This window comes from Mytilus trossulus, unplaced genomic scaffold (genome assembly GCF_036588685.1).
Source record: "Mytilus trossulus isolate FHL-02 unplaced genomic scaffold, PNRI_Mtr1.1.1.hap1 h1tg000187l__unscaffolded, whole genome shotgun sequence".
Classification (NCBI taxonomy): Eukaryota; Metazoa; Mollusca; class Bivalvia; order Mytilida; family Mytilidae; genus Mytilus; species Mytilus trossulus.
The window spans coordinates 285,691-424,575 of NW_026963309.1; the positions used below are offsets into that span (position 1 = coordinate 285,691).

Genomic DNA, 138,885 nt, shown 5'->3' on the forward strand with positions numbered 1-138,885 from the left:
ATTACGGAAAAATGAATCACACTTCGTACCCCGAAAATTTAACCACATATGTCAAAATGTCTCAGCTTCGAAACAAGCCATCATACATATACAAGTTTACGATATGGGCTGAGCAACAGAAGAAAACGTTACCATTACGGCCTATGGAGAAACAATTGCGCATATTGCCCCATATATACGTTCGAATGTTGTTACATGTATTGGCAGCCTGTCTCGTATATATGTTCAAATGTTGTTATTGGCAGCCTGTCTCGCGATGAGATTTTAATACATTGCTGAAGACCCATTGGTGGCTATCGTCTGTGTTTTAAGATCCGGTTGTCTCTTTCACACATTCCCCGTATTTATTCTCAAGTATATAATATTTTATTGAATACCGACTTTGAATAAAACTTAATTGATTGAACCATTTAATTTTAACGTAACATTTATATATGTTCTAATGTTGTTATTGACATATTAAATATTTACACAACATTTACAGCCAAAGGTCTTTTGTAAGTTGTTACATTGGCGGATCCAGGGGTATGTTCCGGGGGTTGGACCCCCCTTTTTCTTGGTAGATCAATGCATTTGAATAGGAGCATATAGCTGGACCCCCCTTTTAGTCTGGGTTGGCACCCCCTTTTGAAATGGCTGGATCCGCCCCTGTATTGTATTATGATATTTTAGCCAAGAAACGAGCTCTCTCTACTTCCTAAAGCCGTAGATTATCTGTTACTTATCAAGCTACTTCACATTTTACACTTCCCAAAGCCGTAGATAATCTGTTACTTATCAAGCTACTTCATATTTTACACTTCCCGAAGTAGTAGATAATCTGTTACTTATCAAGCTACTTCATATTTTACACTTCCCGAAGTAGTAGATAATCTCTTACTTATCAAGCTACTTCATATATTACACTTCCCGAAATAGTAGATAATCTGTTACTTATTAAGCTACTTCATATTTTACACTTCCCGAAGTAGTAGATAATCTGTTACTTATTAAGCTACTTCATATTTTACACTTCCCGAAGTAGTAGATAATCTGTTACTTATCAAGCTACTTCACATTTTACACTTCCCGAAGTAGTAGATAATCTGTTACTTATCAAGCTACTTCATATTTTACACTTCCCGAAGTAGTAGATAATCTGTTACTTATCAAGCTACTTCATATTTTACACTTCCCGAAGTAGTAGATAATCTGTTACTTATCAAGCTACTTCATATTTTACACTTCCCGAAGTAGTAGATAATCTGTTACTTATCAAGCTACTTCATATTTTACACTTCCCGAAGTCGTAGATAATCTGTTACTTATCAAGCTACTTCATATTTTACACTTCCCGAAATAGTAAATAATCTGTTACTTATTAAGCTACTTCATATTTTACACTTCCCGAAGTAGTAGATAATCTGTTACTTATTAAGCTACTTCATATTTTACACTTCCCGAAGTAGTAGATAATCTGTTACTTATTAAGCTACTTCATATTTTACACTTCCCGAAGTAGTAGATAATCTGTTACTTATCAAGCTACTTCACATTTTACACTTCCCGAAGTAGTAGATAATCTGTTACTTATCAAGCTACTTCATATTTTACACTTCCCGAAGTAGTAGATAATCTGTTACTTATCAAGCTACTTCATATTTTACACTTCCCGAAGTAGTAGATAATCTGTTACTTATCAAGCTACTTCATATTTTACACTTCCCGAAGTAGTAGATAATCTGTTACTTATCAAGCTACTTCATATTTTACACTTCCCGAAGTAGTAGATAATCTGTTACTTATCAAGCTACTTCATATTTTACACTTCCCGAAGTAGTAGATAATCTGTTACTTATCAAGCTACTTCATATTTTACACTTCCCGAAATAGTAGATAATCTGTTACTTATCAAGCTACTTCATATTTTACACTTCCCGAAGTAGTAGATAATCTGTTACTTATCAAGCTACTTCATATTTTACACTTCCCGAAGTAGTAGATAATCTGTTACTTATCAAGCTACTTCATATTTTACACTTCCCGAAGTAGTAGATAATCTGTTACTTATCAAGCTACTTCACATTTTACACTTCCCGAAGTAGTAGATAATCTATTACTTATCAAGCTACTTCATATATTACACTTCCCGAAGTCGTAGATAATCTGTTACTTATCAAGCTACTTCACATTTTAAACAAGTAAAAATTGTTGTCAGAATGATTTCATGTATGTAGCATGCAACGTTCGTCACCTTTTTGACTAAATTGCTCTTTAATATGTATACTACATGTATTATATTTTTCACAGGTATGCACTGTTTCACCGCTATCCTGGGTTAGTAGGAAGGTTGAGCGTTCAGAAACGTTACTATCCACGATATATTCTATATAAGTCTGTCAAAGATCGGACCTCTTTTCCCGTGTGCATAAGTTACATGGGGTTTTGCTCATTGTTGGGGCTGTGTAGTGAATTTAATGCTGTAAATTAAGAAATAAGTGCGAGGTTTTTATTATTGCGAAAAATGCGACACGCCGAATAATTCAAACTCGAATTTTGAGGCCCCTCATGGGGGGTCCTAGTAATCACATAATCACCATTTTTTTGCCAATATAATCACATAATCATTAAATATTTGCTTATCTTTAGTAATCAAATAATCATAAACTAACAATACAGTCCTAGGTAATCAAATAATCATGAAATATTTGGCTTAATAATCAAATAATCATTAAAAAAACGGCCAAGTAATCACATAATCAAAAACCCCATGAGGGCCCTCAATTTTGAAATATTTTATATCAATTAAACAGGATTTTTCTTAAAATCATAAAAGGTGAAATGGCATTTAAGTCTTCAATTACAAAATCTCAACAAGAGTGCACACACTGAAATGTCTCGCCTTCTTTACTAATCATTGATATCATGTTGATAGACCTAAATATAAAGCTTTATTACATAAACTCAACATTAACCAAGAAAACGAAACATTGATAAATGAACCATGAAAATGAGGTCAAGGTCAGATGAACCATGCCAGGCAGACATGTACAGCTAACAAGTCTTCAATACAACAAATATAGTTGACTTATTGCTTATAAAAAAAGAAAAACAGACCAAAACACAAACACTTAACACTTAGCAATGGACCGCGAAAATGAGGTCAAGGTCAAATAAAACCTTTGTCACCGACATATAGATCATAAACTATTTCTATACACCAAATATAGTTGACCTAATGCATAAATTATTAGAAAAATAGACCAAAACTGATAAACTTAACTTTGACCACTGAACCATGAAAATGAGGTCACATGTACACCTTACAATCATTCTATACACCAAGTATAGTAGACCTATTGCATATAGTATAAGAAAAACAGACCAAAACACAAAAACTTAACTATAACCACTGAACCATGAAAATGAGGTCAAGGTCAGATGACACCTGCAAGTTGGACATGTACACCTTACAGTCCTTCCATACACCAACTATACTAGACATATTGCTTATAGTATCTGAGATATGGACTTGACCACGAAAACTTAACCTTGTTCACTGATCCATGAAATGAGGTCGAGGTCAAGTGAAAACTGTCTGACAGGCATGAGGAGTTTGCAAGGTACGCACATATCAATGTTCTATCATGATACTGAGGTCAAGTATCACATACGCTTATCATTATCAATGTTCTTTCATGATAATAAGGTCAAGTATAACATACGCTTAACATTATCAATGTTCTATCATGATAATAGGTCAAGTATCACATACGCTTAACATTATCAATGGTCTAGCATGATAATGAGGTCAAGTATCACATACGCTTAACATTATCAATGTTCTATCATGATAATGAGGTCAAGTATCACATACGCTTAACATTATCAATGTTCTATGATAATGAGGTCAAGTATCACATACGCTTATTATTATCAATGTGCTATCATGATAATAAGGTCAAGTATTAAATACGTTTAACATTATCAATTTTCTATGATGTCATGGTCAATGCTTATAGTATACGATTTTCAAATTTACGAAAATGTCTAAATGAAAATGAGGTCACGGTCAGAAAATATCTGCCTGGAAGACAATATAAAAAAGATGTGGTATGATTGCCAATGAGACAACTATCCACAAAAGACCAAATGATAGAGACATTAACAACTATAGGTACATGTAACCGTAGGGCCTTCAACAATGAGCAAAGTCCATACCGCAAAGTCAGCTATAAAAGGAAGTCCACCAATTACAATTATTAGATTCCAAAATATACTTGACCTATTACATCATTTTGTACATCAGGAATTTGAAAAATATACCGAAACACTCAAACTTAAAGAAATATGAAACGAGTGAGTATAGTATAAGATCATGTTTATCCAATTCTGGAACCAATGCATGTCTATATCCTAAACTTAGTCCTCTGTGCACGAATTTATTATTTTTTACGCAAATATATCGTTTATAAATCGTCTCTCTCTCTGTTACGATTTAACCAATATGGCTGCTCATTAAATGACGTGTTTTGAAGCAGAAGTTTACCGATTGTCACCTTATGGTAAACAAATAACAATCAAAGAGCTGAAAGCTCTGAAGAAAAATGACGCCACTGTCTCTAATATTGGGATAGTTTTTATGCAAGTCTTGATTTTCACGTACCGTAATTAGTTTAACAATGCAACATGTATCGTGAGCATATAATTGATATTCGTATATATGTGTGTGTGTGTGAAGTGAAGGTGACAACTGGCTGTTTTTTTAAGACAAATGAATAGGTCAAGACTAGCTGAATTGTACAAATAAATACCATAGAAAGGCTTGTATATTTCTCACTGGTACATAGTCTGAATACGGGTCCGTTCGCTTCCATTCACGTTTGCGCCCACTCATTTTCACCCCTTTTCACTTTCACACCCTACATGTTCGCACCCAATCTTAATTGGTTTTGTGTTTAATAACTCTGTAAGCAAGTGTTTTCTTATAAGTATAATTGTTGTCATTGTCTCAAAATAAAGTAAGACAGTAATTTTTTTTTTGTGTTGAATAAATCTTAATCATGTTTTGGATAGGGTATTGCTAAAAATTATAATAATCCTTTCTAAATAAAGTGGTATTTTGTTAACGTTTTATTTTGTGTTGAATAACTCTTAATCATGTTTTGGTTAGTGTATTGCTATAACTTGTTTCATTGACTTGTTTCAAAATGAAGTGAGATTCTGACTAGGTTTGTTTCTGTGTGTTGAATACATTTTATCATGTTTTGGTTATATTAGTGGATTGCTATATTTTGGTTTCTATGTTTTATTGTTTCGTTGTTTCAGATCAATGGGACCAAGCTGTTAAAAACAATTATCTTTTGTGTTTTTTTCCTTTAAAATCTTCAATGTTTTACTCATACCAAGCTATAAATACATTCAGTATTTACACCAAAGCAATTTAAAACAACAACCATGATTTTCCAATTATTCAACTTGAATTTGAATTAAAATTGGGCACGAATGAGTAGAGTGTGAATGTGCGAACGTGTAGGGTGCGAAAATGTATTGGGCACAAACAGACCTGATACCACACAGTCTGAACCCCCTTCTCCCACAAAATATTAAGTAAATAATCTTTTTGTTACTGCTATCAAAGGTCTAATGAAACTCAGATAATTTCAAACATTTGTCAAAGAATTCTAGTCAAACCGGCACCTAGTTAAATTGGCACCTGGACAAATCATCACCTGGTTAAAATCGACACCTGATATAGTCAATTCGTCACCCATGTTAAATATATATTTTTAACAGTATTTTAAGCAATAGGGTAAAAATAAGAAAGGGCTTGCCAGATTTTTTTTCAGTATTTAAGCAAAAAGAGTTAAATACTAACTTTCACATTTTTGGGTGTTCATGTACATTTTGTATATAGTTATTTTTCTCAACTAAATGACTTTTTTGGTGTAGTTTTAATGATATATATATATATGAGTAGTCCAAATAATTATTACCTCTGGCAAGGCTTTTTTAATTTTATTCTGGAACACTTTCCTATGACCGCAAGGCTATGTTAATTTTTTTTCTGGGACGCCTTCCTACGAACATCGTAGGAAGGCGTCCCAGAAAAATAATAAAATAGCCTTGCCAGACGTCATAATTATTTTGACTAATACATGAGATATTGGGTATTTTTCTGCATTATTCTAACCAGTTGAGCATTTTACAGGATTGTTGGTTTAATGCTGTATAAACTTTACTGAAAAAAAACACCTTAAATTTGCTAATTATTTTGCATGAAAGTTTGATTTATTGAAAGGGACTCATAGTTTTCCATTTTATTTTAATAATTGACTTGTTTTTATAATTACACAAATTGTCTAATTGTTAAAACAACAGCTTTGGTAAGGGCTTCGTTGTTTACCTTTATACACAACATTATTATATTCACTTTCGTTTCGTTGTTTACCAAAATACACAACAACATATTCACTATGTACTTGGTAACAGTAATTAATTAATTGAATAGAAAATATTATAACAAATATTATTGGATGCCGAATTGACGTCGAATAGGTGCCGATTTGGCTAGATGCCAATTTAACCAGGTGCCGACTTGACTTGTACGTTTCAATTCCTCTGCGATCGTTTGCGGTATTTTCTTGAGAAAATCTATTTTCCATCATCAAAGAGAAGAAGAAACTGCTTTAAAATGATTCTGGAACGCTTCATGATTGTTAAAATAAGTTTAATTCACTCAAAAACAATTTTAAAACTTGCGATGTTTAAGCAGGAAGTTTCCAAAGCATGTGTAAAAGAAGAAATTAACCGGTGAGAGTGGAAATCCGTATATGACAGATATCCCTATAGTACGACTTTGAAAGTATAACAGTTCAATCCTTTTGTAAAACAGTCTTTAATATACCTATCACATTAATGTTTGAAGGGTCTTAAGCTTATTCAAACCATATAAGTCGGTATGAAACACCAAAACGGAATGAACAATAACCGATTACGTCTTGTAGTTTACAAATTCTAAAACTGGTTTCCGTCAAACTACAACACTTTGTTCGAGTGTAGTGGAATTCAAGTAGAAACCAGTGTAAACTGGGTCCTGGCTGATTTAATACTACACAATGATGCATAATGATAACACAAGCAGATTCCAGTTTGTATGGAAAATAGTAAATACGAAACCAAGCGCGGTAGGCAGAGAAATGAAATGAAGTTCAGGTCGGCAGTTATGGAACAATGACTGCGTCATTTTCCAAAAAGCATGGCTATTGAGCACCTGTTTAACATGTACAATCAGATAATAATTGTTTATTTTTTACTGGTTAGAACTACTTGTTTACATACTTAACCATCATTCCATACACCAATTATAGTTGACCTGTTGGTTATAATACTTGAAAACAGACCAAAACACAAAAGCTTAACACTGACCAATGAACCATGATAATATTAAGGTCAATATCAGATGAAACCTGCTAGACAAACCTGTACCCATTACAGTCATTCCATACACCACATATAGTTATACTACAGTTTACAGTATTTGAGAGACAGACCTTGTACATAAAGTTGTCGGTTAGTTTTCTCTCTTAATTGTTCTATATATGTCATTCCGGGGCCTTTCAAGGATGGCTGCGGTATTGGCGTTGCTCCCTGTTGAAGGAACTACCATGACCTTCAATAGCTTTTCTTTTATATTTTTGTGTCATTTGGTCATTTGTGAAGAGTAGTCACATTAGCAATCATACCACATATTCTTCTTGTTTAAAGTTTTATCCCACAAACATTCCCGACATGTCATTGTCATATTACAATTTATTAATGTTTTAATATAATACATGATATAGATAAATTCACAGATGAACTTTCATGGATATGATCCTTTAAACATAGAAATAACATTCATTTGGTTATCAATATACAATGATATATATGTATACCATGGTATACTTAAGTACAATTCAACTTTAACCTTTTCATTATCAATATACAGAAATCACAGTTTAAAGACTATCTTTATGTGTTCTGATTTATCTACGTGTTCTTATACATCTCTATGAGCAATGAGTCATCATTTCAGATATTGTTTGGCCCATAATATAAACCTCGCACCAAATGACAGGTATATGTTTCCATTCATATATCAGTTTCCATTATTATACAACACAATTACTTCAGGCCATATTAAATATTAATAGGTTTGTTTGTCCAAACACTACCTACCCAGAAAAAAGCTGCCTACTCAAATTCTTTTATTGTCCTGATTTGAAGAATTTTTTTTTAATCAAATATCATAGGCATGAAGACTAATAAACATCTCATACTTCAATTTCTATTTTTGAAAACAAAAGGAAATGCCTACCTACCTACCCACTGTCTCAACCTTTGGGTAGGGTTTGGGCAAACCAAATATTTTTAAGTGTGGCCTCACATATCTAAGGGTTTGTTATCTGCTTTATCCTCAGTGTGTATTCTTATGTGTATCTTTAAACTGTCAAGTTGTCTAAACCATTTGCCACATACACCACAGTCACAAGGTTTATCATCTGTATGTGTTCTCATGTGAATCTGTAAACTATTACGATGACTAAACGCTTTCCTACATACATCACAGTCATAAGGTTTAACCCCTGTATGTGTTCTCATGTGAATCTGAAAACTATTATGATAACTAAACGCTTTCCCACATTTATCACAGTCATAAGGTTTATAGCCTGTATGTATTCTCATGTGCATTTGTAAACCAGCAAGCTGAGTAAACCTTTTACCACATACATCACACGCATGAGGTTTATCTCCAGTATGTATTCTCATATGATTTTTCAAACTACCATTCTCACTAAACCTTTTACCACACACATTACATTCATGAGGTTTGTAACCTGTATGTGTTCTTATGTGTCTCTGTAAATGACCAAGCTGACCGAACCTTTTATCACAGAGAACACAGACATGAGGTTTGTCACCTGTATGTGTTTTTACATGTATCTGTAAATGACCAAGCTGACTGAACCTTTTATCACAGAGAACACACTCATGAGGTTTGTCACCTGTATGTATTGTCATGTGTCTCTGTAAATTACTTTTCTCACTAAAGCCTTTACCACATACATCACAGTTATAAGGTTTGTCACCTGTATGTGTTTTTGCATGTGTTTTTAAATTACCTTTCTCACTAAATCCTTTACCACATACACAACAGTCATAAGGTTTGTCACCTGTATGTGTTTTTGCATGTGTTTTTAAATTACCTTGATCAATAAATCCTTTACCACATACATCACAGTCAAAAAGTTTAACACCTGTATGTGTTCTCATGTGTTTCTTTAAACTTCCTTGCTCACTAAATCTTTTACCACATTCATCACATTCATAAGGTGTGTCACCATGATGTATTCTCATGTGTCTTTGTACATAACGAAGCTGTCTGAATCCTTTACCACATAAATCACACTTATGAGGTTTTTCACTAGTATGTGTTTGCAAGTGGCTCTTTAGGTCATCATTTCGTTTAAATTCTTTAACACATACATCACATTTATAAGGTTTTTCACTAGTATGTATTCTCATGTGTTTCTGTAAGTTATCATTTTCACTAAACCCTTTCCCACAAACATCACATTTATGAGGTTTATCACCAGTATGTGTTCTCACGTGTCTTTTTAAATCACCCCTTTGACTAAATTCTTTAGCACACACATCACATTTATAAGGTTTTTCACCCGTATGTGTACTCATGTGTCTCTTTAAGTTACCTCTTCGACTAAATGTTTTAGCACAGACATCACATTTATGTTGTGTTTTATCCTCCTGTGTGTCTATGTGTCTCTGTATAGTACCGTTGGCTGTGCCTAAATCCTCTCCTCCCTCTAACATCTTAAAAGGTCCTCTTGATAATGTTTATCTCCAGTAGATGTGTTCCTGTACAACTCTGTCATGTCTGTAAGGAACAAACATTATTTAGACATATAATGGTTTAATTTTTAAATTGTTATTTGGATGGAGAGTTGTCTCATTGGCACTCACACCACATCTTCCTATATCTATATAAACCTTTTGATACCTTTCTGCAATTTACCTGGGAGTATAATAGTCCCAGAATTTACACATATAATATCATCATGACTGAGCAATGATCATGTATATAAAACTGAGGGGGAATAGGAGGGGTCATGATCATGAAATCATGGGCTTAAGACACGAAATCCCGGGCTTAAAAATACTAAATCCGGAGGTCCTGAAATCCGAAAAAAAGAGTCAATCCCGAAATCCCTAGCTTTAAAACAGACGATCCCTGCGTCCCGAAAATAGTTCCTATCCCCCCTCATATCTATTTTGATATTGAATTCTCTCTTTGAAACAACTAATCATGTCGAATCAAAGAATTCAACTTTTCTATATAACTAATATAGTACAAAGGTGTAGATTAACTAGAGGCTCTAAAGAGCCTGTGTCGCTCACCTTGGTATATGTGAATTAAACAAAGGAAGCAGATCTAGACAGTTCATGACAAAATTGTGTTTAGGGGATTGTGATGTGTTTGAACATCTTACTTTACTGAACATTCTCGCTGCTTACAATTATCTCTATCTATAATGAACTTGTCCATGTAGTTTCAATGGAAAATGTTAGTAAAAATTTACAAATTTTATGAAAATTGTTAAAAATTGATTATAAAGGACAATAATTTCTCAGGGGGTCAATTGACCATCTTGGTCATTTCGACTTATTTTTTAGTCTTAAATTGCTGTACATTATTGCTGTCTACAGTTCTATCTATAACAATATTCAAGATAATAACCCAAAACAGCAAAATTTCCTTAAAATTACCAATTCAGGGGCAGCAACCTAACAACTAGTTGTCCGATTCATGTAAAAATTTCAGGGCAGATAGATCTTGACCAGATAAATAATTTTATTCCTTGACAGATTTGCTCTGAATGCTTTGGTTTTTGAGTTATAAGCCAAAAACTGCATTTTACCCCTATGTTCTATTTTCAGCCGTAGTGGCCATCTTGGTTGGTTTGCCCGGTCACAAAACACAATTTCTAATCTAGATAGACTAATAATGATTCTGGCTATGTTTGGTAAAATTTGGCCCAGTAGTTTCAGAGGAGAAGATTTTTGTAAAAGTTAACTAAGACTTACTAAAAATGGTTAAAAATTTACTTTAAAGGGTAATAACTCCTAAAGGGGTCACCTGACCATTTTGGTCCTGTTGACTTATTTGTAAATCTTACTTTGCTAAACATTTTCGGTGTTTACAGTTTATCTCTATCCATAATAATATTCAAGATAATATCCAAAAACAGCAAAATTTCCTTAAAATTACCAATTTAGGGGCAGCAACCCAACAACAGGTTGTCTCATTTACCTTAAAATTTCAGGGCAGATAGATCTTGACTAGATAAATAATTTTACCCCTTGTCAGATTTGCTCTAAATGCTTTGGTTTTTGAGTTATAAGCTGAAAACTGCATTTTATCCCTATGTTCTATTTTTAGCCATGGCGGCCATCTTGGATGGTTGGCCGGGTAATTAAACACAAAGTTTAAACTAAATACATCAATGATGATTGTGGCCAAGTTTGGTTTAATTTGGCTTTGTAGTTTCAGAGGAGAAGATTTTTGTAAAAGATCATGGAGATTTACGAAAAATGGTTAAAAATTGACTATAAAGGACAATAACTCCTAAAGGGGTCAACTGATTATTTTGGTCATGTTGACTTATTTGTAAATCTTACTTTGCTGAACAATATTGCTGATTACAGTTTATTTCCATCTATAATAATATTCAAGATAATAACCAAAAACAGTAAAATTTCCTTAAAATTACCAATTTAGGGGCAGCAACCCAACAATGGGATGTCTGATTCATCTGAAAATTTCAAGGCAGATAGATCTTGACCTGATAACTAATTTAACCCATATGTCAGATTTGCTCTAAATGCTTTGGTTTTTGAGTTATAAGCCGAAAACTGCATTTTACCCCTATGTTCTATTTTTAGCCATGGCGGCCATCTTGGATGGTTGGCCGGGTAATTAAACACAAACTTTAAACAAGATACATCAATAATGATTGTGGCCAAGTTTGGTTTAATTTGGCCCAGTAGTTTCAGAGGAGAAGATTTTTGTAAAAGTTAACGACGACGGACGCAGGATGACGACGACGACGACGACACCGACGATGACGACGACGGACGCCAAGTGATGGGAAAAGCTCACTTGGCCTTTCGGCCAGGTGAGCTAAAAATTACACCACTCCAGGCCCTTTTGTTTTCCACGTAATTAATATTGCCAATAATTAAGAAGTTCCGGGTCAAGTCCGATACCGATACCAATAGTATATTCACCTGTTACCTATTACCTTATCTGTACGTTCCGCATCAGACAGGTGCACCAACAAATGGTGTATTCATGATTGATATGCTATATACACGGGTCATAATCACAGGGTTGACACTACTAAATTGTCAAATTGTTACCTATTGTAGTATTGTAATCAGTAAGACTTTCTAAGATAACAATACGAATACTAAAAATCTGGACAAAAAATAAGGCGTATAGGTACAGTTTTCAATTTGTTAACGGGCATGACGTAAAAAAATTGAATCAAAGAATTCAAATTTATTTATAACTAATATAGGACAATGCTGTTGATTAAAAATTACTCCATTCCAGGACCTTTTGTTTTCCAAATAATTAATATTACCAATAATTGATAAGTTCCAGTTCGACGGGTTCAAACAGAAAGATTTGAAAGCAGAGAGAACTGTGTATCTTATAATCGGCATAACTTTATCAGATGGCAATACTAATACTAAAATAAGGCTTGAGCATAGTTATACAATTTACTTCAGTCACGGACCCGCGATATCATGCCGGGGTGTGTTACCTTATCTGTACGTTCCGCTTATAGTTGCTATTGTGTGGGTTATTTGCCCCTATCTATTACCTAGTTGTTGCATAAATCTATTTTTGTAATATTAAAAAATCAGATATGTCCTTTCCTTCTGAAAATAGATTGTTGAAAGGGTCCCAGTTGCAATGTTTTTTCTTAAAGGTACGGTACACGTGGAGAGGAAAACATTTCGATCTTCACTTTCTTTATCAAATTTGCGTTAGCCATATCGTCATAATTCTTTTCGTACTTCTCGGGACTTAAAATAACATTTAGCAATGAATTAAAACGAAATGAAGTCAGCATAGGAATCCAAAAGTTCTAATAAGGGACAAGTAAATACAGAATTATGTAAATAAAATTAGAAAAAAAACTTGCTTATTTTTAGTTCAAGAGTATATATATCGACGATAGTATATATTTCAGAGATGGGTCTGATTACTTTCAATGTCATTGATTAAATTACAATTACTTGTCATTTGTACGATTAAATTAAATTTATGATTACATCATTTCTGAAAGTATCTGATTAAATTAATGATTACATTGGCAAAGTAATGATTACATCTGATTACAATGAAATGTTTAATCAAATTGTAAACAATATTTAAGTACTAAAAATCATTGCATTTTACATGTCCATTTTAAAAAAAATTAAACAACATATTTGTCCAACTTTTAATTTAGTTTGTGCTAATTAGATAAATTTTCATGTCTGATTAATCTTTTATCATTTATCATACATTTCCCTACAGCTATACCCAATTGGTAATTGCAATAAAAACAAACCTTAATTAGTCTCCTACCTGTCAATTCAAAGTTGACAAAAATCACAAAAATTAACAAAAGATTATAATTCAGGGTTTAAGAAAAGTATTACTTGAATATATAACAGTTATGTTCAAAAATTAATATGAAGATCATTATAAAACGATGAATATACATGTATGTACAATATATTTTACTAAGATAAAAGGTATATAATTGTATTATATGTCACTGCTTAGGCTAATGATGACTTTTCAATACTGTAACAGTTTATCTTTTACTAAAAGTAGACATGCTTAAAGTAACTAAACCATTTTAGCATGTTAAAAATTTATCAAATATGAATAACAAAGAGGTTCATTTAATGACCAAAAACAGAATTTCAGATTTTTTTCATTGTAATCAGAATGTAATCAAAAAGTAATCATGATTACAGGGTATTTTGAAAAGTAATTGATTAAATTAAATGACATGTAATCAGATTTTTGCCTGATTAATGATTACACTGATTACTTGAAAAATTGTAATCAATTACAGCTGATTTATGATTACAATTACAATTACCCCAAGTCTGATATATTTCATTTTAGTTGATGAGTGAACACACACATTCGAATATCGTGTTATAGAAGCTTGAGGGGTGACTTGGAATTAATAATGCAATTGAAAAACTATTTCACTCAATTGAATAAAAAATGGAGGAGTTAAAACCCCAATTTGTTAATTCTAATCTGGAGCTCTGTGCAGCATGTTAATGTCAACATTATTTACCGGGCTCACGACTCAGTGTCGACATGACTGAAGGCTGTACATGTTTGAACATCAACCTTAGTCCAAATAATTATAACATCTGGCTGGGTTATTTTTTTCTGAGAAGCTGTCACAGAAAAAATAAAGTACATTTTGTCATGTTTGTACATGTACATGCAACCTTTTCAGACGTCATAATTATTTGGATTTAAAAATTAGCCTGATTATTCTATAGTAATCAAGATTATAGGTCAAAGAAATCCAAATAATTATGATTATGATGCTGTCCCAGAAAAAACAATGAAAATAGTCTTGCTGTCAACACCCCCCTCCCCCCCCAAAAAAATGAATAAAGTAAAATAAATAAAATACACTTGCCAGACGTCATAATTCAAATTATTTGGACTACTTGACCTTTAATAAATCATGATAATCATGATGATAATTGTTAACTTTTCAGGCATTGTACATTGTTGTGACTTGGTGTGATGTCTCATTGGAACATACATGTATGTCATATATTCTTATATACAGTAAATAAACTGTTGGTTTCAGTGGCGGATCCAGGGGGAGAGTTTGGGGGTTGGAACTCCCCCTTTTTTGGACAATCAGTGCATTTGAATGGGGATAGTAAGCCCCCCCCCCTTTTCTCCCTTTTTTGTCCTGGGTTGGGAATCTCCCTTTTTAAAATGGCTGAATCCGACCCTGGGTTTTATAATTTAGCAATCATAAACAGTAAAATATAAATACATACATGTATATGTTTCTCTCTGTCATAACACAACAGTTGAACGTTTTAATAATTTACGATCATTAACCGTCTCAAAATAGCAAATATAAGTCTGTACGAGTGAGTACTATCTTGTTTGGCTTTAACGTTATAAACATCATCAAGTCTACCTATATGTTATTCACACCGGTTTGTAAAATGTAACATAATCATTGTCTTCCCATTTTTGTTTACTTTCTCTTTCCAGGGATAATATAGGTGGAGGGAAAGAAACCAACGTTATCATTCCAGATCCCCTACCTAAATTATCTGAAAGTTTCTCCTATGTCAGGCGAACCACAATTACTGTGAAGATATTATAAGGATTGAAGTTTCGATACAAAACAAATGCGTGCATTATTCATTTATCGAGGACTTATGTAATATAGGGTAGTAAGATTTTTATGGGTAGACTTAAAATGGCAGTATGCATTAAATTCTACTACCTATAGATATAGCCCAGCAAGCATCAAATTATGTGAATTAAATTATAATAGCACAAGTATTAAATGGCTTCTTTTTTTAATATAAGACATTTAAACCAGCATGTGTCCACATGTCTCTCTGCATAGGCGGATCAGGGGGGGGGGGGGGGGCGGCTGGGGGGCCTAGGCCCCTCCCTTTTGTTGAAATTTTTTTGGTTGATTATGAATTCTTTTATAAGGATTCACTGAAAACATGACTGCAGCCCCATCCCCGCCCCCCTTTTAGAGAAATCAGTACGCCCCCCCCCCCCCCTTTTAGGAAAAAATCTGGATCCGCCATTGCTCTGTAAGTTAAACCTCTTAAATCCAGTTATATTTATTCATATATAGTCAAGTATTTGAATAGTAGGAATAAGTGAATAATCCACATGATATAAAAACCATGACTATTATTTTTTCAAGGACTAGCCAAATCATTAGAATGCAAGGCAAAACGTACTAATAATGAAAACACTGAGAAGAATTTAAGCTCCCGAGAAATACAGTTAAAACTTTATTAGAACATGTTAAAGTAGCACATCAAAAGTTTTAAACTATATATCACAACTTATTGGTAGTAGACGAATAGGGTGAGAGAAAAACACCTAAACAAAAATTGTACTAAAATAAGCTTACTTTTAGGGAGGGTAATTGAAATGTGTTTTAACGTGATGCTACTATCATTACATTGTGGAAAAACCTTTCTTTGGTGTTTCTCACGGATGCAATACATAAGAAATGTTTTTGAAACCCTTACTTCCGGTAATATTCAAAATGGCGGACATAGAAATATAAATTACTTATTTTAATATTCAACTTTTTTTCAAAATGTAAAGAAAATTTTATTTTTTTGTGCTGGTCATTAAATTTCTGGCTTTAAGTAATCCTCAAAACCACTAGTCTAATTCTATTCTGTTGTAAATGTTTAAATTCAAATTTAACACTTCCAGAAAAAGAAAAAAAAAACAATATGGCGCGGATAATTTCAAGATGAGTCCTCAATCCATATCTTCAAATGTTAAGTATGGATAGATTTATTAAAATAAAATCACTATAGAACTGAAACATCTTTTAAATTACTACTATTCGACCAAAAATACATGTTTATACACGGTCACCACCATCACATGTACACAAGGCGGTGCACGGGAGACCCGATTTTCCACATTAATAACGACCGCGGCATTCTTTCTTACATCCACAATGTACAAGCTTCTAAAAAAATGAGGAGGCCTTAGAAAGAGATTTTTTAAAAGGGATCATCTTTGTCCCTTCGCAATCCCTTAGCGCCTGGACTGGGTAGCACAAGAGCCCATTCCCACTCGTCCCCGAAACACCTGCCTTAGTATATTGCACGTTTAACATGCTGGATAAGACTAGACCAAATTGAGGGAATAGCCCCAATTAGCCTTCCCTTTTGTGCAAATATATATTTTCTTGCTTCGTTAACCATGTTATTTAAGTTGTGCTATTAAGTTTGTGCGATCTTACAGTAAAACCACGGTCATTTATGTAGATCAATCATCATTCTTTATGTTAAAGTCACATCTTCAAAATGATTGTAACAACTGGCGTGGCATTACACTACTTTCCATTCCAAGTAAGATTATGGCAAAAATCATAATAACACGAATTGCAAACTCTATTGATGATCTATTGCGAAAAGAACAAGCAGGTTTTCGCCCGAGGAGAGGTTGCATCGACCAAATATTTACATTAAGACAAATTATGGAACAATGCACAGAATGGCAACGGCAGCTATATATATAAACTTTGTTGACCTCGAGAAAGCATTTGACAGCATCCATATGGAAAAATATTAATATCATATGGCATTCCACTACATCTTATTGACCTAAAAAAAAGCATTCTACAAGAGATTTCGTTGCAGGGTTGGATACAGTAATATACTTCCATGTAAAATCATTATAGTCATTGACTGGATAATGAGACAAACAACAGCTAATACACCAAGAGGCATAAGATGGGGGCACTTTCACCACTTTGGAAGACCTACGATTTTGCGGATGACTTAGCATTAATATTTTCGAAGGTGTGAGGTCGAAGGTTTGAATTGACCAATGGAAACGATCGTTCCTTAGAGAGTTAGTCTAATAAAGTTTGTTTGACTGATTACGTCGCACTACCTTTCGCTAAGCTAAGCTGCATATGAGTGTAGCATTAATGTCTCAACATATTCAAGATAAGACCTCAGAGGTAGAAAAATATTCAGGACAGATGGGGCTGAAAATCAAGGTAAAGAAAACTGAAGTCATGACACTTAATGTAAACAACCCAGGGTCAGTATTGCTGGATAAAAACCTTACCACACGTTGATACCTTCACAGACTTCACATACATAGGCAGCACTGTTACTACCAATGGCGGCGCAAAATGTGACCTCAGAGGTAGAAAAATATTCTGGACAGATGGGACTGATAATCAAGGTAAAGAAAACTGAAGTCATGACACTTAATGTAAACAACCCAGGGTCAGTATTGCTGGATAAAAACCTTACCACACGTTGTACGGGGCGCCGAATGGGACTCTTGTGGTTTTGTACTCAAAATTCAATTTTGTACGGACAAAAGTGACTTTTGTTCAACAAAAATGAGTTCTGTTTAACGAAATTTGTATCATACTACAAATTTAAAATGTTGTCATACAAAATTATCTATCAGCGGACAAAAGTCACTTTTGTCATGACAAAATTCATTTTTGTTACACAGACTTGACTTTTGTTACCTAATTTGACACAATTGGGCGACAAAAGTCAATTTTGTATTCAAATTCGTTTAGTTTCGTTTCTGTGAACTAATTTGCATACAAAATCGATTTTTGTGAGACAAAATTGACTTTTGTGAGACAAAATTGACTTTTGTGAGACAAAATTGACAAAATTGACTTTTGTCTCAACAAAATTGACTTTTGTGAGACAAAATTGACTTTTGTCTCAACAAAATTGACAAAATTGAATTTTGTCTTAACAAAATTGACAAAATTGAATTTTGTCTCAACAAAATTGATTTTTGTCTCAACAAAATTGATTTTTGTCTCACGAAAGTCAATTTTGTCTCACGAAAATCAATTTTGTCGTCACAAAAATGAATTTTGTCGTCACAAAAAATGAATTTTGTCGTCACAAAATTGACTTTTGTCTCAACAAAATTTACAAAATTGACTTTTGTCTCAACAAAATTGACAAAATTGACTTTTGTATCGACAAAATTGACTTTTGTCTCAACAAAATTAACAAAATTGACTTTTGTCTCAACAAAATTGACAAAATTGATTTTTGTCTCAACAAAATTGACTTTAGTCTCAACAAAATTAACAAATTGATTTTTGTCTCAACAAAATTAACAAAATTGACAAAATTGAATTTTGTCTCACAAAAGTCAATTTTGTCTCACAAAAGTCAATTTTGTCTCACAAAAGTTAATTTTGTCTCACAAAAGTTAATTTTGTCTCACAAAAGTTAATTTTGTCTCACAAAAGTTAATTTTGTCTCACAAAATTGAATCTTACCTGTTACTACCAATGGCGGCGCAAAATGTGACCTCAGAGGTAGAAAAATATTCAGGACAGATGGGGCTGAAAATCAAGGTAAAGAAAACTGAAGTCATGACACTTAATGTAAACAACCCAGGGTCAGTATTGCTGGATAAAAACCTTACCACACGTTGATATCTTCTCAGAATTCACATACATTGGCAGCACTGTTACTACCAATGGCGGCGCAAAATGTGACCTCAGAGGTAGAAAAATATTCAGGACAGATGGGGCTGATAATCAAGGTAAAGAAAACTGAAGTCATGACACTTAATGTAAACAACCCAGGGTCAGTATTGCTGGATAAAAACCTTACCACAAGTTGATACCTTCACAGACTTCACATACATTGGCAGCACTGTTACTACCAATGGCGGCGCAAAATGTGACCTCAGAGGTAGAAAATATTCAGGACAGATGGGACTGATAATCAAGGTAAAGAAAACTGAAGTCATGACACTTAATGTAAACAACCCAGGGTCAGTATTGCTGGATAAAAACCTTACCACACGTTGATACCTTCACAGACTTCACATACCTTGGCAGCACTGTTACTACCAATGGCGGCGCAAAATGTGAAGACTATCAAAGACAAGGTCAGATCTTTACAACCTGCAGGCTGTATGGAGATCTGGTCAATATACCATCTGGACCAAACTCAAACTTTACAGCAGCTGTGTCTTGCCTGCATAGGAACCAATTCCAACAAACATTTAATTTTAATATCACACGTTTATATGTTTTTAATGAGCACCATATTTAATGACTGAATTAAAACTTGCGTGATGGGTCTTAGGCCCCTTGCATTTCAACGATGTAGACGAAGATGAGGCCATGGACAAATAAAAGATGAACACTTCGCAAGATAAGGCATCTTCAAAGTCGGGAACCTGATGTGCAGTGCCGTGGTTCATAATTGTTTTCTAAATTGAACTTCTAGAATTTTGGTATTGTGGCTCCTTTATTTAGCACGCCCTCAATGGAATCAAGAACAGGGTAATGTAATGTGCTGTCTTGTGTGTTTAACATTTGATTTTATGAAACTGTCATGATGATTTATTTGTCTAGATTGTATGGAACACAAATAGTGTGCATAAGACAGTTTTGGCGTTCTATAATTGTAATGTGTATGTCATAATTTGTAATTATTCCATTGAATCTGTAATGCCGGAATAAAACCATGACTCCATGGCTCCGTTGCTTTCTATGAACAAGAGTGCATATGCTGAAATGTCTCACCTTCTTTACTAATCATTGCTATTATGTTGAGAGTCCTAAGTATAAAGCTTTATTACATTATACAACTGTCACATAAACTTAACATTAACCAAGATAACTAAAAGACCGATGAACCATGAAAATGAGATCAAGGTCAGATGAAACATCATGACATGTCAGGCAGATTATATTTTTTTTTTTTAAACCGGTTTTCTTCTAAAGTGAATATTGATTGGTTAAATATTTCTCAGTGATGTCCTGCCATGGCTTTGTTTGAAATTGTTTGTTAGCTTTTTGGTCATGAATGTTTGTCTCTAATATTTAATTAACTGTGCATTTGTATTCAGATATCGCAGATCAAATTTATTTGTTCATCGTGAAATCATACGTTTTTTGATTGAGTTAAGTCTGCCAATTGATATTTTATCGTGTGTTTTTCTATGTTGTGATGTTATGCTATTGTTTCAGAAAAAGGGAGAAGGTTTGGATCCATTAAAACGTTTAATCCCGCTACAAATGTTTGCACATGTCCTAAGCCAGGAATCTGATGTACAGTAGTTGTCGTTTGTTTATGTAATATATACGTGTTTCTCGTTTTGTTTATATAGATTAGACCGTTGGTTTTCCCGTTTGAATGGTTTTACACTAGTAATTTTGGGGCCCTTTATAGCTTGTTGTTCGGCGTGAGCCAAGGCTCCGTGTTGAAGGCCGTACTTTAACCTATAATGGTTTACTTTTTAAATTGTTATTTGGATGGAGAGTTGTCTCATTGGCACTCACACCACATTTTCCTATATCTATGTACGGTAACAATGCTTCCATAAAACAAATGCAGTTGACCTATTACTTATAGTTTTAAAAAAAAGACCAAAACACAAAAACTTAACTGGAATGAACTGTGAAAATGAGGGTAAGGTCAAATAAAACCTGCGCGACTGACATATATATCATGAAACATTTCCATACACCAAACATAGGTGACCGATGGCATATATAGTATTAGATTAAAAGACCAAAACTCAAAAACTTAACTTTGACCACTAAACGATGAAAATGTGGTCAAGGTCAGATGACATATGACCGCTAGACATGTACACCTTACAATCATTCTTTACAACAAATATAGTAGTCCTATTGCATAAAGTATGAGAAATAAAGACCTAAACACAACCAGGTGCTTCACAGGGCGCAGCTTTATACGACCGCAGAGGTTGAACCCTGAATAGTTGGAGCAGGTATGGACACAACATTCAAGCTTGATACAGCTCTGAATTTAGATTGTGATCCAATTTTTGACATAATATGCGTTTCTTACATGAAACAAATGTCAAGATCTTACAAATCTATTGCACAATATTATGCAATTAACGATTTCTTCTTCAAACTTTCCAAAAATTTGAAAATTTGGGGAGGGGAAAAAATTGAAAACTTCTATCACTCCCTGTTTTGCAATTAGTCCAAAACATGACATTTCTTTATACATAATTTACAAGTAGTGTAAGGGAGGTAAATCGGAACATACCCAACATTGTATGTTAAATGTTTTTGAATTACCTCCCTTACACTGCTTTAAAATTATTTGAATTGTCCATTGACCAGAAAAACCTTTGATACCCCCAATTCCAATATATTTTGAGTCATAACCCCAGAAGTCAATACTTACTATTCATATGGTATGGAAACTTGTGGTATAATTTCAGAGAGACTCATGAACTAAAACAAAAGTTATTGTTAGAAAACTACAAAAATGCTGATTTGTGGCCCCCTTTTTTTGCCCCTTATTCCAAAACTATTGGGAACATAACTCCCAAAATCAATACCAACCTTCCTTTAGTAGTATTGAACCTTTTGGTAAGAATTAATAAAGACCCATTTACTTAAACTAAAGTTATTGTCCGGAAACTACATGTGTCTTCGGACGACGACGACGCAGACGACGACATGATAGCATTATTCGATGCAAACATTTTTTTGCGGTGGTATAAAAACTTCACTATAACCACTGAACCATGAAAATGAGTTTACAGTCATCCCGTACACCACATATAGTTATCCTACAGCTTAGTCATCCCGTACACCATATATAGTTATCCTACAGCTTACAGTCATCCCGTACACCACATATAGTTATCCTACAGCTTACAGTCATCCCGTACACCACATATAGTTATCCTACAGCTTACAGTCATTACAGTATTTGAGAAACGGAGGATGTAAATAAATTTGGCCGTAAGTTTTCTCTCTGAATTGTTTTAAACATTTCATTTAGAGGCCTTTTATAGCTGACTATGCGGTATGGACTTTGCTCATTGTTGAAGGCTGTGTGGTAACCTATGATAATTTCTTTTTGTCTGTGTCATTTGGTCTCTGGTGGAGAGTAGTCGCATTTGCAATCATACCACGTCATATTTTAATTTTTATCTCACAAACATTCCCGATATGTCATTGTCATATCACAATTAAAGTTTTAACATAATTTAATACCCTGATGAACTCTCATACATTCATGACATTGTCATTATCACAACTTATGTTTTAATATAAAAAAAAAAAAAAAAAATCTTTATTGCAAAAAACATGAAACCCTGACGGGTTAAAATGCAAACAGAGTACAATGTATACACAAGTGACAAGAAACATAACTATACATGATAAATGTTTTTAAAAAGTGAAGTTGATATTAATAACATATATCTATATATACATGGTATAGATAAATTCACAGATGAACTTTCATGGATATGGATAAACAAAGAAATAACATTCATTTGGTAAACAATATGTAATTACAATTCAACTTTAACCCTTGCATATTTATACATGTAAATCACTGGAGTGCTTTTGAAGGGTTGTAAAGCATGCATCCACTAGTCTACATACATCACTATCTCTATGTGCTCTTTTATATATTGTTTTCTATATATGAAGGATTAGATTCTAAATTGTGCATCCACTAAATACATCACTAGCTCTATGTGTTCTTATATATCTCTTAGTCTATATGAAGGATAAATTTAGGTTCTAGAGAATACATCCACTACATACATGACATACATCACTATATCTATGTGTTCTTAAACATCTCATCCTGCCCCCTCCCCCACCCCCTATTCTGGGGAAAAATTGGTTGCTTATAAAGGGAATCACTGAAGCATGAGCGGGTCACCTCTTTAATTATAATAGGCAGTCAACGGGCCACTACTTATGAAAATTTCTTGATCCGCCACTGTCATCCTATCAAGCCTATCAACACAGATGTTTGTTCTGATAATTTTAGAAACATAATTAGTCCTTGGATCATTAGTATTCTATATTTAAAGCTACAGTAAAATTAAATAACTTCTTCTAGTGGTTGATTTGTACTACTTAAATAGGTGATTATTAAAGAAAGACTACTCTTACTTTCAGCCTTGTGGAATTCGCCGTTTAGGAATCTACTGCATTATGGGTAATATATGGAAAAGTGTACACCACAACGTTGTGATTGGTCAAAAACGTTCTAAACAATTGAAATGTAACCAATGACGTAACGTTATTTTCATTTTAATGTACAAACAATGAGATTACCCATAGTCCTCTAGTTTCTGAAAAGGCGAATTAATGTAACTTGAATAAGTGATTTAGAAAATCACTCATTTAAGTAATTCCCCTGACTGGTAAATAAAGTACCAACCTGATCAAACCCTTTACCACATTAATCACAGCCCCGGGGACAGACATAAGGTTAATAACCTGTATGTATGCTCATGTGAGTCTTGTTAATTACCAAACTGATCAACCCCTTTACCACATACATCACAGCCCCCGGGACAGACATAAGGTTAATAACCTGTATGTATTCTCATGTGAGTCTGTAAATTCTAAAGCTGACCAAACACTCTACCACATACATCACAGCCCCGGGGACAGACATAAGGTTATTAACCTAAATGTATTCTCATGTGAGTCTGTTAATTCCAAAGCTGACCAAACCCTTTACCACATACATCACAGCCCCGTGGACAGATATAAGGTTAATAACCTGTATGTATTCTCATGTGAGCAGATCTGTAAATAACAAAGCTGACCAAACACTTTACCACATACATCACAATCATGAGGTTTATCATTCATGTATGTGTTCCCATGTGTCTACGTAAATTACCAAGCTGACCAAACATTTTACCACATACATCACAGACATAAGATTTATCACCTGTATGTGTTCTCATGTGAATTCGTAAATTAGATTGCTGCTTAAACGCTTTACCACATACATTACAGTCATGAGGTGTGTCTCCTGTGTGTATTCTCATGTGACTCTGTAAACTACTATGCTGTCTAAACCGTCTATTACACACATTACAGTTATAAGGTGTATCACCTGTATGAGTTCTCATGTGACTCTGTAAACCAGTAAGCTGATTAAACGCTTTACCACACACATCACAGATATGGGGTTTAACACCTGTATGTATTCTCATGTGTCGCTGTAAGTTACTAGAATTAGTCAATTCTTTACCACACACATCACAGTTGTAAGGTGTATCCCCTGTATGTGTTCTCGTGTGACTCTGTAAACTTCTATGCTGACTAAACCGTTCACCACATACATCACATATATAAGGTTTATCATCTGTATGTATTTTCATGTGACTGTGTAAATCACAAAGCTGAGTAAATCGTTTACAACATATATCACAGATATAAGTTTTATCACCTGTATGTGTTCTCATGTGACTCTGTAAACCAGCAAGTTGATTAAACGCTTTACCACAAACATCACAGCTATGGGGTTTAACACCTGTATGTATTCTCATGTGACGCTGTAAGTTACTAGAAATACTAAACCCTTTACCACATTCAGCACAGTTGTGAGGTTTATCGCCTGTATGAGTTATCATGTGACTCAGTAAACTTCCAAGATAACTAAACCGTTTACCACATAAATGACAGCCATGAGGTTTCTCTCCAGTATGTTTACTCATGTGGGCCTTAAGTTGAATTCCTTGAGAAAATTCTCTACCACAAACATCACATTTATAAGGTTTTTCCCCAGTATGTATTCTCATGTGTATCTTTAAGTTACCTCTTCGACAAAATTCTTTAGCACAGACATCACATTTATAAGGTTTTTCACCAGTATGTGTTCTCAAGTGTATTTTTAAGTGCCTTCTTTCACTAAATTTTTTAAAACAAACATCACACTCATGAGGTTTTTCACCAGTATGTGTTTTCAAGTGTGTCTTTATGTGACTACTCTGACTAAATTCTCTTCCACAAACATCACATTTATAAGGTTTTTCACCCGTATGTGTTCTTAAATGTTTCTTTAAGTCACTACCTTGACTAAAATCTTTACCAAACACATCACATGTATGTGTTTTACCAGCCTGTGTGTTGATGTGTCTCTGTAGAGTACCGTTGGTTGTGACTAAATCCTCTCCTCCCTCTAACATCTTACTGATATGTTTATCTGAAGAATGTGCGTTCTTAAAACAAATCTGTAAGGAACAAAAAAATATAAAGACATATAAACATTTTGATACCTTCCTGCAACTTCGCTGTGAATACCACTGTCACTCTAATATAATTATAACCAATTTAACAATTGTCAGTTTATTCTCTTAATTTTGTATGTCATAACCATTTAATGTAACTGTGTTTGTACTTATAGATTATCGTTGATTATCTCAACGAGATTGAATTTCTCGCTCGAGCTGGTACAGCGAAAGTGAGAAAAGCAATCGAGATGAGATGACCAATGATAATCTGTTTATCGCTATTTTACCTGTGACGACGTTGTCAATTTCAATGTCAATTTCGTTAGCAACGCCACGTGGCTCCTTAGTTTCTAGCAATTTTTTTTTCCATATCAAGCGAGAAGCATGATATGAAAATTATCACAAAAAAGATCAAAGGAAAAATGCACAAAATAGCGATAATAATAAATATCGTTGAACATTGTTGATTATCTATACCATGTATCCATATCATAACTATTTTGACATTAAATCTATGCATTTATGCATCTTGATGTTTGGTTAATTCTTATCCATTTTATGCAATACTGCTTATGCTACAGTACACACAGAGATGATGTAATCTCATACTCCCTACACTGTGTAAAAACTTGGTGTCACACCAGGAAACTTTCTCCAAATCTTGGGAGGAAATTGGGAGAAACTTGGAGTAATTCCTCCCTAAAACTCCTTAATTATGTATTACCTTGGTGTGGTTTCTCCCAACACCATGATTATTATTGCTTTGTTTACATTTGAAGTGTGCCAGTAGTTGATGACTACAATAAAAATTTCTTGTGTTTCCTGTCATTAAATGAGTCACAAAAATGATGAAAAGTTTGAGATTTGTTAAATTTAATCAGAGATATATTATAATCGGATTTAATTAACGAATCCTGCACAACTTATTTAAAAATATTTATTAAAAATATCTTCAGCATTTGATCTGACAGTGTTGGTTTTTCATACCTAAGGAACATAATCAAAACAAACAAAAAAACATATTTAAGTGGAGAATAATTAATAGAAAATAAAGAGATATGTTTTAATTGAATTCATTGATTTTTTTTTATAAATTTAAATAATAAATGAAGATCATATCAGTATATAAAAATATAATATGTATCAAATTTATCTACATTATTTTATTTTATTCATTTTTTTGTATCATTACTTTTATTTTTTAAACCATGTATATATTAATATCTAACAAGTCTAAAAGAATTCAACATCACCAAAAACACAATTAAACGAACAATATGTTAGATATTTCGGATAACAGATATCCTTCTTCGGTAATTGCACGATAAAAAATGAATCATGTCAATTCAAATTAAGACTCTATCAAAATCTTGATTTATACAATTTAAGCGAACGCTGGAACAATTTTAAAATTTCCAAACACACCGCAAAGACTACAAAAATATGCCAAAAATAAAAAAAACGTTCTTTACGATGTGAACTGGCACAACTCTAAATTCCCAAAGGTGTTGACAGTTGAGATGTTAAACAACTGCGTGGAAATACAGTCCCAATGAACAGTCATGACCGATCTAAACTGGCAGCCACGTTCTATTACTTAACCTTAGTAAAAAATTATTACTCAATTTTCTTATCATCAAATTACTATATTTTTGGGATGTTTATATACGCAGTCTCTGATGCAACTGCCATACCGTTGTCATATTTTAAATATCATATCAGTTTAGATCGGTCATGACTGTTTATTGGGACTGTATTTCCACGCAGTTGTTTAACATCTCAACTGTCAACACCTTTGGGAATTTAGAGTTGTGCCAGTTCACATCGTAAATAACGTTTTTTTTATTTTTGGCATATTTTTGTAGTCTTTGCGATGTGTTTGGAAATTTTAAAATTGTTCCAGCGTTCGCTTAAATTGTATAAATCAAGATTTTGATAGTCTTAATTTGAATTGACATGATTCATTTTTCATCGTGCAATTACCTAAGAAGGATATCTGTTATCCGAAATATCTAACATAATGTTCGTTTTATTGTGTTTTTGGTGATGTTATATTCTTTTAGACTTGTTATATATTATATTATTTAGTGTACTGCATCATAGAGAATAATACATGGCAAAATACGTATCATATGTCGTATCATCCCGAGACATCAATATCAGCCCAAGGGCCTTTAGGCCCGAGAAATGATATTGGTCGAGGGTGATACGGCATGTGATACGGATTTTGCCATGTATCATACGCTTTATCATATGTTTCAACAGAAGAGTATTATATGAACTGTTTTCTGATCCATAGCACTGGGTTACCTTCAGTTCTACTTTTGTCTTGTTTCAAAGGTCTTAAAAGAACTGATCAATTACTAATCCGAAGCACCTTGGTTACCTTACAATTTGCATGCTGTTGATTTAAAAATATTTTGTTTATTTTTGTAATTTTTACAGTTGCATTTAGTGTGCCAAAAACTATGAAAACTTGACGTTCGTGACGTCACATACAATATGAAAACGACGTTCGTGACGTCATATACCAAACAATGACGTCATTAAAAAAAAATTCAGGAAATTTTTTTTTAGCAAAAAAAAATTAAAACTGACTTTATGTAAAAAAAAAAAAAAGAAAAAGAAAAAAAAGTAGGGGTGTGATAAAGGGTAGGGGTGCGATAAAGGGTATGCGATAAAGGGTAGGGGTGTGATAAAGGGTATGCGATAAAGGGTGCGCATCAAAGTTGAGCGATATGGATTAAACAGCAGGCTATTTATCACATATGTAAAACTAATGTATTTACTACTAAACATATGATAAGTATAGATTATTACATGGCATTTTTCATATCAAACCCTTTATCGGCCCAAGGTTGTGATATCAGCCCAAGAGCCGCAGGCTCGAGGGCTGATATCATGAATGAGGGCCAATAAAGGGTTTGATATGAAAAATGACATGTAATTATCTTTTTATCATATACTTCAGCAGAAGATATAAAGACAAGAACTATTAAAATTTAATTTTGTTTGTCTTTGCACTTTCAGAAAATATTTACAGACAACCAACACAAATTCTTTACTTTAATTGTTTTATTGATAAAACAAAAAAGCATTTTATTTGGTTTTTTTTATGTTCTTCAATAATATTGTCACCTCATTTATGTCTTTCAAAACAAGTTTAACTTAATTCATTTTCGCTCCTCAACTATTTTGGGAAAAGTCTTATCACTCAGTACCTTTTCTGCGTTCTGTTGTTTCAATCAAATTTCCGGAAATGCACGAAGTTGCATGTGATAAACGTCACAGAAATTAACGGAAAGGCATGTGATAACATTCCGGAAGCAGTCAATAAAGGTACCTTTATCAGCCCGCTATGAAAATTCTTAAGAATCTGGTCAATAAACCTAGTAATCCTTTCATAGCCTTTTGATATTTTCAAATGTTATTGAACTGTAAAATGAAAATTTTATTGATATTTTATACAAGTATATGATAAATGTTTATATGATCCATCGCCCCGTAAGATTTTCGTTGACTATTTATTCAGTCATTTAATATATTAATATCTATATATGTTTAAACTGATATTAATACAACTCTATGTAAATATCAAGTTGCCATTCTTAATTATGAAATTTTGAAAGAATGTAAATAATTTTCTAATCTAAAAGTACTTTTTGTATATACTATAATTTTTTAAAATCATTTCATTAACTTTTTTTTATAGCTTTCAGAAATAAAACTAAATAGGAAATTATTGAAATAGAAAGAAGTGAGAAAATAGTTGCCATGTAATTAAATGTCACTGTAAGACCATGTAGTCATGCTTTGTTTATTTTTATTACTTTTACCTGCAATCAACAGGTCATAAAACCCTCCCAGATGGGAGTAATTACTTGGTGTTTTTTGGGAGGGAAAATCTGTGTTTCACAGTGTGACACTGTGTTACACCAGAATCAGTGTTGGGAGTATGAGATTACATCCTCTCTGTGTGTACTGTATATAGTTATACATCAAACCTAATTGGCCACCGTTTCCATGTAAAATGAAAAAAATGTGAAAAAATTATAAATGCTTCATAATTGATGAAACTTAAAACAAATGTTGCCTAGCATATGTAGACATGACTTTTAACTTTGGAATACTCAAAATGGCCACCGTTACCATGGAAACTGCAAAAAATGTGAAAAATGCCTCAAATCTTATAGTTTATTCATGATGAAAATAATGTTGGTAAAAGTTACTATTAATCATATATATATGCATCGCCATGTTAATGTCTGTACGAACTGTGACGCCCGTATATGACACGGAATCCAGGTGTAAAAATCATACTGTATCCTGGCGGCATTGCAGTGTTTTCAAAATGCATGTCCAGGCGCCAACCAGGCGTAAACCAGACGTAAACTAGGCGTACCTGAGGCGTAAACCAGGTGCGCCTAGGTAAAGGCAGCACTCGCACCCGCAAAGTGGAAAGGGATTAATATAAGTTGCAAAACTTGTTTCCCAATCCACTATAAATAAATATGTTTAAACATAAACCAGTTGTAATAAAAATATAAATGATAATACTGCAATTTAACTTAAAGTAAAATATTTTAATGTTATTATCCAAGGATAAAGGTTTCAGGATTTCAAAATTTCTGATAGAACATAATACTTAATAAATTATAGTTATACTCACATTATTATTATTTATCATGTATTACTACTTTCCTTTATTTCACAATTTTCATTAATTCATAGGATTCAGTATTTCTAATTTCAGATTCTTCCAAAAAGCACAAAACAAGCTAATTGTCCCTGAATATATGAAACTGCCATGCGTCAAACTCTTGCCAACTAAATTTAAAGAGCCAAATTTTGAGAAAAAAAAATCCCATGATCCTTTAAACAAAAGCATTATGGGTATTTATATTTACGCCATACCAACAGTTTTATGCCCCTAAGAAAATTTATACCTTGATTTTTTCAATTTACGTAAGAAAACTTACGCCTTGCTTATTTCAATTTATGCCAGGTTTACTACTTTTTTCTACGCCCGTAAGGACTACAAATTTACGTTTCCTGGCTGCTCCTTTACACCTGATTCTAGACACGTAACTACCACTTACGCCTGGTTTACACCTTATTTCCAGGCGTAATACGCCTTATAATTTCGTACTGAGGACTGTGTGTTGAAGGCCTAACTTTGAACTACATTGTGTACTTGTATATTTAAAATTATTGTTAATTTTTCATGAATTACAACTTTGAGAGTTGTCCCTTTCATGCCATTGGCATACATGCTACATTTTCTTATCTTTTATTATAGTAAATAAACTATTGACGTAAAGATATGTCTAACTTGTCTGATAATCAGCATCATCATTGATCATTGCAAATCAATATGACTAAATTGATGTGAGTAATTCAACCATGAACTCAGGGGACGACCATTTGATATTCTGGGGGGGGGGGGGGCTCAGGAGGATTTGTTTTTGATTGGTTATTTATTTTTGTAAACTGAGAGGACAGATTATTCATTTTCTACACTATTGAAGCAAGATTTTTCATTTTCATTAAAGCAAGGGACTGATCATTCATTTTTTACCACTATATTTATGATATTCGAAAGACATACAATTTTTTGAATATTTGTTAATTATGAATAATTAGATATGGAAGATGTGATGTGAGTGCCATTGAGACAACACTCCATCCAAATAACCATTTTAAAAAAGGCAAACCATTAGTATAGTAGGAGTTGTGTGGAATATCTATAGCTACTACTGTCTACATACCCATAATGGGACAGGCGAACGGACATACAGTGGACCAGAATAAAACTAACCAATTGTCTTCTAATCATAACTTACTTTGTTTGTTTGGAAGGGGAAGTATAGGTCGAGGGAAAGAGACGAACGATATATTCTTCAATACGATTTCCTTCCAATGATGGAACACCTCCTCAACGGATACTATAAAATAGCCGTTTTATTTAAGTGCACTGCTACAGAGTTTCTCTGTTTAAAGTGAACATAAAACATTGTTTTCAGATAGAAATTAAGATAAATACCTCAAAAATTAATAAAATTCTTTAGCCTTAGTCGCCTCGGGCACACATGTTGTTATTTAAAGGGACAATAAATCAAACTTTGAGATGTTATTTTTTTTTTGTATTTACATCGTTAGGGACGAGGTCAAAATGGCTATATAAGTTTAATTTGCTATCCTAAACTAATTTTAAGGGTTAAAGAACTAAATATAAAAATTCGATCGTAATTATATATAGGGGCCGTTTTCAGAGCAGAAACTCATCGGCAAACAATGTAGAAAATAGCTTAAAAATAAATAAAAAAACGCGCAAAAAACAAGCTAGGAAGTAATAAAAAGAAAAGAGAAATAGGCCAACTTTTACTGAACTTCCCTATTGTATGTAATTAGTACAATTTATTTTTTTTCTTCCTGAGCATGCGTAAACTGTTTGCCACTTGACAACTATACAAATGAACAGATAAAGCAATCGTAGTAGCAGTTAAGGAAACACTCTTCCCAATGTTTTATCACTAACTACATGTGCAATTGTGTGGATTTGTCCTTTAATTGAGTTCAAGCCGTTTTATGTTTATAATGTAAAATTAAAGAATGGAAATGTGGAATATGTGTCTTCCTATGTTGTGATGTTACACTATTGATAAAACGGCCCTTAAACCCGCAGCATTTTTTTGTACATGTCCTCAACCAGAAACATGATGTTCAATAGTTGTCGTTTGTTGATAAGGTTCATATTTAGTGTTTCTCGTTTCTCTGGGTTTTTTTTAATTTTGTAAAGATGAGACCGATGATATGACCGAGTTCCCGTTTGAATGGGTTTCTCTAGTCATTTCAGTTTAGGGCCCTTGTAGTTAGCTGTCCGGTGTGAGCCAAGTTCGGTGTTGAAAACCGTACTTTGACCTATAATTGTTTACCTTGGTTTTCCCGTTTGAATGGTTTTACACTTGTGATTTTAGGGGGCCCTTTATAGCTTGCTGTTCGGTGTGAGCCCACTAGGAGGCTCAATATTGAAGACCGTACTTTGACCTATAATGATTTACTTTCACAATGTTTGTCTTGGGTGGACAGTTGTTTCATTAGCACTCATACATCTTTTTATATCTATGGTTTACCATCATGACCATGTACATATAAACTGTACACATCAGATCTTACATGTATATACTAGTATATAGGAGTTAATATGGATCTGAATTATAATCAGATTGCCAGCCAATCATTAAGTCTTCTCACATACGTATTATAAATCAAATTACCCAGCTTGGACTGGATTTGTTAAATCAAAGAACTAATATATATACATAAGTTAAATAATATATTTATATAAATTTTCACATGCCTATGCAAATTACAAATTTGACTTAAACCCTTTACTGAATAACTGATATAACCATGAACACAAACATCAGGCAGCTTTTCACCTGTGTGTGTTCTTATGTGTTTTTGTAAATTACCATGGTGACTAAACCCTTTACCCCATACATCACAGTAATGAGGGTTATTGCCTGTATGTGTTAGCATGTGCACATGAATTTGTAAACTACTAAGCTGAGTAAACCGTTTACCACATACATCACACTCATGAGGTTTATCGCATGTATGTGTTCTTTCATGTGAATTTTCAAACTACCATGCTCTGACACTGAACCTTTACCACATACATCACATTCGTGAGGTTTGTCACCGGTATGTGTTTTAATGTGTCTTCTTAAATGATCAAGCAATCTAAAATCTTTACCACATACATCATATTAATGAGATTTATCACTTGTGAGTGTTCTCATGTGTCTCTGTAAATTACAAAGCTGACTAAACCTAAGTTACGACATACATTACAGTAATGAGGTTTATCGCCTGTATGTGTGTGAATTTGTACATTACCAAGCTGATTAAAAAAGTTTACCACATTCATCACAGTAATGAGATTTATCACCTGTATGTGTTCTCATGTAAATTTGTAAACTAACAAGCTGACTAACCGTTTATCTCATTCATCACACTCATTTCGTTTAACGCCTGTCATGTATGTTTTCTCGTGTGTTTCTTTAAATTAGTATGATGACCAAACTTTTTACCGCATACATCACAGTCATGTGGTTTGTCACCTGTATGAGTTATCATGTGTCTTTGTAAACTACTATGCTGACTGAAACTTTTCCCACATACATCACAGACATGCGGTCTGTCGCCTGTGTGTGTTCTCATGTGACTTTGTAAATTACCAAGGCGACTAAACCCTTTGCCACATACATCATAGTAATGAGGTTTATCGCCTGTATGTATTCTTATATGAATTTGTAAACTATCAAGCTGAGTAAACCTTTTACCACATACATCACAGCTATGTGGTTTATCTCCAGTATGTATTCTTATGTGACGTTGTAAATTACTTGGATGATTAAACCTTTTATCCCATTCATCACATTGATAAGGTTTATTACCTCTATGTGTTCTCATGTGATTCTGTAAATTACCTTGCTCACTAAATCCTTTACCACATACATTGCAGTCATAAGGTTTATCACCTGTATGTATTCTTATATGTCTCTGCAAAATACCATGCTGACTAAACCGTTTACCATATAATTCACAATTATATGATTTATCTCCTGTATGTTTTCTCATGTGACTCTGTAAATTACTATACTGATTAAACAGTTTACCACATATATTACAGTTATGAGGTTTCTCATCTGTGTGTGTTCTCGTGTGACTCTGTAAATTACCAAGGAGATTAAACCCTTTACCACATACATCACAGTCATGAGGTTTATCACCAGAATGTGTTAGCATGTGTCTCTGTAAACTAGAAACCCTTTACCACATACATCACAGTCATGAGGTTTATCACCAGAATGTGTTAGCATGTGTCTCTGTAAACTAGAAACCCTTTACCACATACATCACAGTCATGAGTTTTTTCACCAATATGTGTTCTCACGTGTCTCTACTCTGACTATTGAGTAAGTTCTCTAGCACAAATGTCACTTGCAGAATCTTTATTGCCAGTCTCTGCTAGCATGCCTCTCTGTAGATTACCATTTATTGTGACTTATTGTGACTTATTGGTCTACCCCGTATATCATATTAATAAAGCGTTTTCCAGTAAGTGTTCTTGCAAGAATCTGTAAGGAACATAAAAACAAAATTAAGATTGATTGATTTATTGGTATTTGTCTTACGCCTATACGCTTATTATCTATACAAAATCTATGTTGTATACCCCGCTTTGTTGCAAAAAAAGAAAAAAAACAACGACCAAGCTATCTCAAAGTTCTGTTTTATATCAAAAGCTTTACGAGTAGGCATATTTTTCTGTTTATTGGTGTTTTAATTTGGTTCGTTCTGTTCTTACAAATTAGAAAATTTGGTATATTGACGAGTACATATCCTCTTATGATGCAATTGGTAGAGCCAGAACAAACAATTCCTTTGGATATACTCAATTTTATATAAAAAAAAAAGTGATATATATGCCCCGTAAGATTTTTCGTTGGCTATTATTCATGGGCCTGTTTAAAGTCTAGATTAAAGACTCCGAAGGGGGTCCAGGAAAGGGACCTGGTAGGGGCTTATGGTTGACAAAGCAAGAGGTCAACATTAACCCCTCCCTCTTTATTGCAGCCAATAATTTAATAATTAGGTCTGTTAAATAGCTTTTATGAACATTTCAGTGGTTATCGTTTGTTGCTGTGTGACATATTTTTTTCGTTCATTTTTTGGTATATTAATCAGACGGTTAGTTTCCTCGTTTGAATTGTTTTACATTTTTGATTTCGGAGCCTTTTATTGTTGACTATGCTTTGCTCATTGTAAAAGGCCATATGGTGACCTGTAGATGTTAATTTATGAGTCATTTGGTCCCTTGGGGAGAGTTGTCTCATTGGCAATCATAATTTTTTTATAACATCTTCTTTTTTATGATTATCTTGAGAGAAGATTGTGATTATCTCTTGTTTTTATTCATGTTCAATCTGCTTATTTTTGGTGTTCAGCATTTCCTTTGGCATTAAGACTCACTATATCACATTTATGCATTGTACAATTTGGACAAGGTCTCAATTAATATCTATTCTATATCATCGTTCATTTTCAGCCAATATTTTTCAGACAGTTTAACATTTTGAACATCAAGCACGGTATATTTTAGGATTGTCACTTTGTAAAAGTATCGACTTCTAATCATACATGCCCTTACTCTCGTGTGTCTATGTAAATTACCACTCTCATTTGATGACAGACATCGCTAGTACATGTTCTCGTGTCTATGTAAAATAACCGATGTCACCTGTCAATGTCAATTACCACTCTAACCTTGATGACAGACATCGTTAGAACATGTTCTCGTGTGTCTATGTAAATAACCACTGTCACCTGTCTATGTAAATTACCACTCTCAACCTTGATGACATACATCGCTAATTCATCATGTACATGTTCCCGTGTGTCTATGTAAATTCCCACTGTCACCTTGATGACACACATCGCTAGGACATGTTCTCTTGTGTCTATGTAAATTACCACTGTCACCTGTCTATGTAAATTACCACTGTCACCTGTCTATGTAAATCACTACTGTCAACTGGCTATGTAAATTACCACTCTCAACCTTGATGACATACATCGCTAATTCATCATGTACATGTTCCCGTGTGTCTATGTAAATTCCCACTGTCACCTTGATGACACACATCGCTAGGACATGTTCTCTTGTGTCTACGTAAATTACCACTGTCACCTGTCTATGTAAATTACCACTGTCACCTGTCTATGTAAATAACCACTGTCACCTGTCTATGTAAATCACTACTGTCAACTGGCTAAGTAAATTACCACTGTCACCTTGAAGACATACATCGCTAGTACATGTTCTCGTGTGTCTTTGTAAATTACCACTGTCATCTGTCTATGTAAATTACCACTGTCATCTGTCTATGTAAATTACCATTCTCACCTTGATGACAGACATCGCTAGTACATGTTCTCGTGTGTCTATGTACATTACCAATGTCACCTGTCTATGTAAATTACAACTCTCACCTTAATGACAGACATCGCTTGTACATGTTCTCGTGTGTCTATGTAAATTACCACTGTCCCCTGTCTATGTAAACTACCACTGTCACCTGTCTATGTAAATTACCACTGTCACCTGTCTATGTAAATTACCACTGTCACCTGTCTATGTAAATTACCACTGTCACCTTGATGACATACATCGCTAGTACATGTTTTCGTGTGTTTCTGTAAATTTCCACTGTCACCTGTATATGTAAATTACCACTGTCACCTTGATAACATACATCGCTAGTACATGTTCTCGTGTGTCTATCTAAATTACCGATCTCACCTATATATGTAAATTACCACTGTCACATGTCTATGTAAATTATCACTGTCACCTTGATGAAGTAAATCGCTAGTACATGTTCTCGTGTGTCTATGTAAATAACCAATGCCACCTGTCTATGATAATTACCACTGTCACCATGATGACAGACATCGCTAGTACATGTTCTCCTGTGTCTATGTAAATTACTACTGTCACCCTGATGACAGACATCGCTAGTACATGTTCTCGTGTTTTTATGTAAATTACCACTCTCACCTTGATGTTAGACAACGCTAGTACATGTTCTCGTGTCTATGTTAATTACCACTCTCACCTGTATATGTAAATTACCACTATCACCTGTACATGTAAATTACCACTCTCACCTTGATGACAGACATCGCTAGACTGTACACCTGTCTATGTAAATTACCACTGTCACCTTGATGACATACATCGCTAGTACATGTTCTCGTGTGTCATGTAAATTACCACTCAACTGTACCCTCAACTACAAAAATTTTGTTAATGAGTTTGATGTCCACTGACCAGTATGCATGGTAAGTACATCTTGATGTCCAGTATGTATTCCAATGTGTCTCGTTACGTCAGCATACTGACTAAACCCTAACCACAAACACCACTGTCGTGAGGTTTATCACCTGTATGTTTTGTGTATGTGAATCTATCAGTATATTACTATGAGGACAAAACTCTTAACATAATCATGTGATAATACACCTCAGTCATGCGGTTTTTCATCTGTGTGGGTTCTCATGTGGCTTTGTAAACTACTATGCTGAATGAAACTTTTACCACATACATTACAGACATGCGGTTTGTCACGTGTATGAGTTCTCATGTGTCTTTGTAAACAACTATGCTGACTGAAACTTTTACCACATACATCACAGACATGCGGTTTGTCACCTGTATGTATTCTCATATGTCTTTGTAAATCACTACGCTGACTAGACCTTTTACCACATACACCACAGTTATAAGGTTTTTCCCCTGTATGTGTTCTCATGTGAATCTGTAAACTACTAAGCTGACTGAACCCTTTACCACATACATCACAGTCATGAGGTTTATCATGTTTGTCACCTGTATGAGTTCTCGTGTGTCTTTTTAAACTACTATGCTGACTGAAACTTTTCCCACATACATCACAGACATGCGGTCTATCGCCTGTATGTGTTCTCATGTGACTTTGTAAATTACCAAGTCGACTAAACCTTTTGCCACATACATCACAGTAATGAGGTTTATCGCCTGTATGTGTTCTCATGTGAATTTGTAAACTAACAAGCTGAGTAAACCGTTTACCGCATACATCACATTCATGAGGTTTATCTTCTGTATGTGTTCTCATGTGAATTTGTAAATTACCTTGCTCACTGAACCTTTTACCACATACATCACAGCTATGAGGTTTATCACCTGTATGTATTCTTATGTGACGTTGTAAATTACTAGGATGATTAAACCTTTTATCACATTCATCACATTGATAAGGTTTATCACCTGTATGTGTTCTCATGTTATTCTGTAAATTACCTTGCTCACTAAATCCTTTACCACATACATTACAGTCATAAGGTTTATCACCTGTATGTATTCTTATATGTCTCTGTAAAATACTAAGCTGACTAAACCGTTTACCACATACATCACAGTTATATGGTGTATCTCCTGTATGTGTTCTCATGTGACTCTGTAAATTACTATACTGATTAAACAGTTTACCACATATATTACAGTTATAAGGTTTCTCATCTGTGTGTGTTCTCATGTGACTCTGTAAATTACCAAGGAGACTAAATGCTTTACCACATACATCACACCCACGAGGTTTATCACCAAAATGTGTTCTCACGTGTCTCTACTCTGACTATTGAGTAAGTTCTCTAGCACAAATGTCACTTGCAGAATCGTTATTGCCAGCCTATGCTAGCATGCCTCTCTGTAGATTACCATTTATTGTGACTTATTGGTCTACCCCGTATATCATATTAATAAAGCGTTTCCCAGTAAGTGTTCTTGCAAGACTCTGTAAGGAACATAAAAACAAAATTAAGATTGATTGATATATTGGTATTTGTCTTACGCCTATACGCTTATTACCTATACAAAATCTATGTTGTACATTGTATACTCCGCTTTGTTGCAAAAAATAAGAAACAAAAAACAACCAATATATCTCAAAGTTCTGTTTTATATCAAAAGCTATACGAGTAGGCATATTTTTCTGCTTATTGGTGTTTTAATTTGGTTCGTTCTATTCTTACATATTAGAAAATTTGGTATATTGACGAGTACATATCCTCTTATGATGCAATTGGTAGAGCCAGAACAAACAATTCCTTTGGATATACTTAATTTTATATAAAAAAAAAGGTGATATATATGCCCCGTAAGATTTTTCGTTGGCTATTATTCAGTCATTTTATATATATATATATTACTTTTTGTAAACATCAGCCCAACAATGGTAGATCTGTAAATTTGCTTTCGCAATTTTTTTGTTCTTAATCCTTTATATATATATACATGTAGAGTCCGCTCTGAATAAAATCAAAATAAATTATGTAGGTATGTACTTGAAAAAAAAAAGAATGAGTCGGAACATGTCCTTCGATCAATATCTGAATATGGAAGAAGATTCCAACTTATTTTTTAATTGCCCCATATTCTCTTTTGTATGAAGATCAACTTTAGTGTGAAAACTCGTCTGAAAGTTGATTATTGTCTTTATAAGATCCTTCTTGACAAGTCTATAAACTCATGGTATTCATATGTATATCATAGTATGTCCGACTGCAATACTAGCAAACACAAAGATTTATCTAAAACATATACAGACATGACAGAGTCTGCAAAAAATCTATATAGTAAAACATTTTATAATAATGAACTTGAGCAAAGATATAAAGAAGTGAACGAAAAAATACAGGTATAGTTAATGTCTAAAATGAACATTGTAGTGGGTTCCGCGTAACCCTGTGTCTCTCCTGTGACTCCTGCTGTCAGTGTAAACGTGTAATATTGACTTTAAAAGTGAGTCCATTTATTTAGTTAATACAAAATTTGGAGAAGAAAAACTCAAACTTTTTTCTGTATATGCTTTTTCTTGGTCCTAAAGATTAGCTTCAGTCCAAGTTTTATAAACCGTAACGATCCATAAGGGTTAACAAATGTATCATGTCAAAATATATAACCCCAGACAGTCTGTAAATGTTGACTTTAAAAAAACACCTAATAGATCTAAGAAGATGTGGTATGAGTGCCAATGAGACAACTCTATAACCAAGTCACAATTAATAAAAGTAAACAACTATAAGTCAAAGTACGGTTTTCAACACGGAGCCTTGGTTCACACCAAACAACAAGCAATAAAGGGCCTCAAAAATTACTACTGTAAAACCATTCAAACGGGAAAACCAACGGTCTAATCTATATAAAACACGAGAAAAGAGAAACACTTATGAACCACTTCAACAAACCACAACTACTGAAAATCAGATTCCTGACTTAGGACAGGTGCAAACAATAGAAAACAATAAGCCCATCTATCAGAAAAATGGAAATAAATTTCAAAAGTTTGCTTCAGATATTATCTCTAAAGCATAAAAAAAAACTTATGCAAAAGTTTCATAAAATTCTATGAAGGTTTGACATTTATTAATTGATATGTAAAACTAACAAACTTTTAACCGCAGACTGTATCTACTTAACTGTTAATAAAACTCTAAAATACAGAAAAATTGAATGAAATATTTTCAAAATTTGCTGTTGATAGTTTATTTTGGTCAACAAGCCTTCGTCCAAATTTCATAAAATTCCTTGAAGGTTTGACAAAAGTAATTGATGACTGAATTTTTTTAACTTCGGACAGAATCTGACTGTTAATTGTAAAAAGAGGTCCAATAATCACTTATATATATACGACAAAAATGAAAATAATCATTTCCAAATTGTATGTTTTAGATACTGTATTTTATTCTTAAACAAGCTTCTGCCAAAATTACATAAAATTCAATGAAGGTTTGATAAAGTTATTCAAGTCTTTAAAAAACTTTAACCACAGAGTGACTGAACCTAAATGATGACGCTGCCGACACCAACACCGGAACCTATGATCGGTATGGCTCGCTTTTGTGACAAAAATGTCACAAGCTCGACAAAAATAAATACTATATAGTCATTATAATAATGAATATTATTTGAATCATGTGACAAATTTAAGGAGGTTTCTGGGTGCCAGATGGGTCCCTTGTCATCTATGTTACGGTTCGTGATTTATTTGTAAATTCATTTTAAATAACGGTCAAGACATCAATGTGGGAACATCACATTAACGTTTAATTATTTTTTTTAAATTCAAATCCAAAGAATAACAATGGACAATGTCAGCATTACATTATGAGGTATTCCATCATGTTGAGGAAGATTCGTTTTACAGTAACGGTAACAATTATGACTCCTACCTGCCTAATATATCTATCTCTATGTCTCTGTATGTTCTACATTTGTATATTCACATCCAATAGTTAAACAGTTTAAATATATTGAAAACAGACAATACTCAATGATATGACAAATTTGTAGCAATACTTTAATCAAAATGACATTTTATAGCCTTTAGCCATAAGTGACAGTCACATAAATTTATTTAAAATATCAAATAGTTTCAAATAGTCCATTGTCACAATGATCATTCTGGAGCACCTCCGCCGGATAAAGATACCCCGAAGCACAAAAACAATAATAGATAAACAATCTTTGAAGCAACTTCATATTTCACATCTAAAAGCACTGATGTGTCCTAGAGTTGTTGCGATATGTTTTAATAATCAAGCTGCTTAATTTATATTTCATAAATTTGAATTCGTCACATGCTTCTCCCTGCATGATTCTGACAATTCAAAAAGAGAATGGTAAGCCAAATATATATATAAGGATCATAATCAGCTCTAATTGGTTAAAAGGCTACATTATTAGGAATCAATATCACAAAATGTTACGTGTCAGCAAAACATAGAATATCATGAAAATATTAAAGAAGAATTTGACTGCACAGGTAAATTTCACGAGAATTTAAATTCATGTGAATCTCACGTGAAATTTCACCTCATACGAACTGGAACTCGCGTGGAATCAGCTCATGTGATTATCACATGAATCATCTCATTTCTTATTCATCATTATAAGCCTCATCTATTAGCCTATAAAATGTATATAACTGTTGTCCCCTGCTCACGCAGAGGTGAGATAAGAATTTCCAGGGGCGGTTCCAGTCATTTTAAAAAGGGGGTCCAACAATATGTCCCCATTCATTGAAACTGGTCGTCATGAACGCAGGGTAAATATGTCAGGTAAATTAGAGAGTATTCCACGATGTGAAAGACTTTGTCAATATTGTAATTTGAATGTGACTGAGGATGAACACCATTTTTTATTGCAATGTCCTCTATATGTAACTTCAAGAACCATTTGACTTGATGATTTATTTATGGAATATCCAAAACTAAGAATACTTAATTCGCAAAACCTATTTATATGGATTATGACAAATGATAATGATAATTTTATTAAAAAATTATGCAAATTTTTAACTTCAAACTTAGAAGTGAGAAATAATACTGCCAAGTGAATTAATACAGGTTTTAATGATAATATTTGGGGAAGAGTTATCTTTCTTTTGCTGAACTGACAATGTCGTATACATATATGTACTATTGTTTTGTTTTTATATAAATCATATTATAATGTTTAAATTTCATATTGTTTCTAAATATGTATTTTAATTTATGTTTTGTCTATTATCCATTTTGTTTGTAATTCATATGCCTATAAGGGCCCTTTGATTAGGAAATAAACATATTTGATTTGATTTGATTTATCATTCAAAACAAATAGCGCTTCAACCCCCCGATCCCCCTGGATCCATCACTGATAAGATAAGTCAATTCAAAAGAGAAATGCACTTTGTTTACATTGATTCATTTACAGCATTCAAAAGCATAACATTAAAATCCATAAAAACAGAAAAAAATGAATTACAAATCTGTCCATGCTCAAGTATTTAAGTTAGCACCAGTTCTGAGCCACACCAATTGGTGGCCTTCGGCTGTTGTCTGTTCTTTGGTCGGGTTGTTATCTCTTTGACATATTTCCCATTTCTATTCTCAATTTTATCTATTTAAAAAGGTTTTTAATGAGCGTTCCCTTGCGACATTTGTATTCTTTAAAAACGATTTTTTTTTTCTTTTTGTAATGAGATTAATATCAAGAGTTGTCTCCCTTACACCACTGATTTTACTATTTGAGGCCTAACATAATCGAATATTTTAGTAGTCTTCCATTTAGAACAGTTTGTATATGATGGTCTCATTTTTCCGTTAGCTATATTTTCATCAAACCTGAATGACTTATGTAACCTCACAGCCATGAATAAGGGGCGGGGTGCCATAGTAACATGATGGCATAAAAGGATTCTTGCATGTGTGTAACCAGTGTAACCAATGCAACCAATTTGTTTGGCTTTTTAACTGTATGATCTGAGCGTCACTGATGAGTTTTATACCAAACGCGCGTCTGGTGTATTAAATTATAATCCTGGTACCTTTGATAACTATTATAACCATTAGGTCAATGGCGGTTACAAATGTACCAGGGTAGAATTTCTGAATATGATGATTTATGATAGTTTGTATGAGTGTAACCAATGTAACCATTATGTCAATGGGGGTTACAAAACAAGGTAACTGAATTATGTTGCACATTTTGTGCCTTATATGTGAATTTTTGTCAGTTTTCTCATTCTCAATATTTTTGTGTACATTTGGCCCTTTATTTTCTATTCTGTAAACCCCATTCAAACCCTCATTCCATGAGGGGGGGTCCTAGTAATCACATAATCACCATTTTTTGGCGAATATAATCACATAATCATTAAATATTTGCTTATCTTTAGTAATCAAATAATCATAAACTAAAAATACAGTCCTAGGTAATCAAATAATCATGAAATATTTGGCTTAATAATCAAATAATCATTAAAAAAACGGCCAAGTAATCACATAATCAAAAACCCCACGAGGGCCCTCATAAGTGAATAATTCACACGAAAAAAATACTATTCATTTTTTAAGAAAATAATGAGATCATGGACAAATGACAGGTCATGGAAACTTCGTTCTATAATTGTAATTTGTATGCATATATGTAATTATTCCTTTGACCCTCTTATGGAATAAAACCACGACTTCATAGCTCCATCGATGTCTATATTAAATTCAGCAATTTCGAGCATTTGTCTCTCAAATTCAATTAGTCATATCATGTCAAAGCTTTATCTTACCTTGAATTGTGCTGAAAACTTCAACATAACTTTGATTGTATATTTAAAGCATGATTTAGAGCGCACTGTTTCCCCGAAGTTTAGAAGTATAAATAGGTATTTTTTATCTTAAAGATGCCCTTATGCTACATGTAGTATCTTAATTTCATACTTTCAGATATTTTCAACAGGGATTGTAGTGATTCCAAATCCATAAGCTTTCATCTCACATCAAAATTACACAATTTTTTCACTGACTCAGAAAGGTGCAGCTAGGCGTACCGCGTAAGAACTATTTGATTTAAATGTTTACCAGGACAATTTTCTCCTGTTTTCTTTCAGTCTGTGTAAATTGTCAATTTAACAAAAGTGTTTTCATCATGCTCATGCATGTCATGTGTCTCAGTAAATTGTCGATTTATCAATTTGACTAAACCCTTTACATATTAGGAAGTGTTCTCGTGTCTCTGTTAATTGAATCTAAATTACCAGCATTAAGATAAAAAAAAAACTCTCCATCATAGATCAAATTGGGTAGAAAGGTCACTGAAGGACCTTCAACCATGAGTAAAACATAAATCATGATGGCAAGCTTTCGTCGCCCTGAAATGACTAAATGTACATATTTAACATGTAAAACAATTCAAACGAGAAATTTAACATACTAAATTTATTTTATATTGATTACTAGTATTACAAAACGAAAAACAAACATAATCATGATAATGTATACAGCAACTAAATTAATGACGAATACTTAACTACAGACTCTTAAATAGGACAGACCCGTCCACAGAATCTTTACCGACAATACCATTTACAAAATATCATCATGATCATATTCATGTTAAATGTGTGTCCATGTTCTTCGCCAGGCCAACTTAACCCTTACCATATTTCATTGTACATTGTCCGTCACAAGTCACATTCACGATGTTTATCACATACATCGTTGTACATTGTCCGTCACATTCACGATATTTATCATGTTTATCACATACATCATTGTACATAGTCCGTCACATTCACGATATATATCATGTTTACCACATACATTATTATACATTGTCCGTCACACTCACGATATATATCATGTTTACCACATATATCATTATACATTGTCCGTCACATTCACGATATTTATCATGTTTATCACATACATCATTGTACATTGTCCGTCACATTCACGATATTTATTATGTTTATCACACACATCATTGCACATTGTCCATCACATTCACGAAAACTATCATGTTTACCACATACATCATGGTACATTGTAAATCACATTCACGATATTTCTCATGTTAATCACATACGGACTAAATCTTTTACCACATACATCAAACAAATGAAGTGTTAACCCTGTATGTGTTCTCATGTGACATTGTAAATTACTTTTGTTTATCGCTTGTATGTGTTCTCATGTGACATTGTAAATTACTTCGGTTTATCGCTTGTATGTGTTCTCATGTGACATTGTAAATCACTTCGGTTTATCGCTTGTATGTGTTCTCATGTGACATTGTAAATTACTTCGGTTTATCGCTTGTATGTGTTCTCATGTGACATTGTAAATTACTTTGGTTTATCGCTTGTATGTGTTCTCATGTGACATTGTAAATTACTTCGGTTTATCGCTTGTATGTGTTCTCATGTGTTTCTGTAAAGCATCACTCTGATAAAATCTTTTACCACATGTATCACAGTCATAACACCTGTATATATGTGTTCTCATGTGTTCACGTAAAATCATCCTATTACTAAACCTCTTACCACATTCACCACAGTTATAAGGTTTATCAGCTGTATGTGTTCTCATGTGTTCACGTAAAATCATCCTATTACTAAACCTCTTACCACATTCACCACAGTTATAAGGTTTATCAGCTGTATGTGTTCTCATGTGTTCACGTAAAATCATCCTATCACTAAACCTCTTACCACATTCACCACAGTTATAAGGTTTATCAGCTGTATGTGTTGTCATGTGGTACCGTAAAATCATCCTATTATGAAACACTTTACCACATAAATCACAGTCATGAGGTTTATCATGTTTATCCCCTGTATGTAGTCTCGTGTGTCTCTGTAAATTACTACGGTGACTAAACCCTTTACCACATTCACCACAGTCATAAGGTTTATCACCTGTATGAGTTCTCATGTGAATCCGTAAAGTTCCATGCTGACTAAAGCTTTTATCACAAACATCACACTCATGGGGTTTATCGCCTGTATGAGTTCTCATGTGAATCTGTAAATAACTTAGAAAACGAAAACCTTTACCACATACATCACAGCCATGAGGACTATCTCCAGTATGTGTACTCATGTGTGCTTTTAGTTGACTTCCTTGAGAAAATTCACTAGCACAAACGTTACATGTATGAGGCTTTTCACCAGTATGTGTTCTCATATGTCTCTTTAAGTTAGCAATGTGGGTAAATTTTCGAAAACAAACATCACATTCATGAGGTTTTTCACCAGAATGTGTTATCAAGTGTCTCTTTATGTGACTACTTTGACTAAATGCTTTAGCACAAACATCACATTTATAAGGTTTTTCACCAGTATGTGTTCTCAGGTGTTTTTTTAAGTCACCACTTTGAATAAATTCCCTAGCACAGACATCACATTTATGATGTGTTTTACAAGCCAGTGTGTTGATGTGTTTCTGTAGAGTACCGTTGATTGTGACTAAATCATCTCCTCCCTCTGACATCTTATTGATAATGTTTATCTCAAGAATGTGTGTTCTTATACAACTCTGTAAGGAACAAACAAATATAAAGAGTTAGAAATATAAACCTTTTGATACTTTTCTGCAATTTACATATATAACATGTATAATCACTGTATAACATACATGTATCTATTTTGAAATTCTCTGTATTCATGCATGCATCTGTATAGGTTTGGGTTATTCTTATGAGGGGGTATAGGACCTTTATCGGGACTCCGGGATCGGGTGTTTTTAAGCTCGGGATTTCGGGTTCCGGGAATCCTTTTTTTCGGATTTCGGTACGTCGGGTTTTTACTTTATTTACATTCGAGACCTCGGGATTTCGTTTTTTTAAGTCCGGGATTTCGGGATCAGGACCCCTCCTATCCCCCCTCTCTTATCCCACACTATCCAGAGATGGTCTGATTACTTTCAAAATTGACAATGTAATTGATTAAATTACAATTACTTTGTCATATGTACCAAGGATTTGTATAGTGATACAAATCCTTGTTTGTACGATTTAATTAAATTAATGATTTCATCTTTTCTGAAAGTTTCTAATTTAATAAATTAATGATAACATTGGCAAAGTAATCGTGATTTATACATCTGATTACAATGAATAAAAAAAAAACATTTTTGCATGATGTGAATGGATAAACGTTCAATATAATAACTATAGGCTCCATGTTGAAGGCGTTTGTTTTACCTACAACACGTATAATGGTTTACTTTTATAAATTGTTACTTGGATGGACAGTTGTTTCAGTGGCACTCGTACCACATTCCTATATCTATGTATTTATAATTAATTTTTCGTATGGGGATAATGTTCCTTGTTTCCCGTACGTACAAATTCGAGCATTTCTAAATATGACAAAAAGGAAAACATATATATACAATGTATAGTCTTACATGACAAATTTCAGTCTTGAAAAGCAGATAACAGCTTCTTCGTAATTTTCACGTTATAAACAGTGTAACAGTGAAGTCTGCCCATTTATTGCTCACCCCAGTTTGTAGAAAATAAAAGAAACCATTGTCTTCTAATCATCAATATATCTTACTTTGTTTATTTTGAAGGGGAAATATAGGTCGAGGGAACGAGACCAACGTTAACGTTATATTCTTCAATACGATTTCCTTCCAATGATGGAACACCTCCTCAACGGATACTTATAGCCGTGTTATATAAGTGCACTGCTACATAGCTTTTCTGTTTATAGTGAACATAAAACATTGCCTCTTCGGTGTACTGCTTCCAGATATAAATTAAGATAAATACCTCAAAAATGAATTAAACCAGTTAGCCTTAGTCGCCCGGGCACACGAGTTGTTATTTAACTTGAGGGACAATAAATCAAAAAATGTAAAAAAAAATTGTTTTATTTACATCGTTAGGGACGAGGTCAAACTGGCTATATAAGTTTAATTTGCTATCTTTAATTAATTTTAAGGGTAAAAGAACTAAATATAAAAATTCGATCGTAATTATATATATAGGGGCCATAATGGGGTTTTCAGAACAGAAACTCATCGGCAAACAATGTAAAAAAATAGCTTAAAAAATATAGAAAATTCGCGCCTAAACAAGCTAGGTTTATCACCTGTATGTGTTCTCGTGTGAATTTGTAAATTACAACGGCGACTGAAACTTTTACCCCACACATCACAGTCATATGGTTTATCCTTTGTTACATTTGTTGTTTATGTAGAGATATTAAGATGATAACACAATATTGACTGTTGTACCCCTATTTTTGACATTTTTACTCTTTGAGTATGTTTGTTTTGTTCATGCATCGTTGACAATTTAATGGAATTTGATGCGACTGTCATATAAGTGAGAGGTTTAGCTAGCTATAAAACCAGGTTCAATCCACCATTTTCTACATTAGAAAATGCCTGTACCAAGTCAGGAATATGACAGTTGTTACCCATTCGTTTGATGTGTTTGGACTTTTGATTTTGCCTTTTGATTTTTGATTTTCCTTTTTGAATTTTCCTCGGAGTTCGGTATTTTTTGTGTTTTTACTATTTATCGCCTGTATGTGTCTTATGTGAATTTGTAAATTACAACGGCGACTGAAACTTTTACCCCACACATCACAGTCATATGGTTTATCGCCTGTATGTGTCTTATGTGAATTTGTAAATTGCAACGCCGACTGAAACATTTACCCCACACATCACAGTCATATGGTTTATTGCCTGTATGTGTCTTATGTGAATTTGTAAATTGCAACGGCGACTGAAACTTTTACCCCACACATCACAGTCATATGGTTTATCGCCTGTATGTGTCTTATGTGAATTTGTAAATTGCAACGCCGACTGAAACATTTACCCCACACATCACAGTCATATGGTTTATCGCCTGTATGTGTCTTATGTGAATTTGTAAATTGCAACGCCGACTGAAACATTTACCCCACACATCACAGTCATATGGTTTATCGCCTGTATGTGTCTTATGTGAATTTGTAAATTGCAACGGCGACTGAAACATTTACCACACACATCACAGCCATTTGTAAAAGTGTTATAAAATCTTATTTATTTTTTAATAGTTTTTGGAAACTTTAACTGGTCAATGATAAAGCTATGAAAAATAAAGAGAGAACATTTTCCCGCCAAAATTCCAACAGCTAATATCTCCAAAACAAACACATTGACCCCTATTTTTTTTTCTTTTTTGATCCCACAATTAATCCCCTATCAATATATACAAGTTTTATGGAAAGTTTTTTATTTTGAAACTGAGCAGAAGACATCTTCAAACAATACACTTTGTCGTTTGTCAGTCAGCTATACACCGGAAAATTATTTCAAGATGGTGACCATACAAATATGGGCTGTTGAATCAGTTTACATATCAAGAGCATATCCCTTTAGTTAAAATATACCATATATTGAGAGCATGCACCAATTAAAGATACTTACTGGGGCGTGCAAACGTTGTATAATAAAGCAAAGTGTATAATACTATTAAAATCTAGGTTAATGGAAATTGAAAGTTAAAATCATCACTTATGTCAGAGATTCATGTTGCATTTACAAAATGCTAAATATTGAGAGAGGTCAGAAAATGTGAACTTTCTGTACTGGAAAAAAGACGATACAGTTGGAAGTTTTTGTATATTTCAATTTGTACTCTATATGCAAATCAATCAAGTTTGAAATATAAGCGCCTTCAGGAAAACAATAATGTAGTATATCTTTGTTTGAGCAATATACTAATAACAAAAGTATGTTAAAATTTAAGTTATTCAATAACAGATTACAATCACATCTCCAGTTGCAGGATCAATGAAATAGTCATGCTACGTGTTTCTTTAATTGTTGCACTCCCAGCGATTCTACACACATTTTACAATCACAAAGTTATAATTTAGATGCTAAAAGTGTTTGTATTGTATTTACGACGACTAGTCAATGGTGTCTTATAATAACGGTTTAACGTGACGTTCTGAATTCAACGCAGAGCAGATGTCAGTAACTCAAAAATGCTTATATTTATACTATGACTAAACGATTGTTTTTGCATCTTATCTGTTTTAAAAAAATCAGCCGAATGATATGTTTTAAATTGCGAAAGGTCTACGACACAAATAAATGAGACAAGTAGCTTCGAGCGTGTACATTTGCAACAAAATGTAATGTGATACGCTGTCAATCTATTTGTTCTTTATGATAGACCGACCACCTACAACAGCGGCTGCTAGAACTTATATTATAACGCCAATACCTGTAAGGCAGTTTATTGCTACGACATTCATGAAGATGATTAGTGCAGACACATCTCCAGCAACAGTGACATACAGAACGCTTTGAATACAAAAATATGGAAAGCCACATGGGACCCCCCGACTCCGTTCAAGTTTTATATAGAACTTTCCCGGCCGTGTAAGATTTCAGAATCCGTGCATGTTTTTACCGATTCCGCGAATGTTTTGTACCGACTCCGTGAAAGTGTTGTACCGACTCCGTGAAAGTGTTGGACCGATTCCGTGTAAGTTCCCCGACTCCGCGACTGGTGTAGATTGACTTCATTAACAAAATCTACCGTGCAAGATGAGATAGATGCCGACATTGATAACTTTATTTAATTACATAGCACATTCGCGGCCGTGTAAGATTGGTGCCGACTCTATTGTAATTAATTTGATTAACACATTAGTCAGTGATGGTCGCGGCCGTGTTATGCAATTATTGCCGACTCGGCACTGACTGTGGTTATTTCGTATATATATACCATTAACGATATCCATGGAATTATTTAAATTATTTATTAAATATACAATTTTGTAATATGCAGGTTTTTCCCCTAACCAATTCGGATCTTGTCAGTACGATTATATAAATTATACGCCATTGCATCATTTCTACCAAACTGCTTGAGCTACCTGGAAAACACAAGCTATGTTTTATATGAATATTTTTATTTATTTCAATCGCCTTTCTTCTTCTCATTATTTATGAATTTGACCATTTTATTCTTACCTCTAATATTTTTTTTTTAGTATTTCATTAATCTTAAATAATTTAGATGGGACTTATTTTATTATTTTTTTTTATTTATTTTTTTTGGTGGGGGGAGGGCGGTCCTTTTCTGCAACCCGACGATATGAAACACGAATATTTATCGATATTTTTTACGGTTTATTGACAGTACAATTTTGATAACATGCTCCATATGCATATTAATTCAGATATTCTTTTTTTAGTGCGGAGTTTGTTTTTCTTTTGCTGTTTTATAATGCATTTAGTTAGTAGCAGAACCAGTCGACAAGTTAGCAATTGTTATATTTTCCACGAAAATAACTGTCAATCATGGTTTCTTAAGAGGATACAAATTAATTTTATCTTTTCAGTCGGAAGCATTTAAGCTTTACATGCTTATCATATGACAAAGTCACATGACTGGCTGTGAAAAAATACGTATGTGTATCAATGATAGTGACTGCACTTAAACTGATTGACACCTGTGCAATTTATCCGAGAAAATAATAAATTTTAGAAAGAGACTCATAAGAAATACGTGTAAATACAGTACTGCGGTCAACTTCGAAGAAGGTAAGCGTTAAAAATATCTAATATGGGAACTATTACAGGGTTAAGTTTAACTATTGCTGAATATTTCCAGATTAAATGTATAACAGATAATTTATGGATGCATATTCCGATGATTATTCCTACTTGAAAATATAACTATGTCAAATGCTTTATTCAGTAGATAATAAAATCAATAATAAATTAATTGATATTTAAATATGAACTATTTCATTGTTCAAAGCTGAACTGAATAGAGCTAGAATTGTCTTATTTATTCTATTCTTGACACAAAGATTTAGCTACAAGAAAGTGCATGATACTAAATGACAATTCCCGCTAGATATGTTTATAAAAAGTTAATTATTTAAAAAAAAAAAGTCAGGAACCAGGGGCCTGTTTATCGGAACTGTCCTAAGATCGGTCCTAAGAATTTCTTAGGACAGAAGTTAGGATGAAGTTAGGACCGACTTACGACACGTCTCAGCATGCACATCGAAGCTATCTTAGGAATATCTTAGCTAGGACGTCCTAACTGATGTCTTAAGTATTGGTGGAAAAGAAAATACATTCCGAATATGAAAAAAAATAATTTTGATATCATACATGTATTTTATCAATAATTTTATTTCAAATATGGTTAATTAGAATCTAATAACTAATATGTAGTTTTGAATTAAAGGTAATAAATGTTATTTGTAAAATAATTGTACATTTAAACTGTATGACACAAAAATAAAAAAAATAACAAACTACCTGTAAACAAGATATATAATACGTAAAAATCATAACATATTTTTGGGTGAGTTGAATTCGGAGTGTCACATTTTCATTCTTTTACAGTTCAAATGTAAATCTCGTGCATTATTTATATCATTACGGAGAATTCCAACTATTTTTACTACTGCTTTAAAAATAATACGCGTGAAAATGAACAAAAGACGAAATTCGAATGTATCATAAAGTTAGGACCATCCTATGACCATCTTAAGACACCTAAATTGGTATCCTAAAGTTAGGACAATTCCTAGGATTTTCCTAAGTTGTGACATGTTTGATAAACCCATTTAGGACTAAGATGTGTCCTAAGTTGGTCTTAGGACACGTCCTAATCCTAAGAGAGCTTCGATAAACAGGCCCCAGGGGCCGTGTCAATGAAAGTATCCTAGGATATGTCCTAAGATAGCCTGGTATCCTGGCCCGATATCTAGCTGCGCGTCGCCAAGATTAGCCAGGACCCCAGGCTAGTCTTAAGATAGGTCTTAGGACATTATTTAGGATGTTCTTAGGACGTGTCTGAGACATGTCTTAGGATGTAAAACAAAGCTGTCTTAGGACCGTCCTAACTACGATGGTCCTAGGACCATCCTAACACATTTATTTAATTGGAAATATATGTAGAGATTTGTATGACATAGATTGAATTGTATTTTAGAACCTATATGTAAAGAGAGGGAGGATGACTCTTATCACAGGTATTTCACACAATATTTTTTTTACTATCCATACGTGCCCAAGTGAAAAAAGAAGAAGGTAATTACCTTCGACCTTCTTTTTTCACTTGGGCACGTATGGATAGTAAAAAAAATATTGTAATCGACTAGCAATGGATTGTTGAGACTTGATATATGTTTATACATTGTAGAATATTGTAAATAAATTAAAAAAAACAATAAACAATATTTTTTTTAGTGAGGTACAAAAAAGGGGGGTCCATGCCCCAAATACCTGTGACTCTTATATAGAAAACAATTAACGCAAAATAAAAGTTAAAGTTTTTACGGAATACTAATAAATACGTTATTAAATACGATAAAAGGTATAAATGAATTTAATACGAAAACAAAAGTAAATGGTCACAAAACTTTGTGATATTCGTGCTGCAATTTTAGTACATAAACTAGTTTTTTCCTTAGGTCCACTCGATTTCATTACATGTATCGAATCAGAATTAGGTAAAAAAAGAAGTAAACTTTTTCCCATATTTGAATTTTTTGAAATATGTTGCTCATGCTGATAGTATTGTTTAAAGGATTCAAAAAAGGCAGCACGGGAAAACATATTATAATACAATTAAATCTTTAAGGTTTATGTACCCTTCTGCAGCAATTTTTGTACGAATTTTTCAAACATCAATTGTATCAAAACTGCAGATAAAATGAATAATAGAGACAAACCATTTTGAACATAATTTATACTAGGGGGAAACTTGATGCAAAGCATTATTACTTACTGTTGCATTGCATTTAATAGAAAAAGAGTACTTTGTGGCAAATAAACCAAGATTTTTATAGAAAATCCACAGCCTTTAATTAAGAGATTTTTGTTATAAAATTTGAAATATAGATTACTCCCTTGCTTTTCTATGATGTGCTAGTGTTTATTTTTTTACAAAAAGTTCTATCCAACCTGTAAATTCCAAAATACCTGGTGCAGAGTAACTAAAGTCGAGCCGCCCGGCACCCTAAAAGGTGTACTTGATTTGGTCCATATTTGTATTTGTTCTAACCAATGACTACATGAATAAACTTGTTTTAAGGAAATCAATGCTAGCACTGCATGCAATAATCCTATATCTATTGGTCATCAAATTGCCAAATATGATAGAACAAGGATAAAGGCTGTGGATTTTCTATAAAATTTCAATATGTTTAGCATTGAAGCAACACAAGGGTACATAATCCTTAACAAACATTAAACGATTTTTTTTATTAATTTTATCTAATGATAGTTTAATATTGTATTAGTATTTTTAGTATTGAGTTTATGCCATATTTGTTGTTTTTATTAACGTTTAAGGACTATGTAATCTTTAGGACTATCCTAAGACACCTAATTGTATATCCTAACTTTTGGACCAAATTTAGGACGTATCTTATTTTAGGAGACTTTCGTTAACCCGACTTAGGACTAAGACGTGTTCTAAGACCATCACTGGTTGTATTTTGTGGCTGTGTTTAATTACTTTGTACATAATTTATGCAGTTGTTTTTTCGTTTGGATTGTTTAACATGTGTCATTGTGGAGCTGACAATGTGGTATGAATCAATGGGCTTATATTTATAAACTTAACATGCTTGTGCTTTCTGGAGAAATCTGTATAAAAACAGTACAGAAAATACACACACACACACACACACACACACAACATAATTTAACGATGAGGTATAATAATGCAAATAACATTCAATAAACTAAAGGATAGTAGGATTAGTATAAACACCATGAGTCGATACTTAAAGGATTTTTTTTACAACAAATAAATATTCTTCAAATTGCATTTTTCAATAGTTTAAGAACGTTATACTTTTTTCCAGATTTAAGTCATTTAAAGTACTCCTTTAACGATTCCGGTTTTTGAGAAAGACGGGACACATTGGTGCTCTACTTTGTCATACACTATGGCACGGATCGTCACTGAAGGTAAAGAATTAAGAAATAATTTTTGACTGTGTCCTTTGCTGTTTTCGTTTATTTCATACACTTCTTCTTTGATGTGGCCTCATCGAAAAGCAGGTAGAAAAGTACCTGCCACTAGTAAACGTGGTCACGAGTCTAACTCAAATATTAACATAAATTTTATGACCACAAAAGAGAGCTTGGGATTGATTTAGGGAGTTTTGGTCCCAACAGTTTAGGAATAAGGGGCAAAAAAAGTCCCAAATAAGCATTTTTTCTTGTTTTTTGCACCATATCTTTATAGTATAAGTCAATAGAAGTCTATGAAATTTCACACAACGTTTATAACCACAATAGGAAGGTTGGGATTGATTTTGGGATTTTTGGTCCCAACGATTTACATTGTAGGAATAAGAGGCCAAAAGAGTCCAAAAACAATTAAAATTTGTTTGATTTCATCAAAAAATGAATCGTTGGGGTTCTTTGATATGCCGAATCTAACCGTGTATTTAGATTCTTAATATTTGGTCCTGTTTTCCAATTGGTTAACATTAAGGTCTAAAGGGTCCAAAATTAAACTTAGTTTTATTAAAAAAAAATGAATTCTTGGGGTTCTGTGATATGCTGAATCTAAACATGTACTTTGATTTTTTATTATGGGCCGAGTTTTCAAGTTGGTCCAAATCGGGGTCCAAAATTAAACTTTGTTTGATTTCAACAAAAAATTAATATATGGGGTTCTTCAATATGCTGAATCTAACAATGTATTTAGATTTTCAATATTTGGCCCAGATGATCAAATTGGTCCACATTGATGTATAAAGGGTCTAAAATAAATATTATTTGATTTTATCAAAAATTGAATTCTTTGGTTTCTATGATATGCTAAATCTTACCATGTATTTAGATTTTGGATAAGGGATCATAATAGGTAAATGTCGAATTTTAATTTTTTTTTTTTTTTAGGCCACATTCATTCTGTGTCAGAAAACTACGTGGTGACTCGTTGTGTCAACTATTTAATCCCAACTATTTGCACTGGTTTTATCTTTTTGTAATTTCATAAAACGTATTGATTTCTGTTTTGAATACGAAAAATACTAAAACTTAAAGATCTTTGGTATATGTATATAACTACTTTATATCAAGAATATGTCACCGAATATACATAGATACTACAGTTCACTTATTGCTTAAAATTATGTTCGGAAATAGGTTGAACATTCATCATCAGATTTCAGGAAACAATCTTAATTACTTCAAGTAATGCCTACGTAGGCGTTAGCTTATTGTCTAGTACAAACTTTTAAAAGTCTTATTTCACTTATTGCCGCTAACCTATATAAGCAATTGAAAATCTGGCGGAAGATGTTTCCCTTTAGATTTTTCATACCTTTAACATCGGCCGTTTCTTGTTGTTGCAATAACTATTGAAAACATCAAGAATTTCAAATATGGCTTTTTAAACTATATGTAACGAAATTATGAAAAGAAAAGTTGGGGTTAGCGGACACATTATTTTGATGGCAACATTATGATAAAATCACAGGATTCTGAAAAGCTGGAAAAAATTTCAAAAACGAGAGGTGGTAACACCCTTAATTGGATAACTTTGCATAGAAGACCATGTAACGCACATAAATAACAAAAATAGTTTGTCATTAAATTACATTTACACTAAATCACATATATATATATCTAGGATAATGATAACTACATTTCGAAATATATGTCGTGCTAGCATACATCATGTAATATCTTTTTTTTTTAAATTTTTATTTTAGATATTGAAGCAGTTATACGACATTACCATAGAATCGGATATACACACACAATAATTTGTCATCTTTTAAACCAGCGACATGCTGTTCCTATGAAGTAGGTAACATTATTTTTGTTTTTGAAGCTACAATCTTGCTATCTGATTGGTTAGGCATCCGTTGGAAATAACACCCGGACGCAACTAAACCATTAATATTCGCGAATCAAAAACATTATTCAACTATGTGAAGCAATATGTGTACATGTCCATGACAGAAAATAATAATATGAGTAGTATAGTCGATTTTGTAGTAAAAAAAGTTAACAAAAAATTAAACAAAATAGTATTTTTTCTTCAATGCACTGTATTTTTGTCTTTTACCCCCAGCAAAATGATAGTGACTTTTGTTTTCCGTTTTTCTTTTAAATTGTCGAAGAGATGTGCCTGCTAAAACACATGCTTTATAAGCAATCATACTGGTTATCTTAGTCAGTGTAACCAAGATATGTGTAACAACAGTTTGTTGTTTCCAAGATGACAATATTATATACTATTATTAGGCTTTGTTTCCCCATCATTATTCACTAAAAAATGTTAACTTATACTGCACCTTACCAATAGTGTTCTTTCAATGTCATCTTTCAGAGTAAGTTATGAGTACGATCGATCCTAATTCATTCATCAATTAAATGATACACGTGGTTGTTTTACAAATAGTCTAACGTAAATACAAAAAAAAAAAACCACCAGAGAAACACTCTGAACAGTAATTGAAACTTTTCTCCCCAAAAAGAATGTATAGATCTCATTTCTCTTTTATTAACAAGTATGAACCTGAATATTTCGATTTTTTTTCGAATAATTACATTAGATGTATGTTTCATTATAATACGTTATTCTGATTGGCTAACAGCACATGACATGTTATTCCGTAAACAATTGCATGAGACAATAACATTTATCATGCATGATGACACGAGGTCCCACAATAAAGTGCACAGGTGAATTAAATAAAACTGGATAAAAATCGTGTTTTCATGATCCTACATGTAGCTAAAAAATGTAATTATAAGTATTGAATGCTTCTTTTTGTAACTTTATAGGGTTGTAAAAGCGTTGACCGCTTCCTCGCTTCATACAAAATGTACTTCGGTCAACGCTTTTACACCCCAATAAAATTACAAAAAGAAGCATTCAATTCTTAAATGTTTTGCACATGATTTTAAACCGTTTCAATAGCACAAATGATAAATTCTAATATTCCGACCTGGGTTATAAACTTGATTGCTTTTGCAAAGACACTTATAGGTCAAAGAAAGAAAAAAACCCTGAAATGCTTCATAAGAGTTGTACTTATTGATTGTGTAAGGCTTTCTTTATTTTCAAGATATGAATATCTGAAAAGAAAGGTGTTACCAAGGTTAGGACTTAACAATAGAAGAGGAGTTTCAAAGTTGACAGATTTTGATATTGTGTTATCTACTATTGAGGTATGCCTGTACGATTTTGTTTTAGATAAGAGTTGCAGTATTGTGCTTCCGCAATCGACATTTTAACTTGATGGGTCAATCTGAAAAACTGTTTTCCCAATTGAAAAATTCAGTACGCATGTCTTAAAATGTTGTGCAAATTTAAAAAAAAAAAGCCTTATAAAAACTGCTAGGACGTTTTCACTTTGTTGACTGTTTGAACACATGTTGAAGGTGTGCGTGTCGTCAGAGATTTGATTTTTTATAAATATTTGCTCTTTAAGGAGTGAATTGAACTTTGTAATTTTGGTGGTAAAAGCGTTTAAATGTTAAAGTTATTTTAGAATTGCACTTTCCATCTACAGGACATCAATTGTGTCTTTCAGACAAAGAAAGTCTTAAATTGACTTTGTTATAATATAGGGTGTAGTGCGGGGCATTATTTTGTATAGTTTGATAACAAAATTTAGCTTACACACGTATTATCTCACTGATATTTAATTATGTTATTATTTGTTTAAATTGCAGAGGGAAATGGGTTTGAAAGAGGATATCAGCATTGCAGACATGCATCATCGTTTGAAAGTCAATTATGGCTTTGTTGTCAGACGGTAATCTTAGACTACTTCGTTTACTATTTATCTATTTGAGTGTTTATGACTGAAATATTCGTATATTCGTAGTTTGTTCTTTTAGTTATCATCGCACATCATTGGCAATACATTGATATTAAACATGAGACGCACAAGACGGTTGTGTAGTTATCACATTTTGCTTTTGTTGACTTGCGATAAATCTCTCATTTGACTAAATTGAGGTTATGATTTACTTTTCTCGTTGCTTAGGAATAGAATAAGTTATATTTTTCATAACCAAAAAGAAAGCGAAGTTCAAAGGGAAAAACGAGTTTCACGTTTTAGCAATCATGAAAACAAACGTAGATCACTATTTTTCTAATGCATAAGCGACAACTTGACTTGTTGAATGAGTCATATGAATGTGAGAAGTAGGGTTGTATATTTTATCAAACAAAAAAAATCACTTTTCAAACAGACATTGCCATTCCACATTACACCATGCATCTTGGAGGAACTCACTTCTCATATATGTACTTATGAAATATATTAACAAAACGTATAATTAAACAAATGATATATACTAGTATATATAGATATAGGAAGATGTGGTGTGAGTGCCAATGAGACAACTCTCCATCCAAATAACAATTAAAAACAGTATAGTTATCTTATATAGTTCACATTAAGCATATTAAGTGGACACGTTTCACGAACAGTTGCATTACATTCTATGTAAAGTTTTGCTTGTCCGTTTAGAATGATGATTCTTTTTTCTTCTGTATCAAAAACATATAGGAGCCTTGTCAGAAGTATTGTAAGAATCTTAGATCCCATTGGCACTGCTAACAGGAAGGGTAACAAGTTAAAGCGACGCTGTTATATAAGCAAAGGTAATTGATACAGTCTCCTATCCTGCATTATCATTATGAATTTTAATTTAGATTGGAGAGTGGAGTCTAAATAAAAAACGTTGAAAATTTTATTAAAAAAAATGTTTGGAAGCTATTCAAAGGATACAGTTTTTTGTTAAAGTATCTGAAATTTGTCTTTTGATCTTTTTTTAAGCAGAATGTCACTGTGTATGGGCAATTCCATGCTTGTAAAGTGTACATGTCGATCTAGCCGGTATAATTTGACCTTGACCTCATTTTCATGATTCTATATGTTTGTGTTTTTGCGGTCTGGTTTTAATGAACTTTAATCAATAGGTCAACTATATTTGGTGTACGGTAAGGAATAATTGTAAGGTCTACATGTTTGTCTGGCAAGATTTAACTGACATTGACCTCATGGTCGGGGATCCTTAAAATGTTAGGTTTATATGTGATACTTTTAGTAAATCTATTTTTTCTTTAAGACCAAAAAAAGAAAAAAGGTACATTTTAACAAAACGCAGTTGACTAACTGGTCGAACAACTCATGTTCTAAACCCCTGCTGAATGCCATTGGCGATTGCTAAATAAATTGATCGCAAGATGCAACAACACAGAAAACAATACACTTGCGGCAAATATGTTATACCATGTACAAACATGAGGTGCAAAATATTTGTACACCAGATCCGGATTTCGACAATAAATGTCTCTTCAGTGAAGTTAGGGATGAAACGGTATTTGGTCGGCCATATAATTTACCTCAATTTAGGATAGACTTTTGAACTCAGAATTTTTAATTCTGACAAAAATATTTACTAAATCGATCATTTTTCGATGAAATAAGGAAAAATGATACAGTTGATTCTTAGATATTTGCTCTTAAATGCATGTAGGTTACATGTATATCTTAAGCTATAATTACGAGATTTCTCATCATAATAGAATTCGATTTAATATATAATAAAAAAATAATGAATAAACATTTTTTTTTCTTAAAATGCATAACTAATAACTATTCATAGATGTTTTTGTGAATTTTATTTTTTCACCTACTGTACTTGTAAAAATGAGCAAAAATGTAATTTGCCAGGTTGGTATGTGAGCTTGCTCAATAAAGGATCATTTGTTTTACATGCATTGGCGCTGTTGAAAATCGCATTTATCTACAGATACTTAAAAAAGACGCATATTGTGAGAAAAAAATCTGTTTTTTTACATAAAATTTCGCCTGGACTTTTGCTAAGATTGTTAGTTAAACTACATTCGCTTGAACTTTAATGATACATATCTTGGCATAAAACAGTATTTTTGTTATACATATAATATTATCACTAAAATTCAAGCGACTGTGGTTAAACCCATCTTCGCTAGCCAAGGGTTACGATCCACTCCCGCGTGAAGAGAGCGAGAGTGGATCATAACCCTTGGCTAGCGAAGATGGGTTAAACCTTGAAATTGAATCACTTTATATTTACATATGATATCAAATATTTTAGGACCCAATTGGATCTGGCATTTAGGTATGTTTCTAATATGTTGCATAATGTTCCAACTTACATAATCTTACACACAAACAAAAAGACAGACACACTATGAACAAGCGTTCAGTGAGACAAATGATTATTTATAAATGTCAATAACAATCATACTTATTGACTGTTTCCTGTTTGGGACGATTGTTTGGTGTTCGGGCGGGTGGAGCGGGATAGATTTTCCCGTATTTAATTCTTAGTTTAATCAACATCTAATACTTACTTCATATTGCCGTCAGGATATGATTTTCACTTCGTACACATTTGTTTCCTGCATTTTGAGATGCAAGATATTCATTTGTATTATGTCTTGTGCAAAGTCTTTACATTTTGTTCCGGAAATTATAAGATATTGAAACTGCATGAATACTAGAATTAATTTGTATGTGAAATTTTACAAAATGCTTTGTAGAATCCTTATTTTTAATTAACATTTTCAGACCAATACGATAAATTGTCACCATTTGGAATATGTATCACTGGATGCATTGATGGGTATGTGTGATAATAGTTTTACCTATGTGTTTGTATGAATAGCAGTTGACACATGTCTTTTTAAAATATTCAAATGTAACACATGTTCATTTGCAAGATTTTGATTGTTTGATGAAAAGTTTGGATGTACAGTTATACAATTGGTTGTTTTATCCCTTATGAATAATGGTAAATGTACTAAAATTGCAGAAAAATATTAAATAATTTAAACTGCAAAACATTCAATTTGTTTATTAAAACTGTACATTTACTAAGTTTGTGCAAAAAAGTACGCCTACAGATAATTTGACATATCAAAATAATTTTCTTACATAATATAAATATTAGAAAATAAACCTCAGAGCGACTGGACAATGAAACTCTTCTTCATGTCGTATTGTTCAAATTCTATACTCCTTTCAGTTTTTCACGATACATGATTTGGCTTAAAGCTGGTGTAACCAACAAGCAACCAAAGCAAATAGCTGCATGTTTTCTGCAGAGTGTTGAAGAACGGTCAGGTTTGTATTTGTAAATATCTTGATCTCTAGATGTTACTGTTGTTTATACCGAAATGCTTTATGTTGTAGTCGGTAATAATTTTACATAGTTTTCAATGATATTAACGATATATGATAAATATTACATTCGGAATTTAATGTTCATACTTTTATTTATAATCTGTATCTAATTATGTAAATAAAAATCCGGATTGCCATTGAGAAAAGTAACCATGTCATATGGAGTAAAAAATTCGTGAAGGTGACATTCTATTTTTACTGGTTGTTTATTTTAAACTGTTAACCAGTCTAGGTGAAGTTATAAACAATCTAGTCAACACGTGGGGTAATACATTACGTTAAGTGTTGCTTTTGCTATTTAATGGCTGATAAGTATCAATACCATGATGTCCGATTGGTTATGGTCATAAGATAGTCTTTAAAATCAGCATACCGTCTGTTCCATGTTTTCAATTACTTGTATTTTACACACAAGAGAAATAATCTGTGTGCTTCAAATTTCCCTTATTAAGCAAGATATAGACAGTTGATAGAGAATGAACGTACTAAATTGATATTTATAATCAGTGTCTAGATTTTCACAAATAAGGTGGTATAGAGGTGCCCTGAAAAATAACTTTTAAAATAAAATTTCGGCTTACAAGGTACACCGTTGGTACTTCGGACCTACCTATTTCAAAAATGAGCAACCGTATAAGTTTTGATGGCAAGATTTATTTACCATCACCCCTCTTTTATGAGTATACCCATGCTATTTCCCTCATTAGAGATGATTAAAACACATCTAATATTATGAAGCTCATTTCTAAATTCAACATTGTAATTGTAAGCATTTTTTTTCCAGCTTGTCCACATATTGTACGTGCAGATGCAGGTAATTTGTGTTGTCTAGTAGCCATTCAGGCAACTTCCAAAATAGTTTTTGTTTTTTCTTACTAAGTTTAATGCGTCAAATAATTTATCGACATACAATTGTTATTTTTATTATGAATTCAAAACAAAATGGATAAAAACACTTTTATTACGGTACTAGAATATTCTAGAAAGAAGTATCATGTGGAAAGGATCTAGCTTTACGAGCAAAAAAAATACTCTTTCCTACATAATTGCTTGATTTCGTATTTATTCATTTAATTATATATGTGATTTGTTTTACTAGTATAAAACCGGATTCTACATTGAGTTAGTATTAAACAAAATAAAACTACAATGTATTGACACAGGCACTGAAAATGTGACAGTTGCTGCTATGCAGAATATGCTCAGAGAAAACAATAATGATTCCATGGCGGACAACTCGTTTGTGTATGGAAAATCAACACACAACCAAGTAAGTGTTTGTCCTCTGTCAAACTGGTTACACTTTTTGTAAATTTATTAGCATGCAAAATCGCATTAAATCTTAGGGAACGACCATTTAACTGGTGGTGGTGATTAGGGGGTATGTAATTTTATTCTGAATACAAATTTTCTGCATACCTCTTAAATGTTAAATTTGAAAAACTATATTTGACTGATAGTGTCGAATTACTAAAAAGAATCTAACTGGGGAAAGAAAACCATACCGCCGGTTTGACGTTTGATAATTACTCCCGCCTGAACAATAGAATTTCAGAAGTAAGCATAATTCTTAAACTCACTACATGCTCGATTTTAATATTAAGACAATAATTATTAACACGTCTAATTTAGAGAATTGAAAGATGGTGGGGAACTCTAAGATCAAAATGCACAGACCGATGGATAAACCATTTCAAGGTAAATATAGTTCAATCATTAAAAACAAATTGGCAAATACGTAAGTGAAGATAATTTTATCAGTGTTTACCAGAACCGAACTCTCTTCGAAAAGATAAAGATTTCCTTAAGATCACTCTTAGTTTAGCTATATCTTTAATATGGGACTAGTATGAAATAAGCTGCAGACATATTTGCATATTCTAAAAGATATATGCCATTCCTAAAAAAAATTACGCACATTCATTGAGCATACTCGAGTAAAAACCATTGACTAATTCTCGACTGTGACTCCTATCCTTTATATGTGTAAGCTTACCGTTTCTTATCGACTTGTGTATGGTAAAAACTATCATTTAAGGCTATTGTATGGTGAACATGTTAAAGGCGATCTTGTAGCGAATGCACAACCCTATACTGTGTTCGGTTTTTATAAGCCTGTCAACATTTTTGACGGGACGTTTTATGGTATACAACTGTCCGGCGTTAAAACTTGACACGCTTCTTAGTTAAATTAATCTAAAGATCTATATTCTTTTTAGTGATGATTCAAAATGTTGAGTTTTTTTTTTTTATTTAAAAAGGGAGGAGGTTTCATAATATATGTCGCATTGTATCTCAGAAACTATTTAAGATCATTGCATAAAACTTCACACACTTGTGACTTATATGAATCTAAAGATCTGTATACCTTGTGACGATTCTTTATTTTAATTTAGTTATTGTATTTTTATTGAGCTTTTTGGTTAAGTTTATTTTTTATTTTTTCCCTTCTGTCTCTTAATTAAGCTTTCTACTGATCTCTTAATATAAGAGGAATAAAGGAATGAGTCAGGATATACTTTGCATGACTTCCTGTTCAACATCTGTGTTATTCCAAAAACATTTATTATGGTATTTTTTTCATAAGACGACGGGCGTATCATGCGCTCGTGGTGCAGCTGTATATTATTTTTCTACAATATCTTATTTTGCGGAGGAGTGAAATGAAGAAGTCAATGATCAAAAATAACCGCCACGTTTTTAATGATCCTGTCATAATCAAATGGCCTGTGGTTTAGTCGCTGTCGTTGGTTCATGTCTGAGATAATTTTTTTTAATAGTGGGCGAAATGAAAATGAGTAGGTGTAAGGGTAGTGTTATTTTTTGTTCCGATAAGGAACCAGGAAGTAGTTTAGCGCAAACATATTATGAGATATGCATACTTTCGTTAGAAATCATGATGAATATAGTTAACCTTGATTTTTCCACCCATTTCTTGTTTTTGCAGAAACTTCAGGCGGAAGGAAATTTTGTGGTAGGAAGTAAGCTACACAAGTACGTATAAAAAGTCTGAGAAGCCTAAATTCATTAACAAATATAAATTCAATTTAAAAGAAAATGTCGAGGTGCACCTTTTAAAAATGAAGATAGTGTAGATACTCGAAAACAAATTGTCCCTCAAATGTATACATGACGTGAAGGCATTTGTAATTGCGAATTGACAACAACCCGACAAATGAGCAGACAACAGCCAACAACCACCAATGAACCGCCAACACAACGAGAAAACCCGCACTCGCAGACGGGCTCTAGATGGGCCTTAAAAAATGAAAAATGATAGCAATTGTTGAGAAATTGCACCTTGTCTAATTTTGGATTCCACGTGATGTCTTGAACCATATGAAAGTTCACATGAGTTGCCAAACTTTGCCTTTAATTTTGTTGTAACTAGTTCAAAGCAGTCGTGACAAAAATACACTGATGCGGTTTTTGATAATATATTTGTAAGCATATGTCCAACTTTCTATGCATTGTAAACGACACAAAATATGGTTCTTCTAAGTACTATAAATCCATAAAGATCCGGTAACTCGGTATATGCATTCATGGTACATTTGAATGCTGATTATTTTTTTATCATATTTTTATAGATGTCTAGTGCAGTTCTGCTACCTTAGTTTGATAAGAACGGAATTAGAAGAGGTTAAACATTCCTGGAACCACCACAGGATACGAAGACAGACTTTGGGAGATGTGGTTACTGGAATTCCAGATCTTCTTTATCATAATCCTGAGCTATTACGTAAGATACTGAATTTTCAATGATTCAAATGTTCAAAAGAAAAGATTATAAATTACTCGGAATTCAAGCATCTAAATTCTAATTCTTTAACTCAAACGAGCATAAAATAATTATCAAATAACCACAAACTCTTACATGGGAGACGCCACTTGCAGAAAAAGCGAACATTTTATTGTAAATATAAGTATACTTTTAAATATCGTTAAAAGTTCATATAAATACACAGCTATTACATAAGCAGTTTCCCCTTACTTGTGGTCCACAAATCTGAAAATAAATAAAATGATTAATAATATTATTTATTTGGCAAAATGCTACTGTACATTCTGACTGCAATGGGTCGAACAAGCATTAGCCTTTCAAAAAGGGCTAGTCGACTCTTAACTGATGAAAATGGAAAGTGCTCTCGCTTTGTAGATTAAATCATTTACTAGAAAAGCCACGTGCATCAATCAACAAATTTTACCACACACATGAGGTCATGAAGTAGTATATATCGTTTAACGTTGTTCTTTACGAAACTCCAGAAGATTCGACTATTTATAGATAAAAGTCACCTATGTACCAATATCATGAATGATTAATGCACAAGCAAAATCTAACTGCTAAAAAAGATGGAAAAATCCGATACTCTACGGGATTGAAGGACATTTACTACGTTTGGATTGTCCTAAAAAACCAATAAACTTTGATTATTCACGTCTCGTAATATCTTCCAAGAAAAATTCACGTCCATCGTTCAATTCTTAATATCGATAATGACTTTAAACCACACGAGGTCACTCGTGCATAAACTCAATATCCCATTCTAACCGACCTAGGCTAGTATAATTAACCAAACACGTGTTAACTATGAACAAATAACATTTTACATGTTCGATTATGCACGACTTTGATAAGTACATTTATTTAATAAGTGAACATTTATGATATACCATCAGTCAATTAGTGGTTGTCATTCTTACTATTCGAATTTGTGCTGATATTATATCTAAATACAACTCTAGTTGATGTATTCTGTAGACAAAATTTATCAGCAAATACTCGAGAAAAAATCATGGAATAACTTTTATAGAAATTGGACGAGAAGTACAATGTACTTAAAATCGTTGTATGTTAATTGTCCAGAATCGGATACTGGAGACCATGCAGTTCTTCGTTTTCATATGTAGTCAAATTCCTATGTATTAAAATGTTACTCTTATACTAATATTTATTTGTCAATTCACACCATAAAACTGGCAAAACAATTGTTAAGCTAACGAAATAAGAATAAACTGAATTTATATATTCGAAAAAATATGAGGTGTTTTTTAATGTCAATGTAAACTTAGATTAATAGACTTTATCAAATGGAATGTGACAGCATTAAAAGGTATTTTTTCGGTTAGACACTTAAGAAATTAGGATAAAGTATAATTTCTGCTGGTGGCTCTTTTTACAGATAATCCACAGTGTAGAGATTACGCACATGTCGTGCAAGTGGATGGTGAAGAGTTCCGTTTTCTCAAACAAAACTGTGCATGGGACAATGAAATCGATTCAGACTTTGCTACTTTAGCAAACGCAATGTGTGATACTAATAACATAACGAGAGTGCCATCTTCAGCTGCAGAGGCAAACAATCTGTATCTTTCTCTAAAATTAACTTTAGAACCTTTATTTGATAATTAAAATCTTAAATTAGCACCCATTGTTGATGCCCACCTCTTATAATTGTAATAAATTGATTGAAGATTTCTAAAACTTCTCAAAATGAATTGACTCAACTGTGGGAATTAAAGTCATTCAAGGATATTCTTATGTTATGATATTGTAATAATTATATTTATTCATGTTGGCCTATTTTGTTTTGTGTGGCCTGATAGTTGTTTACAAAATAATCTTATTACTGTGCAATTTAGAAATTACTGGAACAATCATTCCAGAATGTTGACGAGAAACGAATTAAACATCTTATGTTATTATTATCACACATTGCATTTGCTAAAGTAGCAATAATAAAAGATGCGTTATTTAAACTTTTTACAACTTCTAGAAACTTCCGTTTATCAGTTTTCCAGTGACAACTATTTATATACAGACAATAAAGTTAAAATGCAGACATAGACATCGAATAACATTAATATTCTCAGCAGTTGGATTGAAATGTGTACTCTACGAACAACATCATACTAGATTGTGACCTTAGATTCTGATTGGATTCCCGAGAAGATTTCCGAATCTATAAAGAAACGATAAAAGACATATATTTTGATAGTCAAGTTGACATTTTTTTTGTGTAATACTTCTTAATACTTCTTATAAACTGGTGTATAATAAATCTTCTTAAACTTTATTGATTTGTGTCTTTTGTTGGCTACAATTTAAAGGTGATTCTGGTCGTAACACTTATGCATTAACGCTGACCGAATAAAGCCAAAATTCAGTTTCAAAGTTGGTCCGTATAATGTTTAATTATCTGTATCAGGTTTGATGAACACCAATGGAATTTTATAAGTTGGACTCTGTGATAATAGCCAATCGCATAATTTGTGAAAATATTGACCTCGTATATTCAAGGAAGTTCGCTGCTCAGTTTAAATATAAATAGCTTTCGATGACACTAGTCTATATTGATAGGGGATCAATTGAGAAATGAATCAAAAAAGCAAAAAAATATAGGGGTCAATATAGCTGCTTATAATTATCTCTATCTATAATTTACTTTGCCCAGTAGTTTCAGAGGAGAAGATTTATGCAAAAGATTACTAAGATTTACGAAAAAATGGTTAAAACATGACTATAAAGGGCAATAACTCCTAAAGGGCTCAACTGACAATTTTGGTCATGTTGACCTATTTGTAGATCTTACTTTGCTAACATGTATTGTTTTTTACAGTTTATCTCTATCTATAATAATATTCAAGATAATAACAAAAAACAGCAAAATTTCCTTAAAATTACCAATTCAGGGGCAGCAACCCCACAACGGGTTGTCCGATTCATCTGAAAATTTCAGGACAGATAGATCTTGATCTGATGAACAATTTTACCTGCTGTCAGATTTGCTCTAAATACTTTGGTTTTTGAGTTATAAGCCAAAAAATGCATTTTACCCCCATGTTCTATTTTAGCCGTGCGGCCATCTTGGTTGGTTGGCGGGGTCACCAGACACATTTTTTTAAACTAGATACCCCAATGATGATTGAGGCCAAGTTTGGTTAAATTTAGCCCAGTAGTTTCAGAGGAGAAGATTTTTGTAAAAGTTAACGACGGACGACAGACGACGACGGACGTCAAGTGATTGGAGAAAAGCTCACTTGGCCCTTCGGGCCAGGTGAGCTAATAAAAAAAGCAAGACATATATATGTGCCCAGTTTTTTTTATACAAGGAGCTCCGGACCGGAGCACCCCAGAGATAACCGTAAGGTGTTTTTGGTGGTGTTCGCTGTTTCTCAGTCTAGTTTTCTTATTTGTGATTTGTGTTATTTTGTTTTACTGTTGTTCTCTTGTTTTTATCAATGGCATTGTCAGTTTATTATCGACTTTTGAGTTTGAAAGTCCCTCGGAAATCTTCCATCTTTCATTTTGTTATTTGTGTCATGTTTTTTCTGTCATTCACGTGAAAACCAGGCTTCAAATTTAATTCTTTTTTATTTGTCATACTGTTTTGGAAACTCAAAAGCACTTTAAGCTGTTTAGTGAAACTTATGATGATTTGGTGACACTAGCTTTTCATTTGTAAAGATTGGATGTTTTTGCTCGAACTAGGTATATTTTTAACTTACATATTGAAGTGTTATCATTTATCAGCAAATTAAGACCTAATAATCAAACCAGAAAAAAGAGTAACACAGAGATTATTTTTGACACAGAAGAACATTTCAAATCAATAACTGCAAAATATATTCTGAAAGTGTTACTGCACCCGTAAAATTTGAGATAAGACTCCCTGTTTTAAGAAAACTTAATACTCTTTTAAGAACTAAAGAAAGTATATTCCTTCTATGTAGATACAAGAAGCTTGCATCAAGTACCGAGGAAGTCTTTTATTGGCTATTCAAGAGTTAAACTTTTGTTCATTTGTTTGTACATAAATTAGGCCGTTAGTTTTCTCGTTTGAATTGTTTTACATGGATATTTCGGGGCTTTTTATAGCTGACTATGAGGAATGGGCTGTGATCATTGTTGAAAGCCGTACGGTGACATATAGGTGCACATTTCTGTGTCGTTTGGTCTCTAGCGGAAAGTTGTGTCATTGGCAAACATACCACATTTTTTCATATACCAGTCAACAAAAGAAACGATACACAAGTTTGAACTAAACTATCAAAAAAGATAATAGGAAAAAACTGTTAAATTATCCACTGAAAAACATTTATTTACAAAGTTAATGCATATGATTAACATAATTTGACAAAATTTGAAAGTAAGTTATTGAACACAGGGGTCAAATTTATTTTTTCGGAAAATGATGTTTTCGTTTTCTTGCCTTAATACAATAGTTTTGATGAGAATATAACTCTGTAAAAATTAGACTAGTATAGAGCATTTCTTTTTACCTCGGTCCAAGGACCAATTTCGTTAAATATGAAGAACGCATTGCCTTGTATCGTTTCTTTTGTTGACTAGTATATATAATAAGTATATATACAAGCAGATGATGACGATACACATTTATTCACTATCATACATTTGTAGGATGGCATATTGTTTTAAATGAATAATAAGGTCAACAATTCATAAATTTTCATTATGGAATATTGTTGGACATATTTTTTTTAAAAGTATACATTTATATTAAAATAATGAAAATATTAAAAATATCTTTGAACTGGTATATTATGACATCAGATTGTGAATTTAAAGTTCACAAAAGATCTATTTTATTCGAACAAATCATGTATCATTTCCACAGATTTTACTACATACAGAACGATTATTTGTTGATTCTGTGGTCTCAAAAACTGGATTTTATTACTACATAAACTGGTTTATAATTTTTAATCTTCAATGTTGTCAACAGGTTTTATTAGAAACTTCCCCCTTTTTCCACACCTACACACACACATACAAACAGCCACACAGTAACATACGTACACAATTATAAATCTAGCTAGTCATTTCAGGAACAATATAAACATTATTAATAATTTCTAATACTAGAACAATTGTCTCAGATTTCATGTTGCAATCTGACGAGATCAAGTTATAAGTCTTAATTTGTACTGATTTTTATGTAGAAATCATCTTCACGTGACCATTCTGTAGACTTCTACTTAAAAAATACATCATCTAAGTTAGTCATTGTCTCATTGAGATGGTAGATCTACAATTAGAAAATAAAACTGTATGTTTTGTTTTGGAATAATACTATCAACAGGTCAATGCATTTGAAACATAACAACATTATAACATAAATCTTTGCTTGGCGTGTTTTCGTTTGTGTTGTTGATCTTTAATTATCTGTGAAGTGATTTGTTTCTTTTCTGTCGTTTTTCGGGGTTTTCCGGTCTAGTTTCCCTCGTTTTATGACTTTTGAATATACCGTTGGAATCATCTCCTTTTTTATGTAATACTAGTAGACCTAAGGATGTAATTTGGTGAAGTTCGGTGAAAATTATCAAATATAGAATTTAAAATTGATATTAGCTGGGTCACAAAACAAAAGAAAGAAAATCAAGAATCTTCTTAAAATTTGGTAAATGATCTTTCATGAGCTATTAAGTCTTATACGAAAAAAATGGGTGTCATAACAAAATATTTTACATTGTACTGTATAGAAAAACACCAAGGAGTCCGAACATTTGACACAAATTCCAAAACCCCACCGAAGTATATCCTTAAGGAAGTTCGTTACTCAGTTTCAAAATAGCATGCTTTTCATAAAGGAACAAAAAAAAAGCAAAAAAATATATAGGTATCTGTGCTTGTTTTCGAGAAAAAAAAGCCTTTGAAATGTTTGCGGGAAAATGTTCTCTCTTATTTTTCATAGCTTTATCATTGGCAATTTTTAAGTTCTCAATAACTATTTAAAAGTAACAAGGATTTTAAATGACTTTTACAGGTGGCTTATATTTAATTATGCATGTAAAAGATTTATAAAATAAAACATGGGGGTCGATGGACTAATTGTTTTTAGGCATTCAAATGGATAAAACCAGAGGATTCCTAAAATCTGACAAAAATCCCAAAACATCCTTAAAATCTGGTTTTCATACAAAATTTTACAATCAAAATACAGACGAGAGATCCAGCCAAGACAAATTGAAAACAAGAATGTGTCCTTACTACACGGATCCGCACTATCACTTTCTATGTTCAGTGGACCGTGAAAATGGGATAAAATCTCTTATTTGGCATTGAAATTAAAAAGATCATACTATAGGGAACATGTGTACTATAAGTTTAAAGTTAATTGGACTTCAACTTCATCAAAAACTACATTGACCAAAAATTTTAACCTGGTGTAGGACGGACGAACCGGTACGACGGACGGACGAACGAACGCTCAGACCAGAAAACATAATGCCGATAAATGAGGCATAAAAAACCTACATAATATGACATGTATTGAATAAAAGTAAATAAACGAATGGCATGATCAGCCCAAAGATTACACAAGGGACGGACCATTCAACTTATTAAAGTGGGATGGGTTATGGCTTTCTCATAAACTAACATTCTGATGAAAACATATTGTTGTCAAGCAAATGACAAAAAAATATTCTGAATCCAATTCTACCCATACCATATAGTCTTTAATTTTGAAGAAAAAACTTATGAAAAAATGATTGCATTGATAGCGTCAAAAAACTAAAAAAATAACTTCTGACTTGTGATTAAATCCTATACAATAATTGCACAACCAAATGCAAACTTTAGGTTGCTCATAAGCAATGCACGGAACAGAATCATTTGATAGGTATCGATTGCGTCTCTCTCAGGGGTATCGCTATCTTCTTTAAGCTTAATCTAACAACTGTATCTACTCTTTAAAGAGGACTATGTATTAACATCAAATTATAACATACATCTTCTTTAATAAATAATAATGTTGGCGTGTGCTTGTAAATTTTGTAGTTCGCCGAATCAGGAGTCAAAATGTAATTGTGGTCACAATCATCATCTGTACATTTCTCTGGGGCATGGCATCCTAAATGAAACTTTGGTGGAAGAATTTCCGGGTCCATCTCCATGCATATCCACGTATACAAAACCTGTGGTTTTAAGAAGAAATAAATAAGGATATTCTACTGAATCATCAACATACGTTTTCTATTGCACAGCTACACGTCAAATATCTACAAGATATTCATGCACTAAACATAATCCAATCAACCTTACACGTTGTGGATTTTCAAATATTTAATCCTCCATCATTGGATTGAAGACAATAGTTTTTAAGCTTTATTAATAAAATTATGATTGTTTTTTAGTGAGGATTTTTAATAGAGAAGAAATCGTTTTTTATAAATTGCACTTACGGCACATTTTTGCAAGTTTTGTTTTATCGTCAGTTTTCAATATAATGATGTTGAAATAAAGCTACATTTTCGTCTGCTAAGATTAGGTTAGATAACATTATTTTCCAAAGAATTTATTACTGTGTAGAAAGTTTGTTGTTAATCTTATTTTATGACATCTTCAGTGGGTCAGTCTAGTCATTTAGAGTTCAAATAATAGTCGTCTGCAAATGCAGCTGTGGCGATTTAATTACTTTGTTTTGATCATCTTTGGGAATCAGGTTAAATTAGTGTTAAATTTTATGTCCACTGTTAAATAACCCGCTACGCGTGTCATTCAGTGTGCACCTTTTTTTATGTTATTTCTTCATAGACAGAAAAATATTATTGTCATTCCTTAAATATTATAAATAGTTTTAAATTTATAATTTTATTTAATCTGTCTACATGTTCTCAGCTTATTACCGTGTACTGATTATTTATTAGTACCAATACTAGTAAATAACAATTAATTTAAACATTTTGCCTGGTGTTTGTTGTGTTATTAATGGTTGCTTTAAACGTAACACACAAACTAGCATAAAAGATGATAGCATATTAGTGATTCATATACACATTTTCCGAAGCCTAGGATAACCTCTTGCTTACTGTTCATTTTTTGTGGTTTCTATAGATATCAGGTTGACACATGGAGTCAAACCCCAGCCATCTGCACTTTCACTGCGCTAAAACAAGAATAAGACGTAGTTCTGCAGAAGTTATCTTTTTTTTTCCTCTTAAGAAAATATTGAGATGCTTTTACCTGAAGTGTATCATTTTCTCCAAATTGGCGAGATATAGATATTCCACCATGCTCCTGGTAAACAACGGTGATATATTTCTTTTTACCCTCTGGTAATTTAAGGGATATGCCCTCGGCAACCTGTTGATACATAAACAAATCTAAAAAGTCTCAAAAATGATTTACAGTAAAAAAAAATATAATATTTGCATTAATCATTGATTGACTTCTTATCTCTGGAATTTAAAGTTCATAGCTTTAACATTTCAACAACAGTGTTACACAATCTGGGACTACATATGATAACATTAACTTTAACAACGATTTATTCCGGTATACATAACTCTTACAAACAAAGAGAGAAGTCAATTTGTACTTTTCATAGACCGGTCTGTTTGATTTAAGAGAAAAGCTATACATTTTGTCTTAATTTAAAAATCTTGTATGTCAGTTTATACATAGACTTTTCATATTGCACCGATATGGCTCTTGGCAACATCAAGGATTGAGAACTGGACAGAGTACAAATTTTTGTGTGTATCTTTTTCTACTTACGGATTTCCTTTGTCTTTTCTTGTCTAGAACCTAAAATATTATAGTGTAGAGATTAAAAATTGCAGATAAATACAAATGAATATAAACAACAGAAAAACGTCATGGAAAATTCGGAAAATATCCTCTCTTCCGCTTCTTTAGAAGGAAACTGTGGGGTGTGACTGGCCGCCGCTTTTTTCTTTCTTAAAATATGATAAAAATAATATCATAAAATATTATGTGTGTTACTACACAGTTTCAAATTTTCAGATTTTCTATGAACTGTAAAAGATAACATTTTTAATTTCTGAAAAAGAAAAAAACGAATTTGGTCGTGAAAAAAACCTTATATATTTGTAAAGGTGCATGTTCTTTTACTGTTGTAATACCCAACCTGTTTCGTGAACGAACGAAGTGAGAAAAAAAACCCAGATGAAAACTTACCATATCCAATGCTTGTACATTTGATGATGAGCATGGTGATGGATTTTTATCTGGACACTACAATCGAAATAGTGTTTAATTGTCATTAGTATTAAGTAAGGAAGTAAGTATAAATAAGTCAATCATATTGTCATATACATATTTATATACACTGAACAATAAACGCGGGCATAAGAAACAAACCGAAATGAAAAGCAATTATTTTATCCATAATGCTGCATGTTTAGTTAAAATATAGAACTTTGATTTAATTTAACCCATATGGAGTGAATCCTATATTTCAATTAGATTGTATTTAATGTTGATATGTGTAAGATATTGTGAACCTATGAAATGTTAACGGAAAATGTTTTGTTATTCCTAATATGATCAATTGAAAGGATATATATATATAAAAAATATTATCAGTGTGGCTGAAGGGAAATACAAAATAACATTAATTTTTAATTATTAAATGTTGCATGCACGCAATTAAATTTCACTGACTCTCGCGGCCTTGTCAGGTGAGTTTCCGGAAACCTTCAGTTATTGCACATGGAGATCTAAAAACAATTAATTAGTACCAGCTTTGTAAGGTTGATAATTAAGGTTTCTCAGTCAGTGACAAAACACTAAAAAAATAAAAAACCTAACGAAGTCCAAATTTAAAACATACCTCTTCGACTGTATCAAGTCCCGAAACTCCTGGTTCATTTATAAGCTATGAAATAGTAATTATAACATTTTTATCTGTAAGCAATACAACTTATAGAATATAAAAATTACAAATATCCAATTACATCAGTGGAATATATTTACCTTTAAACAATTAGTCAAATAATCATCCCATATAACAGTACAGCAGAGTAACACATTAAGCTTTTATAATGATGAAATTAATTTCGTGCCTTCTCGGCCAGAAATAAAAATTTCCCTAAATTGTTAAGTTCCCTTACATTATGAATAGATAGCAGTTGTATGGGTTTAAAATTCGTAGGTTTTCTTCAATAATATGGTTTGATAAATTTCTTTCGAAGTTCATTATACTTTTCACATACTAAAATTAAATGATATTCATCTTCAACTACTTGTTTATCACACATATAAATGAGATTGACTTGTTATGGAATTATTTCATAAATCTATGGTACATTTTAATATTATTTCGGGGCTCGTGATTTTTGTTGGGATGGTTAAAGTAAGGTGGTTCGGTATCCTGTCAAAATGTGGCATCATGCATGAATCATGATATTACCTACCTCTTCAACAGCATGCATTTCTGAAGCATCCAGTTCATCTGTAAGCTGTGAAATAAATAAGACACAACTGTTATATGATTATTGCACGTTAATAATGATATACATAAAATAAAACTAAACAAAAAAATAAATAACAAATCTTTAGCCAGAGATGATTATTAACATCAATTGCTTGTTTCCTTCAAATTTTCACGTTTCCAAACACAAAATGTTTCAAGGGTAACTTAAATGTGATATCACGAAATAAAGAATATGTAAGCACTAAAAGCATTTTTCACATTGATCAAACGAACGTTGAATGGTATTGAAGAACTATGAGCTATCAGTTTCTATTCTGTGAAGCTGTGAAGCAAATAAAAGTATATATTTATCAAAATTGCTTATTAATAACTGATAGTTTGAAAAGGCAAATACCGTGTCAAGTACAGGATCTTCTAGGTCACTTTCCCATAGGTCTTCACCTTCTCCGCTTACCTGTTAAAAATAATTGTATTTTTTTTTTATCGCAGATACAATGTAATATATCTATGTTTGTACCTAAGTTAACGGTTTCTTTTTAAATAAGTACACAATATTTTGACTATTGTTGTTTTTTTCTAATTGCAAGCGTTGAACTATTTTTCCGGTCATTAGTTTTCAACTTTTGGACTCACCTTGTCATTACTACTTTCCCTTTCGAGTTCCCTCAGAATCTCCACGTTTTGCTTATTGATGAAACTGTCTTCGTCCTTGACCTGAGGCTCACGTTCGTTCTCATCTTCTATTTCAATTACAACCTACAGATATATTTCATTCTTAGTTCCTTGAAGCGGTATTCAGCTACATAAAAATAATGAATATACTGTGAACAATCCAGGAAAAGGGATATACGTATATAAAACGAAGTTGTATTTGAGAATTTTCCAGATTCCCTTATATATTATCGAACGATAAAAATATTCTATTTGCATTCCAAAAAAAGGTTTTCCCCGATATAAGCCAAGATCATGACAGCATGGGCCTCCCACAATCCTGATAAAAACAAACAGAAAGATTGACATAATGTTGGATGTTTGGTGTAATTTATGGTTGTTGCATGAAAAAGTAATTATCGTGTGAACACTATTAGGCCACATCAATTTTATTTCTTGTTCTACGGATTTTTGGACTCCAAAATTTGGGGCGAGCGAGCGATTTGAAAATGTTTTTTTTACCTTAGGTACAGGCATGCGTTTTCCATCTGTAGATTTTAGGTATGTTCCAACTATAGCATGTCGACCTACAAAAGCAACGTGTTCAGTTATTTCATTAATGCCTAAAATGTCATTTCCCTCAGTTACATTTTATTCAATCTATAAATGGTGTCTCTATGATCAACAATGTAAAAAAAAAACACACTTCAGCACATGATTCCATGGGCTGTCATACTTCATTGGACAAGGCTGTCGGTTATGATGATGTCTCTCCATTAGGTAACCCAAAGTAAATCTTCCACAAATATTGGTTTTAACTTTTGTGGTATTATTAATTCGAAGATCAAAAAGAAATTTCCAATTAGATAGTTCTGCAATGCATTACCCCCCTCCCCTCCAAAAAAAACAAACCCTACAGCCATGCACCAACACCACACACACACTTTGACCAGTCGACGAAGAGATATCTCTATGAAAAACGAGATCAAATGTAGATATTTGATTTGCAACAACATAAAAATTGTATCAATAAAAAACATAAATCACTTGGGTATCAATGGTATCGTTAAGAAATGAACTGTATTTATACAATTTGACTTACTCTTTTTTATCTGAAAGTAGATAGCATATTTTGTTGATGCCACCTTTTTTTCTTTCTGGCTATTTCTTAGCTGTTTAAATGTATAGGCTGAATCAATCTTATCTAAATTTCCTTTGCTGGTGGATATGTATGGATGTAGATCGGGTGATGGCTGGAAGCAGGCACGAACAGATCTCATCCAGTCTCTGCAGGTACTATCTATTTGGACGTCAATTTTGACGTAACCCCGATCTACACCCATACCATCCTTAAAAGCTCTCTGCACCATCTTCATCTTTCCGTCTAAAATCTTAACATGAAGATCCTGTAAAATTAGTAAAATATGTTTTATATGCACTCTTGTCACTTTGGCACTCTTGTTACTTTGGTTAAAAAGATTGGGTAAATTTTTCATTTACCGTTCCGTTGTATAAATTTTTAACTGTGTGTTCGTTCATTGATTTATCAATTCAAATGATTAAATCATATAAAAAAGAAAATGTGGTATGATTGGCATTGACACTACTCTCCACAGGAGACCAAAACGACACAGAACTTAACAAAAATGACTATTGGACTTATTAATTTAATTAAATCTTTATGTACGTATTTCTATGCGTTTACTTTTCTACATTGACTAGAGGTATAGGGGGAGGGTTGAGATCTCACAAACATGTTGAACCCCGCCGCATTTTTGCGCCTGTCACAAGTCAGGAGCCTCTGGCCTTTGTTAGTCTTGTATCATTTTAATTTTAGTTTCTTGTGTACAATTTGGAAATTAGTATGGCGTTCATTATCACTGAACTAGTATATATTTTTTAAAAGGCCAGCTGAAGTACGCCTCCGGGTGCGGGAATTTCTCGCTACATTGAAGACCTGTTGGTGACCTTCTGTTGTTGTTTTTATCTATGGCCGGGTTGTTGTCTTTTTGACACATTTCCCATTTCCATTCTCAATTTATCTTATTATTGAAATAATAGCATACCACTGTTTTTGTTGGTTCCTCTTTTTTCATACCAGTAAATACTCTTTTCTTGTTCATCCTCTGTACCGAAGCACCCCATTTCGTTTTCAGGGCCTCTAAACTGACTCTTGCCTCTTATGAATATAAACAAAAAATATGTATTTTTTGTAGATTCTGTTTGTCATAAACCAAATAAACGTTTATTTTATATCAGAGTTATTCTTTTGTCTGCATAATACGTGCATTCAATTTTTCTTTTAATTGCATTTTTTCATTAAGGATATGGGATATAAATTTAATTTTCACAATCGGAAGAACAATTATTAGATGTGCGATATACATACCATTTGTCATTTTAGGCGCTCCTTCTTTGTTTACTGTAAAAAAAATTTACCAGAGGTGACTAAAAGAACGAATACAATTGTATCAATTTATCTACTGAAAGCTATAACTGAAACATTATGTTGTCTTCTACTAGTATTACACTAAAAAGGGAAGCCTTGAACTGCCGAAAGTATGAAATCTACTAAAAAGCCTTAAACATAAAATTAATGTTATAAACATGAAATCGGACGAAGAAACAATTTTAAATAACTGATTTCACGAATATCATTCCCACATGCACATGTGCGCGTAGCTACGTTTACGTCAAATGCCCGGGTGTACGATGATAAAACAAAATATTTTCATCTAATTTGAAATATTATCAAAAAGAATAACTTAACAGTACATCATTCTTCTTAGTCTATCTTCAATGGCTTGTAATTGCGAAAAAAGTGACGAAAATTAGTTTAATATTATATAGTATTAAGTTAGTGAATGATTTGAGAACGAATGCATATGATATAATTTTATTCTTTCATTCACATTATTCATGTAGTTTTGGCTCTAATTCTGACTTATTTTAAAAACTAACTATATTTTTAGAAGCGCCTAGTATTGTTGTTGTTACCAATTATGTAAATCAATTGTATCTGATTTTATGCCCTTTATCAAATTATGGACTCTTTCATTTAGGAAATACAACTTTTAATTCTATTTTATTCTATTCCAATATTATAACTATGTTCATGTAGGTTCGGTATGTGGTTCAAGTTTTGAGTTATCATTAATTCTGTCAAACATTCGTAAAATTTTCCGGAAGCTGGAAAAACTTTTTATGGTCAATACAGTACCCGGAGCATATATAATGACGAAATTATATATATGATGAGTTGTCCCGTATTTTATCGATTTTAAATTTGAATGGAATTTCTTTTGGTATTTACAGTTAAAAGTTAAAATGTGTTACATATATATCAATTACTTTGTTACACCTTCTTCAAAATTGACGAGACTTGATTGAAGATTTTTTTCAAGGTTCTGAAGCAAATATTTTTTCGTTCATTTTTCAGTTTTATACTTTAAACCAAACCATTTTGAATCTGAATAATGTTGTTATTGATGAGTTTTCAATGACAAGACTGGTAAGTCATTCCGATAACTTTTTAAACTTCAGGAGACCCGCTAATTCACTACCATTAGGTTCTTTGGCCTGGACATCGTTGTGCCTTCAGACCCCTCACCGAGGATCGGGGGTACAAATGACTTTTTATAACGACTTAAAATAAAAACTCCACTCGGACATTAACCGGCTACATCTTTTGACATCGGACTCGGACTTCTATTGTCTCACAAACATGCTTATCCCCGCCGCAATTTTTCGCCTGTCCCAAGTCAGGAGCCTCTGGCCTTTGTTAGTCTTGTATGATTTCAAATTATAGTTTCTTGTGTATAATTCGGAGTTTATTATGACGTCCATTATCACTGTACTAGTATGCATTTTTTTAGGGGCCAGCTGAAGGACACCTACGGGTTCGGGAATTCTCGTTACATTGAAGATCCATTGATTGCCTTCGGCTGTTGTCTTCTCTATGCATGGTCGGATGGTTGTCGCTTTGACATATTCACCATTTCCCTTCTCAATTTTATTCCGTAAATAACAGCATAGCAATAGACGACATGGGCGCATTACGTTTCCGCGCATTTGGAGATTGATACATATTACATGTGTTTACCTGAATATAAGTGTCAAATAAATGCGCTCAAATGTAATCAAAAGCTAAACCCAATGTAACGGTAATGCGCGTCAACGTGATGCACCGACCGACTTTGGATAATTTCAAAATTGTACATACCATCTGATGTTTCTTGTAATTCTAACTGTTGTACATCTGCTAAAAAATAATAATGGTATTTATCAATATATATTTATTTATGAATATCATTTTTATCAAACATATGCGTACGACATTGCATGTATTGGTCAACGACTCATTGCTAGTTCCATCGAATGATAATTACGGCTCTATCCGAATATGTTTGTCTTTTTAGTTTATCCTTACTGTAATTTTTTAATAAATGAGTTTAAATTGTAATACTTTGTGTGTTTTTGTTAAAATTATTCACAATTTATTTATATATATATCGGACAAAAAATATATTCACATGTTTTTAGTCTATATGCCCTTCGGATATTTTTGTTCTAAAGTAGCGAAATATCCATCTTGTATGATTATTTTCGTATCTTTAATAAACAATGATAAATAGTAAATACCTACCTTCAATTCTGTGACCACAGTTGCTACAGAACTTGCTCTTTGGTTCAATTTGCATACCACAATTAGTACAATACATCTTAAAAGAAATAATCTTTTTAAAACGATTGCTTGATAGGCGTTTGCTTTACGCCGCACTAGCACACAAATAGTTATATCGTGGCGAACTTGAGAAATCAAAACGGTGATAGTTTAAATTACAAATTCTTAAGAAACTTGGTTGTCTCTTCTCTCTCATGGCCATCTTATTCTAAACTTCTTCTTCTTTTGTCGCAGATATATAATTAAGAACGACACATGTAGTATGGCGGCTATCTTTAAAAGTAATATCATTGATATTTACAATTTCTATATATTTATAACTTTGACTATTCACGTAACGATTAACATGATCAATCAATTAATTATAGTACAACTTCATTAGTACCAAACAGTTTTTGTACCTAAAAAGTACTGTATATTACTTGTTAATTTATGGGGTTAACAATATGATTTCATCGTTAGGTAAAACCTATCTCACTTACGTATGCAATTTTTAAAAATCTAATCTAATTTTACGATATACAATATTACAGCTGAAAACGAAATAATGTTTAAAAAGTTATTAAATGAACCTTGCTTTGTAGGAATATACTGACACGACCGTTATTAACCTAGGTCAAGTATGTATGTCTTTGTTGGCGCCATAGCCCTTAATCATATATCATGGCCAGCAAAAGCTCTTTATTTTGAGAGCCCAGGTGGTCGTGTGGTCTAGCGGGACGGCTGCAGTGCAGGCGATTTGGTGTCACGATATCACAGTAGCATGGGTTTGAATCCCGGCGAGGGAAGAACCAAAAATTTGCGAAAGCAAATTTACAGATCTAACATTGTTGGGTTGATGTTTAGACGAGTTATATATATATATATATGTTAAAGAACATCAGTTGTTCGACCTGTTAGTCAAATGCGGTTTTTTTAAATATACTTTTTCACTTTTTTGGTCTTTTGGAAAATGTTGTTTGTGCTGTTTTTAGACCCTTCTACAACGAAATTTGTTTGACATGCACACGTATAAAAATTGCGGTTTTTATCCAACGCAATCATAGGTTTGAACGTAGTTTTCAATTTAGACTCGTATATAATATATATATATATATATAATATTGATAGGATTAAAAACAAGAGCAACCTTTACCCCAAAAGGCATTGTAGTTTTTAAACCTAAAATCATTGAAATTTTTTTTACTGAATTCTTTTCAGAAAGTGCGTATTTCAAAATCTTCATATATACGACCAAGAGATTATGCTTTCCATATACATCATTACATTAATCCGAGGATGGTTACAAGGCTCACATGTCAGAAGTCTATATATTGTTTATCTACTAGTATATCTTTCATATTTGTTTTTTTTCGTAAAGTGCTTTGCTATAAATTGGGCCGTTTGTTTTCTAAATTGAATGCAGTGTGTTTCATATTTTTTGCAAGTCGGGCATTGTATAGCACACTACATGATATGAGTTGTTCCCATTGTTGAAAGTCGTACGGTTGGTTTTTTTTCCGTTTCTGGTGGATATTTGTTTCATTGGCAGTTATATAATATCTCCTTATTTTTAGGTCTAATCTCCTTTTTTTGTTATGTCAACCTGGCAATATCATATATTGATAGATTATTATTAACAATTTTTAAATTTCTTAGACTGATTTTATCTGAAAAAAAGTGTATATTGGAAAACTCTCATGACTCAGGACACAACAATCATTGATATACAGTTGAAATTGCAATAAGATAATAAAAGGTCAGATGCATTCAAAAGTTTATTCCATGGTGTATTCTGTGAGAAAGCATTCAAATTTTCTTTCAATAAATTCAAGGCGATTTCTACTGTAAAAAAAAAAACAAGCATCACGTAAAATGCAAGTAGTGTAAATGGAAATATTTCAAACATAAACAACGCGAGGGGGACAATGAAAACCGATATATCAGCGAAGTTCAAAATAAGGACACGAAATCTGTAATCCATGTACATGTTGAGATGGCATTTAAAAAAAATATTACTTGAATTTAATTATCACCAATCTGCTACAATTGTAATCAGTAGAGCAAATTGCATCATTTGACTGTTATATCGTAGCTAAAATCTTTATTTCCCATGCAATTACAAAATGTTACTACCGTTCCATATGTACGTGCATATGTGTTAACTGTTAGTTATCAAAACTCATGGTGTAACAGTTTATTGTGACACTTTTATAAGTAGTGATTGCATCTTTTCATTTAGTATTTATTCAAAGACTTTTATTTGAGAATTAATTTGATTTGAAACAATTTGATGTAGTAGTAGTGTGATTTTTAGCATACATGAATTTGCCTCTTATATTGTTCTTTCTAGTTTGAAGTTATGCATCTATTCTATCATGTGGATTTGAGTATATTGCAAAGAAGGTAAGACAGTTTTCATATATTGAAAGTATTATTTTTTTTTTAATTTAAGCCTGATAGTGAAGAAAGAGTTAATTACTTAAGGTAAATTGTTCTTTTACCCGTGTACAATGAATTTATATAGTTCTTTCATTTTTATCGACACAATCGGATGGTTAAAACCTTCTTGACCTAAAATATTACAGAGTCTGCATGACAAATAAGAAAATATTTTTGTCTTTTATAGATATCAAATTTAGAAAAAGGTATAGGTCACTCCTTAACTGTTTTCCTTTTAAAGTTTTAAGCATTAATGGAAAATAAAAAAATTGAAAGCATTCGAATTTTTTTTATCTACGATTCATTAATCTTTGAATTAAAAGCGAAGGAGAAAACGGAAAAAATATAACAACTGACAAAAGCTGTAGAGACAAACCTCTTAGAGCAATGCATATTTAACGCTTTCGTTATTGCTTACCTGAATTACCTGTAAAATGGCGCAAATGAAGTTTTTTATTTTTGGATAGAAATAAAGGTATACCTTTGAACCTCATGTCTCAATAACATTTGTATATGATATTAAAATTTCTAAAAACATTAATGGAAAATAAAATCAACAAAGACACATGCATCAATGAATATAGCTCATAATTTAGAAGCACACTTGTAATTTGCTTTAATTTTGAAATAAGAATCTATTAATTTAAAACTTCGAATATATCAAATTAATAACGTTTACAATATGGTTCTTAACCTTTTAGATCTAGATTTTTATTTTTGGATAGAAATGAAGGTATACCTTTAAACCTCATGTTTCAATTACATTTGTATATGATATTAAAATTTCTAAAAACATTAATGGAAAATAAAATCATCAAAGACAAATGCATCAATGAATATAGCTCATAATTAAGAAGCACAATTGTAATTTGCTTTCAATTTTGAAATAAAAATATATTAATTTAAAACCTCCGAATATATCAAATTAATAAAGTTTAAAATATGGTTCTTAACCTTTTAGATCTAGATTTTTATTTTTAGATAGAAATAAAGGTATACCTTTAATAGACCTCATGTTTCAATAACATTGGTATATGATATTAAAATTTCTAAAAACATTAATGGAAAATAAAATCAACAAAGACAAATGCATCATTGAATATAGCTCATAATTTAGAAGCACAATTGTAATTTGCTTTCAATTTTGAAATAAAAATATATTAATTTAAAACCTCCGAATATATCAAATTAATAAAGTTTAAAATATGGTTCTTAACCTTTTAGATCTAGATTTTTATTTTTGGATAGAAATAAAGGTATACCTTTAATAGACCTCATGTTTCAATAACATTGGTATATGATATTAAAATTTCTAAAAACATTAATGGAAAATAAAATCAACAAAGACAAATGCATCAATGAATATAGCTCATAATTTAGAAGCACAATTGTAATTTGCTTTCAATTTTGAAATAAAAATATATTAATTTAAAACCTCCGAATATATCGAATTAATAAAGTTTAAAATATGGTTCTTAACCTTTTAGGTTTAGATTTTTATTTTTGGATAGAAATAAAGGTATACCTTTGAACCTCATGTTTCAATTACATTTGTATATGATATTAAAATTTCTAAAAACATAAATGGAAAATAAAATCATCAAAGACAAATGCATCAATGAATATAGCTCATAATTTAGAAGCACAATTGTAATTTGCTTTAATTTTGAAATAAGAATATATCAATTTAAAACTTCGAATATATCAAATTAATAAAGTTTAAAATATGGTTCTTAACCTTTTAGGTTTAGATTTTTATTTTTGGATAGAAATAAAGGTATACCTTTGAACCTCAATAACATTTGTATATGATATTAAAATTTCTAAAAACATTAATGGACAATAAAATCAACAAAGACACATGCATCAATGAATATAGCTCATAATTTAGAAGCACAATTGTAATTTGCTTTAATTTTGAAATAAGAATATATTAATTTAAAACTTCGAATATATCGAATTAATAAAGTTTAAAATATGGTTCTTAACCTTTTAGATCTAGATTTTTATTTTTGGATAGAAATAAAGGTATACCTTTAATAGACCTCATGTTTCAATAACATTGGTATATGATATTAAAATTTCTAAAAACATTAATGGAAAATAAAATCAACAAAGACACAAGCATCAATGAATATAGCTCATAATTTAGAAGCAAATTTGTATTTGCTTTCAATTTTGAAATAAAAATATATTAATTTAAAACCTCCGAATATATCGAATTAATAAAGTTTAAAATATGGTTCTTAACCTTTTAGATCTAGATTTTTATTTTTGGATAGAAATAAAGGTATACCTTTAATAGACCTCATGTTTCAATAACATTGGTATATGATATTAAAATTTCTAAAAACATTAATGGAAAATAAAATCAACAAAGACAAATGCATCAATGAATATAGCTCATAATTTAGAAGCACAATTGTAATTTGCTTTCAATTTTGAAATAAAAATATATTAATTTAAAACCTCCGAATATATCGAATTAATAAAGTTTAAAATATGGTTCTTAACCTTTTAGGTTTAGATTTTTATTTTTGGATAGAAATAAAGGTATACCTTTGAACCTCATGTTTCAATTACATTTGTATATGATATTAAAATTTCTAAAAACATAAATGGAAAATAAAATCAACAAAGACAAATGCATCAATGAATATAGCTCATAATTTAGAAGCACAATTGTAATTTGCTTTAATTTTGAAATAAGAATATATCAATTTAAAACTTCGAATATATCAAATTAATAAAGTTTAAAATATGGTTCTTAACCTTTTAGGTTTAGATTTTTATTTTTGGATAGAAATAAAGGTATACCTTTGAACCTCAATAACATTTGTATATGATATTAAAATTTCTAAAAACATTAATGGAAAATAAAATCAACAAAGACACATGCATCAATGAATATAGCTCATAATTTAGAAGCACAATTGTAATTTGCATTCAATTTTGAAATAAAAATATATTAATTCAAAACCTCCGAATATATCAAATTAATAAAGTTTAAAATATGGTTCTTAACCTTTTAGATCTAGATTTTTATTTTTGGATAGAAATAAAGGTATACCTTTAATAGACCTCATGTTTCAATAACATTGGTATATGATATTAAAATTTCTAAAAACATTAATGGAAAATAAAATCAACAAAGACAAATGCATCAATGAATATAGCTCATAATTTAGAAGCACAATTGTAATTTGCTTTAATTTTGAAATAAGAATATATTAATTTAAAACCTCCGAATATATCAAATTAATAAAGTTTAAAATATGGTTCTTAACCTTTTAGATCTAGATTTTTATTTTTGGATAGAAATAAAGGTATACCTTTGAACCTCATGTTTCAATAACATTGGTATATGATATTAAAATTTCTAAAAACATTAATGGAAAATAAAATCAAAAAGACAAATGCATCAATGAATATAGCTCATAATTTAGAAGCACAATTGTAATTTGCTTTCAATTTTGAAATAAGAATATATTAATTTAAAACATTCGAATATATCTAATTAATAACGTTTACAATATGGTTCTTAACCGTTTAGATTTAGATTTTCATTTTTGGATAGAAATAAAGTTATACCTTTGAACCTCATGTTCCAATTACATTTGTATGTGATATTAAAATTTCTAAAAACATTAATAAAAAAATAAAATCAACAAAGACAAATGCATCAATGAATATAGCTCATAATTTAGAAGCACAATTGTAATTTGTTTCAAATTTAGAAGAATATATTAATTTAAAACCTTCGAAGATATCAGATTTATAACGTTTACAATATGGTTCTTAACCTTTTAGATTTAAATTTTCATTTTTGGAAAGAAAAAAAGTTATACCTTTAAACCCCATAAATGCAAAAATGGTTCCGTAATAATTATTCTTCAATTAATCATATATCACCATATCACAGACAAAATTCGTCAATGAATCAATGAATATGTTATATAATTTAGAAGCACAATAGTAATGTGCTTTCAATTTTGAAAAAAAAAGAATAAAATCTTAAACCTTTAAATATGTGAAATGAATAAAGTTTTAAACCTTGTTCTCAACCATTTAGATTTGAGTTTTAATTTTGAAAGAAATAAGACAAACAAAACAAAAAATAAAGCACAAGGGTTATACGCTGTCAATTTAAAAAAAAAATATTTTCAAACAATGAATAGATATGAACTGGATGAAGTTTCAAATCTTTTGAATTTCAATTTAGACATTTATATTTCGAAATAATGGTAAACATTAATATTTGAAATTCCCCCTAAATTACATTGGTGTACAAATGTATGCCATTGACACTATTCCTGTTTTATCTAATATTGTTGCTCTTTTAAGAACCAAAAAAAACCACGATACAATAAAAGTGTACATTGTATTACGTGTATGTATATGCCACGCAGAAAGGATTATATACAATACTTACAGGTTGAATGGGATATAAGACATAGACAGTTGAAAAAAATAAAATGACAAAAATACTGAACTCGGAGGAAAATCAATTCGGAAAGTCCATAATCACATGGCAAAATCAAATAACAAAACGCATCAAAAACGAATGGACAAGAACTGTCATATTCCTGACTTGGTACAAGCATTTTCAAATGTAGAAAATGATGGATTAAACCTGGTTCTAAGCGCTAACCCTCTCACTTTAATAACAGTCTCGTCAAATTCCGTTATATTTACATTGATGCGTTGAATATGCAGACACAATAAAGAAAATAGTCAAAATATGGGTACATCAGTCATCATCGTATAACAATTTTAAAAGGAACAATTTAACAAAACACATAGACATCTACTATCTACGAACACATTGATTGAACAAAAAGGCATACATGTATATGTGATAATCATGATTATCTTATTAATGTGACATGATAATTTCTGAAATAAACCTTGGCAATGCAATGATATATATAACGCAATTCCGAGCCCCAATGACATGTGGTTCATATTTTAAGTTTGCAGGTTTAATAGAAAATGTATAACACTATCAATCTTTTATCACAACCACCTGCAGTAGACTGATTTATGCGGTCATATTGACCCTTAAAAAACATGCGGGTCATTACGCATCGACCCAAAGCTAAATACAATAAAAGAAAGATATTAATTAACGAACTTACTGTCTTCTTCGTAGTCTTCTTTCAAAAACAAACTTCTACAACACAAACGAATGACCAGTAGTAGTTTTTCCGGAACACAATGAAGCTTTGAATGTTATTAACTGATGACTTGTAAGGAACTGACCATTTTTACCATTACGAGGTCTTAGATCATATCAACATTTTACCATTAAAGACTTCTTAACACTCTGATCAAAGAAGAGAGATTAAGCTTACCTAAGGGGCCCCTATGCATTGAATAACAGGTTAATAATATTGCCCATAAAATTTCATTTCGTCCAAGATCTCTTATTTTATGGTATAATAAATTCTAATTAGTAATCATCAGTTCTTAGATTAACACGGCTATGAAATAAGTACAGAGACATAGTTTCAAAAGATAATTTAAAATTGCATTTGTGATTATTGTATTTTGGAGGCTCTTTTCAACCGAGTAATACATTTGTCATTATTTGTAAAATAAAGAATACAATAGCTTAACTGCTTTAAATATATTTTTAATTTACTGCTATGAAAAAGGATATTAGTATTTTCTGTTGTTGAAAAACATTACTTTTAGTTTTTTTTAAATAGATAGAAATACAAAAGCATCTTGTGCCTAACCCTTAAAACTAAGACATTTCACAAATCTTAAGATACATTCAGATTGTGTCTTATAATTACACATATGTGAAAATATGTATTAGATACGTCTATGTTCACATTTACCCGATTTCACAAAGAAGATAAGATAAGATCAACTTTAATTTCGAATAGGCATTGTAAGAAAATTGATTTTTATCATACAATTGCAATAGACTATACCAGAGACTTATAATACGTCTCTGACAAATACACAAGAAACTAAAAATAAAAACAAATTGAAAAAATTATGAAATATAAAAATTGAGATACAAAGATCGGTGCAACTAAGGAGTGTCTATTTTTCTTTCACAATTATCTTTAACAGAAGCACTTAAAAACCTCAATGTTCCATGGTTAAAAGAATATCATTATGCAACATCAAAACGCTCATGTTGGTTCATTTCGGTATTTTATGCCTCTGATGAAAAACCATGCGAGATCTTATGGTTGGGATAAGATATATTCTAATTATTTTTTATACTATGAGTTTATTTGAACCGAAAAATTATTTCATTGTTTTATATATTGTAGACAAAGATGAGCAACCTAGCCTTGAAATTAAAAGACGCATTTCGAGAGCAATTGTTTTGCGATGTAAGACTTACACTACAGAACGGAATCGTTTTAAAATGTCATTCAGTTGTGCTACTTATAAACTCAGATTTTTTCCAAGGCAGATTGAGTGGAAGGTGGGACCAGAACACGACAATTGACTGTACAACATTTCCATCTGATATTATGACAATACTTATTAAATATTTGTATGGCATTAACCCAAGTTTAAATATAGATGTAATACCAGATATACTACAAGCATGTGACTATTATGCCTTCAATGAACTAAAACTTAAATGTATTACATACATTGATGAAAACATAAGTAGGGAAACTGTGTTTAGTATTTTAGCTTTAAGCGAAGAATTTACTTTAACCAATATTTCTACCAAGTGTCTGAATTTCATCGACACTGAAGTTGAAAATTTACTTCTGAATTTTCCAGATGGATTTTATGATTTACCGATTAGCATTGTTCTTAAAATAATAACTCGTGACAATCTACAAATACACGAACAATTCCTGTTTGACTGTCTTATTATATATGAAGAAAAGTACAAGAAAGATGATATTTGGAAACAGATTAAATATCACGTTAGATATCTATCTATGTCCTTGGAATATTTTGTTTGTAAGGTAGTTCAGAGAAATATTTTACCTGCTGGTGTTACCAACAAAATTTTACTGTATTTATCATCAAATGATAATGTCGATTTTTCTGGTTGTAGCATAATTTCTTATCCAAGGAACGTAGATTCGGAAGGTGATATCTACGTAAAACGTTTTTTTGGAAAAAGTTCTGATTCATCATGGGAACCGGACACATTAGTAGATGATCGTCTTACTTTTTCTGTGAGCAGAAACATTAAACTGAAATCTGTAATACTGTATGGCAGTCCGAATGAATCATTTATATATTCACTGTCTCTCTACGAACAAAACGGTGATCTAATCCAGAATTGTAAAACAAGGGTTTTGTTCCAAACAACTGTTTTCCCAATTGTATTTCCAAGGAAAATATCTCTAAGACCAGATACAAAGTATACTTTGGTTGCAATTAAAACTGGACCAGCAAGTTACAGTGGCGTTGGAGGAGTTGGTAGCTGTAGGGTCCAAGTCCCTTCTGGAGAACGCCTTGCAGTTAAATTTGAAAACTCTTTAGGGCTATCAACCATCGCAAAAGGCCAGTTTAATGGCCTTGTGTTTTTAGAAATTATGTGAATGGTCTGTAAACAAACGATGAAGGGAATGAGATTTCTTGTGTCAATTATACATTATCTTTCGTTATTTTTTTTAATACTAGTATACATTTTTTTGTATGAAGATATTCCATGGATTTATATAAAAAAAAACATGTGTAGACTTGTTAAATTTATGTTTCTATAAATAATTCACTGATGTAAATTTCTAGAAAATATATATCACAATGACCTATATACTTGGGCAGCAACCATTTGATTTTTTTTTATTTTTTTTTGGGGGGGGGGGGGTGGAGGGTGGCTATGGATTTTTTTTTAAGTTTGTTTCCAGTTTTGGGAGGAAAAAAAATATTTGTTTTCAGTTTTGGGAGGAAAAAAAATATTTGTTTTCGACCCTTTGATTCACCCTCAGCTGCCACTATTTGTTATGCTTAAATTGAAAGACAAAAATTGTTTTCGGCTTGTCGCCAAAAAATAGATTGTCTTTCGCCGAAGTCGAAAAAAAAAATTTGTCCAGAAGAAAAAAATCCATAGCCCATATGGCGTCATACTATCTAATTAAACAATCATGAATACTCGACTTTCATTATCAGATTATTGTTTAGTTACAAAATCAAATACAGAATTATACAAATAAACTTTTTTTTTCTTTTAGACTATCCAGTGATAAATTTAAAAAAAATCGTTTAACTGTATCTGCAGTAAAATACCCTTACACACATTATCTCTTAAACCAAGTGTTAAAGTATTATAGGTGTACTATACCTTTGTAATATGTCTATAATTATAATATTTGTGTATTAATAGATTGATTATATTTTAGTATTGTCATTATTAGCGTAGATTTGCAAATTTCATGTATGTGCTTATCCCAAGTCATTTTACATATTTAATTTTGTCCATTTTTGGTAAATAAATTAGGGCGTTAGTTTTCCTGTTTAAATTGTTTTACAATGTCATTTTATGGCTGACTATGTGGTATCGGCTTTGCTCATTGCTGAAGGCCGTTAGGAGACTTATAGTTGTTTATTTATATGTCATTTGGTCTCTTTTGGATAGTTGTCTCATTGGCAATCATACCACATTTTTTTTTTTATATTCACAATGTTTCTAATTTTCAGCATTTAGTAGCAGTTACCGTTTTTTTTATAAAATGACCTGCAAAGATGATAGGCTATTATTATTAGCTATAAGTAATGCACTTATCTATCATTCATAATTTTTGTTCATTTTCCAAGCATTTTTCATTTAACATCTCCAACCTCAACTCACCTTAAAACATTCACGCACGGGCTGGTCCATTGCCACATATGGGTCGTCAGACGAAGCTTCGCTTTGACATTCTTTTCTAAGCTTTGTTCTTCAAGGTGAGGTTTGTGGCTTGTCAGCCGGTGTACTTTTCACGAAAGAATCGCTTTCTGACAAAGTCCCGTTGCTAAATTATTCTTCAGATAGTTGAGAGATTTTCCGGTCAAAGGCCAAACAATTTCATGTGTTTTGTATATTTAGTACAGAAAATACACTTTCATTTTTTAAGTGTAATATTCATAATAAAAATATTATATTTACACTGTATTTGTTTACTATTATTAATTAATTTATTTATTAATGAAATGCACGGTTCCGTGAACAAACTTTATTATTGAATCTATAGTCTGATGACACTACACTGAGATAACATTCACCAGCCAGGAACCTTTAACACATTTTACCTCAACATTTGTAACAGTTACAGATGTTAAAGTTTTATTTATCGATTAATTAGTTTGATTAGAGTATGGTTGATTGGTTGTTGGTGTACTTCCACTTGGAAATAGTTTATGCATATATACGACGGGAAAAACAAACAATATTTTTCGAAACAGAATTTCGTCTATCAGTTTTACACAAGCACAAACAGGAAAAACTAGTATATAAAATCTATATATACTTGTATTGTATAGCTATAACATTCAACTTATTTGTATTGGATTTGCACAAATGCCCCCTCGAAATAGATAAATAGGTAAATTTTCAAGCAGGTTGAAAAACTTGTTCTCGAAGGTATCCTAAGATTCGTCCTAAGTCATAGATAAGTCCGATTTTAGGATGGACTTAGGATCGACTTAGGACACTCTTAAGTTGTGTCTCGAAGCTCTCTCAGACGAATCTTATGTTAGGACGTCCTAAACATTTCCTAAGTCGAAATTTTAAATCTTTAAAGTTATTTTTTGATAAAACATTTATTAATGACGAAAATTTTTAACAAAATTGTTTACGAATTTTATAATTACATGTACAGAATTAAATGCATAATTGCCAATGTTATTATATAAAAAAGGATTGTTATTCAAACTTGAAAACAATTTGTTTTGAAATGAGAATTAAATTTATTGTGTAATCATATCGTGAAACACGAAGTTCAAAGTTTAAAATCATGCACAATTTCTTTATATACGAGTTAATAACCGATGGTGCGTTTCATTTCATGTTCGTTTTCACGTAAAATAATGAGCAAAAAGCGAAATCCAAACATTATTACACTAGAATGAAGATAGGATGCTCTTAAGACACCTTATTGGGTGTCCTAAAGTTAGGACGAAAAATGAGATATATCAAAAGTTAAGAGAGCTTCGAGAACTCGACTTAGGACAAAGACTTGCCATAAGATAGACTTAGGACACGTCCTAATCCTAAGATAGCTTCGAGAACACCACCCCAGGTGTGTCGCTCAATTCAAAGTTGACACATGTTTGTTTGGATATTTATAAAAAACACATAAAACTATAATAGTTCATGCAGTATTGTCCCTTTTATTTTTATTCTCATGATGTTACTAGCACCTTAGAATAGTTTTATACACACTTTTAAAAATACCCACATAAACGTGTGCAAGATAAGCATCACACATGATAATCATATTTTTTTATATCAATTAAAAAATATGAAGATATGATTGTCAATGAGACAACTCTCCCCAAGAGACCAAATGACACATATCGTATGACTTTCAACAATTAGCAAAACCTATACTGCATAGTTAGTTATAAAAAAAAATAAGGTTTCGCAATGACATGTCAAAACAATTCAACGGAAATGATTTGGGACCACAAACAGAATGTCGCAGGTTAAACTAGTTTTAAAGCACCGACCCTCACATAATTTGGGACAGTGGTGTAACAGTACAAATTATGAACACAATAAAAATCAGTTGAAAAGTGCTCGACTCATCAGTCGATACAAAGCAAAAACACAGATCGTACGTGACAAGTAGATATAGGAAGATGTGGTACACATTCAAACAAAAAAACATAAAATACAGATCTTAGAGACCTAGTTCTCGCAGTTAATGATATTTAGTTCCGCAAAAGCCAATAAAAAGTAATAAAACAAATCATGCACCTAAGACTTTATTGACCTATAAGGCAATATGGCTCCGTCTTAAGGTTTAGTAAGAATGTGGAAATTGGTTATTTCTGCTTCACAGCTGAGGACGTGGCATATTTTTGTCGATGGGTCGCTGTCTCGCACATCTCCATTGATAACCAACAAAATACGCACATCATCTGTTTGTTATGTTTGTCGTTGGGTTACTGTCCCATTGACGCATGCATATTGAGTTTAATAATATACTAGTAAAGATTTACGTAGTACCGACGTCCATGGCACAGTAGCGAGAGAGAAAAGAAGAAAAAAAAAGCTTTTATTGTTGTTCTTCAATTCATAGCAACAGTAAGACACAATTTGTTTAATAAAAGTGTCAACCTTGTGACTGTGTAAAACTCAACACGAAGGATAATGACAAGGTTATTTGTAAAGGGGTCATTGGCTGGTCAAGCAAAAAAAACAACAATGCATATATGAATACGCAAACTTTCTTGATACTGGCTATATTGGTAGTGAATCATTGATTATTACCCCATAAGCATAAGGATTGCCACAACCGTTTTGATATATATATATAAAAAATCAAAGGTAAACAGAACTTTACAAATGTATGCTTATAAGAAATACCTATCACCGCACTCAGTACGGAAATATTTTATCTGGGAAACGGGAGATAATCCAAAACATGTTCTCTTGGAAAAATGACTTCTGGTACAAAATAATGGTTATGTCAAATATAAATATATATATATATATGTTCCGGACCATATGAATATTTGGACCATACGCATCTAACTCCCAAAAAAGGTTCATATTGTGGTTCGCGGTATACATATATCGCTCGTACAGTAAAAAAAGATAGTTGTTGTCGTTTGTTGATGTGGTTCATAAGTGTTTCTCGTTTCTCGTTTTTTTTTTTATATAGATTAGACCGTTGGTTTTCTCGTTTGAATGGTTTTACACTAGTAATTTTTTGGGGCCCTTTATAGCTTGCTGTTCGGTGTGAGCCAATGCTCCGTGTTGAAGACCGTACCTTGACCTATAATGGTTTACTTTTATTAATTGTGACTTCTATGGAGAGTTGTCTCATTGGCATTCATACCACATCTTCCATAAATCTAATAACAGAAAATTCCATAGACATCTTTATACTCGCCAAATATACTACTTTGTTTAACTTAGTAGTATTGATAGACAAATTCATACTCTTGAAACTGTCCCATGCATATGACATTATAGGTGTTGTCTTGGAAACATCTAACATGTAATTGGTCATTTTTTGTATTCATGTGATTGCTGAGGGAACATATGATATTTAAGTTTGTTCCCACATCACAATTCATTAAGTTGACATCTACACGTGAATTATATTAACAGGACGAGCCATTCAAGCATTTTGAGGCATTATATTTTTTCCCCATATCACAATTTAAAACATGATATCAATAATATCCGTATGAGGGTGTGAATACGGTTTACAAAATAGAGAATAATATGCAAATAATATAGAAATGAGAATAATTGACGCCAGATACAAAAGAAATGAGAATAGTGGAGTGCTAGAAAATAAAACGAATAATGGGATGTAAATAGAGAATAATATGCAAATAATATAGAAATGAGAATAATTGGCGCCAGATACAAAAGAAATGAGAATAGTGGAGTGCTAGAAAATAAAACGAATAATGGGATGGTAAATCATGAAGAATAGAAAAGGATAGAGAGAAAAAAAGTCGAAAAAATTAAAGAAAACAAGTATGAAGACTCTAATCCAAACACTCATGTACACTTCATTTAAAAAAAAATTTATCATTTCAAGAACTAATGTAGTTTATAAAATAATCAGGGCCGGCTGCATTCTTGCAATGTTCCATTTTGGCATGTATCGTTACGTACTTGAATGAATTGAATGTTAAAAATCCATTCAGACATTATAACTTATAAAATATTTCAATAAGTCAGTTCACATTTTTCGCGAAGTCTGTCAAGAACTTTCACGGAATCGGTTCATAAGTTTAAGGTAGTCGGAATTAAACATTCGCGGAATCGGTCAACAACTTTCACGGAGTCGTTCCAAAACGCGAAGTCGGTCAACAACTTTCACGGAATCGGTTCATAACTTTCACGGAGTCGGTATAAAACATTCGCGGAATCGGTCAACAACTTTCACGGAGTCGGTCCAAAACTTTCGCGGAGTCGGCACAAACATTCACGGGATTCGGTAATCTTACACGGCCGTACAAGTACTGTATTATTACACTGTAAAACTAGCACGGAGTCGGGGGTCCCGTATGGCTTTCCATACAAAAACATTAAGCACGCCGAATTCTGCAAATACAAACACTTCTACATTAACTGATTTGACTGAAACAGTAACACATGCACCAAGAGGTAAAGCGTTGTTATCAGAACACACCCATGATATCGCGGGTTAGTGACTGAAATAAATTGTATATGCGTAAGCCTGTTTTTAGTATTGGTACTGTTTGAACTCATTCATATTTTTTAATTTCCAACAGCTACATTGAGAATCTTAGCGATGACAATGGTAAAAGCACGGATTTCGTCTTCAGCGACACGATGAAAGCTGTACATTTTCAGGTTGCTAATGAAAATAAATAAAGAAGCAAACAATGTGCTCACCGTTCTTTTAAGAAATCAAATCAAATACATTTTAAGTGAACTATGGCGTACATAATGATATGTCTTAATTTCTATAATAGACTCAAAGTATCATATAAGTAACCTTAGAACCGATAGTATCGATAGAATAATATACCGAGTTTACAATTGGGAAACGACAATCCAAAATCAGCCGCTTCAATCGAACGATACATGGAATGCTATCAGTGTTAAGACGAATAACTTAAGATACTGCAGTGAAGTGTAAATTGTTTTTACCATGCATCATTGAGTTGTCTAAGGAATGTGCACGTGTTGACATTTTCACTTTTGATTGAATGGAATAGAACTGCTAAAAACGAATAAAGACACACAGATAAACAACAATACATAAGACACAATATGGAAACTAAACATTGAACACAATAAATCCACCAAACGCTTGGTTCCTCCAGATGAGCCGATTGCGTATAGGCAACAATAGTATAACATTGTTCAATAGTCAAAACTAGGTAAATGAAAAACAAAAATCGTTTCAAGTGTTGGTCCTAACATGCTCAAAATGTGCTCATGTAGAGCAGAATCTGCTTACCCTTCCGGAGCACCTGAGATCACCCCTAGTTTTTGGAGGGTTCGCGTTGTTTATTCTTTAGTTTTCTATGTTGTGTCATGTACAATATTGTTTTTCTGTTTGTCTTTTTCATGTTTAGCCTAATTAAGCGTTGTCAGTTTGTTTTAGATTTATGAGTTTGACTGTCCCTTTGGTATCTTTCGTCCCTCTTTTAAAGGGTATTTTACTTAATATAATATTCTTTTGAATCGATAATTCGAAAATGTATTTCACAATGATAATTGATCCTATTAAGATATACGTTTAATCTATAAAATATATATTTTTGATTTGTAATATGAAAGAAGTGATATAAGAAAAAGAATTATTTGTACTTTCTACTTCAAACTGTGTCATCAAAAATGCAAATACAATTAAAACAGTGAATATTAATATCAGAGTTTCCAATATTGATGAGTCTGACAAGGCTAAACATGAATATGTGGAACAAATCTCTATAAACAGTCATTTAAAGGAATAAAATATTCCAGACATAAACTTAATCGGAACAAACCTTAATTATAAAATTGATAAATAATGAGGTTAACCCTAGCAATCGTTTGACTTCTCATGGAAGATCATATTCAAAAACAGAAGAACATGTTTATCGATAGGGGTTGACATGTAGGTAGCTAATTTTTAACCTGTAATACACTATTTCCCTTGGCCATTAAAGCTAAAAATTTGAACAAATCTACATCCCTATAAATTTTATGTATTCCTACATTATTTATAAACCACTAACCTAATAATTAATTCTAAAATAAAAGTTACCTAATTGAATTATATATTTGAAAAGTTCATCTCAATCGTAAACGTCGTCGACAATCAAATGTACCAATATTATAATTTGGTACGCTAGACGAGCTTTTTTTCTACATAAGACTCATCAGTAACGCTTATATCGAAATAAGTATAAAGCCAAACAAGTACAAGGTTAAAGAGCATTGAGGATCCAAAATTCCATAAAGTTGTGACAAATACGGCTAAGGTAATAATTGCCTGTAATGGGAAAATACTTAGTTTTTCAAAAAGTTCAAAGTTTTGTAAACAGGAAATTTATAAAAATGACCACATTATAAAACATGTCAAACTGAGCTGGTGTGAATACTCCATGTTAGTCTGTAGAACAAACATTATGAAATGAATAAAGACAGTATCTATACATTTCTAAATAAATAACATGAGTAACTGGCTATATGAAGACTCAAAATTGGTCTCCATAAAAGACATCATGACTAAAACGATATTTATACATTTCTATAGAGTTAATATAACCTATACTTGCTATGTGAACACACAAAATTAGTCTGTTTAACTAACATCCTGACTAACGACGGTATTTATGCATTTCTATAAAGACCACATAAGTTACTAGCTGTGTGAACACTCCAAGTTAGTCTGTATAGAACAAACATCATAACTAAAGACGGTATTTATACATTTCTATAAAGACCACATAAGTTACTAGCTGTGTGAACACTCCAAGTTAGTCTGTATAGAACAAACATTATTACTAGAGACGGTATTTATACATTTCTATAGAGGCAATATAACATATACTTGCTATGTGAACACTCCAAGTTAGTCTGTTTAACTAACATCGTGACTAAAGACGGTATTTGAATATGTTTATAGAGACTATATAAGTTACTTGGTATGTGAACACTCAAGTTAGTCTGTATAACAAACATCATGGCTAAAGACGGTGTTTGAATATGTGTATAGAGACTATATAAGTTACTTGGTATGTGAACACTCCAAGTTAGTCTTTATAACAAATACTTTTAAACTCTTTTGGATTCGAGCGACACTGATGAGTCGTTTGTAGACGAAACGCGCGTCTGCGTATATACTAACTTTAGTCCTGCTATCTATGATGAGTTCATTTACAACCACTGGGTCGATGCCACTGCTGGCGGAGATATATTTACCCGAGGGTATCACAAGCCAAGTAGTAAGCACTTTTGTGCTGAAATGAATTGTCATTGATATGGTTATATTTATAAATTTACTCTTTACAAATTTTTGATTTTTTGAAAAACTGAATAAACTAGGCTTTTCAACCTCAGGTATAGACTACCTTAGCTGTATATGGCAAAACTTTTAGGAATTTTGGTCCTCAATGCTCTTCTTCTTCGTTCTTTATTTGGCCTTTTTTTATTCGGGTGTCACTGATGAGTGTTTTGGTAGACGAAACGCGCGTCTAACGTATATACTAAATTAAGTCCTGGTTTCTATGATGAGTTTATTTACTTGCTGTGTGAACACTCCAAGTTCGTATTAATAACAAACTTCATAGCTAAAGGTGGTATTCATTCATTTCATTAGTAAAAGTATTGTGAACACTTCAAGATAGTCTGTATCACACACCATCGTGACTAAAGACGGTATTTATACATCTATATAGAGGCAATTTAAGTTATATGCTGTGTGAACCCACCATGTTAGTCTTTATAACAAACATCGTGACTTGAAACGGTATTTATACATTTTAGAGACAATGTAAGTTACTGGATATGTGAACACTCAAAGTAAGTCTGTTGAACAAACACCATGACTAAAGACGGTATATATACATTTATGCAGACACTATAACATACTAAATATAACAAGTATCAGAAGATAATTGGTAGATAATCAGTATGGGAAAAAATCAGACTTCTCCCGTACACAGTTGAGAACAAAAGTTATCTTGTCAATATAAATATATATGAGTATGAGAGTCAATGAAACTCGCCGTGTTAGACCGACAGTATTTAACATGAATCGCTTACCCCTATTTTGAAAGTTTTACCTAGTATTTGGTTTTTTCTCTCGCAACGATGTTAATACAATTGAATTGAATGCGACTGTAATACGAGTGATTGGTTCAGCGCTATGGAATAATGTAGAATCCACCGTTTTCTACATTTGAAAATGCCTGTACCAAATCAGGAGTATGACAGTTGATGTCTTTTCGTTTGATGTGTTTTATCATTTGATGTTGTCATTTAATTAGACACATTCATTTTTAATTTTTCTCGGAGTTCAGTATTTTCGTGATTTTCCTTTTTACTAATTTATTAAGACACTAACCGGCTCTCTTTTTATGTGCAATTAAATATACTTTAGGTTGATAACACTCTTGTACAATGAGTAAAGTGTGCTTTCTTATTCGACGATTCACTGATTCGTGATTGTTTCCAAGAAAACGAGATCAGCTTAATAAAATAAAACACTTGAATGATACCAATATCAACAACCTGCTGATGGAGAAAGTACTATATCTGGATTGCTATTTATTGTAACTCGTTTGTAATGTATTATTTATGTTACAATTATAATAATTTTTATAAATTTCATATTTCATTAGATATAAATTGATAGACAACACGAAATTCATAAAATAATAAAACTTTTCAGCTAGTTATGTTAGAGGTTTTCGTGATGTTTGAAACACTAACGAGAAAGTTATGACAAAATATAAATAATCAAAATGAATTATGGAGAAGTTATTAACATAAATGCCTGAAATGCAGAAATATTAAAGGCGAGATCGTGACAACGCAGCATCATTTATTTTGGAAATGCAGTTAATCATTATCATTACTGGTATTCTTTTGGAAATGATAGAAAGTGTTAGTTGTGTTTTCTGAAATGTACAATCCAATCATTAGTGTGTTGTCTATTTTCTGTGTATTTGACTTACAGAATGCAGGTAAGTTTCCTTTTGTCATAAAAAAAAGAAAAAAATGCATTCTATAATTAAAATAAAAACCAAAAAAGGGATGAGCTCTCAATAAAGTTACTATTTGATGAAATTTCAAGCCATAAACGCTAGGTACAATCGCTATTTCATCAGATTAATGTTTATACGTAGCGAATTATTACAAAATGAAACAGTTTTTTTCTAATAGATTTCAATCCAACTGGCAAGATGATGAAAGCACGAAATGGAAAACGTATTCTTTATAAATTTGGTATTATTATGTTGTATAAATATTCTATGCGTTTCTGCTTTTCGGGGGATAATTGCTGAAGTATAGATGATTGCAGTCCTTACCTGTAAAGTAAGTTAGGTTTATAACCAGTCATTTGGACTGGTCAGTATTAACCTGTGACAGGATGTAAAACTTCTCTGACCAGCCCTAGGACCATTATCTTGTTAACTTGGACTTGGAAACTGGTCTTCTACTGATATAAAGTAACTTGAAACCTGTACTGCCATAAGTCATCATTCGTTTGCTTTAACTTTGACAATTCCGACCGAACCATACCTGTTCGTAAGTAAACCTTTGGTTGGTCTGTTCAATACCAAGATAACGTGTAACCAGGACCGCTCTACATTGATTTTTTTAGATTATTGTTCTATGTTTTTTTTTTGGTTTTTTTTGTATAATAAAAAAAAAAAAAGTAAAAGTAAAATCATTTCTTCCGTCATATATAGGCGATTAAAATACATGTATTTACTAATAAAGTGCACAACTCTTTGCTTGTTACACAAATTTATCCGTGATCTGCCTTTAAATAAATTAAAAAAGGATATTGGTAATTATGCTAACGAGCATTGGATAAATATTCCAATACATCAAATTTTTTAAATCGTATGAACTATATTTGCATATGTGTATTTAAAAATATAGTATATGGTCCGAGACCACAATTGTTGTCTTTTGATATTTTTGTTGTTCACAAATACAGTCCATATTGTTGACAGTGGGTTACTTGCCATTAATTTATATACCCCTATCAAATTTATTTCTCCAAATGCCTCAAATCGCAAGTAGGGGGTGAAATTATACTGTAAACAAATATGGTTCCAGAATTTTAAAGGAAAGTAGTTATTTGGTCCAGCTTAAAAAGGTTTAAAATTAGAACTTCGGTTGCTGTCAAAAGATTTCAAGACGCTCTACACATACAATTGTCCATAGTTTGAGTTAGAGCAGATGAAGTTTTCTATAATTTTTCTATAATTTGTCCCAAAAGTAGTACAACACACTGTAAAAGTTTCTTTGAGAAAGCGCAGGTGGGATTTTTTTGTTATTTTCATTTATGTTCTAAAAAGAATGAACTACGAAATAATTGTGGTCTCGGACCATATCACCATTTTTAATGTCAGCATAGAATGTATAATTCAAATGAAAGCAATATTGAAATACAATAACTACAAAATTGAGTCCAAAAGAACTTGAGTGCTATCAAGTAAACCTTTGTTAAAATTAATTGAAACGTGAAGAAAATCAGTAGTTTTGATAACTCAGGCTGACAACACGTTAAACAAAATTCGATGACGGCATCAACAACAACTAACAATAATTGTACTTTATCATGTACATCTATATAGCTGCCTAATATTTCCGTAATATTTTATACTAGAATGTATTCTTTAAAAAAAAAATGAAAGCAATACTTGAACAATATGACTACATAATTGTTCTGCATCAATTTAGATCGCCAGACAGTCATATTTTTATTGAAAGTTTTGTCTCGGAATATAATTTCGGTAGTTTTGATACCTTAGTCTGACTCCTATAACAAAACTATTTAACCACACCAAACAAAACTGACCATTTATACATCTGCTTATGTTAATTTATAGAGCCGCATAGTAATTCAGCAATAGTTTTACGTCAGAATTTAATGTACATGTACAATACAAATGACAGCAATATTGAAACACAATCACTACAAAATTTTGTTCTCTTAAATTTAGAGTGCCAGCATGTCCTCCCTTTTTAACAATTTACATGATATATTGATACGTAACAAAATTTAATAGTGTTAATACCTCAGGCTGACTGGTATTGCAAACTTATTTCACCGTTACAGAACTGACCATGTTTTCACTTTAGTATGTACATCTTTATGGCTGCATAATAAATCAGATGTTGTTTTTATATGTCAGGATGGATTGTATAAACAATGATTAATAATGCAAAATCTTTTCTGCATTAATTTAGAGTGGCAGCATTTCATTTCTGTATTCATTTTTTGAATATTCATAAAGTTAGTAGTTCAGGATGGTGGCTATAACAAAATTAAACTATTTGAACACTGAAATGTCTGATTTTATTTGTACTTTAAAATAAAATGTATATGAGGTTGTCTTCTGGGAATAGTATAATATTAGTATTTAATGTCGGTTAATGGATTTTGTTTGTAGGGAAACGTCAAATGGCAACTATTTCATGTATGTGCACAATGAGTATATTGTAAGGACGTTTCATTTATATTATTTATAAATATGGCGAAATTGACAAGACTGTTCTTAATTATAAAATACTTTATGTGTCCGGACACTGTGCAATTTTTGTTATAATATTTTGTCAGAAACAGAATCGTAAATCCAAGGCAAGAAAGTTGAGAAACGATGAAATATCTATGTAATGCACAAAGTTAAATTAAGGAAGGGACTATAAAAAATGGTAAACGTAGCAACGTCACCATTGATCTTGATATCCCATGATATATGAATATTGTTCCGATGCGTTGAATAACATTTTGATCTAGCATCTTATGAAAACAACTGTCATGTCTTTTATCAAAGCTGTCTGTGAGTTTATAACAATAAGAATAAGGAACATATGGTGTGCCCTTCAATAAAACTTGAAGAGTAAAGAGACGCTTTAAAGAATAAGGAACATATGATGTGCCCTTCAATAAAACTTGAAGAGTATAGAGACGCTAAGAAGAATAAAGAACATATGGTGCGCCCTTCAATAAAACAGAAAACAGAATAAGTTGATAGTTTAGAGGCTTTGAGATATAATAACAAACATTTTCATTTGCATATTGATTTTTAATTTTAATTTTAAGCATTTTATATTATCAAGATTACTTAAATATTAGACACGAAATGCAACTATTTGATGGGAAAACCCAAATAGTAAAACTGTTACTTTAAATTATTTGATAAAGAATAAAAAAATGTTTTGAAAAAGAAAGTGAATACAAGAAAATAAAGGATTAACGCGTCACATTGACACTCACATGACTCATCATGTTCATAGACAAATCTGGATTAGATAATCAAAAGAAGAAAATCAGTCTCTATCAATCAACATTATGATTGCGTTTTAACATTTTGGATTAAATTTTATTGTTAAAGGAGCCGTTTTTTGCCTCAAATTTCAAGTTCATTTGATGAAAGATTTTGGACACTTTTTTAACACTTCAGTGTCTATATCAGTTGATTCAATTAGTTTATGTGAAAGATGTCAACTGATATAGTCCCCAATTTGAGCATTAATAGGAAATAGTTGTCAACGGTACCAGTATTATCATTTAGTACGCGCGTTTTGTCTGCATTAGACTCATCAGTGACACTCATATCAAAATATTTAATGTTTGTGCAGTTACCAGCTGGTTCGTTATTCGGCTGCTAGCAGTCAGTTGGATATTCAAATTTATTTGTAAATCATTAAATAATATGATAATATACGTAGGAAATCGTTTTATGACCCAATAGAATTGTCTTAAACTCTCGTTGTCCTCGAATATAACCCCATTTCAATGCTTGTGTATGGTGCATATTTGTCTTTATGATATATAGGTTTTTATCAATAAAAAACATAAAAAAATCATTTTATATCTATATTTCTTAAAACAAAAACAAAACCCGATGACTCTTGTAATATTTAGAAATATACATAGAAATAAATCTGGAAAGCCAAAAAAACAGAAATATATAGTGTTCACCTCCCTGAGACCGCTAAAGTTCGGGTACACATTTTGCCTCCTATGTTTACGGAGGGTCTAAATTGCCATTTAAATATTCAAAATAAATAGCGAAAACCTACCTGAAACCGCTTAAATGACGGTCAGGCCCCCTGTTCTTTTAATGTACATAAAACTGGACGAATTCATAGACTCTGTATATATAAAGATTGTATAAAAAAAATTCTGAGAATGATGTCATATTCGATATCTACAGAGGGTTAAGATTGTCACTTTTCATCTAAACATTGTCAAAATTTAAGGACAAAGGGCACAGAACAAGTCTGAGAGACCCTTGATCTCTCAATCTGCCTACTATTAAGAAGACATTTAGATAATATGTAGATACAAACGAAACTTGAGGAATTGAGTACACTTTTTATCTTCTATGTTAACGGAGGGCCCAAAGTGCTAGTTGGATATTCAAAATATATAACGATAACCTACATAAGACCGCTTAAACAGTCAGGGGCATTACTTAAACAAGTAATAATTAAAATTACCTATAAAAGTAATGTTGAAAACGAGGCTAATTTAAATATAACTTATATAAGTTATTTTTCTAAATATTATTTTTATAGGTGTCCAAGAATACAGATTTTACTAGCTTTAAATAATTTTCACAGTAATCTGGTTATTTTTCCCTTGATATATAAAAACTAATTATTCAGAAACACTAATTATCTTTCCAACGCACTTATCTTTCATACCGACGCTTCTGGGTCAAAGATTGGTCTCTTGTGACTATTAAATTATCATTTTCCTCTAAAATCTTGAAGGTAGACTGATATAAATAGATAGATACTTGTTAATTAATTAAGACCTGAAGTTATTTATAATTTGTAACCTAAATCAATTACATATGTGCCTTAGATAAGTGTAATTGCTTTTTTTTTCAAAAATGTTTAGAATAACTTATTTAAGTAATATTTTTGTCATTATTTTCAAAGTAACTCTTTATCTCTATACTCCTCTCAAATCTGATAAATTCTTTATATCATATAAAATGTTGTTTAAAATCATGAAAACTACATTTAGTCTATGTTTCTTTTGAAAATTAAAATAACTCTATTAAGTAATTTTATTATTTTAAAAATAAAAAAATACCTATATAAGTAATTAAAAAAAATAACTTGTTTAAGTAACGCCCCTGACTGTTAAATGAATGTCAGACGCCTTTTGTTCTTTCAATGTAAATAAAAGCTGGAATTCTTAGACTCGGTATAATATAAAAATGTTGTATCAAAAGGATTTCCGAGAATAATGTCATCTTTGATATCTATGGAGGGCTTGGATTTAAACCCGGAAACCGTCTAAGATTTAACTAAAATACCCAACTGGTGAAGATTTCAGTATTTAGGCATGACTTAATGATGCTAGAATAGTTATCAAAAGTACCACGATTATAATTGTATACGCCAGACGCGCGTTTCGTCTACATAAGACTCATCAGTGACGCTCAGATCAAAATGGTTAAAAAGCCAAACAAAAACAAAGTGGAAGAGCATTGAGGACCCAAAATTCCAAAAAGTTGTGCCAAATACGGCTAAGGTAATCTACTCTTGGGGTAAGAAAATCCTTAGTTTTTCGAAAAATTCAAAGTTTTGTAGCAGAAAATTTATAAAAATTACCATATAATGGTATAATTACCATATAATTTGGCTAGAACCAGATATATGTGCGGTGTATGGTCAAAAACAAACCATATATATGTAGCAGAAGCATTCTATTTTCCAATAACAGTTTTATATTTGGGCAAAAATGGTACTCTTTTTATCATTTTTATACGACCGCAAATTTTGAAAAAAATTTCGTCGTATATTGCTATCACGTTGGCGTCGTCGTCTGCGTCGTCGTCGTCGTCGTCGTCGGCGGCGGCGGCGGCGTCCGAATACTTTTAGTTTTCGCACTCTAACTTTAGTAAAAATGAATAGAAATCTATGAAATTTTAACACAAGGTATATGACCATAAAAGAAAGGTTGGTATTGATTTTGGGAGTTTTGGTTCCAACATTTTAGGAATTAGGGGCCAAAAAGGGCCCAAATAAGGATTTTCTTGGTTTTCGCACTATAACTTTAGTTTAAGTTAATAGAAATCTATGAAATTTTGACACAAGGTTTATGACCACAAAAGAAAGGTTAGGATTGATTTTGGGAGTTTTGGTTTCAACAGTTTAGGAATTAGGGGCCAAAAAAGGGCCCAAATAAGCATTATTCTTGGTTTTCGCACAATAACTTTGGTTTAAGTAAATAGAAATCAATGAAATTTAAACACATTGTTTATGACCACAAAAGGAAGGTTGGTATTGATTTTGGGAGTTTAGGTCCCAACAGTTTAGGAATTAGGGGCCATATAGGGACCCAAATAAGCATTTTTCTTGGTTTTCGCACCATAACGTTAGTATAAGTAAATAGAAATCTATGAAATTTAAACACAAGGTTTATGACCATAAAAGGAAGGTTGGTATTGATTTTGGGAGTTTTGGTCCCAACAGTCAAGGAAAAAGGGGCCCAAAGGGTCCAAAATTAAACTGTGTTTGATTTCATCAAAATTGAATAATTGGGGTTCTTTGATATGCCGAATCTAACTGTGTATGTAGATTCTTAACTTTTAGTCATGTTTTCAAATTGGTCTACATTAAGGTCCAAAGGGTCCAAAATTAAACTTAGTTTGATTTTGACAAAAAATGAATCGGTTGGGTTCTTTGATATGTTGAATCTAAAAATGTACTTAGATTCTTGATTATTGGCCCAGTTTTCAAGTTGGTCCAAATCTGGGTCCAAAATTAAACTTTATTTGATTTCATCAAAAATTGAATAAATGGGGTTCGTTGATATGCCAAATCTAACTGTGTATGTAGATTCTTCATTTTTGGTCCCGTTTTCAAATTGGCCTACATTAAGGTCCAAAGGGTCCATAATTAAACTAAGTTTGATTTTAACAAAAATTAAATTCTTGGGCCTCTTTGATATGCTGAATCTAAACATGTACTTAGATTTTTGATTATGGGCCCAGTTTTCAAGTTGGTCCAAATCAGGATCTAAAATTATTATATTAAGTATTGTGCAATAGCAAGTCTTTTCAATTGCACAGTATTGTGCAATGGCAAGAAATATCTAATTTCACAATATTGTGAAATAGCCAATTTTTTTTTCATTAGAGTTATCTTTCTTTGTCTAGAATAGTAAGCAAGAAATATCTTATAGCAAGAATTTTTTTTAATTGGAGTTATCTTTCTTTGTCCAAAATCAACTTAAATCTTTGTTATATACAATATACAATGTATATTCACTTTTTACTACCAACTGATAAATTTAAATGATCTTTACCATTCAGTGATAACAAGCAGTTTTTTTACATCTTAATATTTTTTGATGTATTTAAATGAGTAGTTATTGTTGCAAACTCCATTAGAATATTTTAATTGAGATTAGTTTTGGAATAAGGGAAAGGGGGATGTGATTAAAAAATTGGGTTCAATTTTTCTCATTTGAAATTTCATAAATAAAAAGAAAATTTCTTCAAACATTTTTTGAGAGGATTATTATTCAACAGCATAGTGAATTGCTCTAAGAGAAAACAAAAATTTTAAGTTCATTAGAACACATTCATTCTGTGTCAGAAACCTATGCTGTGTCAACTATTTAATCACAATCCAAATTTAGAGCTGAATCCAGCTTGAATGTTGTGTCCATACTTGCCCCAACCGTTCAGGGTTCAACCTCTGCGGTCGTATAAAGCTACGCCCTGCGGAGCATCTGGTTGGTATTGTTTCTGTGATCTTTTTGCTGAAAATGCTTCTTTGTCTATTCCTACTACGAGTATTTCGCTATAAACCTTGTTTTTCATATAACCACAATCGTTCGCTGTTTACAGAGTTTTAGGTGAAAATCAACAACATAACGTTCGAGATTATTAAAGTGACAAAAAGGGAGGCATTAATGAAGATGTTCATATGTATTTTACATTCCTTTACACATGTTACAATAAGGAACAAACTTTTATTTGTATGACGAAAGGCATTTCATTAAAATATTTTTAATTGGAAGAACTGGAGTAGTCTATTACATGTATTATGCATGAGAATGAAAATGCATCAATTAAGAATAAAAATATGGAATATGTCAAAGAGACAATAATCCGACCAAAGAGTAGATAACGTTCGTTAAAACGCCATGTTTTAATAAGAACAAAGTAAGATTATTATTAAATTTATTGAAAAAAGTCATTCATTTTGGTTCATTTGTATGTTTCGGCGTTATGTGCGCCGTTCATGTTGCTGAACTACAGTTGTTTATTTTAAGGGTCAGCGAAGCCCGCCTGCAGCTATTGAATTCCCCCTACTTTATAGACCCATGCTTTGTCTGATTTCGACTCTATGATCGAATTGTTGTCACTTTGACAAATTTGCAGTTGCAATTCCCTATTTTCAACTTGCTAATTGAAAATACGAAACATAAAATGAAAAAAAACAACAACAAAAAACAAACTTAAAACATATAACTGTATGTATGAACGACATGTGTAAACAATATACAAAACTAAAAGTTTCATTTTTCAATTTCAAATTGTACGTCTAAAACATCATAGCATGCCGAAAAGTATGTTACGTGTAGCACAAACGCTCTTGATTGATTATTATCTGTCACTTTTTTTAAGCAGAAATGAATACTCAAAGATAAGCGATCAATATGTGATGGCATATACAGTTCGTTTGAAAACGTGTTTTTTAATCCATAAGGAAAAGCCATCGTTTTTCAATGTCAACTTATATTGAACGTATGAAAATTCAATGGTACCATATCAAAATGTTCTTATTTTGCAGGTTCTGCAGAAAGGTATTCATGCTATAAATTCAAAGTCGATGCATTATGGAAAAACATTCGTTGGGAAGAACACTTAACTAACGGGTTATGTGAAAGTTACTGTAAAGGTGCTGCTAGAAATTATACATATTCTGGAACATATGTAAGTTTTTGTTTGCGTAAGAAAGAACTATAAACGTTATGTTTATGTACATTACACATGTTTCTTGTTTGTATTCGATTTTTAAATTATGGTAAGCTAAAAACAAAAACATGGATCTGCATAGATATATACCAGCAGAAGATAAAAATCATCGATGGTTAACTTGGTATATTGAAATTGCAACCAACGGTAAACTATTTAAACTCTAGCAATATTAGTATCTGCTATTAAAATCTTAAAATAATTTTTCGAATGGATAGCTTCCCGAAGTAAAATTTGACATTAATAAAATGCATTTGCCAATTTGTAATTCATGTGTTAATCATATATAAATCAAAGCTGATATTCAACATTTAATCAAGTTTGATATTATTATAATGGTTCTCTAACTCAGACAGGGAGACCTTAGATCTATTTAATCGATTTTTTTTGGCCATTTAGCTTTCCAAGAATATTTTCATCGTTGGCTTTCAAATATCAAGCTTGGAGCGTTCCTAAATAATGTTTATCCATAAATACTCTTCGGACTTATGAATATTATAACGTGTCAATCTCTTTATATTTGTGTTAGTATTCTGACCATGACGTTCTGTGAAATTTCATACGTGCGAGTCTACCTTTATCCATGCATCACATGTTGCGCACAAGATAAAACATAACAAACATTGTATTAACTTTAATACAAAATTGCACATCCCAGGAGAAATGTATCTCTGGTCAACTTAATCTATTGAAAGTGCAACAAACGGTTAACCTTTTCATTTCTAGAAATATCAGTTTCAGCTATTAAAATCTTGAAATAACCTTCCGAATAGATAGCTTCCTGAATTAGCGTAAAAAGATAGTTTGATAAATGTGACTAAAATTTCAAAAAACCAAACTTGACATTTACACCAAGCTTATTCGGGATTAAACATTAATTTCTTCATTCAAACGAAATTTAAGATTCACAATGAAGTATTCCAAACAGTAAAAAGACGATAATTTCTAAGCGTTGACATAATTCAACCAGCAGAAATCTAGGGGTGTCATGATTATTAATTACAGAGACCATCACATATTTCATTGTTTTGATGTTTTTTATGTATGAACTATAATCAAATTTCAAGAAATCGTTTCGAACACTGCTTGCTTATACATGGACAAATTAGATATACATGGTATCTAGTCATAGAACATATGTAGAGTTACCTAAAAATAAAAGAATTATAAATGTTATTGGTACATCTTTCAACGATTTTTGAAAGATTTGGTTTTTTTTTACATATTACTGGATACTATCTAATTAATATAAACAGAAATTGCGGTATACTACTGTTGTCTTTCTTTGTTATATATCACAAACTTTTTGTAGTCCTTTTTTTGTCGAGCCTTCGAATTTTGTCGGAAAAGCGAGACAAAGTGATCCTACGTTCCATCCTAGTCGGCGGCGACGGCAGCCTTCATTAATATTAAGTCTAGGATTAAAATTTATGAAATTGTAATGACATTCTTAAAAATCAAGGTACTTGTACAGAATAAAGCTTGTTTATGAAAAAACAATCAATTTGAACTTGTTTTCTTTTTCTTTTTTCTTTCAGCTACAAAAAAAAAACAGAAATGGCCAATTTTATATTCAACACAAGTTATAATTTAAAAATGTAGAAACGTCATACATATCGATTTAAACATAGATATATTTTTTCTTATTTTGTCATTAACTTAGTATAAAACTAAACTTGTATTTTCGGGCGTATGACATTTGCGCCGATTTTGAAATTTTTTATTCTTTCATTTGCGCAGATTTCATTTTTTCATTTGCGCCGATTTTATATTTTTTCCTAATTGGCTTTACAGGTAAGTTACAGGTAAGTTCATACTTTTACATTGGCTGAGCACAGAGTATACAGACAAATCAAGTGACATTGCAATTGGTAAATGGCTATCCCAATGTTTCGGGTTACCCTAAATGAAATCGATGACTGCTTCACGTTTGACATTGTCTGACGCTCCGCTCCTTATGATGACAAATGTCATACATTCTTAAACAACATAATAGTACACATTCCATAACAGTCAACCAATTTGTGATGGCGTCCATAAAATTAACAAAGGGATGAATTCAACTTCACCATTTGGAACTCTTGGTTTAATAGCTTACTTGTGAGAAAATGCGAGCCCCCACAAGAACGTATGCCAGACAAAGAAAAGATGACCTTCGTTATTGACAATAACGCCAAAATATAGAAAAGACGAAATCGTAAGAAAGGAATATATTGGATGTGTTGCCTATACATACTCGGCAAGAACAGATTTATGATTTGAATGTATTCCGTTTTTATGGCTTTGAATGCTGTACATATATTTTTAATTCGTCATTTAGATATAAACAAAGTGCTTTTATCTTAGGTTTTTACTTCTTTTTTTTATTTTAAGCAGGAGACAACAGTTATATACATGTTATGATTGACAATCCATAACATGTACAACTGGCTAACAGAGGAGGTCTTTAATGATAAATGAAAATAACATTACTGGAATGGAGAATTGTCCCTTTGGCACTCATTTCACCTGTATTTACCTTTTATTTACCTGAATAAAAATCGGCGCAAATGAAAAAAAAAATCGGCGCAAATGGAAGAAAAAATCGGCGCAAGTGAAATGCAGATCGGCGCAAATGCAAAACGCAGGTATTTTCATTAGCTCATTTAGTAACACCATGACTATGATATATATGACGTCATTTGTATTGTCATTATTTTCTATATTGCAGAATAAAGTGTGCTTTTGTCGAGAAACGGAACCGTTGGCGATTGACAAAGAGAATGATGATGAATGTACTTATGAATGTCCAGGTAACAAAAACGACACTTGTGGAGGAAATTTCAAATCTAAAGTATTGTCTGTCTCGGAAATAGGTGAATATCAGGGTAAGTATACATTCAAAGAAGTGAGCTGTTACTTTTTTTTATAGTTGAAGATATATTCAATATATCACTACATTTCATTCCACAGTTTGATATTACACCAAACAACAGACAATGATATAATCAATAATGTGTCTGCATATAATGAAATCTATATGTTTGACAAGGACAATCATTATTCTAAAGATAGTATAGAGTTACTGAAGTAAATTCATCACCCTCATATCCTGTGACACCTCGTTGCTTAAATTAATGCACATTGTGTAACTTGCTTACAGGGAGAATTGGAAGGAAGTTTGAACTTTCACTTTTATGAAAAAATGATATGGTTGGTAACTGTGGCTATATCATCTTTTTGTCACCTATGTATCGACTATTCAAACTATGATACTGAGCGCTGTCAGTAAGAAAAGTGTGAGGTTACAGCGAAATTCGATTTACCGTAGTCAAGAAAACTCTATCCCAAAGATTTGTTAATTTTGAAAGACTTCTAGATATGGTCATGATATTCGGTCAGTTTACAATCTTAATGACTAAATGAAAAGAGCACATGCATCATTTTGTGTACAAAGGTTTTTGTTTTACTCTTTTTGAGCTCTAATCTTATCTAAATAAATAATCTAAAAAGTCTCATCCAAATAGTCTAGGTTTGATTAATTTAAATCTTTATAAAATAACTATCATTTTGTTGTAGAAATATGACCATAAACACTGATCATATAAAACATAAAGCAGCAATGTTTCATGCATAAAATTATAAATGTATTAATAATTGCAGAGGAAATACTATGAAACTTTTGTTAGGATATCGTGTACACTATAGGCTAAAAACTGTCCAGGAAATAGGTCTATATACAGGGGAAATGAAATTTTGAGAAATGAGTAATAGTATTTTGAATGTTTGAGAAAAAACTTTGACAGCAAAATGTTTGTATCCAGCAGAAACAACAAAAAAACATGCTGCTTTCACCAATAATGTACCTGCGTATGATCAAATCGTATGCATAACACAGATTTTTTTTAGCTTTTGGTGAATATTTGTTTACTGCATAAATATAAAATGTACGTGGTTTATATAAAAATGAAAGAAAAGACATCGTTTCTCAACGTAAATTATTATATTGAACGTATGAAAATTCATTGGTACCATATCAAAATGTTCTTATTTTGCAGATTCTGCAGAGAGGTATTCATGCTATAAATTTGATACATTATGGGGAACACCTCGTTGGATTGAAAACCTATCTAACGGGTTATGTGAACGTTACTGTAATGATGCATATTCTGGAACAGTTGTAAGTTGTGTTTGCCTCAAAAAGATGCATAATATTTATGTTTATATACATGACACATGTTTCCTGTTTTCATTTGATTTTCAAATTATGGTTAGCTAAAAAAGAAAAAGAAAACGTGAATCTGTATAGATATACACCAGCAGAAGATAAAGACCACCAATGGTCAACTTGGTCTATTAAAAAATTGCAACCAACGGTAAACTATTTTAACTCAAGCAATATCAGTATCTGCTATTACAATCTTCAAATAACCTTTCGAATGGATAGCTTCCCGAAGTAACATTTGACATTAATAAATGCATCTAATAATTTATTTGTCAATTATGTATAAATTAAAGCTGATTTTCAACATTTTTATTTAGTTTGTTATTATAATGAAACGTATGCTTCCTTTACCTCAAACTGAGAGACCATAGATCTATTAGCCATTTAGCTTTCCAATAATGTTTTCATCGTTGGCTTTCAAAATAAAGCTTGGAGCGTTGTTACAGTATGTTTATCCAGAAAATCTCTTCGGACTATTATAACGTGTCCATCTCGTTATATTTGTGTTAGTATTCTGACAATCACGTTCTGTACGTTTTATACGTACGAGCCTACCTTTATCCATGCATCACATGCTGTGTACAAGACATAACAGAACAAACATTGTATTAACTGTAATACATGATTGCACATCTAGGAGAAATTTATCTCTTGTAAGCTTTATCTATTGAAAGTGCAACCACCGGTAAACTATTTAAACTAAAGAAATATCTGCTAATAAAATCTTGAAATAATCTACCGACTTGATAGTTTCCCGAAGTAGCCTAGAAGGATAATTAAGTTGATAAATGTGACTTAAATTTAAAATTTTAAAAATAAAGCTTGACATTTGAGGCATTCTGATTCGAAATTAAACATTCCATTCTTCATTCAAACGGAATTTAAGATTCCCAATGCAGTATTCAAAACAGTCAGTACACGATACATTCTCAGCTTTGACAATTGTCAGCCAAATAATTTTGCAGCAAGATTATCAACTACACTGAGACCATCACATATTACATTCACTTGATGTTTTTTTTTCTGTATGAACTATAATCAAATTTTAAGAAATCCGAAATATGTTTTGAATATGAGGGGTCGGTTGAATTTAAATCAGATGAAAACAATAATATAATAGTGTTTCCAACACTGCTTGCTTATACATGAACAAATAAGATATACATAGTTTGTAGTCATAGAACATGTGTAAAGTGACCTAAACATTAAAGAATTTTATATTTTATTGGTACATCTTTTGTCCCTTTTTGGAATATTTGTTTTTTTACATATTACTGGATACTATATAATAATTATCAACAGTAATAGCGGTATACTTCTGTTGCCTTTATTTGTTATATATTAAAAAAAAATGATCGTCTTTATTTTTGTCGAGCCTTCGACTTTTGTCGAAAAAACGAGTAATCCTACGTTCCGCCGTAGTCGGCGGCGTCAATAATATTCATTCTGGGATTAAAGTTTATGAAACTGTTATAACTTTCTTAAAAATCAAGGATTTCTACCGTATTTGGACCGAATAAAGCTTGTTTATGAAAAAACATCAATTTGAACGTGTTTTTCTTTTTCTTTTTTCTCTCTGCAACAAAAAACAAAAAATGACTAATGTTATATTCAACACAAGTTTTATTTAAAAATGTAGAAATGTCAACAATCTTCAAAATAAGAGGAATAAAAACGTCAAACATATCGATTTAAACATAGGTATATTTCATCTTATTTTGTCATGAACTTAGTTTAACACTAAACTTGTAGTTTCATTAGTTCCCTTAGTAACACTATGACTATGATATATAATATTTCATTTGTATAGTCATTATTTTCTATATTGCAGGGGCAATACTGCTATTGTCGGAAAACGGAACTGTCGGCGTATTACAAAGTTGATGATAATGAATGTACTTATAAATGTCAAGGTAACAATGAAGACATGTGTGGAGGACGTGTCAACTATACCCTGCTTACTGTCTCGAAAATAGGTGAATATCACAGAAATTGTACATTTCAAGAAGTGTGCTAATATATTGTTATAGATTATAGAGTCGCTGTCTTAAATTCTTACAAAATATTATATTACTCTTCTTTTTTTAGCTCACCTTTCCTTAAAGGATATATGAGCTTTTCTCATCACTTGGCGTCCGTCGTCGTAGTCGTCGTCGTCTGTCGTCGTTAACAATTTTTCAAACATCTTCTCCTCTGAAACTACTGAATGGATTTGGATGAAACTTAGCATGATTGTTCCTTAGATTATCCTGCACAAAGTTTGTGCTTCGATTTTTGATCCGTCAAAAACCATGGCCGCCATGGCTAAAAAAAGAACAGATTTTGGCTTATATCTCAAAAACTCAAGCATTTAGAGCAAATAAGACAAGAAGTTAAAGTATTTATTAGGTCAAGGTCTACCTGTCCTGAAATTTACAGCCGAATTGGGTAACTGTTTTTTTCAGGTATAATGCCCCTAAATTGATGCTTCTAAAGAAATTTTGCAGTTTTGGGTTATTATCTTGAATACTATTATAGATAGAGATAAACTGTTAATAGCAAAAATGTTAAGCAAAGTAGGATCTACAAATAAGTCAATTGATCAAAATTGTCAATTGACCCCTTTAGGAGTTATTGCCCTTTAAAGACTTTTTTCACAATTTGTTCATCATGTTGATTTACTTTTAAAAATCTTCTCCTTTGAAACTGCTGTATCAATTTCAGCCAAACTTATGCTAAATGAGTTTCAGAGTATCTAGTATAAATCTTATATTTTATTTCCTTGTATGTTAAAATCATAGCTCCTATGGCTAAAATAGAACATAGGGGAAAAGATTTTTTTTTTTTTTTTTTTTTTGAAGAAAATAGGACGATTCAAAGAAAATTGAAATAAATTGAAAAGACAAAATAATCATTGATGAGAGATTTAACCAGAAAAATTAAGGTGAACGATTCAGACTCTCCTGTTTAAATCAAGGCACAAATTTATCTGAATTACAGGTAGAAACTTCATTCAAAATATTTATCAATTTTGTATCACTTCGGGAAATGTTCGGTCAGTTCTTTTTCATCACAACTTTTGATTAAACAAAAATTAACACGTTAATCGATCAAACGTTTACGACATGCGTGCAAAACACACTGTACAATATGAGTGTATATAAAACATCAACCGACAGAAAGAAAATTCCAAATAATTTTTTGCATATTTGATATTCAATCTCAAATAAAAACACAATATCAATAGTATCAATATATCTTTCTTACTTTCGTAATATTCATAATTCTCTTACTTTCAATTTATCCTAACGAACAGTTACTGTTATCGATAACATTACGGAATAAAAATCTGGTAACATATTGCATAGTAGTAATGCTCTGAAATAACCCGACCTTACTCTTATTTTGTAGACAAATGCTAAACATGATAAAATATAGCAATATAGAAGGAAAACAATGTTTAATTCTTAAGATAAAGCGTAATTTTCTTTATAAAGTTTTGATACTAAGTAGTAAGATAAAGTATTTAACTAATCCTTGTAATTTTTCAAACTTATATTGTTATGAGAAATTACATACAAAAACGATACGTATGAGTCTTTAATTCAAAATAAAGGGGAAAACACGTACATCTTTCAACTACATGTCTATATTGAATTCATTTTCCTTTCAAACCTGTCGTATAGCTCATATTATAATAACAAATCCAGTAAATAGTCTAATTAAAAGCTTTATTACAAAAAAAAACATGTTTATCAAACAAAACTATCATTTACTTTTCTACATTGGTTAGAGGTATAGGGGGAGGGTTGGGATCTCACAAACATGTTTAACACCGCCGCATTTTTGCGGATGTCCCAAGTCAGGAGCCTCTGGCCTGTTTTAGTCTTGCATTATTTTAATTTTAGTTTTTTTGTGTACAATTTGGGAATTAGTATGGCGTTCATTATCACTGAACTAGTATAATTTGTTAAGGCGCCAGCTGAAGGACACCTCTTGGTGCGGGAATTTCTCGCTACATTGAAGACCTGTTGGTGACCTTCTGCTGTTGTTTTTTCTATGGTCACGTTGTTGTCTCTTGACACATTCCCCATTTCCATTCTCATTTTCATGTTACTAATAATCAATACAAAATACGATATTTCAATAATCATATTCAAGTAGTAAAAATGTAAATGTTGCCGGAATTTGATAATCGATTATCGGAAACACCAATACATAATTATAAAAAATATACTTTAGCAACACACAATTAATGTCCATGCCTGTCTTTTTTTCTTATATGATCTTCATTTACGGACATCTTTAGCTGAAACTTCAGTCAGCCGGAAATCTTACTATGAGATAAATCTGACAAATATTATTAAAGTCTACGGAAGAAGTTTAAGATACAAACGGCAATAACAATACTATGAAATAATATTACAGATCCTGATCAATTCCTTATGTATGAGTCGATATCCAAATTAAAATGAATTTCACGTTGTTCTCAGCTATTACTAGTAAATAGTCATGAGATAAATAGTAATTTGCCAATATATGTATATACAGTTGTATTGCACACGTATCCATGAGATCAATCTAACGAGTAAATATTGTGGACGTTAATTAAATGAAGGTGATGTCATGACAACCAACGATTTATGAAAATCATTTTTTTTCAAATATGTGGCGGAGGTCCAGATTTAAATTTTGGAATCTGCTTTCGATCCAAGCTGTTTTTCGTTTGTTTTTAAGTTGTAAGGCACACGTACTCGTAAGATACAACCTAATGACTTTTTTGTTTACGATTTCTTACATATATTTTTGACTTTTTTTTTACGATTTCTTACATATATTTTGACTATTTTATTAATTATGACTGTTTATTTAACGCATTATGTAAATATAACGGAATTTGATGAGACTGTTATTAAAATGAAAGAGTTAGCGCTATATTTTTAACCAGGTTAAATCCACCATTTTCTACCTTTGAAAATGCTTTTTCCAAGTCAGAAATATGACTTTTCATACTCATTCGTTTTTGATGCGTTTTGTTATTTGATTATGCCATGTGATTATAGACTTTCCGAATCTTATTTTTCTCTGAGATCAGTATTTTTGTGATTTTACTTTTTACATTACGTCCCATTCTAAAGAGGGTTTTTTCAAGTATCATTATGTATTGATCAAGTATCAAGACAATGTCATTACTCTGGTTGTATTGTCTATAGTACATGTGCATGCGTGTTGCAATCTATTTAGGTTTATTGATAATGAAGATTTGTAGATAATTTTAATTTCAAGATACAACTATTGACAGTTAAATTTACTTACTCGAAACGTATTGTTTATTGGAATTCGAATTGAACTTGTGTACGTTAGCGGGTTCAGATAGTTGTCACAATGAAACGAAATGTATGCTTGGGCAAACCCTATAATACAATACGGATATCCACATTTGTTAAACTAAAACAAAATTATGTCAGTCATTATTTCGCTGTGCATGTCAAGTCACGGCTACATGAGTATTACCCAATGTATTTCATTTTTTCCCTTGCAGCTCATACCACATCGTTCAAATCTGATATTGTATTAATTAAAAATATATGTGTATGACCTGAGGGGATATTTTCAGCTGTTCCTATGTTGTAAACCCATTGTCTCCAATCAAGTATGCAGTTCATATATCAGAGAGACAGCTCTTCGAGAGTTATTTCACCCCCTCCCCCGCCCTTTTATATGATAAACAAAACTGAACACTTTTACACTTAAAAGCTATGTCTACTGTATGAATTCTATACTTTACAAGGATGGAACATGAATACATCTCTTCAGTGCTTATGAAGACACACTTGATTGTAATGTTATTTCATGCATTTTTTTTTAAAGTATTTGACAATGCTGTTCTAAAGGAATTTGTATTTCAAGCAATTCAGCTGTTAAAAAACAATTAATTTTGAGGCAATGCAACTGCAACAGTTTTTTTTAACTGAGACAGCGTGCATGATTAACATGCTCATGATATCAATCCTATCCGAAGGATGTGGTTCATTTGTTTTGTTTAACCATTTTTCATTTTTGACAAGATACAGATGTTTTTTTCGATTTGTATCATTTAGTTCTATATGCACAACTATTTACAGATCGTATAACTGTTACTATGACCGAGAAAAGTACACAAGGGACTAGTACACCATCTGTGTCTACAAGAGTCTCAGCGATGACAGAGTTCATGAACATGATAAATAGTGACACGTCCTCGACAATAGCTACGAAAAGTACGCATTATACTATACGGGAGTTATCAAGTACAACATCTCAAAATGCAAATACTGATATTCCATCTGTTATTATTGAGACTTCAACACCAGCAACAAGAGGTATTGCATATGTTTACACAAAGTAACATGTGTTGTCATGGCATATGTAGTGTATAAATACATCAACTTAAATGTTTACACAAATCTTTTATGAAAAGTTCAGATTCTGACTGTGTTTTTTGTATCTCAAATCACATGTCTATTGCTCTGATAAAAATGTTTCTGCTTTCGCCACACAACCATACTGATCGTTAAAGGGCTGTATAGCCTGTAAAGGTCGGTGAAACTGCCATTAATACACAACCATGAAAAACCATACTGAGGTTTAATGATATAGTAACTATAATAACAATAAAAATGATAATAAAAAACAAACATAATTAACATTTTTAAACATGTTTAAATGATTTTCATGAATTGAGATCTTACTTAGTTATAACATAATGGGTTACCGTTATCTTGATGATAGTAGTGGTTCATCAAATCATCGGAACGTGGTTTATTCTGTTGGTATATCCTTCATTATGTAAGTTTAAATTATTTACAGATCAAACAACTGTTACTATGACCGAGAAAAATACCCAAGGGACTAGTACACCATCTGTGTCTACAAGAGTCTCAGCGATGACAGAGTTCATGAACTTGATAACTAGTGACACGTCCTCGGCAATAGCTACGGAAAGTTCGCATTATACTACACAGGATTCATCAAGTACAACATCTCAAAATGCAAATAATGATATTTCATCTGTTATTATTGAGACTTCAACACCAGCAACAGCAGGTATTGCATATGTTCACACAAAGTAACAATTGTTGTCATGGCATATGTAGTGTATAAAAAAATCAACTTAAATGTTTACATTTATATCACAAATCTTTTATGAAAAGTACAGATTCTTATTGTGTTTTTTGTATCTCTAATCACATATCTATTGCTCTGATAAAAATGTTTCTGCTTTCGCCACACAACCATACTGATCGTTAAAGGGCTGTTAGCCTGTCAATGTCGGTAAAAACTGCCATTAATACACAACCATTACAAACCATACTGAGGTTTAATGATATAGTAACTATAATAACAATAAAAATGATAATAAAAAAAAAACATAATTAACATTTTTATACATGTTTAAATGATTTTCATGAATTGAGATCTTACTTATAACATAATGGGTTACCGTTATCTTGATGATAGTAATGGTTCATCAAATCATCAGAAAGTGGTTTATTCTGTTGGTATATCCTTCATTATGTTAGTTTAAATTATTTACAGATCAAACAACTGTTACTATGACCGAGAAAAATACCCAAGGGACTAGTACACCATCTGTGTCTACAAGAGTCTCAGCGATGACAGAGTTCATGAACATGATAACTAGTGACACGTCCTCGGCAATAGCTACGAAAAGTACGTATTATACTACACGGGAGTTATCAAGTTCAACATTTCAAAATGCAAATAATGATATTTCATCTGTTATTATTGAGACTTCAATACCGGCAGCAACAGGTATTGCATATGTTTACACAAAGTAATATTTGTTGTCATGGTATATGTAGTGTATAAAAACATCAACTTAAATGTTTAAATTTATATCACAAATCTTTTATGAAAAGTACAGATTCTTATTGTTTTTTTTTGTATCTGAAATCACATGTATATTGCTCTGCTAAAAATGTTTCTGCTTTCGCCACACAACCATACTGATCGTTAAAGGGCTAAATAGCCTGTCAAGGTCGGTAAAAACTGCCATTAATACACAACCATGAAAAATCATACTGAGGTTTAAAGATATAGTAACTATAATAACAATAAACATGATAATAAAAAAAAAAAATTAACATTAGTATACATTTTGAAATGATTTTCATGAATTGATCTTACTAATAATATAATGGGTTACCGTTATCTTGATGATAGTAGTGATTTATCAAACGTCAGAACGTGTTATTTTCTGTTGGTAAATCTTTCATTATGTAAGTTTAAATTATTAACAGATCGACAAACTGTTACTATGACCGAGAAAAATACCCAAGGGACTAGTACGCCATCTGTATCTACAAGAGTCTCAGCGATGACAGAGTTCATGTACATGATAATTAGTGACATGTCCTCGGCAATAGCTACGAAAAGTACGCATTATACTACACAGGATTTATCAAGTACAACATCTCAAAATGCAAATAATGATATTTCATCTGTTATTATTGAGACTTCAACACCAGCAACAACAGGTATTGCATATGTTTACACAAAGTAACATTTGTTGTCATGGCATACGTAGTGTATAAATACATCAACTTAAATGTTTACATTTATATCACAAATCTTTTATGAAAAGTACAGATTCTTATTGTGTTTGTTTGTATCTCAAATCACATGTATATTGCTCTTATAAAAATGTTTCTGCTTTTTGCCACACAACAATACTGATCGTTAAAGGGCTGTATAGCCTGTCAAGGTCGGTAAAAACTGCCTTAATACACAACCATGAAAAAACAAACTGCGGTGTAATGATATAGTTATTATAATAGCAATAAACATGATAATAAAACAAAACATAATTAACATTATCAACATGTTAAAAGTATTTTCATGATTTGATCTTACTAATAACATAATGGGTTACCGTTATCTTGATGATAGTAGTGGTTCATCAAATGTCAGAACGTGGTTTATTCTGTTGGTAAATCTTTCATTATGTAAGTTTAAATTATTAACAGATCGACAAACTGTTACTATGACCGAGAAAAATACCCAAGGGACTAGTACACCATCTGTGTCTACAAGAGTTCCAGTGATGACAGAGTTCATGAACATGATAACTAGTGACACGTCCTCGGCAATAGCTACGAAAAGTACGCATTATACTACACAGGATTTATCAAGTACAACATCTCAAAATGCAAATAATGATATTTCATCTGTTATTATTGAGACTCCAACACCAGCAACAACAGGTATTGCATATGTTTACACAAAGTAAGATTTGTTGTCATGGCATATGTAGTGTATAAATACATCAACGTAAATGTTTACATTTATATCACAAATATTTTATGAAAAGTAGATTTTTATTGTGTTTTTTGTATCTCAAATCACATGTCTATTGCTCTGATAAAAATGTTTCTGCTTTCGCCACACAACCATACTGATCGTTAAAGGACTGTATAGCCTGTCAAGGTCGGTAAAAACTGCCATCATTACACAACCATGACAAACCATACTGAGGTTTAATGATATAGTAACTATAATAACAATAAACATGACAATAAAAACATAATTAACATTATTATACACATGATACATGTTAAAAGGATTTTCATGAATTGATCTTACTAATAATATAATGGGTTACTGTTATCTTAATGATATTAGTGGTTCATCAAATCATCAGAACGTGGTTTATTCTTTTGGTAGATTTTGCATTATGTAAGTTTGAATTACTTACAGATCGAACAACTGTTACTATGACCGAGAAAAATACCCAAGGGACTAGTACAACATCTGTGTCTACAAGAGTCTCAGCTATGACAGAGTTCATAAACAGGATTACTAGTGAAACGTCCTCGGCAATAGCTTCAAAAAGTACGCCTTATACTACACAGGATTTATCAAGTACAACATCTCAAAATGCAAATAATGATATTTCATCTGTTATTATTGAGACTTCAGCACCAGCAACAACAGGTATTGCATATGTTTACACAAAGTAACATTTGTTGTCATGGCATATGTAGTGTATAAATACATCAACTTAAATGTTTACATTTATATCACAAATCTTTTAGGAAAAGTACAGATTCTTATTGTGTTTTTTGTATCTCAAATCACATGTATATTGCTCTGATAAAAATGTTTCTGCTTTTGCCACAACCATACTGATCGTTAAAGGACTGTATAGCCTGTCAAGATCGGTAAAAACTGCCATCATTACACAACCATGAAAAACCATACTGAGGTTTAATGATATAGTAATTATTATAACAATAAACATGATAATAAAACAAAACATAATTAACATTATCAACATGTTTAAAGTATTTTCATGATTTGATCTTACTAATAACATAATGGGTTACCGTTATCTTGATGATAGTATTGGTTCATCAAATCATAGAACGGGGTTTATTCTGTTGGTATACCTTTCATTATGTAAGTTTGAATTATTTACAGATCGTACAACTGTTACTATGACCGAGAAAAATACCCAAGGGACTATTACACCATCTGTGTCTACAAGAGTCCCAGTGATGACAGAGTTCATGAACATGATAACTAGTGACAAGTCCTCGGCAATAGCTACGAAAAGTACGCATTATACTACACAGGATTTATCAAGTACAACATCTCAAATTCCAAATAATGATATTTCATCTGTTATTATTGAGACTTCAATACCAGCAACAACAGGTATTGCATATGTTTACACAAAGTAACATTTGTTGTCATGGCATATGTAGTGTATAAATACATTAACTTAAATGTTTACATTTATATCACAAATCTTTTATGAAAACTTCAGATTCTTATTGTGTTTTTTTGTATCTCAAATAACATGTCTATTGCTCTGATAAAAAATGTTTCTGCTTTCGCCACACAACCATACTGATCGTTAAAGGGCTGTATAGCCTGTCAAGGTCGGTAAAAACTGCAATCATTACACAACCATGACAAACCATACTGAGGTTTAATGATATAGTAACTATAATAACAATAAACATGATAATAAAAAAAACATACTTAACATTACTATACATGTTTAAAGGATTTTCATGAATTGAGATCTTACTAATAACATAATGGGTTACCGTTATCTTGATGATAGTAGTGGTTCATCAAATCATCAAGACGTGGTTTATTCTGTTGTTATATCCTTCATTATGTAAGTTTAAATTATTTACAGGTCGAACAACTGTTACGATGACCAAGAAAAATACCCAAGGGACTATTACACCATCTGTGTCTACAAGAGTCTCCGCGATGACAGAGTTCATGAACAGGATAACTAGTGACACGTCCTCGGCAATAGCTACGAAAAGTACGCATTTTACTACACAGGATTTATCAAGTACAACATCTCAAAATGCAAATAATGATATTTCATCTGTTATTATTGAGACTTCAGCACCAGCAACAACAGGTATTGTATATGTTTACTCAAAGTAACCTTTTTGTCATGGCATATGTAGTGTATAAATACATCAACTTAAATGTTTACATTTATATCACAAATCTTTTATGAAAACTTCAGATTCTTATTGTGTTTTTGTATCTCAAATCACATGTCTATTGCTTTGATAAAAATGTTTCTGCTTTCGCCACACAACCATACTGATCGTTAAAGGGCTGTATAGCCTGGCAATGTCGCTAAAAACTACCATCATTACACAACCATGACGAACCATACTAAGGTTTAATGATATAGTAATTATAATAACAATAAACATGATAAAAAAACAAAACATAATTAACATTATCAACATGTTTAAAGAATTTTCATGAATTGATCTTACTAATAACATAATGGGTTTATACCGTTATCTTGATGATAGTATTGGTTCATCAAATCATAGAACGGGGTTTATTCTGTTGGTATACCTTTCATTATGTAAGTTTGAATTATTTACAGATCGAACAACTGTTACTATGACCGAGAAAAATACCCAAGGGACTAGTATACCATCTGTGTCTACAAGAGTCTCAGCGATGACAGAGTTCATGAACATAATAACTAGCGACACATCCTCGGCAATAGCTACGAAAAGTACGCATTATACTATTCGGGATTTATCAAGTACTACATCTCGAAATGCAAATAATGAGCTTCCATCTGTTATGACTGAGACATCAGCACCAGCAACAACAGGTATTGCAAATATTGACACAAATTTACCTGTTTGGTCATGTCATATATTGTGTATAAATACATCACCTGAAATGTTTATAATCATGGAGTCTTTCTATCTTAGATCATATGTATATTACTCTGAGTTATAATACTGTAACATGATAATCAACCGAATTAAAAGGATTAACATTGTTGTACATAATTAAATGAATTTCATGAATTGATCTTATCAATAACATAATGTAAAATCTTACCTGAGTGCTAAAAGTAATTTGCAATTGCCCTGGGCGAACATCTCAAATTTTTCAATGATAGATTTTAATTTATAATATCACGATTGGAGTCTATCTGTGTATAAAATATTCTTAATCAGGTTTATTTTTGACAAAAAACTTAAAGTTCTTATATTAGAAGAATGCTAAAACGAGTCGACCATTAGTGTGATAAACTTGGTGTAAGTCCACAGTTTTAAAGACCATGTCAAATTTTTGTCATAGTAATAACTTCTTAACTAATTATTTCTGTTAAATTCGGCTTCTTTTTAGATGTCAATGATTTCATTGCAGGACTATCAACTGAAACTTTAACTGTGACTATAACAAATAAAGAAGCAACTAGAACAACGTCTGTGTCTAGAAGAGAATCAACAACGACAGCATTTATAAGAATGATAACCAGTGACACATCTCCCCTCATTGTAGAGCCTGATATCATACAGGAATTACTCAGTACAACTAATGAAAATGTTGTTACTGCCACATCAACTGTAATGACTGAGACGTCAACACAAGCAACAACAGGTATGGTATATTTTGATAGATATTTATCTTTTTAAAACATGAAATTAAAAACTTTTATTTTAGTTGATGATTGATCCTCCTCATCCTCCTCCTCCTCCTCCTCCTCCTCCTCCTCCTCCTCCTCCTCCTCCTCCTCCTCCTACTCCTCCTCCTCATCATCATCATCATCACCATATCCTGTTTTAATAGATCTATCACGACATTACCAGAGACAAACATTTATATGTAGTCCTAACAACGTGTTATCAATATAATTTTGTTGACATAAAACCTATATTGTAGTTTTGTTAAATTTATAATCTGTTTCAAAATTTTGCTTGATAAAAAATATGTTTATAATTAATCGTTAAAGTGTAGAGCGATTAGTTGAAACATAACGATATATCATCATAGCTATGTCAAAAAACGAATTTTGATTGTTTTCATTTTATCATTATTATTATGATTGATTTGTGGATTTGCATAAGTATATGCAGTTGTATCATTACATTCATAAGGAGAATTATAATAATCGTTTATGTTTTGTAGCAAATGGAGATTGGAGTCAATGGAATAACTGGACGTTCTGTGTGGTAAATTGTGTTCGGGAAGATACAAAAAATGGGACACAGATCAGACGGAGAACATGTAATGGCGCAAAATGCTCTGGTAAAGACATGGAAGAACGAGCATGCTCAGAGCCAGACATATGTAAAGGTATGAAAGTTTTAAAGTATGACGTACAATTATATTTAACTTTCTAACATGTCTTAAAGTCAGCTTAAAACATGTTTTATCTATTAACATTAGACTTTACAATCCCTAATATTAAGTTTAAAAGCCTTCGGTATTAATAAGTTTCACTCACCAATATTATATTTTTCATTTCAAACGTCACTTTCGCCGAGCCGGAATGTTGCTATATTTTGTCTAATCTTTCGGTATCATTCGTCAGAGCTTTTTTGGTCAGTCCTATGTAGTTAAGGTAGCACACTACAAAGATGTTATAACTCCAACTTCCAAGTTTTAAAATGCTGTAACTTCCTTAATAATGCTTTAAAATGTATAAAAGTGGTAGTTTTGAATAGCTAACGGATTACTCTTTTAGATTAATGCAATGTTAGTATTATGCAAATATTATGTAACCAATTATAATGTTAACTGTGTCTAAAATATTTTTCACCAAATTTCCACTTTGAAATGAAATTACCTTCTGCATAGGTATTCCTAGAGGGTTGATTTTACTATTTGTTGTTTCAATGACTATTATCTACAAAAGTATGTCTTAGATTTCAGATAGAATGCATAGAACGAATTTTAAACCTAAATAAACATTATCTTCTTTTATGAGGTTATGATGTTTACACTAATTAGAGATTAATGAGAGAATGGAATACCAAAGAGACAATCTGAGACACCCTTTTAAAGCACCTGATGTGTTGATTAAGATTTCGTTAAAATTATCTGTATAGTTAAAGAGATGATAGAGCTAAATTCATTCAAGTGAACTTACCCAGGTCTTGCCACTTATTACATAATGATTGATTACATAATGATTGCATGATAGAAATATTGCATTCATTTAAAAGATTATTATTTTAGCTATATATATATATATTACTGCAGTACGCCGCTAGATTGAAACTGACGAGGAAAGGTAACACATAACCAGCGAAAGCTCTTTTTTTGAGAGCCCAGGTGGTCGTGTGGTCTAGCGGGACGGCTGCAGTGCAGGCGATTTGGTGTCACGATATCACAGTAGCATGAGTTCGAATCCCGGCGAGGGAAGAACCAAAAATTTGCGAAAGCAAATTTACAGATCTAACATTGTTGGGTTGATGTTTAGACGAGTTATATATATATATATATATATACAACTCGCACTGCAGCCGTCCCGCTAGACCACACGACCACCTGGGCTCTTTATATATATATATATATACTCTTTTATTATTTTCTATGCATTTATAAGAAAGTTACAGCATTTCTCAGGTTAGTGATTGGAAGTAAAAAATCTTTGTAGTGTGCTACCTTAAATGAATTTTCGTCATCTTTCTGATACTTCGTATTAAATTTTGTGTTGTTTCTATGTGTATTTCTTTTAAACTCGTATAAACTTATACTGAGGATATGGTTTTGTTTAAAATACATAGATATGTTGAAAGAGTGTATTTGTTAAAGCTGAACTAATAGCAAAATCTTGATTATTTCAGCTTTAGCTTGAGTCTAGCGTAGAAAAAAGTCAAATTCTTTCCTTTTTGATAATTAAAAATATATCAACTTACCAAAACGATGAAGTCTATTTTGGTTTATCTTCATTAAAGTATTTTGCTCATACATACTTTAATATCAAAATTTAGTTTGCCTTCTATTTACTCAAATATTTAATAATGAAATATTACACAAGATACAACCAATTTTCCTTTTGTTATTGTAGGAATGAGACCAAGGAAACTTTTATGTAAATGTCCAAAGAGGTTAATAAATACAAAGTGGCACTTCCTTGATGGAAAGAATATAACAGATGCCGAAGTAAAGAAAATGGACATTGACGATTTCATCAAGAATATAAAATCCGAGATCTCGGTTGACATAAAAACTGTATCAAAAGAGATACGGAAGAAAAACTCATCAGTAGACAAAAGAAAATCTTCACAATCTATAGGATGGGGCTGTATTGTTTTTCTCGTTCTTCCAATGGTTTTCTTGATCACAATAGACATACTCAACTGTTGCATTCACTTCCGGTCACGCTTTGGCGGCAGAAAAAGGAACCGAATTAAACCAATTAGTATCACCCAAGATCAAAGAGTTAGTACTACGCCTTTGCAAGAAAATGTCAATGCCGCCGAAAGTTATTATGCCAGCAGATGTGGCAATAATTTTCATCCTGACGAAATGAAACGTGAAACTTACCAGAGAAAAAGGGACGACAACCATCAACTAGGCAGAGATGAATGGCTGCAATATATGTAACTCGTTTTACTTGTTTTACTTTCCGTAATAAATTTGAAACTGTGCTTATCAGAATTATTGCAAAATAGAGCAGTTTTTTTAATTTACCAAATGTTCTATGATTGGGAAAATTGGTTCTCCATGAAATAAATATATAGTTTATAAAGAGATGTATTTTCTTCAAACATGTCAGTTTTCATGCTTTACATTATAGCTTAAGCTGTGTTTGTCAATAACCAAACAATGAACCTAAACCCAACTCTTTCCCCCAAAACAAATTACAATAAGTCAATAAGTCAGCTAACAAAACATTTTTTATATTGTACAATGTTTCAACCAGACGTCTTGATCTAGGAGCCTTATATCTAGATACATTTGTAAGATAAATACTAGTAAATTCAGCCGACTGATTTTCTTGTGAGTTGAATCTAGATTTGTAACACAGTACATTATATATGACAGCAAAGCCCCCAGATCAGGGGCGTTTCTCGATAATCCAATAGCATGAGGAGACAAAATAACAAATGTTTGCTTTTGCAAATTTCCAGATTTAACATTGTTGCTCAAGCAGTTCATATCCAATTGCGTCCAGTTGGTCTTAGAGGTAGTCGTCCATTGAAGGGACTTATCCTTACGCAGCGTTACAGGAAGGCGCGACTTCAATAGAAACGGGTATGGATTCGATGGAAAGGCAAACATGGAGACAGGTTCTTTTTACCGATGAATCTAAATTCAACTTGAAATTTAGCGAAGGCAAAGCCAGGGTCTACCGGAGACGCAATGAACGATTTTCTGATAGGTGCGTGCAGGAAACAGATCGGTTTGGTGGTGGCGAAATCATTGTATGGGGCGGAATTACCTACCAAGAACGCACCACGCTCAAAATCATCGTTGGTAAGCTAAATGCAACGAGGTATAGGGACGAAATTCTGGCTCCAGTTGTTCTCCAGTTTCTCAGAAGATATCGTTTGAACCACGTTTTCGTCAGAACAACGCCCGTTGTCACATGGCACGTCACGTGGCACACATTTCGATGACTTTTTTGGAGAATAACCATATTCGTGTGTTGCCTTGGCCAGCAATGTCTCCAGATTTATCACAAATTGAACATCTTTTGTACAAACTTGTACGACGTATCGGAAATAACCCAAACCCACCAAAACCTTACCCAGCTCCAAGCAGCACTTTTTAGGGAATGGAACATACCTCAATATTTTATTCGACGTCTTATTGATTCCATGCGACGGAGGTGTCAGGCGGTAATAAATGCAAAAAGTAAACTCACAAAAATACTGAACTCAGAGGAAAACCAATCTTGAAAGTCCATAATCACATGGCAAAATCAAAAAACAAAACAAAACGCATCAAAAACGAATGGACAAGAACTGTCATATTCCTGACTTGGTACAGGCATTTTCAAATGTAGAAAATGCAAGAGATGGTCATACAAGGATTTGACATGTTAACCCGAATTATGTACTCGTTCTGTTAAAATTGTCTGAAAATGTGTAATATTGTTTTCAATAAAAAAAATATTTGTTATTGTTCTCTTGCAAATAATATTAGCTAACTATTCCATTAAATTTATGTTATCATTTTTTTGTTTTAAAACATTTAAATGATCTTAAAAGCATGAAGCGTTTCTTTTTTCGCCTAGAGTATATCATGTAGTTTGTTACAACTTAAGATTCCACTGACAAGGAAATGTATCACCTGGCCAGCGAAAGCTCAATTGTGTAATTCAGTGTAGATAGCAGAGTGGTCTATAGCGATGGACATAATTCTTGAGCTGTTGTGTCGATATCCCAATTACACCAGTTCGAATGTCACCAAAGAGAAAACAAACAAAAAATGGTTCCGCAAAATTTGTATATTTATCGTTCTGTGCTGATATTTAGAGAAATAATATACATATAGTATTTACATAAGACATGAACAAACGAATTGTATAACGAGAAACATGTTATCGAGCTAAAGAAAAATAATTTTGTTGATAAAAAAAGCGCGCAATCAGTTAAGCTATATTATTAAACAGTATATGTAAGCTGTGTTAGATGCCGTCCTTATACAAAGGGTCTTATTATTAACTTTGTTGAGTTGTGGTGCGTGTAAATGTACAAACCGGACAAACTACCGTATAGCGGGTTATTTTCGCGGGGTGTAAATTTTCGCTTATTTTCGCGGATAGAACAAAATCGCAAAAATAAATTCCGCCAATTTAAAAGTGTGCATGCAAAGGTATTGATAAAAGTTTCGAAACCGCCAAAATATTAACCGCAAAAATATTTCGTATACCTTATTCAATGAAAATCGCGAAATTTTACACCCGCGAAAATAACCCGCTATACGGTATCACATTCGATACCATCATGATTCAGTAAAATAGAAGTGTTTGACGAATCGTTTGAGCTTGGTTGTCTGTCTATTGTGAGGTATCTTTCGTCCCTCTCTTTTAGTATTTTTTTCAATAATCTCCGAAATACACGTGATATGTTTTGTTTGTTTTGCTCATTTAAAGTGTTTCTCATGAAAATAGGAAAACGTTTGATAAAAAAGATAATTTAAAAGTATTTTTTTAGAGTCATCATTCTTTACTCGAAAAACCTTTTTTTTTAATTTTTATATGTTTTATCCATGACCATACCATTAATAAGAACCTGATAACCAACATGTGCACTATATACATGTATTACAATTTGATGTTTTACTACTTTGTTCAGGAGAAAACAGCATACACAGATACTAGTATAACATACCAAATACACGGCGAAAAACTAGAAACCCACTGAAGAAGGAAATTGACCAAACACAGCCTTGTTATATATTTTTGAAATTAGAAAGTTTACTTTATAATCGATATAAAAAATATACCAAGGGAAAGTAATTAATACTAACAGGTATATTGTAAAATGAACTATCGATCATTTTTTAATTTACCGGACACGTACACTCAAAAAGGAATTTTCAAAATCATATACTTAAACAATAAAACATATATTAACCAGAATAAAAAAAAAACACACTGAATTATACTATACTACGGACGCGTATTAGCGCCACACATTTTTTTATTTTATTTTTCTTCCTATGTTTGCGTTGTAACGCAAACCTTTGCGATATAACACAAACCTTTGCGATATATCTTGATTTCAATTATTCATTACGTTTTGTATATTTGTCCGTCTGTCATTTATTTTGGATGTGATTTACTAGTAGATAAAAACGAAACATACACGAAGGCCAAATCATTATTATAAATCTGCATAGGAATAATCGAATACTTGAAGGGCACTTATACATAAATTAAGACTGATTTGTGCATCAGAAAAGTATATAGTTTAACAAGTAAATAGATATAGTTTAGTATATGGTCATATTTAAATTGAAAGATAAAAAATAATGTCAAACAATTGTGAAACCTCCAAGTCAAATAGACAAAATGATCTTGCTACTTTTTTTTTTTTAAATCTCAGAATATGATTAAAATTCTTTGATAGAAAGTCATTGAATTTTCATTTCAATATAATGAAGAATTTTTAAGATGCTTGGGTGGCAATTTGAATAGAGAGAACATATAATTTTATTAATAAAACATCTTCATTTATTGCCAAAGGGTAGCTTGTTTGAATCCACCCTACTTTACACAGTTCTCAAACGAGAGCTTACTTTGGAAGTATATTCATATTCGGTTATAGCTATATTAGCAGGGTTGATTTTTTTCTTAGGTATAACCTCAATTAACCCAATGTTCTTTGTAAAATATATACTAGTAGTAACATACATATCGTTTTTTGGGACCTTTATAGTTTGTTGTTCAGTGTAAGCCAATGCTCCGTGTTAAAGACCGTAATTCGGCCTATGATGGTGTACTTTTACGAATAGTGACTTAGATGGAGAGTTTTCTTATTGGCACTCATACCACATCTTCTTATAATATTCTGCTCATTATTAGTCAGTAATATGATCTAATTATTTAAGCATTTTACTTTGCAATGACTACAAAGGTGATAAATCTTAACATATACAGCCTCCTCCATTAATAACTACTGTTTCCTTTTAATCTTAAATAAGAAATAAGTTAAAACAAATGTTTGCGTTGTAACGCAAAGGTTTGCGTTATAACGCAAACATAGAAAGACAAATTTAAAAAAAATGTGTGGCGCTAATACTCTTCAGTACTTTACTGTTTGTACCATCACAAACTGACAATCAGCCGTTTCAAACGCGTTATGAATGTGGCAATATGAGAACACCAATTTAATTGCGCACGACTTCGTTTTATTTTATTTTCTTTGATTAATTTACTTATCTTATAGTATAATTGACTACACAGCAGTTACTGAACATAACTTTCCAATGTAAATGCTATATTGCGATTATTTGGAAAAAAAACTTCGTTGGTACGATTGAACTTAGGTTATTTGGTGCTTCTAAAATTAAACGGTAAAAATATCAGGAGAAATAACTTGCTTTTAAGGGCATACGATACAGTTTTGAACCTGTATTTACTAGTTGATGAAAATTTGCATATAGGCTATTTTTTACTGATTAAATCAAATATGTAATAAAAAATATACCTTCATGTGCTACTTTTTGAGTAAAACGAGGTCGAAATTTTGTATATTTGCTCAAAATTCTTATTTCTGGCCTTAATCTCTTTTTCATAAGAAAGACATAACTTTTTTGTTATAAAAGATAAACACAAATTGTTTTTGTTAAATAATCGGTAATTTCGGTATTTTATAAGTATCTTAAAAAAAATATGTAATTTTTTATTCAGAAATGACTCACATTTATCAAATGTTTATGATCATGAATTGAGGAAAAAAACGTCATTTTTTGTCGAGCCTTCGACTTTAGTTGAAAAAGCGAGACTAAGCGATCCTACATTCCGTCGTCGTCGACTCGGCGTCGTCGGCGGCGTCAACAAATATTCACTCTGTGGTTAAAGTTTTTGAAATTTTAATAACTTTTTTAAACTATACTGGATTTCTACCAAACTTGGACAGAAGCTTGTTTATGATCTTAAGATAGTATCCAGGAGTAAATTTTGTAAAAACAAAATTTCAGTTTTTCCGTATTTTACTTTTAAATGGACTTCGTTTTTCTGCGGGGAAACATTACATTCACTCTGTGGTTAAAGTTTTTAGAACTTTAATAACTTTCTTAAACTATCCTTGGTTTGTACCAAACTTGGACAGAAGCTTGTTTATGATCATAAGATAGTATTCAGAAGAAAATTTTGTAAAAAAATAAATCCATTTTTTCTGTATTTTACTGCTAAATGGACTTTTTCTGCGGGCAAACATTACATTCACTCTGTGGTTTAATTCTAAAAAAAATAATAACTTTCTTAAACTATCCTTGGTTTGTACCAAACTTGGACATAAGCTTATTTATGATCATGAAATAGTATCCAGAAGTAAATTTTGTAAAAACATTTTCTTCCAGGTAACACAACATACAGTCCGCAGTTAAAGTTTTCAAAACATTTATAAGATTCATTAAATATCCTAGATTTTTACCAAACTTGTACAGAAGCTTTTTACAATCATATGATTGTATCAAGAGGAATATTTTTATTGATTTTTTTCCTCATTTTGTTGAGCCTGCGATTTACACCAAAAGTAGGCGAGACACTGGGTTCAGCGGAACCCTTACAAATTTTACTGCATGTTTATCAAAATTAAAATAAATCCTTTATTTACTGTTTTATAAAATTTGGGTCACATTTTCTCCCTGTAAAATTAAACAAATTGAAGTTTTGATAAATAGGGGTCCATGAACTCGTTTTCAAATTAAATCAGTTGGAATGATAAAAATCAGTCGAAAAATGCATCTTTTCCCGATATGTTACAGTTTGTCGTCGCGAAAATAACATTTTACGTTACAAACGTCATAACCTCCCCTGTAACTGTTTCGTATGCCCTTAAAGTAATATTACGGTCATTTTTGGTACGGTATATGTTGCTTTTATCACAAAATATACCTCATGATGCCGTATGTTTTGAGGTCCCAACAGTTTAGGAATTAAGAATTTTCATACACAGATTCGGCATATCAAAGAACCCCAATTATTCAATTTTTGATGAAATCAAACAAAGTTCAATTTTTGACCCTTTGGGCCCCTTATTCCTTAACTGTTGGGAATAAAACTCCCAAAATCGATACCAACCTTCCTTTTATGGTCATAAACCTTGTGTTTAAGTTTCATAGATTTCTATTTACTTATACTAAAGTTATAATGCGAAAACCAAGAAAAATGCTTATTTTGGCCCCTTATTGGCCCCTAATTCCTAAACTGTTGGGACCTCAACTCCCAAAACCAATACCAACATTCCTTTTGTGGTCATAAACCTCGTGTTTAAATTTCATTGATTTCTATTTACTCAAACTTAAGTTATTGTGCAAAAACCAAAAATAATACTTATTTGGGCCCTTTTTTGTCCCCTTAATTACTCCTACACTGTTTGAACCAAAACTCCCAAAATCGATCCCAACTTTTCTTTTTGGTCATAAACCTTGTGTCAAAATTTCATAGATTTCTATTCACTTAAACTAAAGTTATTGTTCGAATAACAAGAAAATGCTTATTGTGACCCTTTTTGGTCCCTTATTCCTAAAATGTTTGGATAAAAACTCTCAAAATCAATCCCAACCTCCCGTATGTGGTCATAAATCTTGTGTTGAAATTTCATAGATTTCTAGTCACTTTAACAAAAGTTAAAGTGCGAAAACTAAAAATATTCGGACGCCGACGACGCCAACGTGATACCAATATACGTCTAAAAAAAATCATTTTTTGCGGTCGTATAAAAAGCTTAACATTGACCAATGCACCATGATAAATATTCAAGTCAATATCAGATGAAACCTGCCAGACTGACATGTCTCATTACAGCCATGCAATACACCACATAGAGTTATACTACAGCTTACAGTGTTTGAGAAACATAAATTTGGCGATTAGTTTTATCTCTTAATTATTCTATATATAT

The 138,885-nt window shown here is 32.0% G+C and overlaps 5 protein-coding genes across 6 annotated transcripts; 2 read left to right on the plus strand and 3 right to left on the minus strand.

Annotated features, from left to right (window-relative positions):
* Positions 1–7,831: 7,831 nt before the first annotated feature.
* LOC134700869 (zinc finger protein 271-like) lies at positions 7,832–31,748 on the minus strand. Its single transcript, XM_063562025.1, has 3 exons — positions 31,648–31,748; positions 24,508–25,879; positions 7,832–9,875 (listed from the first exon to the last, which is right to left on the minus strand). Exons 2-3 carry the CDS (start codon positions 25,832–25,834, stop codon positions 8,404–8,406), a joined length of 2,799 nt encoding a protein of 932 aa, XP_063418095.1. The 5' UTR covers positions 25,835–25,879; positions 31,648–31,748; the 3' UTR covers positions 7,832–8,403.
* A 1,495-nt stretch (positions 31,749–33,243) lies between these two features.
* LOC134700870 (zinc finger protein 271-like) lies at positions 33,244–47,341 on the minus strand. The gene is made up of 4 exons (XM_063562026.1): positions 46,206–47,341; positions 40,062–40,119; positions 38,140–39,117; positions 33,244–34,699 (listed from the first exon to the last, which is right to left on the minus strand). Exons 1-4 carry the CDS (start codon positions 47,300–47,302, stop codon positions 33,920–33,922), a joined length of 2,913 nt encoding a protein of 970 aa, XP_063418096.1. The 5' UTR covers positions 47,303–47,341; the 3' UTR covers positions 33,244–33,919.
* Positions 47,342–52,184: 4,843 nt separating this feature from the next.
* Positions 52,185–69,057, plus strand: LOC134700896 (uncharacterized). Of its 2 annotated transcripts, XM_063562049.1 has the most exons (16): positions 52,185–52,381; positions 53,793–53,832; positions 55,675–55,780; positions 57,541–57,634; positions 58,906–59,008; positions 59,516–59,598; positions 60,361–60,455; positions 61,937–61,960; positions 62,413–62,467; positions 62,870–62,967; positions 63,812–63,841; positions 64,191–64,297; positions 64,660–64,725; positions 65,975–66,021; positions 66,618–66,769; positions 68,214–69,057. In XM_063562049.1, exons 3-16 carry the CDS (start codon positions 55,759–55,761, stop codon positions 68,441–68,443), a joined length of 1,206 nt encoding a protein of 401 aa, XP_063418119.1. In that variant the 5' UTR covers positions 52,185–52,381; positions 53,793–53,832; positions 55,675–55,758; the 3' UTR covers positions 68,444–69,057. The 2 variants fall into 2 exon arrangements, with proteins under 2 accessions (XP_063418119.1, XP_063418118.1); XM_063562048.1 differs by lacking the exon at positions 53,793–53,832.
* Positions 69,058–71,567: 2,510 nt separating this feature from the next.
* LOC134700871 (uncharacterized) lies at positions 71,568–79,261 on the minus strand. The gene is made up of 11 exons (XM_063562027.1): positions 78,988–79,261; positions 78,408–78,472; positions 77,868–77,990; positions 77,629–77,688; positions 77,215–77,259; positions 76,632–76,676; positions 75,977–76,033; positions 75,554–75,583; positions 75,020–75,139; positions 73,786–73,971; positions 71,568–72,080 (listed from the first exon to the last, which is right to left on the minus strand). The coding sequence occupies exons 1-11, from the start codon at positions 79,259–79,261 to the stop codon at positions 72,027–72,029; spliced, it is 1,059 nt and encodes a 352-aa protein (XP_063418097.1). The 3' UTR covers positions 71,568–72,026.
* A 12,028-nt stretch (positions 79,262–91,289) lies between these two features.
* LOC134700872 (BTB/POZ domain-containing protein 6-B-like) lies at positions 91,290–92,528 on the plus strand. Its single transcript, XM_063562028.1, has one exon. It carries the CDS (start codon positions 91,290–91,292, stop codon positions 92,526–92,528), a length of 1,239 nt encoding a protein of 412 aa, XP_063418098.1.
* The last annotated feature ends 46,357 nt before the right edge of the window (positions 92,529–138,885 follow it).

What these genes read in the sequence shown, in the direction of transcription:
- LOC134700871 (XM_063562027.1), bottom strand. Translation starts at nt 79,261, where the DNA reads ATGAAGATGGTGCAGAGAGCTTTTAAGGATGGTATGGGTGTAGATCGG. An exon ending in AAATGCATGCTGTTGAAGAG is followed by an intron (nt 76,677 to 77,214) that starts GTAGGTAATATC and finishes ACTATTTCATAG; the next exon opens with CTTATAAATGAACCAGGAGT. An exon ending in TATTATTTATTAAAGAAGAT is followed by an intron (nt 72,081 to 73,785) that starts GTATGTTATAAT and finishes TTCTAATTGTAG; the next exon opens with ATCTACCATCTCAATGAGAC.
- LOC134700872 (XM_063562028.1), top strand. Translation starts at nt 91,290, where the DNA reads ATGAGCAACCTAGCCTTGAAATTAAAAGACGCATTTCGAGAGCAATTG.
- LOC134700869 (XM_063562025.1), bottom strand. Translation starts at nt 25,834, where the DNA reads ATGTTAGAGGGAGGAGAGGATTTAGTCACAACCAACGGTACTCTACAG. An exon ending in ACACATGGGAACACATACAT is followed by an intron (nt 9,876 to 24,507) that starts GAATGATAAACC and finishes ACTGGAGATAAA; the next exon opens with CATTATCAAGAGGACCTTTT.
- LOC134700870 (XM_063562026.1), bottom strand. Translation starts at nt 47,302, where the DNA reads ATGTCAGAGGGAGGAGATGATTTAGTCACAATCAACGGTACTCTACAG. An exon ending in CATACAAGCGATAAACCGAA is followed by an intron (nt 40,120 to 46,205) that starts GTAATTTACAAT and finishes TTTACTATATAG; the next exon opens with ATTTTTTGCAGACTCTGTCA. An exon ending in ATAAATCTTTGTGTTTGCTA is followed by an intron (nt 39,118 to 40,061) that starts GTATTGCAGTCG and finishes TAGTCAGAGTAG; the next exon opens with AGACACGTGAGAACACATTT.
- LOC134700896 (XM_063562049.1), top strand. Translation starts at nt 55,759, where the DNA reads ATGGCACGGATCGTCACTGAAG. An exon ending in CGACATGCTGTTCCTATGAA is followed by an intron (nt 57,635 to 58,905) that starts GTAGGTAACATT and finishes TTTATTTTCAAG; the next exon opens with ATATGAATATCTGAAAAGAA. An exon ending in TCATAATCCTGAGCTATTAC is followed by an intron (nt 66,770 to 68,213) that starts GTAAGATACTGA and finishes CTCTTTTTACAG; the next exon opens with ATAATCCACAGTGTAGAGAT.